At 33.6% G+C, this 118,059-nt stretch overlaps 11 protein-coding genes across 26 annotated transcripts; 5 read left to right on the top strand and 6 right to left on the bottom strand.

Annotated features, from left to right (window-relative positions):
* Window positions 1-321: 321 nt before the first annotated feature.
* Window positions 322-3,129, bottom strand: LOC133789332 (uncharacterized). The gene is made up of 3 exons (XM_062227183.1): window positions 2,983-3,129; window positions 648-813; window positions 322-560 (listed from the first exon to the last, which is right to left on the bottom strand). The coding sequence occupies exons 2-3, from the start codon at window positions 810-812 to the stop codon at window positions 513-515; spliced, it is 213 nt and encodes a 70-aa protein (XP_062083167.1). The 5' UTR covers window position 813; window positions 2,983-3,129; the 3' UTR covers window positions 322-512.
* A 1,263-nt stretch (window positions 3,130-4,392) lies between these two features.
* Window positions 4,393-9,258, top strand: LOC133789330 (histone deacetylase 9). 2 transcript variants are annotated; one of them, XM_062227181.1, is made up of 14 exons: window positions 4,393-4,491; window positions 4,680-4,792; window positions 4,891-5,008; window positions 5,533-5,607; window positions 5,682-5,901; window positions 6,289-6,352; window positions 7,250-7,342; window positions 7,471-7,579; window positions 7,910-7,959; window positions 8,049-8,139; window positions 8,258-8,328; window positions 8,493-8,591; window positions 8,678-8,744; window positions 8,833-9,258. In XM_062227181.1, exons 1-14 carry the CDS (start codon window positions 4,455-4,457, stop codon window positions 8,916-8,918), a joined length of 1,293 nt encoding a protein of 430 aa, XP_062083165.1. In that variant the 5' UTR covers window positions 4,393-4,454; the 3' UTR covers window positions 8,919-9,258. The 2 variants fall into 2 exon arrangements, with proteins under 2 accessions (XP_062083165.1, XP_062083166.1); XM_062227182.1 differs by having other exon boundaries at window positions 4,411-4,491; window positions 4,664-4,792.
* A 7,039-nt stretch (window positions 9,259-16,297) lies between these two features.
* On the top strand, window positions 16,298-21,550 carry LOC133789328 (alkaline/neutral invertase E, chloroplastic-like). 2 transcript variants are annotated; one of them, XM_062227178.1, is made up of 7 exons: window positions 16,298-16,452; window positions 16,728-17,286; window positions 18,511-18,676; window positions 18,759-18,970; window positions 19,553-20,046; window positions 20,138-20,186; window positions 20,878-21,550. In XM_062227178.1, exons 2-7 carry the CDS (start codon window positions 16,762-16,764, stop codon window positions 21,196-21,198), a joined length of 1,767 nt encoding a protein of 588 aa, XP_062083162.1. In that variant the 5' UTR covers window positions 16,298-16,452; window positions 16,728-16,761; the 3' UTR covers window positions 21,199-21,550. The 2 variants fall into 2 exon arrangements, with proteins under 2 accessions (XP_062083162.1, XP_062083163.1); XM_062227179.1 differs by lacking the exon at window positions 16,298-16,452 and adding an exon at window positions 16,494-16,635.
* A 175-nt stretch (window positions 21,551-21,725) lies between these two features.
* LOC133789329 (uncharacterized) lies at window positions 21,726-23,743 on the bottom strand. Its single transcript, XM_062227180.1, has 4 exons — window positions 23,137-23,743; window positions 22,989-23,056; window positions 22,202-22,288; window positions 21,726-21,975 (listed from the first exon to the last, which is right to left on the bottom strand). The coding sequence occupies exons 1-4, from the start codon at window positions 23,663-23,665 to the stop codon at window positions 21,904-21,906; spliced, it is 756 nt and encodes a 251-aa protein (XP_062083164.1). The 5' UTR covers window positions 23,666-23,743; the 3' UTR covers window positions 21,726-21,903.
* A 918-nt stretch (window positions 23,744-24,661) lies between these two features.
* On the bottom strand, window positions 24,662-29,846 carry LOC133789327 (methylenetetrahydrofolate reductase (NADH) 2-like). The gene is made up of 10 exons (XM_062227177.1): window positions 29,656-29,846; window positions 28,697-29,135; window positions 28,301-28,618; window positions 28,036-28,209; window positions 27,835-27,935; window positions 27,637-27,748; window positions 26,523-26,603; window positions 26,241-26,418; window positions 25,641-25,981; window positions 24,662-24,900 (listed from the first exon to the last, which is right to left on the bottom strand). Exons 2-10 carry the CDS (start codon window positions 29,108-29,110, stop codon window positions 24,817-24,819), a joined length of 1,803 nt encoding a protein of 600 aa, XP_062083161.1. The 5' UTR covers window positions 29,111-29,135; window positions 29,656-29,846; the 3' UTR covers window positions 24,662-24,816.
* A 2,796-nt stretch (window positions 29,847-32,642) lies between these two features.
* Window positions 32,643-37,191, bottom strand: LOC133789326 (serine/threonine-protein kinase D6PKL1-like). The gene is made up of 3 exons (XM_062227176.1): window positions 36,860-37,191; window positions 34,224-36,175; window positions 32,643-33,732 (listed from the first exon to the last, which is right to left on the bottom strand). The coding sequence occupies exons 2-3, from the start codon at window positions 35,960-35,962 to the stop codon at window positions 32,850-32,852; spliced, it is 2,622 nt and encodes an 873-aa protein (XP_062083160.1). The 5' UTR covers window positions 35,963-36,175; window positions 36,860-37,191; the 3' UTR covers window positions 32,643-32,849.
* A 12,785-nt stretch (window positions 37,192-49,976) lies between these two features.
* On the top strand, window positions 49,977-56,439 carry LOC133789325 (peptidyl-prolyl cis-trans isomerase CYP71). Of its 3 annotated transcripts, XM_062227172.1 has the most exons (13): window positions 49,977-50,270; window positions 50,431-50,516; window positions 51,343-51,431; window positions 51,993-52,232; window positions 52,342-52,463; window positions 52,698-52,773; window positions 52,987-53,094; window positions 53,226-53,402; window positions 53,562-53,779; window positions 54,022-54,154; window positions 54,830-55,053; window positions 55,347-55,500; window positions 55,953-56,439. In XM_062227172.1, exons 1-13 carry the CDS (start codon window positions 50,107-50,109, stop codon window positions 56,034-56,036), a joined length of 1,875 nt encoding a protein of 624 aa, XP_062083156.1. In that variant the 5' UTR covers window positions 49,977-50,106; the 3' UTR covers window positions 56,037-56,439. The 3 variants fall into 3 exon arrangements, with proteins under 3 accessions (XP_062083156.1, XP_062083158.1, XP_062083159.1); XM_062227174.1 differs by lacking the exon at window positions 49,977-50,270 and having other exon boundaries at window positions 51,962-52,232; XM_062227175.1 differs by lacking the exons at window positions 49,977-50,270; window positions 50,431-50,516 and having other exon boundaries at window positions 51,337-51,431; window positions 51,985-52,232.
* A 2,962-nt stretch (window positions 56,440-59,401) lies between these two features.
* LOC133789319 (DNA polymerase epsilon catalytic subunit A-like) lies at window positions 59,402-81,739 on the top strand. 2 transcript variants are annotated; one of them, XM_062227148.1, is made up of 49 exons: window positions 59,402-59,640; window positions 59,983-60,048; window positions 60,532-60,591; window positions 60,850-60,945; window positions 61,827-61,987; window positions 62,175-62,263; window positions 62,362-62,579; window positions 63,481-63,567; window positions 63,697-63,831; window positions 64,120-64,242; window positions 64,766-64,849; window positions 65,536-65,700; window positions 65,820-65,996; window positions 66,205-66,318; window positions 66,943-67,047; window positions 67,371-67,489; window positions 67,806-67,947; window positions 68,021-68,115; window positions 68,399-68,504; window positions 68,628-68,707; window positions 68,786-68,962; window positions 69,116-69,203; window positions 69,366-69,446; window positions 69,522-69,665; window positions 70,154-70,249; window positions 70,341-70,541; window positions 71,631-71,685; window positions 71,764-71,906; window positions 72,072-72,520; window positions 72,979-73,120; window positions 73,210-73,407; window positions 73,497-73,571; window positions 73,983-74,173; window positions 74,376-74,556; window positions 74,638-74,702; window positions 75,403-75,535; window positions 75,630-75,731; window positions 75,815-75,898; window positions 76,180-76,254; window positions 76,552-76,611; window positions 76,698-76,960; window positions 77,077-77,125; window positions 77,859-78,019; window positions 78,104-78,170; window positions 79,025-79,135; window positions 79,394-79,564; window positions 79,657-79,869; window positions 80,680-80,786; window positions 80,862-81,739. In XM_062227148.1, exons 1-49 carry the CDS (start codon window positions 59,482-59,484, stop codon window positions 81,232-81,234), a joined length of 6,636 nt encoding a protein of 2,211 aa, XP_062083132.1. In that variant the 5' UTR covers window positions 59,402-59,481; the 3' UTR covers window positions 81,235-81,739. The 2 variants fall into 2 exon arrangements, with proteins under 2 accessions (XP_062083132.1, XP_062083133.1); XM_062227149.1 differs by lacking the exons at window positions 66,943-67,047; window positions 67,371-67,489; window positions 67,806-67,947; ... (5 more) ...; window positions 69,366-69,446; window positions 69,522-69,665 and having other exon boundaries at window positions 59,403-59,640.
* Window positions 81,740-81,894: 155 nt separating this feature from the next.
* On the bottom strand, window positions 81,895-87,223 carry LOC133789320 (uncharacterized). 2 transcript variants are annotated; one of them, XM_062227151.1, is made up of 8 exons: window positions 87,057-87,223; window positions 86,789-86,876; window positions 85,971-86,028; window positions 85,449-85,598; window positions 84,992-85,065; window positions 84,261-84,379; window positions 83,704-83,787; window positions 81,895-82,214 (listed from the first exon to the last, which is right to left on the bottom strand). In XM_062227151.1, exons 3-8 carry the CDS (start codon window positions 85,975-85,977, stop codon window positions 82,115-82,117), a joined length of 534 nt encoding a protein of 177 aa, XP_062083135.1. In that variant the 5' UTR covers window positions 85,978-86,028; window positions 86,789-86,876; window positions 87,057-87,223; the 3' UTR covers window positions 81,895-82,114. The 2 variants fall into 2 exon arrangements, with proteins under 2 accessions (XP_062083135.1, XP_062083134.1); XM_062227150.1 differs by lacking the exon at window positions 86,789-86,876 and having other exon boundaries at window positions 87,057-87,222.
* Window positions 87,224-90,284: 3,061 nt separating this feature from the next.
* Window positions 90,285-101,236, bottom strand: LOC133789317 (uncharacterized). Of its 10 annotated transcripts, none has more exons than XM_062227142.1 (8): window positions 101,089-101,236; window positions 99,457-99,557; window positions 99,249-99,357; window positions 98,061-98,144; window positions 95,697-95,756; window positions 95,444-95,541; window positions 91,066-91,973; window positions 90,285-90,972 (listed from the first exon to the last, which is right to left on the bottom strand). In XM_062227142.1, the coding sequence occupies exons 7-8, from the start codon at window positions 91,960-91,962 to the stop codon at window positions 90,511-90,513; spliced, it is 1,359 nt and encodes a 452-aa protein (XP_062083126.1). In that variant the 5' UTR covers window positions 91,963-91,973; window positions 95,444-95,541; window positions 95,697-95,756; window positions 98,061-98,144; window positions 99,249-99,357; window positions 99,457-99,557; window positions 101,089-101,236; the 3' UTR covers window positions 90,285-90,510. The 10 variants fall into 10 exon arrangements, with proteins under 10 accessions (XP_062083126.1, XP_062083122.1, XP_062083127.1 ...); XM_062227138.1 differs by having other exon boundaries at window positions 95,444-95,522; XM_062227143.1 differs by lacking the exons at window positions 98,061-98,144; window positions 99,249-99,357; window positions 99,457-99,557; window positions 101,089-101,236 and adding exons at window positions 96,154-96,240; window positions 96,503-96,640.
* Window positions 101,237-115,673: 14,437 nt separating this feature from the next.
* Window positions 115,674-117,592, top strand: LOC133792689 (uncharacterized). Its single transcript, XM_062230594.1, has 2 exons — window positions 115,674-116,235; window positions 116,832-117,592. Exons 1-2 carry the CDS (start codon window positions 115,674-115,676, stop codon window positions 117,590-117,592), a joined length of 1,323 nt encoding a protein of 440 aa, XP_062086578.1.
* The last annotated feature ends 467 nt before the right edge of the window (window positions 117,593-118,059 follow it).

Genomic DNA, 118,059 nt, shown 5'->3' with positions numbered 1-118,059 from the left:
TTATATACATATAATATTAATTAATAATTTATATTTATGTACATATATTATTAATCTATTAGTTGACTGATGTCTTAGTCGCTGCTGACGCCAAAGTAAATGAAGCCATAGATATCATCCAAATTAATTATATGTTACCTTTATGATTAGAAACATCAAAATCAAATTGATTACTTACTTTTTTTGACCAAATGACTTAAGCTAGCCCAGCCTCAAACTAAAAGAATTCCTCCCTATTATTCTTAATTTCAGAAAGAAGAAAATGTCAAATGATTTGTTTATGTTTAGATGACTAGAATAAGTGTAAGAACAATAATGAGGTAAACACAAACTATCATATCCAGATTCAATTTCCATTGAGACCAAAGGATTCTGCTCTTAAGCAAATTATTAAAAATAAAGCACAGGAAGGAACAAATGACCAAAAAAAAAAACAACTCCAGTCTCACATTCTCAGCAGCTGGATGAACAATGCTTCAAGACCTTATGTAGCTAACCAAATTTTCTCAGTCTCATTCTTTCTTTCCAATCCCATGTGACAAGTTGTAGATACCCCGACCCTGAAACAGACATACATATGTATCCATTCATTCCTTCATGACAATAGTCAACAATTCTAACTCGAAATCGTATATCAGAGAACTTACGATAAGATACAGCGATGTGCCTGCCAAAGCAAGAGGGATTGCAACAGAGGTGATCTTATCCATTGGTCCCTTGAGGTGTGTGTACTTGTGGACGTTTTGAAAGTACTTTTGCTTCTCGATGAGCTTCTCGCGTGGTCTGAAAGGTTGTTCGCTGATTTCTGTCATCCTGTAACACAGTATTGCCATGTAATTCTATCATGAAACAGTAGCTAAAAAAACTACACCATGCTCGTCAAAACTAGGAACATCCCAACCAAGTTCAACTTTGGCACAAAACATTGTTCTAAAGCTACCATTGGATGGTATTTAATAAAAACTATAAGATTGTTTACTGAGCATTCCCTATTTATTGTCAACAATTAAATCACCAAATAGGTAAACACACAACCCTACAATCAAATTTCTCAAGCAACACTCATTTTGGAACAACACACTAATGTATAACAATGTTTAAAATACCGCTTTTACACCTCAAGGCGTTTTGTTTTTGTGAGGCGAGGTGTACGCCTCTAATATTTAATTAAAAATATACTTTTATAACATCTAAAGACATAAAGTAAGATCAATGTGTCTTATAAAACTCAAACATAGAATAAGAAATGTCATAAAATGTACTCAAACATAGAAGCTGGAGTCTACTATGGAAAGAAGCTTCAGCAGCTATGCAGAGAGGAGGGCAGGCTGGTTTCGTTTTTTTTTTCCTTTCTCTGGTTCGGCAGCTCTAGGCAGGTTTCTGGGCTGAGTAGATGAACAAAAGGCAGAGGAGAGGAGATGAACGAGAGGAAGAGGAGAAGCTGAGTGAGTGAGCTGTTAGGGTTTGTAATTTTATTTGTTTTAAGTTTTATTGGGCTTGTTAAAATATAAGTTTTAAGTTTTATTGGGTTTGGGTCTATTTAAGATAAGTTTTAATAAGTTTTTTTTTTTTGGCTTATTTAGACCAGTTTTTTATTTTGGGTCTTTTTGGGCATAAAAAAGCCCATTACGAAATACACCCCTGAGGCGTCCGCCTCAACTCAGCGCCTCACTGTAGTGAGGCGTACGCCTCACCTCTGCTAAGCAAGGCGCATGCCTTGGTGCGTTTTTTTTCCGCCTCAAAACCGCTTTTTTAAACATTGGTCCATATGGGTGGTTTTGTTCATTGACAAAAATCATTGAGTGACTTCCTAAGGAGACAAAACAAAAGGAAACAAACAGAAACGAATCTACTAAGATGTCAGGACTCAGGAATGGGGTGTTAGCTGTGTAATGTTAAGAATGAGTGTTACCTGGCTCTTAAGACATGTATTAGGAGCTTTAGTTAGAGAGGACATGGGGCAAGCTTATATAATAATTTTTTTGTATGAGGAATAGAGACAGTTGGGTGTATAACTAGTGTGTGGGCCGAGTAAAAAGGTGCGGATTGTTTTGTAAACTTCGGGGATTCTCTAGAATTCTTTGGGAGGCTTAAGGGATCCTTGAATTTCCCCTTCTATCCTTCATTTCTTGTATCTATTTGGATTGCATTTCAATGGAGAAGGCTTAATAGCAATTTTCAGATTTCGGTTCATATCATTCAGTAAAGACAAAAAAAAACTTTCTCATCATCAAATCCGTCAAGGCCCAAAGGGGCAGAAAGAATAATACCCCCTCGAATATACTGTTCAAAACAAACTCACAAAGAAATCATGTAGATAGAATTATAAAACTACTATAATAAACCTATATTTTCATTTAAACATTATTACAAACGTATGATGGGCACGTATCAAAACTCATGAAAATACAACAAATATTCCTAAAATCACTACAAATTAAAATCATAACAATGAATAATATTGATTACTCAATATATTTAATACAATGATTATACTACCAGCTATATATATGTATTGGGATACTATTTTTACTGTTGATAAACTTGGTATCAAAAAACTTTTTATAAAGAGAACGAGCAACATGAAAACAAAGAATAAAACATCATCATACATCAAAGAATAAAAAAGTTGAATTTCAGACTGTATGCCAAAAAGGCTCTAATTTTACCAATAAAATTATCAATAAATCTTCTTATTTTGAATTAAAATCAAAAAGTAACGATACGAGACGAACAACAACCGAGTGGGACAAGTTTACCCTAATTTAAATTGGAAACCATAAATTAAATTCAAGAGCATTGGAAGAATAAATTTAAACAATAAGAAGAAGAAGCCATCTTTGTTGTTGAGATGAAAGACGTGAGAGAAAGAGATTGACCTAATATTTTCCCCCAATTCACAGCACAGGAGCACAAATCCATGAATAAGAAACAAAAAAAACATAACCTGAGAAAAGAAAACAAAACAAATCATAAAATTACCTGGACTCGGCGGAAAACGGCGGAAAACGGCGTCGGCGGCGACTTCTTGGCTGAGATCGCAAGAGAGAGAGATCGTGATGGTGGAGCGTAGAGAGAGAAGGAAAAACGAAATATGAAGATGCTTTCAGGTTTAGGATTAGTATTTGGTTGGGTTGGGCTGGGCTGGGCTGACCCAAAACAGAGAGTGTAGAAAAAAGTGGTATATTTGTAAATAAGTTATTTTGGTGTCATTTTCTCAAAACTACTTAAGCAAAAGTCGCTGCTAATTTCGTATTCTTATGTCATATGAGTTATTCTTGTTGTTTTAAGTACTCAAAAAAGTTAGAGATTTTGATAAAATTTAATGGTTTGTGAAATTGGATATCCTCTTTACATACAAATACTAAATAGTGGTAAAAATGTAACTTAGTGCCCCTATTTATCAAGGTTTTATTGAAATCTATATATACAAAAGGTTAAGAATTGTATTGTTCTTGTTTTATTAAAGACAACTTTATATAAATATGGAAGAAGAAAAAAGCACAAAATATAGTAAGTTGACCATAAAAAAATTAAAAAATATGGTGATTAAATAATATATATATATATATATAAAAAAAATTAACATAAATAAAATCACAAAATTGATCCGTTCCTCGAACTTAGGCAACCAAAAAAGCCCTATGTCCCCCATCCCTCTCTCATCTCTTCTCCTCCTCTTCTCTCCCGACAACGAAAAGTAATCGACGTTGAACACCAAATACTGACGTCGTATATATATCCTTAGGTAATATTAGACTGCACTGATAAAAGTATGTCATCTTCCTGTAGTGAGTAGTAGTATTAGATTGCATCAATAACGGTATATCAACTCCTTATGCTGAGTAGTAGTAGCTCCTCACGTGTAGTATTGGATTGCACCAATAACAGTTGGGCATCAGTGTAATGTCACCGGTGGGGTAGTTAGCAATTCTCCATTATAATATGAGAAATTGATGAAAATAACCTCTTTTTTAAGTGGTTTTGTACTCTGGCCTACTTTTGATAATTTTTTGCAAAATGGCATCTGTCTAAAATTCGACCAGTTATTTAAATTTTTCGACCAGCGGTCTAAAATTTTCGACCGGTTGTTTTAATTTTTCGACTACCTATCAAAATTATGAGAGGTTATTTTGCAAAAAATTATTAAAACTATGCTAGAATGCAAAATAACTTTAAAAAATAAATCATTTTGGCAAGACACTTAATTGTATTATTAGAATATTAATTAGAATTATAGGAGAAGGCCTGAGCCCCATACCTCATTAAAAAAACAAAAAACAATAATTAATGTGAATAAATGCATGGGCGAGTCATTCGGGCTCGGATCCACTCTTAAACACATTCGGGTCGGGTTGACCCGACTCAGCTCACATATTAATAATCTTCTTCTTCTTCTTCTTCGTTTCAATTCTCTCTTTCTGTGATTTTTATCAGTGTCTGTAACTGCAAGCATGCGCTCCAAGGACAGAATCTCTTACTTTTATGACGGTTAGCTTTCTCTTCCCTATTTTTTTTCTCTTTGTTTGCCTCATCTCTGTACTAAAGGTTTTATCATTTATGCTTGATTTTCTTGACGGCCAAACAGAAAAGGTTTGAAATTTGTGTTTTTTTTTATGGAGATTGATTGATTGATTGATTGGTGTACTCATTGAAAAAAAAGGGGTTTGTGGTTGCAGGGGATGTGGGAAGCGTTTACTTTGGTCCAAACCATCCCATGAAACCTCATCGTCTTTGTATGACCCACCATCTCGTTCTCTCCTATGATCTCCACAAGAAGATGGAAATTTATGTACTTTTTCTTCTTCTTCTTTGTATAACCCTTCCTTTTTTCTCTTTTTTTATGATTTTGTTGTTTTTATCCAATAATAATAATATTATATGATGCAGCGGCCTCACAAGGCATACCCAGTTGAGCTTGCTCAGTTCCATTCGGCTGATTATGTTGATTTTCTACATCGCATTACGCCCGATTCCCAGCGCTTGTTTTCCAATGAATTAGCAAAATGTACTACACTCTCAACTTATATGCTTAACTTATTTCATTTTTCACAGCTTAACTTACCCATGAATCTTCTCATTACAACTTAAGTTTAGATGGCCAATGGTATGGAAGTGACAATTGTTTCAAGTGCTTGAGATTTCTTGCTTGTTCAGTATGTCTCTCTACATTGGGCATATATGAATTTTTTAAGTATTAATGAACTTATTATCATATTGCAAGTAAAGGTTAGAGCTGACTTTTATGTGTTTAACATCAGGATGCAAATTTTGATTTTTGTGGTTTTCTGATAAATTAGTTGTGAGCATTTATTTTTTTTTCTATATAATTTATTATCTGTCTCTTGGTTGTACACTTTGACCATGATTTTGAGCATGAAATCTGGTCATTTCCTCCTAATCACCCTTTAGGAATTGTGATTCTTCTCTCTGACTATTCTTCTGAAGGTTACAATGTGGCATACACACTTTTCCGATTCTTGGGCCTTATTAAGAACAAGACTTCTAATTAATTTATTTCTCTTTTGTTAGATAATCTTGGAGAAGATTGCCCTGTCTTTGAGAATTTGTTTGAGTTTTGTCAAATTTATGCCGGCGGAACAATAGGTAAATAGATCATACTGGTCTTGTTGTTAGCATTTCAGCTGTTCTCTTTTGAAGTCAATAACATTTGCTAGCAGATGCTGCACGCAGGTTGAACAACCAACTTTGTGACATTGCTATAAATTGGGCCGGTGGTCTACACCATGCCAAGAAGTGCGAAGCATCTGGGTTTTGTTATATAAATGACCTGGTCTTAGGAATCTTGGAGCTTTTAAAACATCATGCTCGTGTTTTGTATATTGATATCGATGTGCATCACGGTGATGGTGTTGAAGAAGCCTTTTACTTCACTGATAGGTAGGTATTCTTTGAATTTTCTCCTCATGTTTAGAAATCGGGTAGTGAGGGCAATAGAAGCAATGGTGTTGATTATAAGGAATAATTATCTATCTGCTCACACTCAGCTGAAGAACCATGTTAGGCTTTTGTATATACAACTTTTTAAAGTGGGATGATAAGCCACTGGAAGGTTCTTAGAATTGTTCGGAATGGGCCAAAATAATTTGATACTCATTTACAGTCCATTATGATGAATCAACATTTGAATGAGCATGAATCTTGGAATTATTTTGTGCTCCCTGCCTGTCAATTACTACCAGTAAAATCATAGGGTATCAAAAAATTTATTGTAGCTGTCACACTGGCTTGGAACTCTAATCGAATCTTCATAGTTTAACATGGCAGGGTGATGACTGTTAGTTTTCACAAGTTTGGAGACAAGTTTTTTCCTGGAACCGGTGATGTCAAGGTGAATTAAAGTTTTTCTTACATTTTTAGTATTGTCCTCATAATTCTCCAAGTAAATAACATTTATAATTTCATTATTCTATTGGGTTAATGTGTCATCTATTTGTATTCCTAAGATAGTTTACAATGAAGTATTTCTACTTTAATCTCAATTGCTTTTCCCTTCGGGATTAGCATGTATATTCTTAAAAAAAAAAAATTGCCCTGTATTTAGTGCCTGCAAACATATTTTCGTACATGCTTCTGCAGTTTTTTCTTCCCATAAAACATGCAGTTATATCTTTCTTGGAAGTCTATGTTGTTACTCATCAATTAAAATATTTTTCTGTAATGACCAATCTTCAAAACTAGCTCTATGTTGGCAACTTTGGCTTGAAAGGAATGTTCAAACTTTTCAGGGTGTCAAAAGAGAATTGATGCACCAAACATTTCAGCAGTTTTTCTTTTTCTGATTGAGTAAGAGACTGGAATCTTTGGATGTAGTCATTGTAGTTTCACTATTATTTCTGTAACCAAAGATGACCTCTTATCATCTATTATAAATATTACATCTTTAGTGAGTGCTTATGTTTCAGCAATTTAGTTCATGAAGACAGTCACAGCCCAGCTTTCCCTTGCCATTTTTTTTCTTTCTCTTTTTGCTATTCTAATTGTCAATTATATTTGTTTCTTCTTTTCTTTGTTGCACATTAAGGTATATGATATTGCGTTTTGAAAACTTGGCACCCCCTTTGTACTGTTGTCATCAGTTTATGTTAGCAGGCTTTGCTCATATTATTTCTGGATACGAAAGACATATTGCTTTGTAATTTCCCTTTCCATTGTTATTGAAATATCTAGGTGATGTTGTGGAAAGTTGAAATTATAATGATGTTCTTTGTTCTTTGCTTCTTAAAAGGAAACAGGAGAGAGGGAAGGCAAGTTTTATGCCATTAATGTTCCACTCAAGGATGGAATAGATGACATTAGCTTCACTCGTCTTTTCAAAACTGTAAGTTTGTTAGAAGCACCTAAGTTGAATATTTTTTGTTGATTTTAATTGTTGTATGTGATGTCAAGTCAACTATATGCCTAATTGTTTACTTTTTATATATATATTGGAAAATTCCAATTTCGTAGATTATTTCCAAGGTTGTTGAAACGTATCAACCAGGGGTCATAGTTCTCCAGTGTGGAGCAGATTCACTAGCTGGAGATCGCTTAGGCTGCTTCAATCTCTCCATTGATGGTGAATATCATTTCTTGACTAAACTTTCTTCTCCAATTTTATTATTTTTAAGTGAGTTATGTCGGCAAGGATAGGAATGTCCTATGGAGGCTTTATGAGTGATCTTTTTCATGCCATATTAAGTGATCTCTTTAAACTGTATATTAGTCAGAAAACTGGGGAAAAAATTTGAGCACTTGAAGTTTCATCTGAAGTTGTTTTGCAGGACCCGAAGTTATTGAATAACTATCATCTTGATAATAATAATAATAATAAATAATGTTTAACCACTTTCTGCTCGGTTAGCTTTTTGGAACGATATTAAATGATCTCTTTTGATGCTTCTTACAGGTCATGCTGAGTGTGTTAAGTTTGTGAAGAAATTCAATTTGCCCTTACTGGTACCTATTCTTTGTTATTGTAGCTTGGGTTGGTCATTAGTTATTATTGCCATCGTCTGGCTCATGAAGAGAATATGGTACCTGTGCAGGTTACTGGTGGCGGTGGATACACAAAAGAGAACGTTGCTCGATGTTGGACTGTTGAAACTGGAGTTCTTCTAGACACAGAGCTTCCAAATGGTATGTCAAGTCTTCTTCACTTCTAACTTTTATTTCTTGGTTGAAAAAAATGTTGGGTTCTGTTCTATTCAAATTCTGTTAGATTTTCTCTATAATATTTTTCTTTTTTTTTTTGCAGAGATCCCAGATAACGATTACATTCTATATTTCGGCCCAGAATATTCATTGAAGATTCCACATGGGCACATAGTAAGTCATTTTATAACTTCTTTGTTATTGAGATTATATATTTCTTCTACACATAGATACTGTCCCTTGCTATACTGCAAACCAGCTAATGTTATATTTTCCATTAAATATATTTGTTTCCTTGTTTTCTCTTAATTTTCTTGTGTGGATTGTCAATTATGCAGGATAATGCGAACACCAAATCGTATCTTAGCACGATCAAAGTGCAGGTCTTGGAGAATCTTCGTCACATTCAACATGCTCCTAGTGTACAAATGCAGGAGGTGAGAAGTCTTTTGCTTGATAACTTCACCTTCTCCGTTGAAGCTTTAGTATCACAGAAGCCGAGTAAATTTTGTATGTTTTGCAGGTTCCTCCAGACTTCTATATCCCCGATTTCGATGAAGATGAGCAGAACCCAGACGAACGAGTAGATCGTAAGTGAAAATTCAATAATTGTTTTCCTGTTTTTGTTTTCCCCACTTCCTAACTTGCTTTTCTCTGGTACAAATGGCTTGTTATCAGAGCAAACCCGAGACAAACAAATCCAGCGGGATGACGAATATTACGATGGAGACAATGACCATGATCAGAACATGGAAGATGTGTAAAGCTTTTTTTAGTTTGTAGTAGTAGTGTAGGGTGGAATTGAAATTGATAGATGTCAAAATTTGAAACTTGTGTGCACAAAATGTTAGTTGTTATTCATATCTTGGCTTCCTTTGTAACTGTGTAACATGAATTTGTAGAGCTGAGAGGATTATGTAATTTTTCTTGAAATGTACAACTAGTTAGTAGTTAGACAGAGAGAGACAAGGCTTATTATCTTTTTCCTTTTGGTCATTTTAATCTTTCCATTAAGTGTGTTTTGTAATGTTCTTAATGTTGTTTCTCTTATACTTCAATGATTTGGATAATTTTTCTAATGATATAAGATGATCACTTGAGATAGATTTTCGAAATTTGAATTACTTTTGTCCAAAAATGAGTAATAATGATAAGTGCACACAAAATATAGCAGGTGTTATTTTGTATGTAATAATTTGATAAATACTTTGTATGTACTTATCTTCACTACAAATATTTATTTATGTATATATATATGAGCCTCTATCAATCTCTCAATCCCACATTTACAACTAAAAAATGTATATTTGTGAAGATTCTTATAAAATAAGAAACTTTGTTAGAAAGAAGATTAATATAAAAGTTTTTTCCTGCGTCTTTTTTCTCTCTCGGTGTATTCATCGACGCCATGGCAAAGGGATCAAAGGTTGGGGGGAAAGGCAAATCGAAGGGCAAGATCAAGAAAACAGGGCCTACTTCAACTGATAGAGTCATCAAAACGCGATCTATGGATGCTATTTTAGGGATTAAAGAACTGGAAGTGTCAGAGGATGAACAAGGTGACGATGTTCTGCGAGCTTGCGGTGGTACTACTCCAGTATCGAACAAAGGAATATATCAGAATGTGGATGACTGGTTCTCGGCATCTAAACAAGTTATGCAAGATGTTGATATGGGTAAGGCTGCTCTGTCTCCGATTTTACAGACTAATCCTATTAATGTTGGTTCTTCAGGGACTAAAGAGGCGAGTGCTGTAAGATCGGGTTTTATAAGTCAGGGTAGGAGCTCAGGAGTTAAAATCAATGATGAGGATATTGCAGACGAGGTAAATTACTGGCAATCCTCCATTGTTTGCTATGTGCTTGGTGCAAATCCACCAATTCGAATTCTGGAAGGCTTTGTGAGGAGACTCTGGAAAGATCAGGTAGACAAGGTTGGGATTCTCTCATCAGGTATTTTCATCATCCGGTTTTTGACTATGGAAATGAGGAACAGAATTTTGGATGGAGGATATTTGTTTTTTGGAAGGAAACCTCTGATAATGAAACCTTGGAACCCAGTCGATGACTTTTCTAAAGAAGATATTGACTCAATTCCGACCTGGGTTCAATTGGGTGGTCTTGATCTTAAGTATTGGGGTGAGAGATCATTGTTTAAGATAGTGGGTCAAATTGGAAAACCAATTCAAGTTGATGCTATTACCAGGAACAGAGATCGGTTAGCCTATCCTAGGATTCTTATTGAAGTGACCATGAAGCAAGAATTTCCAGATAGAATCAGTTTCTGGAATGAATTGGATCAAGAAGTGGATATTTTTGTGGAATATGAATGGAAACCAACTATATGCACGAATTGCTCTGGTTTAGGACATGAAGCTCACAGCTGTAGGAAGACTAAAGCAGTCAGACAGGAGTGGGTTCCAAAACAGAGGGCTTCAGATCCAAAGGAAAATGGAATTGCAGTAGATGAAGATGGCTTTCAGACAGTTACCAAAGGAGTCAAGATACCGGTATCTACAATTAATCAAACGATTGTGAACAATAAATTTGGTCTGTTGGATGGGGATTCTGAGATTGAAGGGTCACCAAGGAGCAACACAAGAAGAGAGGGGGGAGGACCCTCTACACAAAATGGATAGAATACCTACATGGAACATACGGGGGATTAACAGCCACCAAAAGCATAGGGAGATTAGGCAGTTGCTTATTTCAAAGAAGGTTGGCTTGGTTAGTCTGCTCGAAACAAAAGTGAAAAATAAGAATATGGGTTCTTTATATACAAGTCTGTTTTCTGGATGGTGTTTCACGAATAATAATTCTTGGGCTGATAGAGGGAGGATAATAATTGCTTGGAATCCAAGAGTCTTTTCTTTGGATATCAAGTTATGTACTGCACAACTCATTCACTGTGTTGTGCAAATTCCAAATAAGATAGGTAGATTTCTGGTCACCTTTGTATATGGATATAATATTGAGTCTTTCAGGGAGCAATTATGGAAGGATTTGCAAGACTTGGCTGGTTGTATCAATGAACCTTGGATGGTGACAGGTGATTTTAATGAAATTCTTTCATTGCAAGATAGAATTGGCAAAAGGACTACCACTAAGTTGTCAAATAGCTTTCTACAGTGTTTGCAATTCTGCCAATTAGAAGATTTGAAATTCTCAGGGTGCTATTATACTTGGAATAATAAACAAAGAGCTGAGGAGAGAGTGTATTCAAAGATTGATAGAGCTGTAGTGAATTCACAATGGATTGACCTATTTCCTAACTCAGAGGCTGTGTTTTTACCCGAAGGAGTATTTGATCATAGTCCGATTCTGATTCATTTTTCTTCTGAGATTCAAGGGGAGAAGAAGCCTTTTAGGTACTTTCGAATGTGGAAAGAGGCGCCTGGTTTTGAGGAAAAAATAAGCAATAACTGGAGTTCTTCAGTTGTGGGATCACCAATGTTTCAGGTAGTCTCTAAATAAAAAAGATTGAAGCAAGTGCTTATGAGTATCAATAGAGAAGGATTCTCAGACATCCAACAAACAGAGTTGAAGGCAGAGTTAGCTTTGAAGGATGCTCAGGAACAATTGCAGCAGAACCCGTTAATGCTCAATTGATTATTCAAGAACAGCGAGCTAGAGAATATTTTCTATTTTGCCATAAAGCTTATATGAGCTTCTTAGCTCAGAAAGCTAAAGTGGTTTGGATGGCTAATGGGGATGAAAATACACATGTCTTTCATGCTTCTCTCAAGGCTAGGAGAATTCAGAATAGGATCTTGTCTATCAAGACAGAGACAGGGGTTTGGGTAGACTCTCCTATTGATATTAAAAGAGCCTTCTTGGACTTTTACCAAAGTTTGTTGGGGACACAAATGGTACACAGGATACCAGTATCTCGGTCAATTATGAAGCTTGGACCAGTTTTGAATGAAAGTCAGATTCAGGAAGTCACAAGAGGTTACTCAACTCAGGAGGTCAAGAATGTTATGTTTGGCATTCCAGGACTGAAAGCACCAGGACCAGATGGTTTTAGCAGTTACTTTTATCAAGATAATTGGTCCTTGGTGGGTCAGGAGGTTACTACAGCAGTATTGTCCTTCTTGAATTCGGGTAAACTTCTGAAGGAGATTAATAACACAGCTATTACACTCATTCCTAAAAACATATGCCCTGATACAGTGAGTGACTTTAGACCCATCTCTTGTTGCAATGTCCTTTATAAAGTTGCTTCTAAGATGATATGCTCAAGAATTCGGCAAGTGTTACCAGAAATAATTGCAGAGAATCAAGGGGGATTTGTGCATGGAAGATATATAGCTCATAACATCATGATATGTCAAGACTTAGTTCGATTTTATGGGAGGAGAAGTTGTAAGCCAAGTTGCATGATTAAATTGGACTTGAGGAAAGCATATGATACTATAGAATGGGATTTTATTGAAGAAATGCTCACTGAATTTCACTTTCCTCAAAAATTTATACAACTTATCATGGTATGTGTCCGAACTCCCAGGTTTTCACTGATGATTAATGGCTCACTAAATGGTTTTTTTGAGGCCAAAAGAGGGTTAAGGCAAGGTGATCCATTATCTCCCCTATTATTTGTGCTTGGCATGGAGTATCTATCTAGAATTATGCTTAAAGTCAGTTCTTCTCCAGGTTATAAATTCCATGATAGATGTGCAAGTTTGAAACTGAACCACCTTTGCTTTGCTGATGATATTTTATTATTCAGCCATGGAGATTTTGTATCTATATTATGGCTGCTTAGGGGACTTAAACTTTTCTCTAAGACTTCGGGACTCTTTCCAAGTGAAGCTAAATCTGCCATTTATTGCAGTGGTAAGTCTGACTTAGAGATTGATAAAGTGGTGCAGGTTTCGGGTTTCAGTCAAGCTTATTTACCTTTCAAATACCTGGGCATTCCTATCTGCTCTAAGCGCATCACAAATGCTGAATGTGGGATTATACTAGAAAAGATGGTGGCTAGAATTCAACAGTGGAGATCTAGGAACCTATCTTATAGTGCTAGAGCTATTTTGATCAACTCAGTCTTGCTGTCCATACACTCTTATTGGCCTCAAATTATGGTTTTGCCAAAAAAGTTATTGAAGGATGTTGAAGCCATTTGCAGGGCCTTTCTTTGGAAGGGAGTGGTTGATTCTCATACTCCAGGAGCTGTTTCCTGGTCTACTGTATGCACACCAAAATCAGCAGGCGGATTAGGCTTCAGGAGAATATTGGAATGGAATTTTGCTGCCTTGGGAAAGTATGTATGGGCAATAGCAGCTAAGAAGGATAATCTATGGGTACGGTGGATTCATAGTATCTATCTGAAAAATATGGATTGGTGGACTTACCCAGTGCATCAAAATTGCAGCTGGTATTGGAGGAAAATCATAGAAATTAAGGAGTTGTTCAGAGCAAAACTGGACAGGGCATTGTTTGTTGCGCTGAGATATAGCGTTCAAACTGGACACTCAATATTATATGATCAACAAGCAAAGGTTCAATGGAGTAAATATGTCTGGGAGAGGTGCACCATTCCGAAGCATAGATACATACTTTGGCTTGCTATGCAACAGAGATTGAGAACCAGAGTGTATCTTAGTCAATTTTGGCATGAGATGGACAAGTTATGCTTGCTGTGTGGGGATCACAATGAAGACATTTCTCATCTTTTCTTTCAATGTACCTACAGCAATCAATGTCTAAAGAAGATGAAGGATTGGTTAGGCTGTCGAGCACAAACAGAGGACTTTTACAAGTTACTGCAATGGTTCTCCAAGGTGAAATATTTCAGTAAACTCAGGAAGAAGTTCTGCATTGCAGCTGTCACTGCCTTAGTCTACCATTTATGGAGAGTTCGGAATGATGCTTTGTGGTCATGCAAGATTTGGCAGGTTAATCATACTTTAGAGGGTATCAAAACAGAGATGAAAATGAGACTTACTGTTTGACTGTATAAGGGGAAAAAAGATAGAGATAATGATTGGATTCAAAAGTTGTACAGTTAGATTCATGAATATAAGTTAGATATAGGGGTTGGTAGTCATATAGGGGTAAACTCCAACACAGATCCAATAGTGTACATGATTGATTTTGAGCAATATAATGATTCTTATTCACCAAAAAAAAAAAAAGATTAATATATTATAATTATATTAATATAGAAAAAATTAATAAATTATTTGGGGAGAACTACCAGCTATATATTAGAATTATAATTTCTATGCCAGGATACCAGATTATTGCCAAATATTCAGTTTCTGCTTCAATATGCATGACAAGATTATTACCAAGAAAAAGTTATTGTCTTAGAACTTTTTCTATCATCTAAAAAGTTTTTGTGATGCATGTTTGGTAAAATTAGTTGTAGTGCCTATTGGTGTCATAGCACAAATTCCTAAGCATGTTCAGTGAATATTTGGACTGTGAAATGATAATGTCATTTTCCATTTGTTTAATTTGCAAACTTAGAAAATAATTAAGGTCCGATCTCAAATTCATAATGTCATTTTTCTATTTGTTTAATTTGCAAACCTAGAAAATAACTAACATCCCCATCTCAAATTCATATTCTATTAATTTAACAAAATTGTCTATTTCATCAAGACAACATAATGTCATCTACACATATTTGAACAACAAATATATTTGTGGCCAAGTGTTTGATCAGAATTACCCATAATGAATCAATTTAGATTGTGAAATGAAAATGTGATTTTCCATTTGTTTAATTTGCAAATCTAGAAAATAACGAAAGACCCTATCTCAAATTCAGATGTCATTAATTCAACAAAATTATCTATTTCATCAAGACAAGTGGATCCAAAAATAATGTCATCTACATAGATTTGAGCAACAAATATATTTGTCGCCAAGTGTTTGATAAAGAGTATTTGATCAGAATTACCCCTAATAAATCCATGACTGAGCAAAAATGACGTGAGCCTAGATACCAAGCGTAGGGTGCCTGCTTCAATCCATACGAAGCTTTTTTCAGCTTGTAAACATAATCTGGAAAATAAAGATCTTTGAACCCAGTTGGCTGCTCCACAAAATCCTCAACATTACAGTTATCTTTAGTTGTAAAAAGTTATCATATGAACATTATATCCTTTTGTATTATCTTATCTCTCTCGGTCTGGTTCATTGATCATAATTTATCATTGGAGATTTTTAGTGTCAGTTTAGTCTGTTTGAAAGGTTGGTCAAATTATGATGGTTGTTTTGTCTACATGCAATGATTTACGTTATCTTATTTCTATTTTTACTAACATATTTCTATTAAGTTGTTTGTCAAGTCACGTGCACTGCATGAAGTGATTTTCCTTTCTTGACCAATGCTATAAATATAGTATTAAGTTGATGAGGTCAACCAACTTTTTGTTCAGATCTCTTTGGTTTCTTGTTTTTGCAATATTCTTTCAAGATGAGGAAATCGAGAGCTGAAAGAGAAGATCAGAGAGATTGCAAATGGAGTGGATAAGGGGAGCTTGTTCGAGAAGAAACTGAAGGGAGTTCAGTTATAAGCATTTAAAGGAAGTTCAAAGCATTTCGATTGGTGATTTATTCAAGTATTAATTCGATGCTAATTTATGAATTTGCAAAACTACTCTTACTTATTGTTTTGTTTTCAAAAGAAATTTAATACAAGTCTTTACTTTGATTTTTTCAAGTTTAATGGTGTTTCATTAAAGTACCAAAACCACTTTCATACAACTTCATTCACAGTTTTGAGTTTTCTTACAAATTAAGAAAATTTGTTAGAAAGAAAAATAATATTAATAAAGAAAAAATTATTGGATTCTTTGCAGGAAAATTTGATTTACAATTTTTTTTTTTAAATTAATACAATCTTTTATTATAAAATTTATCAAACATAAAAAAAAATTATAATTGTTTACATCACATATTTTAATCATACAAAATATAAAAGAAATCTAATGCAAAGCCTACTTACTATTTATTTATTTATTTATGTGATTATTGTTTATTAATTAATTAATTAATAAAATGTGAAACGACGTCGTTACGGTGTAATGGTTGAGTAGATGGCGCGCGACCAAGTCAACGGCTACAAATAGCAAAGCCGTTTGGAAGGCGAGAAAATAAAAGGAAAAGGTCAGAAACTTCTTTAAAAAAAACATTACAAACAAAATATGAAATCAATCAATCAATCAATAGGATACTGCCATTTAAAATTCTCTTATTGGATTCCGTATACGAATGTGGATATGGATAGGATCATTCTTCACTATCTCCATCTTTATCTTTCCATGGAAAATGAATCTCACCTCAGGTACCACTCACTCCCTCTTTCGCTTTTTCTTTTTCTTTCTTTCAATTTCTCTCTCTCTCTCTCTCTCTCTCTCTCTCTCTCTCTCTCTGCCACTAAATCAACGTATTTGGTGATATTTTACGACAATTTGTGTATGTGTATGTGTATGGGAATTGGAATTGGAATTGAATTGCCAGTGCCAGGGTGAGTGAGTCGAGTTTTTGAACGTGAATTTCCTTTGTTGAAAATGGATCGTGGCAAAATTTTGATGTGTTCTAACTTCTTTTCGTATTTAGGTAACTAATTTGGATAAGGAATTCAATTGATTGAATGTTGACAATGGCTACTTCGGAAACTGTTCTGCAACGTCTATCTGTGGCTTTTCCTGGCTTTAGTGGAGCTTTTTCGGTTGAATCTGCTCTGAAAAAAAGCACAAGATCAAGAGGATTGGTTTCTCATCATCATCATCAAGGGCTCGAGAGTACCAACAGCAATGGTAGGCCAATATCATCAGTTCCTAAAAAGGCCACACACCATTCACCACTTGTTGATGAGTTCAAGGAGAAAAAACCAGAAGCCAAACATGAAAAAAGGGGATCGATTGGTGGAGACAGATTAGAGAATGTTAGGGAAAGTATGATTGAGGATGAAGCTTGGAATTTAATTCGGGATTCCATTGTTTATTATTGTAACAATCCTATTGGGACAATTGCTGCTAATGATCCTAACAGCACTGGTGTTCTTAACTATGATCAGGTCTTTATCCGTGATTTCGTACCTTCTGCAATAGCTTTTCTTTTGAAGGGAGAATATGATATTGTAAAGAACTTCATACTTCACACCCTTCAGTTGCAGGTAACGTTGTTGATCTCTTGCTTATTTTTATCAGTGTTAGTGGTGTTTCTACTGTTCATCATTATTTAGGATTGTATTGTTAGCTGGTTCGTTGGATTTAAGGTTCTTGAGATATATTATTTTGTAACTGGGATTGACCTATATATATCCATAGAGATTTGTTAAGGGGCACCAACACACAGAGATGTGGTATATCGCTATCGTTATTGGTACAATTCAATATCGAACCCCACTTATTAGAGTTTAATAAATATTATGGGGTATCACTAGGCAACCATGGGGTGCTAACTCATGTGGTGTTGGACATCTTAAGGTGCCAAATAACAACACTCCCGTAGAGAATTGCTAAGGGGCACCACTGATGCCCAACACCACAAGAATGTGACATACCGTGTAATTTAATATCGAACCCCACTTATTAGAATTTAATAAATATTATGGGATATCGCTAACCAATCATAAGATGACACCTTGTGGTGTTGGACGAACAATGGACTTCACTTTAAGCTCTACCAGTGGAGCTCTCAGTATTTCTCGACCTGAACAGTTTTCGGAATGATTTTTTTTTATGACCATGTATATTGTAGCTATTTAGAACATCTTGCAAATTTTCAAAAAATTCCGAATAATTTACAGTACCGAAAACTAGGTTCAAATATGTTATTTTCCACGCGCATAAAAAAAATTAGTCACGCATGCAATAACATGTCTGTATTTAGTTTTCGGTACTGTAAACTATTCAGAATTTTTTGAAAATTTGCAGGATGCTCTAAATAGCTACAATATATACCGTCATAAAAAAAATCACGTCAAAAACTGTTCACGGATCGAGAATACTGAGAATCCTACCGGTAGTACAAACACTTGTAAGAGAATTCTCCTCTTTCTCTCTGTGTGTATATATATATATATATATATATATATTGTGTTATTTATTGGCCGAGCAAACTAGTACGACATTATATAAGTTCCATGAACTTGATTTTGTCAGTATAGGATTGTCACTGAGTGAGTGTTGGAGTTAGTATACATGACAGATTATCAAAGCCCAACATTCAGAGATTGGATTTACACACAGTAAGAGACAAATACATTAGAAAGAGAGAGATGAGTGAGACTAAAGAGGCTTTTGTTTCCTTTGATAGAGAAGCATTGTCTGAAAGCTATCTTCCTATTTGCCTTCAACCTTTCTTAATCCATATCCCGCCATTCTGTGCTTCACAGAGCTGGGAGAAAACTATGGATTGCCACAGTCCTGGTCAAGGCCTCATGCCTGCCAGTTTCAAAGTCCGCACTGTTCCTCTGGAAGGTGATGATTATGCAACTGAAGATGTGTTAGATCCTGACTTTGGTGAAGCTGCAATCGGTCGTGTTGCGCCAGTTGATTCTGGTGAGTAATTTCTTTTGATACCTGTGCTATAGACAATGGTCTATCAATAATCATTTTCACTATTTTAATTTATCTTTGTCAGGATTGTGGTGGATTATATTGCTGCGAGCATATGGAAAAAGCTCCGGAGATCTCTCACTGCAAGAGAGAGTTGATGTGCAGACAGGGATAAAAATGATTTTGAAGCTGTGTCTTGCTGATGGTTTCGATATGTTTCCAACTTTGTTGGTCACGGATGGATCTTGCATGATAGACCGTCGTATGGGAATTCACGGCCACCCGTTGGAGATTCAGGTGACTAAACTGTCTTAAAATGCATCTATGCAATTTTGTACTATTAAACAGTGTGAGAATGTGGAAAGTGGTCTAGAAGTAGAATAAAGTACATGGTAAGAAGCACGAGGTTCCATCTCAAAACTAATTAGTGATGAATGGAGTAACCCATACTCTTATAAATTGTTGAATATACTCACACACTTTACATGTGAGATATTTCCTCTAACATCCCTTTCAAAATGGTGGCGATTTTTACTCACCAATCTTAAATGGCTCGATCATAAGTGGCTCATTGGCTCTTTTTGGCTCACTATCTCCAAATCACAAATGACTCTTTTGGCTCTCTTTTTTGGAATATATACTTGTTAGAGTTTTCTTTGGCTCTTGATACCATGAGAATGTGAAAAGTGGTCTAGAAGTATAATAGAGTCCAAAGTAAGAAGCATGGGGTTCCATCTCAAAACCAATTGGTGATGAGTGGAGTAACCCATACTCTTATAAATTGTTGAATATACCCACACACTTTTCATGTGGGATATTTTCTCTATCGAACAAACGGTATCCCTTAATACAGTGAGTGGTATCTGTGCATGTTTGCAGGCACTGTTTTATTCAGCTCTACTTGGTGCTCGTGAGATGCTTACTCCAGAGGATGCATCAGCTGACCTGTTAGAGGCACTCAACAACCGTCTAGTTGCTCTGTCCTTCCATATCAGAGAATACTATTGGATTGATTTGAGCAAACTCAATGAAATTTACCGATACAATACAGAGGAGTACTCATACGAGGCTGTCAATAAGTTCAATATCTATCCTGATCAGATTCCTTCATGGCTGGTGGAGTTTATGCCAAGTAAAGGAGGCTATTTGATTGGAAACCTGCAGCCAGCTCACATGGACTTTCGTTTCTTTTCTCTTGGAAACTTATGGTCCATTGTAAGCAGTATTGCAACACTAGATCAGTCACATGCCATATTGGATCTCATTGAATCGAAATGGTCTGAACTAGTTGCAGAGATGCCTCTCAAAATATGTTATCCTGCTCTTGAAGGACAGGAATGGCGAATCATAACAGGAAGCGATCCGAAGAACACGTACTGTGTCTCTACACCCAACCCTTGTGATGCTTTGATTTCTAGTACCTCCCACCTTTCTTTTTAACTTGGTTTTTTGTTGCATATGCAGTCCTTGGTCTTACCACAATGGAGGCTCTTGGCCTACATTGCTATGGCAGGTAAAAGTCAAACATCTACCACTTTTGATGACTTGAGAGAGATGAGTCATTTAATACAGTTTCTAACTAAGAGAAATATATAAGGGTTTATACCTTTTTGTACCTGTTTTTTTTTTCATTATCTGTTTGGACTTTGTATTTTGACAAATTACTTTTTAGACCATATATTTTGTAAAATGTTTAAAATAGAACCTTAAACCCGATTTTGGTCAATGTTTTCTCAACTAAAATTACAAATAATTTACCAAACTAACAATTCAAAATAAAATAAAATCATTCTGCTTAAAAACTGTGTTGTTATATTCAATTTTTTCTTCATCAAAATTGAGTTTAGGGTTCTATTTTAACCATTTTACAAAATATAGGGTCCAAAAAGTAATTTGTCAAAACACAAGGTCCAAACAGGTAATAGAAAAAAACACAGGGTCCAAAAAAGTATAAACCCAATATATAAAGATTCATGCTTTAACTTTTTTCTAGTTCTTCAAACAAGAAATGTTTGTAATCATATCACCCATATTCCATGGATAACGAATTCATCAGTCATGAATAATGTATCATCCTACTTGTGCTCATCATTACTAAACTAATCATGTGTTGTGAGTTGAACTTAAAACTGACCAAGCTTTCTATTTATTATCTTCTCTTCTTAGTCATCATCAAACTAATGCTACTATTTGAACTGTCTCAGCTTACTGTGGCATGCATAAAGATGAATAGACCTGAAATTGCCATAAAAGCCGTCAAGGTAGCTGAAAAACGCATCGCCGGTGACAAGTGGCCCGAATATTATGACACCAAACAAGCCCGATTTGTTGGAAAGCAGGCGCGTCTATTTCAAACTTGGTCGATTGCTGGATATCTTGTGGCGAAGCTCCTTATAGCCAATCCAACTGCAGCAATGATCCTTGAGAATGAAGAAGATTCAGAGCTCGTGAATGCCTTCTCTTACATGATCAGCACTAATCCGAGGAAGCGACGAGCATTGAAAAAACAAAGCTTTATTGTATGAAACTGCATGTGTTTTGAGATTCAGTGGAGGAGAGATGCCTCAACAATTTTGAAGCCACTACTACTAGAGGGGATAGAGGCATTTGATCTCAACAATTTTGAAGCCACTAAAGTTGCATCCAAACACATTTGGTCACTAAAGTACCGAGTGAAAACCAAGGACGACATGTATTTTATTACTTCGGATTATGATTTCATTGTAAACTTAAGAGCCAATAATTTTCTTTAAAAACTAGTTGGTTAATGAAAAAAAAATGGTCCTGTTGTAGTATAAATATGAAATCCAATTAAGAGAATTGTTTATTGGAATATTGCTCCTCTAACAAAATATATACTTCATTCTTCGATGGCAATTTTTTCTCCTCTTACATAGAAAATGACATGTTTAGTTCTATTCAACAGTCTTCTCATGATTGTTTTTTTCCATTGATATAAAAGATTGTCAATTTGGTTATAACAATAAGTATTACTAACATTAACATTAGCATTTAGTGAAAAAGAATTTATTAGGTCATTTTAATTTTCTACTTGAGAGAAATATAATCCTCTTCACATTGCCTCAGATAGTCAAATATTTTACATCAACATAATAATGCATGTTTATAAATCATTATTAGCAAGAATAGGAACATACAATATGATCACAGTGAAGGAACCAAAGCCAGACTTGGTGACCAATTGCCATTTTACCTCATTTTCTTTCTTCCTAGATGTTTTTGTTCTCTGCCAATATGCTATCAAGCAATGATTCACAAGCATCTTCGAGTAAATCCAAAACCTGCCACAAAAAATTGATAGTAAACACAGAGCAGACCACACTGTAAAAATGAAGAAGAAGAAAAAAGAGAAATTTCCCATGAAAATAAAGTGTCTAATCCCAAAACTTAACTCATCACATGCATACATACATAAACAAACAATAACAACAGTATTGGAATACAATAATCTTGTTTGATTTCAATCATGTCATGATAGTAAGCAAAAACAATGGTGAAGTTAATTACCTTCTCAAAGCCTTGTTGTCCACCATAATAAGGATCTGGCACTTCAGTTTCGTCATGTCGCTTACAATAAGAACACATTAGCTTAACCTGCATCACAAACAAACCAGGAATTTGCTAAACTGACCATATAAAAGTATTAAATTTGCTAAAACACCTCATTTTTACAAATTTTGAGTAATTTTTGCAAATAAATTCTGTGGTATTAATTCTCCAACCTCCCATGTCATCAATTACTTTGATAAGTCTGTTATATAGCTGGATAAGTCATGTTCTTTTTGGCTGGCTATATATACACTTTGAGAGTACATTAGAGAGATTGTACTGAGTGACTCTTGAGAGAGATCTGATCTGAGTGTTGATTCTCAACTGTACAGATACAAGTGTATTACTGCTTTTGATTCATAGTGGAGGAGCTCAAGATAGTGCTCAAACTGGAAGTATAAAGCTGGTGTTCTTCTCTATGTTTAAGTTTTCTTACTGTTTGATTAAAGTTCTCTCTACTTTGCTGTGATAAACTAATGGTATTATACCATATGTTTAAGTGTTCTTATTGTTTGATTAAAGTTCTCTACTTTGCTGTGATAAACTACTGGGATTGTGTTAGTTTTCTTTCTTGACTGGTTTTTCAGGTTGAAAGTGAATCTTGGTGTTGCAAATCACAACAAATTCTTTTGAAAAAAAATGTTAGTTTGCTATTAAACATTTCCATCATTACAACATACAAACAGAACCACATAAGTAATCAAAAAAAAAATTTGAGTTGAGCAAGAGAAGAAGAAGAACTAACCTTCTTATGAGCATCCTCAGGCAAAGTGTCTCTAAATTTCCACCTATTATAAGCTTCAATAATATCATCTACAAATGCAAATCACAAAGTTTTTGTTTTTAGTCAAAACGACAATCAAATCAAAGCTATGATCCATTACTTTTGCTACCTCTATTCTGGTTATCCATGGCGAGAATCAAATCAAAGTCTACAAAATCGGAGGAGCGGATTGGCCTTGACAATGAAGTTATCACAATCCCACGACTTTTAGCGGATGCCCTCATTCTTGGGTCTGCTGGGTTACCCTCGTGATAATTAATGGTTCCGGCTGAGTCAATCTTGAACTTGGAATCCAAACCCCTTTTCTTGACCAAATCGGTGAAGACCCCTTCGGCAGCTGGGCTTCGACAAATGTTGCCCAAACACACAAAGAGAACGGAGAAGGGTTTGGTGTCTGTTTCTGTGGAAGCCGCCATGGAAGCTGCTGCTCTGATTAGAGAACCAGATGAGAATAGGGGAGTGGTGGTGGTGGTGGTGGTGGTGGGTCTCTGGGATTTGGAATGGAGAGATGGGAATTGGGTGTGAGGATGAGGAAGAAGAAGAAGAAATGGAGATGGAGATGGAGAGAGAGAGGGGCAGAATCGTAATTTCAGAGTTTGGGTCACTCCACAACTGTTACCGTATTGAAATGCTCTCATTTCTCTTGACTAGTGAAGAAGATACCAACTTTACCCAAATGGATTATTGGATTAAGAAGAAAATATGTTGAGAAAAATGGGGCACTAACATAATTACTCCTTTTTTGGAGGACAAAATTTCAATTTTCTAATTTTCATCTCATTTTCCCTCCCAAATTATATCCTAAATTCTAATATTTATGTTATTGTATAATATTATATTATGTAAATACGAGTCATTATCTAATATAGTACCGGATAAAAATATGTTACATAATACAATCTAATATAATATTATACAATCCAGAGAGCAATATTACTAGTCGACCACTTAGAAAGAGCGCAAATTGTAAAGATTGGCACGCTCAAATTGTATACATTTTTTACACACAATGATACACATTTTATCAAGAATCTCTATTTTTATTTTAGGCCAATTCGAACTTCACTTTAAGCCCTACCGGTGAGGCGCTCAGTGTTCTCGACCTTTAAACAATTTTCGGTGCGATTTTTTTTATGACTGTGTATATTGTAGTTATTTAGAGTATCGACGCAATTTTCAAAAAAATTCGAATAATATACAGTACCGAAAACTAAGTTCAAACATGTTGCACACGTGACTAATTATTTTTATGCGCGTGGAAAATAACATGTTTGAACCTAATTTTCGGTACTGTAAACTATTCATAATTTTTTGAAAATTTGCAGGATAGTCTAAATAACTACAATATACATGGTCATAAAAAAAAATCGCGCCGAAAACTGTTCACGGATCAAGAATATTAAAAAGTCCCACCAATAAGGCTTGAAGTGAAGCCATCTAAGAGAAATTCTCTTTTATTTTATATGTTGTATATGAATTTTTTATGTAATGATAATTTATGTCACACATAATAAGTCAAAATATGTTTCATAATGAATTATAATGGATAAGATTTATACAAAGAATACTATTCATCATTCTTATTTCTAGCTTCAAAAAAATAAGAAATACAATGAAAATGACTTTGTATGGAATCATATAAATAAAAATTGCATTGACAATAATGAATAAAACTAACCAAAATCCCCCATAGTACAAAACTTATTATTACACATTTCCAAAGGACAATAGAATTTCAAACCAAAATGAAGAACAAAGCATCATTTCCAATAGCTAATAATAGAAGATCTCAGAACTGGTTAAAAACAGCAAAAATATCACCATGGATGTAATCATTATCAACCAAGCTGACCAAGAAATAGCTATTCTCCACCTGCAAAAGAAAAATACACACACACAAGAGTTCATCCTCTTGACCAGATTTCAAATAAAAAGAACAAAACTAAGGTTGATCATTGGGCGGGTTGGTCGGGTTACAAGACATTTTTACCCATCCAATGTCATAATCGGATTAGCAAAAGTGAACCCATAACTTGCCCAATTAAGAAAAAAATAAATTTAACCCGTCTAATAGTTTGGGCAGGGCTGGTCGAATCAACCTGCCCAAACTGAAGTAAGTTTATTTTTTTAAGCTTAAAACAATATTTTAAATTTATAGTAAAAAAATAAAACAAAACTTAATTAATTTATATATTTATTTGAAAATTTTTCTTATATATTAATTGGAAATATATTAATAATTGCAAATATTAAATAGAGTACCAAACATATATTATTAAAATGAAAAAAAGAAAATTAATATAGTCCAAAGTCCAATTATAAACCAAAATCCAATTACAAATATAAATTGAATTAAGTATATATATATATAAATTTAATATATTTATTTAAATGTATTAAAAATAATAAATTAATAATAAGTTCTTAATTGGACGGGTCGGGTTATATTGGCAGGTTGATAATTATTTTCAACATTGGGCGGTTTAAATTTTGGTATGTTTATTTGGGTTGCGTTTTTTGGCGGTTTTTTCGGGTTGGTTTGGGCGGATTATTCGGGTTGTAAAAATTTCTGCACAGCCCTAAACAAAACAGAACAAGGAAGAAAGAACCAACCTCTTCGAGTAGTTTTCTAGAAGGGTCGGCCTCGTCGAGGTACAAGCGAGCCCATCCTCTTGACCAGATTTCAAATGCCTCATCCTTCCATACCGAAAAGCTGGCAGGATCCACAACGGTTGGCTGGATGATTTCCTTTCCTGGGAACACTCCCCATGTCACAGCATTCACAGATGTTTGATCAACATTCGACAACCAGTGCCCTTGTTTGTTCACAGCCATGTAGGTTAGAGATGGGAAACCCGTGCTGCATTTTTCGACAAGGGCGTCCAACAAATCCTTAGTGCAAAAAAACTCTAGATATGCCTTCTGATAAACATATCCTCCTGGCCCTCCCCATCCTACAAACCAACTCATGTTAGCCATGGAAGTAAGTACTACTAGATCACTATATAATACATACATATTATCTAAATTTTTCAACCATCGGTCTAAAATTTTCGACCAGCTGTCTAAATTTTTCGACCACATGTCTAAATTTTCGACTAGTTATCTAAATTATGAGAGGTCATTTTGCAAAGAATTATTAAAACTAGACTATAGTGCAAAATGACTTTAAAAAATAGACAATTTTGCCCAGAAGCCCTATTAATTGCTCACCAACTATTGGAGAATCAGATTTTTCCCCATTTACTGCTGGCTGGCTATTCACAGTCAGGAAACCCTTCCCATTAACTTTCACTAGCTGTTCATTTATGATCTTTGTCTCGGGCTGAAGTCCGTCTAATTCGGACCAAGGACTGCTCTTCACCTTTCCAAGGCATAATTTCTTAAATTGCTGATAAGTAAACAACACACAATATGTTACCATTTATTAAAAATGAACCCGCAACAAAGATAAAAATGGCAGCAATTCATTCCGATAATGAGAAACAAACACACCTCGTGGATATCCTCGACACTCTTCAAAGGGATGCTCCATTCTTCCGCAAGTTTTTTGTCACGTGAACGTGGTCGCATAAACTGTTGGGGAAAAGAATATAAATACCGTGAGTATATATTATAATTAAGAAAGATTCATAATAGAAACTACGATACAAAAAACTAAAGAAACCATCTAGACAAGCAGATAACCACTCTTTATCAGATTTATAATAATATCACATTCACAATAGCCAGATACTTGGTTCATAGGGTGAAGTAAAGCCACCGAATAATATGAATTCTGAAAACAGTCTCATTGCTCAATCTAGATAAAATGCATGATCAGTTGTATACTAGGCCTTGTGTAAAATAACTAATTTTGTAGTAATTGCTGCATATAATTTATATACGAACGAATTCAGGGAAACATACTACTAATTAGGGGTGTTCGTGGTGCGGTTGGTGCGGTTTTTCTCTAATTTTTTAGACCGCACCGCATAGACCTCAAACCGCATAATCCGCACCGCAAAAATGCGGTATGGTGCGGTGCGGTTTATATTATAATTAAGAAAGATTCATAATAAATCTCATAAACAGAGTGTTTAACAAAATAATTAAATATACAACAAGCTAATAAACTTTAAGCAAAACAATAAAAATATAACAAACTAATAAAAAATAAAAAATGTAATATAAAAGTAAATATTATTTTAATTACGGAAGAATATCTTTAGAGTGAAGTAGAATATGTGTAAGCATCCTATGAAACATTATATTTCTTTTTAGATATTGTGTATATTATATTATACTATATAAATATCTATGCATTAACTTTAAATATAGTAAAATTGAAAAAAAATAATATAAAAAAGTTAATATATATAATGACGCGGTGCGGTGTGATTTGAACCGCATTTATAAAATTTAAAACAGCAATGCGCGGTTTGGCAAAAATACAAACCGCAACCGCACCGCGAAGGGTTCTAAACCGCAAATTGCAGTGCGGTGTGGTGCGGGTCGGACGGTTTTATGAACACTACTAACAAATCAAATGACACGACCAAAACCAACAAGCAACACATGCAGCAAGTTTGGACAGTCAACAGGGCTATTAAGAGTTTCAGTGTCATACCTGATAATCAGTTAAGGCCCCATACGAAGGATTGCGAGAATCCCCCCATCGTCCTTGAGGGTACTGGTCCCAGCCAGCAGTCCTTGATATATAGCTCTTCTGGCGGTTCGCCCTAAAATTATTGGAGAGAAAGAGAAAAGTTTCAATATCTGAAAACTGAGCACTAAGCCAAAATGGGAAATTTGATAAACTGCACACCAGAATATGGGGCGGACATCTTCTTTGACTCGGAAAACATTAGCAGGGCGTCTCCAAGGAAGGGGCCTGGATATTTTGAGCTCTTCAATCAAGCCAAGATTCTGCCAGGATATGATACTAGGATATTATTAGTAATCTGAACATAATAATTTCACCATTAGTATGGCCAATGTCCAAAAACCATAAGGACTGAGAAATAACCGTGAGTATGGCCAATGCTGATTTCTCCATGTTAAGAGTGTAAAGGTGCAATGTTTTTATGCCACTGGCTAAAATCTTCTTGCACATTTCGGTTCCAAGGTGAATTCCATAAGCTCTCACAGCTTCATCATTGTCCTTGATAGGCTCGAGGGCAGCAGTGACCTCAGACGGTATCTGTAATGAATGAATACATAAATCCAAAACATCACAGGCATTGGCTTAGTTAGCACTTAAGATTTCAACTCAAATAGCAATAATAGCATACCCTTGTCTTGCAAAACCCAGTCATGCGTATGAAGCCTTTGTAGTTGTTGATGGGCATAATTCCGGGAACAATGGGGCAAGTAATTCCAATTTGGCGACAGTCATTGACGAATTTGAGGAAAATGTCAGTGTCGTAGAATAGTTGAGTGACTATTAAATCAGCTCCGGCATCGATCTTTCTCTTCAGATAAGCAAGATCGTTCTGGTATGCTTCCGGTGAAGCGAGGCCATCAGGGCCAATTACATCCGGATGAGCCTCTGGATAACCAGCAACAGCAACGCCAAAGTAGTCACCATACTTAGCCCGGATATGCTGGACCTGAAGGGATGAGATAATGAATGAATGAGTGAATTACATAGATATCATAGATGACTGAGAAATGGGGACATGACATACGAGATCGAGAGCACAAGCAAAGCCGCCTTGGATTTGGACGAACTTGTCCTGGCCATGAGGAGGGTCGCCGCGGAGAGCGAGAACATTCTGGAGGCCGTTGGACTTGATGGTTTCGAGGGCATGGTCGATCTTGTCGAGGGGCATGTTGGTGCAAGTGAGATGCATCATGCTCTCAACGCAGACGGTGTTCTGCATTCGGTTGGCAATGTCAAGGGTGAGATCGGCGGTGGAGCCTCCAGCGCCCCAGGTAATGTCACAGAAGGAGGGGCTGTGAGCCACCATTCTCTCCATCCTCTCAAAGAGGTTTTCCACTCCTTCCTCCGTCTTGGGTGGGAAGAACTCGAAGGAGAACAACACTTTCTCATTGTTGTGCTCCGCCCCAAGAGCCTCCTGGATCTTGTCTATCACCTTCATCTTCCTCCTCAATTAGACCAAGCAGCTATAACAAGAACAGCCAAATAATACCAAAATAAGTATCAATAAACTCATTTGAAAGCAATGAGGACTCACTGTGTGATACCAGATTGACCGACCAAAAAGGGTAACAAGAAATCAAAAATTAGAAGAAAGATTTTATAGAAGGTTGTGGTTGGCATGTAGTGAGATGGGTTTGTTGATCAAACTAACAACAAAGAAAGCATGGTTAACTTAAGAAGCTCAGTGAGGATTAGTTGTATGTAAAAATCAAATCAATCACATTGAGATTAAACTTGTGTGATTTGGTTCGTCATTGTTTAAATTGAGATGAAATCTATCAATGATAATGTAAATTTAGCACCAAAGGTGATGACTTGACCAGACCAAATGTAAATTTAGCATCAAAAATTTAGTATGGTTCGTCATGTTCAGATCTCAGTTTCTCTCTTTCTGCTTAGCATGGTTCTATATACCAACCAACTTAGAATTCTCTCTCATTATATAAATCTCAAATCGAAATACATGGAAATGAACAGTCAAACCTTTTCTTTTCTCGACTATGAGGCCGGAGAAGAGAACCGTGCCTTGGAGAAGAGCTGCCGACACCGGACACCCGACACCGTGTGTAGAGAGAGAAAGAGAGAGAGAGAGAGAGAGAGAGAGTCTGTGATCTGTATGTGAGTGTGACCCCTCAATATGGAGAAGAAAAGATTACAACTTTATCAAATTTTGGCCAAATTTGGTCATAAATCTAAACACATGATATTATGAACACAAATTTATTGTTCAATTTCTAAATATTTACACATATTTATTATTTTGTGTGCAATTCTAGAAATGAGTGAAAATTGGTTTTTTTTTTTCACTCTTCCTTACTTTTGATATTTTTTTACAAAATAGTATCCGTCTAAAATTCATTCAGCTATCTAAAATTTTTGACCGGCTGTTTAAATTTTTCGACCAGATCTCTAAATTATGAGAGATCATTTTGCAAATAATTATTAAAACTAAGTTAGAGTGCAAAATAATTTTAAAAAATATGTCATTTTGCCTAGAGACTCTTATCTTTATGGAACAATATTTATGAGAAATTAGTAAAAATTAACTTTTTTTTTTGTGATTTTGTACTTTATCCTACTTTTGATAATTTTTTGTAAAATGGCATTTGTCTAAAATTTGACTACTTATCTAAATTTTTTACTAACTGTCTAAATTATGAGATACGATTTTGCAAAAAATTATTAAAATTATGCTATAGTGAAAAATAATTTTAAAATATAAGTCATTTTAACAAAAGATCCAATATTTATCAGATTTCACCATGCAAAAAATTAACATACATAATCATATGATTCCCCACTTGTTGTTGTTGTTGGGAAGACGTTCGATACTTTTTTGTCAAAATTATACTGAAGATATACTATCTTTGGTCAACATTTTTCGGGTTGAGAATCTATATATTGAATTGGAGATTAATCATTATTTAGTTATAACACATATAATTCACCCAGAAAAAAGACAGAAAAAATGGATTTTTTTTTTAAATTATGGAATTTTAAAATTTAATATATAAAAATATAGAATTACCAACTTTAATATATAATATATTTGTGTGTTGTGGTGTACAAACTTTAATTAATCTTTAAGTCTATGTTTTTTCTTTTGAAAAAAATAAAATTGATAGGATATAATTTTATATAGTGGTATATTTGTTTTTTTAAAGAGTGGTATATTTGTTTCATGAGATGTAATATATTAAATTTAACATAAAAATATTGTTTAATATTTTTCGAATTTAGAAAGAAAAAAGAAATCATTTACAATATTAGATATATTTTTAAAAAATTATTATATACATATCATTTATATATCTTAAATAAATTAAATTTGAATAAAATGGTAATTTAATATATGTAAATAACTAGTAACTAATGAGACTTTGGATCATTTTGCTATAATATTAAAAATGAGAACATCTTCTTAGTAGGACATGATTATTGGGTCATTTTGCTCCATAATATTATGCCGCATGTAGTAATAAAACATAATTAAATTGATATGTGTTATCTTTTCACCTTATGAATAATTAAATTCCTTCAATAATTTTTATTTTGGTCATTAATATTTTTCTTTAAATATATAAAATTAAAAAGCATGATGATTACATAAATAATATTTTTATTTTGGTCACTTAGGGTCTATTTGGACACTCACTTTGTATTTGGAATTTGGTGTAATTAAGAGTAATTAATCAATTTTGTGTGTTTGTTTGACTATGTAATTACACAATAACCATGTAACTAGAGGTGATTGATGGGTCTCAATTACACTTTTCAATTCTCATAGCCTCATGAGATTTGAGTGTAATTACATTTATAATTACTAATAACTATTAATTGTAAATAGTATTTATTACTAACTGTTTTGTCGAATATGACAATATGAATTCATAAGTAATTACCACTTGACATCTAAATAATACTTGTATTTTAAAATATAGTGGAATTACTCAAATATATAATTACACGACCTAATAATTACGCAGTTATTTCCAAACACACCTTTAATAAGTGTGCTCCTGAAATGGTACCAATGCGGCAAGCTCAAGGTTGAAGACGGCAGATATTTCATTGAAAACCTCCTCTTAATGTTGGTAAAGATTTTCTGGTAATACCCAAAAAAAAAAAAAAATTTGATATGTACACTCAAAATATACACTCAAACAAACATTAATGTACTTGGGATATAATTATTACTTGGAATTTTGTGGTAACACCCAAAATATAATCTTTTTTTTTTATGCTGAACCTAGTTTTGTAAATTATTCGAATTTTTTTGAAAATTTACAGAATATTTTAAATAATTACGATCATAAAAAAAAATTGCGCCTCCACCCCTTTTGGGAGGTGTATTGGAGAAGCATCCAATAGCTTTCAGGGATTATGCATTTTTAGACCCTGTATTTTGACTCATTACCTGTTTGGACCTTGTATTTTGAAAAATTACTTTTTGGATCTTGTGTTTTCTAAAATAGTTTAAATAAACCACTAAACCCGATTTTGATCAAAGTTTTTTTAACTAAAATCGCAAATAATTCATCAAACTAATGACTCATAACAAAAATACAGTTATTCTACTTAAGAATTGTGTTGTTATATTCAATTTTTTGTTCATCAAAATCAAGTTTAAGAGCCTATTTGAACCATTTTACAAAACACAATATCCAAAAAATAACTTGTCAAAACACAGAGTATAAAAAAGTATAAACCCAAACTTTTATATGCAAAGCCTTCATTCATTCATCTTTTATTAATAGGACAACTAACTCTCTTGCTCACTCTCCAACTAAACTTTCTCTCTATGGAAATTGATAAAGTGTGGAGCCTAATCTATATGTGCTTGGTCATAGAGAGCTTTTACTTTGCTAGGTTGTATTATCTTTGGCTTTAGCCTTTCCTAATATATTTAAAAACAAAAAACAAAAAAATACCATGCATGAGTTTATGAACAATGCAAAGAAAGAAAGAAAGAAAGAAACATGGAATTTCCATACTCAGCTTCTCACTAATCATATATCATCATCATCATCATATATTGATATTTAAGTTACATTTACACTAAATACTATATAAGCTATATTTTTCAGTAAAAAAAAGAAGACAGAAGAAGAAAAAAGAAAAAGAAAGCTTGGAAAAGAGCCTATCTTTTCTGCAGGAGAAGAGGATAGAGGATTTAGCTAAAACACCTCAAACTCAGTATTCTCAGATATACCTTCTTCAAACTCCTTACACTTTGTGCTCTCCTGCTTCTGTGTAGTAGTAATAGTTGTAGCAGCAGTAGTAGTACCACTTCCAACAACAACATCACAAAACTTTGGCAGTTCTGGCGGAATTGCACACCGAATCAACGCCCAATTCAGACCTTCGAAGAATCGGTGCTGCTTGATCTCTGTCGCCCCCTTCACCGATCCTAGACGGTTCTCGGGATCTTTTATCAACAGACATTTAATCAGATCCCTTGCATGAAATGTAACCATTGGGGTACTTGGGAACTTGAGACCCTTTGACACAACATTGGCCAGTGTATCCTCATTTCCTGAACCTTTGAATGGGGTCCTACCGTATAATAGCTCAAACAGAAAGATTCCAAAAGTCCACCAATCAACAGGACTCCCATGACCCTCGCCTTTGATGATCTCCGGAGCCAGGTATTCATGAGTTCCGACAAAGGAATTTGATCGGGCGTTCGTTGGCTCCACAACAAGCTGTGGCAGTGGGCTGACTTGGGCAGCAAGATCTGATTTCATTTTCCGGGATTTGGCTGTAGCTGATAAGACCCTGGGAGTGAAGCAGGAGACCTCCCAGGATGGCTGGAGGCAGAAAGGGTCAATGCAGCTGGAATCCGTGCACGGACTCGACGACTTTTTTGCAGGCTCCGCTGCTGGAGATGTCGATTTGAGGAGCATTGGATTGACAGCGCATCTAAGTGACAAATCAAAGTCTGAAAGCATGATGTGCCCATCTTCTCGGACCAGAATGTTTTCAGGTTTCAAGTCTCGGTAAACAACTCCTAGCATGTGTAAATACTCCAGGGCAAGGAGGACCTCAGCAACATAAAACCTGCAACAAGACACTAAAGTTAAGCTCACAACATGAAGCAAATAGTGTAGCAATACTCATTTTCTCAAACAGCTAACAAATGAGTATCATTCTCATGTATAAAATCAAAGGGACTCGAAATTATTCGTTTTCTTCGCTATTTGTTATACATGCAAATCTGCATCAAGTTTCCACTGCACAGTTTGAGTTTCTACCATTTCTCAAATAGTCTCTGCTAACCTACCTTTCTTGGTTAGTAGTTGGTATTCATTTATACCATTATCTAGAGTCTACACTTTCACTTCTAATACCACCTTTTAGACCCAATGATTTGGCAAGAAGCCTTTATTTTGGTGCACCCATTGTACCAGTGAGAGCATAGCTTCTTGAATTTGCTTAGCTTATCACTTATGTTTCCAACCAGTCAAGATTTAAATTAGATTTTTAATAGAGCAGATACATATATATATATGCACAGAACACAAGAAATTGATCTTAGAAAGAAAAGATACCTAGCAGCTTGTTCAGAGAAGCTCCGGGTGGGTTGCTTTTGCCGCAATACATGCAGATCCCCACCAGGACAATACTCCATAACCAAGCATGAGAGCTTATCTGAAACAAAATGGGCGTACAGCGTCGGGAGAAAAGGATGATCCAGGATCTGTAGTATCTCTCTTTCTGTTTGGGCCCTTAGCATCTTTTTCCTAGTAGCCAAAAACTCATTGTCCATCACTTTCAAAGCAAAAAGGCAATTAGTCCCGGTTAACTCAGCAAGATACACAGTCCCAATGTCCCCACAACCAAGCCTTCTGAGCAGCTTAAAGTGCCTCAAACCCAAGCTCCCATATAGTTTCTGAATTTGGTGGATGGCTTCCCATCTTATATCTTTTGACATGTGAGGTCTCTTGCCACTACGACTTGATCCACTTACACTGCTTTCCTCACTAGTGCTTGTGCAGCTGCTATAGTCACCAATGCTACTCTTTGAGCTTTGGGAGAATTCCCCCTTTTCCCTTGATATCGATCTCTCGTCGCCTGTTCTCACAAGAGCTTTAGTTCTGTTACTTGAACTCATGTCCCCAACACTTGAACTTACTTCAATGCTGCTAGCATTTGCACTGCTGGACAATGGAGAAGCTTTCTCATTTTCTTCCTTTTCATGCTTTGGAGTACAGATCTGTGTCTGGTTCTCCAAATTACTAGCGCTAGAATTTAAATCAGTGTCCGCATTCCTTTCATGTGAACCAGAACTACAACAAGCACTTAAATCCTGCTTTACTTTATTCTTGCCAGCGTTCTTGCTCCTGAAGATAAACCGAGGACTACTCGTAAATGATTTGCTTATTTTACTACAGGTGCTGGGGCTGGGGCTGGGGCTGGGGCTGGGGCTAGACATAGCAGGAACAGAGTGCAACTTATCTTTCGGGCTCTTTTCTGAATTCGAAAAATTATTTGAAACCTCAACTGAGACAGAAGAAACTTCATCCACATGTGCAGATTCTTTAGCAGCATGAATGACTGACAAAGAATCTTCAGATTCCTGTTTCCTAGCCTCTGCATTACTCTCGCTCTTAACTTCAGCTGGCAAAGGAACAATCTCAGTCTGTGGTGGTAATTTGATCATCCCTGCGTCTGGCATCACAGGTACAGCCAAAGAAGTAGAAGCTTCAGCAGCTGGATTTGATAACTCTGGCCCAGGCAATGGCAAGGATTCAGGCATCTTCTCAGAAAAATTGGACGAGTCAGGAACCAAGGATATTTCGACGAAATTCCCTTTACATTCATTTATTGGAACTCCAGAGCCATCAGCTTCAACAACCACTGCCCTGTATAACCTTTTAATGTTTCCAGCTTCCGAGACCCCCGATGAACGAGCTGGCTTCGATAATCGCTTCATGGCAGCCATCTCCGATGCTTGAGAGATACATAATCCTCGCAAAGCTTGCTTCAAACTTACAGGTTCTGAAATTCCAATTCCCGATGCTGGTGACATACCAGCTCTCATTGGTCTTTTCATAGCACTTTTTCGCAAAGGATCTTTACCAAATTCATGTGACAAACCCGAATTTCTAGCTGAACTTCTGATGTCAATGGCCTGAAAGAGACGATTGATATCATCCTCAATGGAATACTTTTTCTCAGTCAACCGGTCTCCAAATTTCTCATCCGTTCTGAATTCATAGTCTACTTCATCAGTTGATTCAACAATTTCACTAGTACTGGGGAACGTACCCATTTCCGCTAGATTCATCAAACTACTTCAAATTTAGACACAACCGAAAACCTTGTCCTAACCCATTTCTAAAGAAATCCTGTGAAGATAGAAGACCACCAAACTAAGAATCCAAACTACATATCCTCTCAGTTTAGCTTCAATCATGCCTACACAAAGATTCAAATGGCCTCTTAAGATCCCTTCACTAATTTCAAAATGAAGCATCCAAATCCTGCTACAATTACAGCCCTGCAATCCAGTTAAAAGACAAGTCAATAAAAACTAAATAGAAATTTTAATGAGGCAAATCATGTATGGTACACCATCCACAATATTACAAATTGCATAAATCCAAAACCACTTGATTTGAAACTGAAAATAGAGGCAGATGTTGAGGAGACAGCTGATATGATCTCATTTAATTATCAACTCAATGCATCATTCAAAACGTACTTTGACAAAAAGAAAAGACCCCAAAAAGTTACCTCAACTGATTGGTAGTTCAATTAGTTTTTTTTTTTCCTTCCAAAGAACTAGGGGAAAAAAGCACTTAAAATCGAATTCATCTACAAAAGGGTTGATCGACCCAATAAACAATCAACACACCCAAGAAGAGCAGAGCTTCGAATACTTGAAAAAACTCTAAAAGAAAGACTCAATAGTTATATGGCTTGAAATGATGAAAAACTCTTTTAAATTTAAATTGTTTTCTTATCAAAGTTTTTTTTTTTTTTTTTTGCAGGAGCAGAGCAGGAACTCTAGCAAGAAAGTTGATCACAAGTGTACATAAGTATCTATCTATATATATATACATATATACAATTTTGCAAAAAGCATGATGAAATGATGAACTGGGCAAACGAAAAGGAACCCAGAAAAGGAAAAATTAAAACATAATAAAATAGAATTGGGGCAAACCAGGCGAAAGCTTACCAGAACCGAAGGTGAAGAGGGACCGTCCAACTCAAACGGATTGAAGCAGGAAAAGAAATCCCCTTTCTCCGAAAGAGAAGGCAAGGGAAGAAGATTTGGATTAGGGTTTTTGAAAAGGGAAACAGGGAGAGAGATAGAGAGAGAGAGAGTTGGATTGTGTATTTAATAAAGACTCAATTTTTTTGTGTGTTGGAGAGAAGAGACCACGAGAAGAGCAGTGGAGAGGAGTTGGGTTTGGGTTTTGGGGAGTGAATGAAGAGAGAGAAAGGTATGAGAGAGAGAGAGTGAGAAATGTATGAGAGAGTGAGAAATGTATGAGAGAGTGAGCTCACGAGAAGTATCAGAGAGAGAGAGAGAGAGAGTAGTGTGGTTTAGAGAGAGAGACACACACAATAACAGAACAGAGCTTCTCTGCTACTGTTTTCTGTTTTTCTCTTTTTTACAAAAATAAAAAATAAAATAAAAAATGGCGCAAAACAAAATTATTATTTATTTATTTATTTTATTTTTGAAAGTACAAAATGAGTGGAAAGTAATAGAATAATCAGTAAATAAACTTCGAAAATTTCATGCTACATATAGTGATATCTTAGTGAAATTTTGGAGGGTTTATTATCTTTTGGACCCTGTGTTTTGTTCTATCATTTGTTTGGATTTTGTGTTTTGATAAATTATTTTTTGGATCCTATATTTTGTAAAATGGTTAAAATAGAACCCTAAACCTGATTTTGGTCAATGTTTTCTCAACTAAAATCACAAATAATTTACCAAACTAACAATTCAGAACAAAAATAAAATTATTCTGCTTAAAAAATATGTTGTTATATTCAATTTTTTCTTCATCAAAATTGAGTTTAGGGTTCTATTTTAACAATTTTACAAAACATAGGGTCTAAAAAATAATTTGTCAAAACACAGGGTCCAAATAGGTAATGAGACAAAACACAAGGTCCAAAAAAGTATAAACCCAATTTTTTATTATGAGTTCAAATTTTTGGATAAAAATACCTCTACTATTTAAATACTTATTTTTTTTCTTAGATCTAAAAAAAAATGTCAAAATTAAAAAAAAAAAACTATCTGAAACGAACATTTAAGTGAAAAATATTAACCTCCAAAGTTTTTATCAAATTTCAGTATATAGCATCGAAATTGCATCGAAAAATTATCGTTTTGGCCAAAAATTAAGTTTTCATGATTGCATCGCAAAAACATCGAAACACCATCAATTCTGCATCGAAAAATCATTGTTTTGGCAAAAAAAAACACAAGTTCCCATGATAGTATCGCAAATGTATCAAAACACCATCGATTTTGCATAAAAAGTTGCATCGAAAAGCATAGTTTTGGCCAAAAATACATTTTCATGATTGTTTCGCAAGAGCATCGAAATTGCATCGATTTTTCATCGTAAAAACATCATTTTGACAAAAAAAAATCAAGTTTTCATGATTGCATCACAAAAGCATCAAATCAAGTTTTCAAGGTATAATTGCATCGCAAAAGCACAAAAGACATTTCTTAGATAGTTCCATAGCATGTTTCTGATCCCTAAGCCCTAATCATTGACTTAAAAATCCATGGTAGCCGAGTTTGGGAACGAGTAAGTTGTCTCTTGAGATGAAGGTGACATAGAGAGTCCTCCGGATGCATAGAGTGCTCACCTCAAGCACAGAGACTTGATCACTTGGAGAGTTGCATATAATGTTAGTCATGAGTTGCACTTCAAGAACTCATGACTAACATTAGAGGCCTAACTATTAGACTTGGAGAATTACCACAACACTAAAGATAAGAAGAAGTCATAATTTTATTACTCTTGCAACATGGTCTATTTGAAAAGTAAACTTATGAAACCAAATGAAAATTTATTACTATAAAATATATTTTAAAGTTGGACACCTCCCAACATATATATCTCAACGCATCTCATTTTTTACAATACTGGTGCTCTTTTTTTTTCTATTTTTGGCACCTGGATAGATATAATCCCAAATTTTTTTATATGACGGTGTACATTGTAGGTATTTAGAATATCCTGCAAATTTTCAAGAAATTCTGAATAGATTACGAAGCCGAAAACAAATTTTAAACTGTCAAATTTTACACGCGTACACAAAAAAACAGACACACATGCAACAGACAGTTTAGAACATGTTTCGGTAACATAATTTATTCATAATTTCTTGAAAATTTTGTAGGATGTTCTAGATAGATATAATGTACACTATCATATAAACAAATTTATGATTATAACTATTCAGATGCCGAAATAGAAAAAGAATGCACCGATATTGTAACGACCCAAATTCGCTATTAAGGCTTAAGGGCCTTGATTAGTGTGCCAGGAGGGCATGTTGGGATTTATGTGTGATTTTATGAATTAAATGCATGATTATGATTTAAAGCATGGTATTTGGCTATTTGTTTAACTGAGATGCATGGCTATGTTTACTAGTATGCATGTAGGCCCGGATCGTGTTAGAAGGGCATAATTGTAATTTTGGCCATGTTGGGCATAACTGTATTGATATGTGATAATTGTATTCTGCGAATTGTACCACGTGGGTGTGGTTATATTATTGTGATGCACGTGCCGAGACGGTCCTTGAGAGCTAGTTAACTTAAGAGTCACAACGGGATTTCTATACCCGGCTCGGGAGGAGCCTAGGGGTACCTCGGGAATTTTATGGTTAAGTTGAGATTTAGCGGGTAATGGTTATTGGAGATTTAGTAACCTGGGTAACCATTAGTTACTGCTGAGAGTAACAAGTTTTGGAAAGAAAATGGTAGAAATGAAATAAAAATGAAAGGACTTAAGTGCCCTTGAGGTTTAAGTATGAAAGGATAGGCAAGGAGGGGCAAATTGGTCATTTGGTTGGGAAATAGATAAATGGCAGCTGGGATTTGGGGGTATACGGTTTGGGGCATTTATGCCACTTGAGGCTTGATAGAAATTGAAGAGAAGAAAGAGAAGGAGAAAGAAGGTTAGGGCAAGAAGAAGAAGAGAAGGAGAAGTGGGAGTCTAGGAGGAGATCGAGGACTTGGTGTGGGTTCTCCATTTGAGGTAAGGTTTTTAGACACATCTAAGTTTTGATTTCTGTTTTGATTGGTAAAATCTAGAGCTTGAGTTGTTTTGTTGAAGTGTTGAGTTAGTTGCTTGAGTCTTGGTTTGGGTGGCTGAAAATAGGAATCAAGGGGTGGATTCTTGGGTGTGTTGATGTTTTGATCTTGTATATAGTGCCTATAGGTTGTTAAGTTGTTCATATGAGGTTTGGAATTGAGTTTTTGGGTTGAGATATGTGTTTGGATTGGTTTGGAGGTATTTTGGATGAAGGAATTGAAGGTGAAAAACCCAGAATTTCTGGGTTCGCGATGGGGCGTCGCGGCCCTGTTCTTGGGCGCCGCGGCGCGAGGCTGTGTCCAGGCGAGGTGGTTCTCTGACTCGCTGGGCGCCGCGGCGCTATAGGGCAGCGCCGCGGCGCTAGGCCATTTTCAGGACACCAAAATTTGCATTTTTCAGCTTTTGCTCCGGGGGTTCGGGGGATGTTTCCGATGAATTGTTTTAGGAATTTGGGAGTCCCGAGAGTGCGGGATTGGTCCCGGGAAGTGGTTTTGGGTTGATTAGTAATGAGGGATGTTTCTTGTGTGTTGTGACTAGGTTGTTGGTGAGGCTCGTGCTTGAGGACCGTGCTCGTGGCTTTAGTGCATCAGGAGGCTCGGAATGCAGGTAAGAAAACTATAACACCCGAGAATAGGGCATGGCCCCACTGTGTGATTTTAGGGCATGGCCCCGGATTGTATTATGTGTAAATGTTTAACCTTAAATGAACCATGATGTGTGTGAATGATTATTTCGAACGTACTATATGTGTGATTATGATGAAATGAACGGCAAGGGCCGAGTACGGCGTAGGCCGGGGCGGCCGTGGGCCGAGTACGGCGTAGGCCGGGGCGGCCGTGGGCCGAAAGTAACACCTAGCACATGGGATGCTATAATCAGGGCGGGGCCCGGTGGATACATGTATTATGCTATATTCAGGGTGGGACCCAAGGGATACATGAGTTATCCTCGCGGTGAGAACCGATACCCCAGGGCTTTGGTAAGGCCTCTGGGGCGGCATGGCCGTGTTTGCTTAGTCTAATGGTTGACTTGTTTATATGTGGATTATCTGTTATGATAAATTGTATAAATGCATATGTTATGTCCTGCATGAGTTTTCTTGCTGGGCTTCGGCTCACGGGTGCTCTGTGTTGCAGGTAAGGGCAATGACTGAGTCAACCAACCATGAGTACGGAGAGCGTGAAGCGACGTGTACATGTTTGGCCTGCCCGACTGCTTTGGTTGGGGGTTTATTCGAAAATGGCTGTAATAATCTATAATTTTATAATTTCTCAACTGTAACCTTATTTCAAGATGTAATTAGTTTTCAAACCTTATTTTGGGATCCCAACTGTTTAATAATAGAAGTTTTGATGAAACGATGCATTTTCAAAGATTACAGCCTTAACTTTTAATTAATCACACTTTTGTTTCAAAAACCTCGGTTAGCGAGTTCATTGCACACTGTTTTGTCTTAAAAACTCACTTAGTAACGGCTCTAAGGAAGTAGGGCGTTACAGATATTGCAAAAAAATGGATGCGTTATAGTTGCTCCCTATATAAATATATCCTAATTTACTTTCTAAAATGAGTATTTAGAATAATGATATGTGCACCCAAAATATGCAATGATACTGCTTTTTAAAATAATAAGTATCAATTTTGATAAATGTAATTGACTAAGCTAAATTACCCTATCATTATTATGTGTAATGTTTATGTACGTATCATTGCTCTTCCAAAATGTCATTTTTTTAATGAATTTTTATTGTTCTATATTGTGTATTATTTTAATTATAAAATCACTAAATAATATTTAAAACCACATTAAATTTTCTTGACAAATTTATAAAGTAAGCTACTAAGGTGTTCACCATTCAAAAACATATCTTAGTTCAAAGATTTTTTTTTTGAAAAAAACTCATAAGTAGTAATGACATTTTTTAATAGAAGGTTTAGTCCCACTATCATACCACATGGCAATGCACCCTATTTTTCATAGTGTAATATGATGCAATTAATTTTTATAAATTAAAATTTGTGTAATATTAACTTCCAAGCTGACACATCATTGAATATGTGTTATTTATAACATAATCATAGATACATATTAGTATTCAAACGTTAATTAGTAATAAAATAATGAAAATTAAACATTAGATTAAAAGTTCCACTAATCTACAATTATCCTTTTGTTTTCCATTGAAACTACTCTTGAACAACGCGGAAAATTTATTTTGATCTTTGAAAATGATTATACAGAAGACTTCCGATTATTACCCGTTCTAGCAATTATAATGATGTGAGAACATAGTGACTTGGTATTTCAAGTCACCAATAGGTAAATATTTTTTTTTTACATTAATTTTGATTTTAGTTTTTTTTTTGCCATAATTAATGTTGTTTCTAACCAATGAGAGACACTACCTATATTTAGAAATTGACATGTATTTGAAAAATGAAAAATTTACAATATTATATTTTCATAATAAATACACGTTTTTTATCAGATAACCATTCCAAAAATTAAAAAAAATCAAATTTTATTTTTAGAAACATTAATTAACAACTATAAATATGGATTATTAATCTTAATCTAATAGTTAATATTAAAGTAACCATTTATGAGTAATAAACATTAAGAGTGTATCCATATATATCTCTTCTATATAATAAGTGTGTAGATAACAAAAATTATTCGTTTTAACGGTTTTTATTTTTTTAATATTAACTTTAACGAAATATTCTTATATTTAACTGAATATTTTTATATTTAGCGGTAGTTTGTGACTTAAATAGAATAATATAAATAATTAAAAAAAATTAAAATATGATATTTTTTAGATATTTTACAATGATAATTAAAATATGATATTTTTAAGATATTTTACAATGATAATTATTTAAAAATAATAAATAATTAAACAAATTAAAATATGATATTTTTCAGATATTTTACAATGATAGTTATTTTTAAAATAATAAATCATTAAACAAATTAAAATATAATATTTTTTAGATAGTTTACAATGATAATTATTTAAAAATAATAAAATCATACTTTTTGTAACTTAAATAAAATTTAATTAAATTTAAACTCACTTATTATAATAATATCATATTAAACATATAATATAATCTACTATGAATTAGCAATAATTTAAGAAAAAAACTAACAAAAAACTTAAATTTAAAATCCACGTATAATATTTAATATTACATTAAATATATAATATATAATATATTGTTGTCACTCCCAAATTTAAAAATTAGAACAAACATAAACTTAAACAAAAATAAATAAATTATTTAATTAAAATATGATATTTATTTGAAATTTATATGGCATTAATTTTAAAAATAATTATTAAATTCTATAAATAAAACTAAATAAAACATGTACATTTCACACGTTGCATGTATCTAGTATAACTATAAATATATTGAATTGAAAGTAAAAAGAAAATATGTTAATTAAACAAGATGAAACCAAAATCAAAGGAAAAAGTTGTTCCAAACAACAACTCAACCGACCAATAGATGACCCTATTTATAATACAACATAGGTCATAGAATTTGTAACATATACACAAAACAAACTCCACTACTTTTAGCTTAGAAAGAATCTCTATACTAATTAATATAGAAATATTTTTTTTCTAAAGTTAAAGGGAAAAAAAAGAAAAAAAAACAAAGCATATGAGTCTATGATACATGTGAATAAAAAGGTTAAAAGGCACACAAGAAAGAAGCATATTGTCTCCCTACTAACCACACTTTGTTACAAAAGAACACCTCACAAAAGGGTCATTGAACTTCAAAAAGAAAAGAGAATAATCTAATCAAATAAATAAATAAATTATCCTTAAGTAATTATGGCAAACAAAGATGCATGTAAACAATATTTGTGAAAGACCCACCTTTTGGGTTTAAAAAATTAAATAAAATGGGTTCAATTCTATTTTTTTGAAAAAAAAAGGTCTTTATTTTTTATTTTTTGAAAAAAAGGTCTTTATATTTTGCTCATTATCATAATGATGATATAACCCCATATTTGATGGTCCATTAGGACAAATTATGGAGTTTGAATGGGAGTGGCTACTTACTAAAAAGAGAATTATAGGAATAGTTGTAACTATCTTTAATGTCTCATCATTATTGGAAGATGGGTAAAACAATAGTGTGAAAAAAAAGAGTGAGGTTGATCTAGTCTTTTCAACTCAAATTAAAATTAAAAGATGTTTTAGGATGAAACTTTTTTTTTTATTGTATTTTATTCTTTATGATAATAATATAGGGAATGACTACAACGCATAATTTTTTTTTGTAATATTGATGCATTATTTTTTTTATTTTCGGCACTTGGATAAATATAATTCTAAATTTTTTTATATGACGGTATATATTGTAGGTATTTAGAATATTCTGCAAATTTTTAAGAATTTATGAATAGTTTACGAAGCTGAAAACAGGGTTCAAACTGTCAAATTTTACACGCATACACAAAAAAACAGGTACGCATGCAACACACAGTTTAGAACATGTTTTGGGTACCATAATTTATTCAAAATTTCTTGAAAATTTGTCAGATATTTTAGATAACTATAATGTACACCGTCATATAAAAAAAATGAGATTATATATATCTGAGTGCCGAAAATAGAAAAATATGCATCAATATTACAAAAACAAAAAGATACATTGTAGTCGCTCTTGTAATTTTGTTACTAAAGAAAAATTAATTGACCCCACTTCAAAGTTTTGGTCAACTTCTTTATGAGGACTATCTAGTCTTTTTTTATTGTTCAAGGTTATTGAAACTACGTAAATAAGATTTGTTTTTTCTTCTTTCACCTTCTTCCTAACAACTTAAAAAATTATTAGACACAAAAGTAGTCAAAATCATTTCTAATATTACATTCTCCAATCAAATGAAATGTATATATATTATATTCACAAAAGTGAATGTGTAGTGGTGTTCTCATTCATTAATGTTGTTGCCTCTATGAATAATGTAATAAAAAAGCTAGAGTTAACTAACTAATAAGATATAAAATATCATATACTAGCTAGGCTTAACTTTATTATTAATTTATTGATTTAATTACATTTCATTTTCAAAGTTATATGGTTTTAAGGTTTGAGTCACTCTCCCACTTTTCTTATATCTTAATTAATTATCAGACAAAGCATTGAATTAAAAGTTCAAAGAGCTTTTAGTGGGTGGTTCTGAAAATCTAAAGCAAGTTTGAAATAATTCACTTCCATTAAAAGCATGATAATATATATTTTATATCTTACCTAATTAACTTTGGTTTGGAGAAAAGTCATTTCATATATGAATATAAATTCATAGTATTCATTGATATTGATGTGTGATAAGTAAGAAAAATTTATGATAAAGCTTTCTAGTTACATTAATTTTTTCATGAATGCAACGATCTTTTAAGTTTTTTTTGTTATTTGGCAATTCAAGTTTGACATTCAAAGTATTGAATTTCAAAATGAGTAACAATTAAGTCTTTTTGGTTAATTTTATGAGATTATATTTTTTTGGACTCTGTATTTTATCACATTACCTGTTTGGATTCTGTATTTTGATAAATTACTTTTTTGACCATATGTTTTGTAAAATAGTTAAAATAGAACCCTAAACCCGATTTTGGTCAATATTTTCTCAACTAAAATCACAAATAATTTACCAAAATTAATAATTCAGAACAAAAATAAAATCATTCTGCTTGAAAACTGTGTTGTTATATTCAATTTTTTATTCATCAAAATTGAGTTTAGGGTTCTATTTTAACCATTTTACAAAATATAGGGTCCAAAAATATATAAACCTTCATTTTTTTTTTAAAAGATAAAATTCTAAGTTTTTTCATAAATAAATTTGGTAGTTTTTTCATTTTAATTTTGTGAAAAAATAGGCAATAAGCACTTAATTACTATGGTGTATAGAACTCAAGAACTTGATTACTAAAAAAATAAAAAACAAAGACTGAATTGTCATATAAAATCAATCTCATTAGGTATTTATGCTAAAATTTTGAAAAATGCATATATATATAATATTTATATATATACATATAGGGTGTATGTGATACACCACCCCCAAATGTTGTATCGTATAGCACACCCCAAAAATACTATTGGGAGTATTTTAATTCTAATTTTTTTTATGGCGGTGTTTATTATAGTTATAGTGACCCTCTTACAAATTTTGTAATAATTTACAGTGCTGAAAACAGAGTTCAAAACAATTAATTTTACACTCGTATAAAAATACAAACGCGCATGAAACAAGCTATTTGAACTTTATTTTCAACATTATAAACTATTATAAATTTATTAAAAATCTACAGAATGATCACCATAACTACAATAAATACCGTCATATAAAAATGTGATAAAAATACCCCCAAGTAGTATTTTTGGGGGCGTGCTATACCGATACAGCATAAGCATTGGTTAGATAAGAAGAATAGGGCAATGGATGTTAGGTAGGTGGGGTGTCCTCTAATGAAGATCTTGGTGATTTGATTAGATGTTGATCTTTGTTTATGGATGAATCTTTTCTTTTCTTTTCTTTAGCTCTTTTTGTGTGTGTTTCCCTATTATTAGCCAAAACAAGTAAAAGTTTAGTGATATGTTCCTCAAAGATGAATCAAATTAATTGAAATGTAGAGTATAAGTGATTCAATTGATTTGATGTGGTAGCTAGAGTTATGTTTTTGTCAAATTATGGTTGTAATTAACTAGTGTTGATGTGATCAACATTTAAAAACCTCAACAACACACAAATTTAGGCCTACCAAATAAGTAAGTAACATGATCATGTTTTTGACAATTTTGTTAATAATTGTTCAAATATTTACATACTATAATAAAAAAATGTTGTCATTGTTGCATACCACAAAACTTGGAAACAATTTTATGGTAAAATTAAATAAAAAAACTAAGAGGGAAATTAACTTTGTTGTGAGAATTAGGTGAAACAAAATAAACCATAAATTAATAAATCAAAAGGTTGTGAAGAAAAATGAAACAATCAAAGTTTAAAAGTTGGTGAATTAAATATGAGGAAATTTATACAATAAAAATCATTAAAAAAATGAAAATCCTATATAAATAAAAATTAAAAATGGTATAAAGATAATTCAATACAAGTTTGGCATTTTTATAATAAAAGTGTGTAAATCATTGGAAAGAATAAATTTATTTTTAAACATAGTCCATAATTTTTAGCCCTTTGCAAATATATTTAAATTTGGATCTATGTTGGTTTTCTTTTACATTGAGGGAGATGATTCGAACTTTAGACTTTCTCTTTGTGAGAAAAAATGTAATACCACTAAGTTATGGCTATGACCACATCTATATTGTTATATTTCAAAATATCCATATTTTCAAAATCCACACTTATTTAACAACATCCCAAAATTGAACCACTTTTTCTTATTTATCTTGTTCTTGAAAGTGAACCACTTATATTTCAATTTATGATTTTTAATGTCACTATTTCTTGGTGTCCTTTTGGTAACCTTTTTAAGAATTATGGGAAATGTCTTGTTTGCTTTCTTACATACTTGCAATGTTGTGCTTAATCAATCTATTCTTTTTTCTTACCTTTTTTTGGCATTAAAGTTATTATTTTATGTCTTTTTCTTTTTTCATAAATATACATGGCATCATACTTTCATGATTTCTTTAGTGTTTCTTATGCTTTTTTTTTGTTTTTGTTTTTTTTTAAAGTGTGAATTACTTTATAATGGATTGTGTCCATTGTTTTTAGGAACCGTTTGGTATGCATGAATCTGAATATTAGAATGAGAATCTGAATACTTTCTCGTGTTTGGTACTGTGTTTTAATTTTTTTAACTTGAGAAACTGTACTCCATGGGTTTTAACTTTTTCTCATTTTGTGTTCAAGCGAAACTCATCTGATAAGTGGTTTTCAGATACCCAAGAATGTGAAACACTTCAAAAGTATTATTATTTAAACAAAAAAAATCTTAAACCAATATTTTTTTAGTTAATGACTTATTTTATTTTTGAAGTTTATAATATAAAAATAAATAGACATATATCAAACTATAAAATGATAAATAATGTTTGTTTATTTAAAGAAATTGATATGTAAATTATTTATATTATTACTTTAGTTTAAAATAATAAATGAAATATTATTAAAAAATAAAAAAGGGTATTTTTAAAATATATACTTGATTCTAGTATTTAATAATAATATTTTTTAATTATGTTAAAAATATATTTCATGAGTAATTTTTTTTATAAATTATAATATAAGGAAAAATTTGGTAATTTTTTAAAATGTCATTTGCTATTTATAATTATATTATTTATTATTTTGATGAAATATATTATTATATTAATTTTATGAAAATATGAAAATTTGATAGATTCCTATGCACAACCAAACATAGAAAGTGATATTTTCAAGAATCATAGATAAGATTCTAGTGCACAACCAAACACAGTGATGTAAGTTTCTAGACTATCAGATTACCCTCTTAAACTTTTCCAGTAATATAAAAATTGTGGTTTTATTTCATTTTTCTATGTAAGTCATCTATTTGTTACTAGGTTTACTCAATTGCAACTATTGATAAACCTCCTCTACATGGTTGTTTTTGGTAACTATGAACTCATGGGTGAATTAGTGAAAAGACAAAATATCATGTATATCTTTTATAGTCTTATCTAATTGTTTTCAATATGACTATTTTTTAAAGTATGTGAAAAGTATTTCTCTCAACTATAAGTACGAGAAATTCAATTTCTAAATGTTTTACGAGAAGAAGAAAAAATCGAAACTTATAAAAAAAAAAAAAGAGAATTTGAAGAGAATAGATACGGAATTTGAATACATTACCAATTACTAGCTAAGTTTTTTCAAAACTAGTTACCAGATTTATGAGGACTTGTTACCAATTACAAAAAAATAGTTGTCGTGTTTTTACGAAATCATTTATTAAATTGGTTGCTAGGATTTTGAAAACCAATTACTACATTATTAAGGATTTTACAAAATTAGTTACTAAGTTTATAAATGGCCAATTTGGCTTTATTTGTAATTTGTTTATCTTCTTTATCAAAATCTCATACTATGCAACACTTTGATTCCTTAACAATCTTTACCCTCAATCTCATGTACCTCGCCAAAATCTTTGTTATGCATAGGTAGGATTATTTTCGATTGGATTAAAAAACACAAGAGAAAACACACATAGAAGAATGAATGAGTCGATCAGTTGACAACAATAAATTAGAAGATAGAGATTTGATCTGATAAAATCATCTCAAAGTTTTAAAAGAATTCGTTACCCCAAACTATGGGGACTATTTCGATTCTTGGATTAATTTTTTCGATATCCTCTCTAACTTGATAACAAAATTACAATGTAAAACTATCCAATCCCACTATTCAAACGCGATCCTCAATAGTACCATAATCTAGATGAAGACGACTTAGTTGAAAAAATAGTAATTGTAACATATTTTTTCTTTAAAATACCACATTTAGAAGAACCATTTTCAAATTTATCATCTGTGAGTGACCACCATTGCATAAAGTTTGTGATTGGTTCAAAAGTGAGGTATTTTTCATGGGATTACTTGATAAGTACCCAATTTTAGAATTAGTTAATTAAAATTAGCCATTAAATAAATTCAGTTAAATTTTACCCATTATTATAATGACATTTTCCATAGTATCCTTGCTTATACACATATAACTTAGGTATGATAGAATGATATAATTGGTAGATTGAAATAAATATTAGGTATAAAATTAATTTTTTAAAAAATAAAAAAAAATTAAATGACATCTCTAACTGAACACTTCGTGTAATTTGTACTATTTTTCATTAAACTTCTAAAATATTTTCATTATAACTAAAATGGGCCTAATAGGTTGGCCCAACATGGGCCCATATAAATGGGCCCAATGCGTTTTCTCTTGTCTTGTACGGTCAAACAAAACGAAGAGAAGAGCGAGTGAGTTGAGCTCCATAGAATCAGACTCTGAATTCCACCATTGTTGTGCTTCTGTTCTAGAAGAGGAGAGAAGAGAAGAGTTGAGTAGAGTAGAGTTCCTCCATTGTTTTTGTTGCCTCTTCCAATGGAGGATCCTCAGAACAGTAACGGAAGCTCTTTGGCCGAGGTGACGGAGACCGAGGAAGTCGTCACGGTCGTTCCAGGCCCCGGTGCACCGCCGAGAGCTCGCCCCAAGCGTCCTCTCCAGTTCGAGCATGCCTACCTCGACGCCCTTCCCTCCGCCAACATGTATGTCTCCTACTTTGCTCCTTTATTTATTTTTTTTTTCAGGATTTTTAGGGTTTAGGGTTTTTGTTGATGTTATTGTGTTCGCCTTAAATGTTACTTCTTGTTTTGGTTGTTGTTTGAGCTCTGATTTGATTTCTTTGTTTTTTGGGGACGAAAATAGGTATGAGAAAAGTTATATGCACCGTGATGTGGTTACGCATGTTGATGTGTCCTCTGCTGAATTTATCATAACTGGAAGTGCTGATGGTATGTTAATTCTTAGCTTTGTTCTAAGAGCCCAGTAACTCTAAAAACTTTAATAGCCGGGCATTGAGTCTTTGGTAGCTTTAGTTGCAGAGTTAGTCAAAGTTATAATTTTTTGGGCTATTTTCCATGCTCACAATGCTGAGTTGGTCGTGAGTTTAGTATAGTGTCATTTTAAAAAAAAAAAAAAGAGTTTTCATTTTATTTTATGGTAGTGGCAATGATAGTGAAAGTTTTGATATACAATGACACAGTCAAGTGGGATGAAGTGCATAATGTGTCATAGAGTTCATGAACAATATTTTCCGGCCAAGAGATTTTAACAAAACTGCTTTTGTTACGCATGTAGTGATGCTGCTAGGTGGGTGAGTTTAACTAATTTTTACTTTTAGTTGTGAGTTTTGTTAAGCCAGACAAAAAAATTATACTGTAACATTTAGCAGTCGATAACTTTATATCTTAGAAAGATGTGATATAAAAGTGTGTATACCAAATGTGATGTGAGAATGACAATATGGATGCCACAAACTAGATTGGTCTTTGTTAAGTCATTTCTATGCCTCAATGGTGTTGCAATAGTTTGAGGTAAGATGACATGTTTGACTTGTGTGAACAATATGAGATGTGTGGGCCTTACATTTTTGCTGAAGAGCAACTGCAATGCTACTTTTTCCTTCCACTTTTTCTTTTTCTGTCGAGAATTGGGATACTGTCTTTATTACATGGTCTTAATTTATTATGAAAACTCAGATATCTTGACGTTTTGAGCTGAAAACTTATTGTAATAATTGCTCTCTCTCTCTCTCTCTTTTGTCATTTGCTTCACCAGGACATTTAAAGTTTTGGAAGAAAAAGTCTGTTGGTGTTGAATTTGCGAAGCATTTCCGATCCCACCTTGGTCCGATTGAAGGCTTATCTGTGAGTTCTTCATCCTTTAAAGACTGAATTTTTCACTTACTCCCTCCCCTTGATAGTCTTTCTGCAATATTTTTCTGATGTGGAGTCGGACCTAAACATTTTTTGTCAATTTGGGTCCTGAGTACCTAATTGCAAATTTGCAAGCTAGGAAATAAATATGTATTTTCACCATTTGGTTTGCATCATACTCCATCATTGGCCTACTGTGTTATGTTACACATCGAGTGGCTGCAACTTACATTCCAGATTAAAATGCAAGTACCATTGTCCGTCGATGGGCGGACAGCACTAAGCATCTCATTCTGTTTAGTACTTTTGAAACATATTAACATGACTCACATGTTTGGGGCTTTTATGTGAAAGGGGTAGCTGAAATTCTTGATAGTTTGACATCTGCATACCATTTGGTTTGCGGGGTTTTATTATATAACATTATCAATGTTGTTATTGAGGAGCAAATAGATTAGTTGTATTTGTTATCTGAGTTTTTGATCTGTTCTAGTAATAGGCAAATATTGTTATTGGTGCAGTCCTCAACCATGACTTGGTTCAGCCATGCAGGTCAGTTCCGATGGTTTGCTTTGCTGTACAATTTCAAACGATCATGCTGTCAAGATATACGATGTAGTAAACTACGATATGATGGTGATGATTCGCCTGTCCTTTGTTCCTGGTGCTGTTGAGTGGGTCTACAAACAAGGAGATGCAAAAGCAAGGGTTGCTGTTAGTGACCGAAACTCAAGATATGTACACATATTTGATGCACGAGCTGGTTCAAATGAAGCTATCATTTCCAAAGAGGTGCAATAGTGACTTAGAGATGAGCATAACTTTTTAAACCTTCATAGCATTTCAATTATCTTTTATATAATATTTTACACGGCTGCTGTTTCTTTACATCTTTTCTCAGGTACACTTGGAACCGGTGAAAGTTATGAAGTACAATCACTCATTTGATACTGTAATTTCAGCTGACACTAAAGGAATGATTGAGTATTGGAGTCCTGTCACATTGCAGTTCCCTGAGGATAAGTAAGTACACTATGTCCCAACTTAAGTTTTTATAACTATTTTCTAGAGAAAAATCAAAGTCTTTTTGTAGCTTATGATTTATGAATACTATTTATATTTTTGGTCTGTAAATTTGTGCATGAGATACGAATTTTGGTTTTTATTTTAATAGAAAACTCTGGGATGTTGCTCTTGGCTTCCTAATTACTAAATTGCCGCTGATATATAACTGTAATGTTCTTTGTATGCTTGCAGGGTCAAGTTTAGATTGAAAAGTGACACTAATCTCTTCGAAATTGTAAAGTGCAAAACTACTGTCTCTTCACTTGAGGTAATTTGACGGTTTATCTTCTTAGAATTTTTGCCTGCAGATGGATATTTGGTCATTTTAATGCTTTTGTTCATAAAGAATATGATAATTATTTATTTATTGAATCTTGAGAATTTCTCTTGCTTTTTTTTTTTGGTTATGTTGTTTGTCCTTCATATTCATTATGTATGACAGAAAAATTTACAGTATTACAATAAATTTGATGTTCTTTAGGTGAGCCCCGATGGTAAGCAATTTTCAATTACATCGCCTGATCGACGGATACGCGTGTTTTGGTTTGAAACGGGTAAACTAAGACGTGTATATGATGAGTCTCTTGAGGTAAAATTAATTCTTTGTAAAACCAATACTTTAACAACTCCAAGAACAAGAGTGGAGCAAGAATGCAGTTTAATTATTTTGTACAGAAATTTCTAAACACTTCTATTTGTCAATTTTCTTGTGTTGATTAGGTGGCCCAAGATGTTCAGAGAAGTGATGTGCCTTTATACCGATTAGAAGCTATTGATTTTGGACGAAGAATGGCTGTTGAGAGGGAGATTGAGAAAACAGAAAGTGCACCGCCGCTGAATGCAATTTTTGACGAAAGCTCCAATTTTCTTATATATGCAACCCTACTGGGGATAAAAGTAAGATTATTGTTCTGAAATTTGACTGTACTATCAGCTATGCAATCCCCTGCTTCCCATCTAGAGGGAGACTTTTTTTACCATATATTTTTTGCTCATTGAAGCTTGATACCTTAGGGGGATCGAACATTGACTTTTTTTTTGTGTGTGTGCTTGCAGGTGGTAAATCTACACACCAATAAAGTGGCTCGAATACTTGGAAAGGTGGAGAACAATGATAGGTTTTTGAGAATTGCCTTGTATCAAGGTGATCGAAGCAGTAAAAAAGTTCGAAAAATTCCCGCAGCTGCAGCAAATGCCAATGAAAGCAAAGATCCTTTGACAGATCCTACTCTTGTATGTTGTGCTTTCAAGAAGCACAGAATCTATCTATTCAGGTACTAGAGTACTTCTGAATCATTTTTCAAACACTTCAACTTTGTGCTTTCTAAAGGCATGCACTATAGTATAGGTTCACTTAGTTGGATAGTTGTGGTGTTCTTGTATCCCATATGACAATGTGAAATGAAGCATTTTCACCTCAGATCATCAATGGTGCTTCTTACCTCTAGTTTTAGTTATAATGAAGATTGGATGTATTACATATATGTCAGTTGATGTAATCTTTAAACCTTTTTAGTCGGAGAGAACCTGAGGAACCAGAAGATGCAACTAAGGGAAGAGACGTGTTCAATGAAAAGCCACCCGCCGATGAACTCTTGGCTGTATCAGATATTGGCAAGTCTGTTACAACATCTCTTCCTGAAAATGTGGTGGGTATTTTTTTAAAAATAATTAATTGCAATTTTTAAACGCATGAAATTGAAGAGATTTTGTACTGTGAAATTTTTTGGCTGGACTTGAGTTGATGCAAAATTTTATTTTTATTCAAGAATGGAGGTAAAAGAATATAAGAAAGGATAGGTAAGGAGAGACAATGTAGGGTAGTTGTTTTTTTGCTTTCTATTCATTTGTCAAAGAGAATGGATACAAAAATTTATACAGAAAATGTGGTTATTATTCGTTTCTTGCAAAAAGCATTGGTACTCGAGGATTTCTTTTGTTATTTCCTGGAAATTTGAATTGGTAAAAGTTATATTTCCACTGCAATTCTTGCCACTTTTAATGATATATTTTGTGAGTTATTGGTGTAGGACTTTCTAACTTGCACTGAATTTTGTTTTAGTGCTGCTTTCAATAAATGATATCGACTGATAGAGGCCGTTGAATGATGACCTTTATGATTTAAAAACACCATCTTTTCCAGTTTTTATTTATGTTTGTACACTATACATGCATGTGCCTGCACACGCATACACCCCAAAATCCATGCCGATTATTTTTAGACGAAAAAGAAGTAAAAAAGAGAAGCTTGTATGTAGAGTAATTGAATCAATGTCTTGGTTTTCTCTCTTTATCTTTTCTAATTACATGTCCTATTCCTCCAGATTTTGCATACCACAATGGGTGATGTTCATATGAAATTATATCCTGAGGAATGTCCAAAAACTGTGGAGAACTTCACTACTCACTGTCGGAATGGCTATTACGATAATCTTATTTTTCATCGGGTCATTAAAGGCTTCATGATCCAAACTGGAGATCCTTTAGGAGATGGCACTGGTGGTCAATCTATTTGGGGTAGGGAGTTTGAAGATGAATTTCATAAGAGGTAATGCTTTTTTTTTTTTTTTTTTTATAACTGGAAAAGACATTATAGTTTTTGCCTTTTGCTTTTATTTTGGATAAACGTATTACTTTACTTTCAAGTTAAATGTTTCTTCGAAACTTTTGGAGAAGCCTCCGGTCAGATTTTGTTATGTTTCTGAAATTTTCTAATCCTTTCCTCCATTTAACCTCGGCCACTGTTTGATTTGTTCAAATTTGAGGTTGTGGCATGTGGGTTGTGGGTTGTTTATCTATATATTCCATCACTCATTTAGATGCATCGTTTTGTCTCGGCAGTTTGCGACACGACCGACCGTTCACTGTTTCCATGGCTAATGCGGGGCCAAATTCAAATGGATCTCAGTTCTTTATCACTACAGTGGCTACTCCTTGGCTGGATAACAAGCATACCGTTTTTGGCAGAGTTATAAAGGGAATGGATGTTATACAGGTATAGTAGATGTTGCACCTTCCTCTTGGAAATGAACTTTGAAAAATGAGAAATTGGTGAAAATGACCTATTTTTTTTTAGTAATTTTGCATTTTGCTTCGTTTTGATAATTTTTTGCAAAATAGCTTTTGTCTAAAATTCAACTAGTTGTCTAAATTTTTCGATTATCAGTCTAAAATTTTCGACCAGTTTGTTTTAATTTTTTCGACTAGCTATCTAAATTATGAGAGTTCATTTTGTAAAGAATTATTAAAATTAGACTAAAATGCAAAATGACTTTAAAAAATAGGCTATTTTGTTAAGGGACCCTTGAAAAATTACAGAAATATTTGTACGAACTTACAAATTCTAAGCAAGCACAACATCACCTTCAACTTCAACTTACAAATTCTATTCTATAGTTTGAATAACAATACGCCATCTTAGAAGAAATTCCTTTGTTGACTTGACAGGGTATTGAGAAAGTGAAGACAGACAAATCAGACAAACCCTACCAAGATGTCAAAATCCTAAATGTGACTGTTCCCAAGTCTTAGGTTTTCTCCCTCGTATAGTTTGTCTGGCATCCGATCCCCGACAAAGAGCGGGTTCAGGTAAATTTCCATGTTTTCATATTGTTGTCACTCTTCATCATAAGGAGATGGATCTTCTGTAATATTTGAGAAACAGTGTGTAACGGTTGGAGAAAAGCGTAGACGAGGAAAAATCCGAGGCATGATTGGCCCTTGAAGCGGAACATAGTTTTTTTGTTTCTTAGGATGTGAAGTTGATTGCTATAAAGGATGTGAAGTAACATGTTTTTATTTAGTAATTACATTTTTAGTTAACTTTCTTGTTTTCTTTCTAAACATAAGCCGATTAATGCTCGAGTTATCGGTACTGCTTCTGTGATTCCCATAATTTTGCTTTTGCTGGTTCTATAGATCATGCTTATGATTAGTAAGGTTGTTTAGAGCATTTTTAAAGTAGAGGAGTTTCCCAATGCTTTGGCACATGTAGCAGTTGAGGAGTTAAGAGAGCTTGTGAAATGATGATTTTGATTAGATACAAATATTTGTTATTTTGTCAAGAAGATATGACTGGTAATCAGCTTATCAATTTTTTAAACCCTATCTTTTAAGATTCTTAACATAAGAAGGATGTGAGACCAACTAGTTTGGACTATTATGGTCAATTTAATTTGGTGCCCATTTGTTGAATCTTGTGGAATTTTGCAAATTTTTTGTGAGGATATTTGCACTCTTATGGAAATTTTTACGACGGCAACATAACATCGAGTTATGCAACATAACTCGATGTATTGTTGCCGTTGTAAATATTAAAAAAAAAAAAGGATGTTAAGTGATGATTTGGTGAATATGTTCTTTTATATTGTAAATACTAAATATTTTGGATGTGTTAATGATTTATAAACAATCTTGCCACAATATTATTTGGGGTGTTTGGTACGGGGTAAAGTAAATGTGTTTTAAGGGAGTAAAATTAATAATTTGTGTGAGCTCTATATGTATTTTAAAGGTAAAGTGAAGTTTTTTATACACAAAGGTTTAATATTAATTCTATCTTAAGTTTCTCCTACACTTTTTTTTTTAAGGTAACTTAACTACTCAAAATAAACACTCCATTTTCAAGTGTATAATTCAGTCACTACTTATTTTGACTGTTCCGTTAAGTTTTAATAAAGATGCCACGTGTTGATTCCTCATTCGTCTAGTTTATAATTTTTTTTTAAAAAAAAAAGTTTTCAAATTGATTTTAAATTAAAAAATTACATAAATTTGTATTTTAATACCTAAGAGAACAATTATAGCAGAGATGGTTTGTTATTATTTTATAATTGTATAAAATAGATAAGTAGGTAAATTAAAGATGATTTCGAAAATTGAAAAATAAGTTTGAATAAAATAAAGTTGTTGCTAAAGCAAACAAAATGGATGGTAGTAAACAAACTAATATAGGATGTGTTTGGTAAAATTTATGTTTTTGAATTTTTTAAACACAAAAATTAAAATATTATTTTTATTTTTGTTTTTGTTTAAAAAAAAAACAAAAATAATAAATGTATTTGATAAGTTTTATTTTTATTTTTTGTTTAACTATAAAAAGAGGTGTTGATTTGAAGAATAGAAGAAAAAAAAACGAAAAGTTTAAATAGTTTAAAAAAATTAAAAATGAAAAAAATTTTATTTTCAAAATTTAATGAATTTTTATTAAATTTTTTTAAAATAATAAATAAAAATAGAATTACCAAATATTATGTTTAATTGTAAATTTTTTAATTAATTAAATAAAAAATTATGTTTTTAGTGTTACCAAACAGCATCATAATCTCTTAAAGAATGGCAACTAAATTGCCTCATATACCAACATATATGTTGTATTGTTTATGTAGAATATTTTGGCAAACAAATTATATATTTAATTAGTAACAAAATAGTTAAACTTAAATTTAAGTGCTCATACAATATAATAAGTTAATAACTCACCTCATCATCTACACTTACTAGAACATCAAGCTCAAAATATTAATTTGTAACCAAACAATTTCCAAATATTAATTGGTTACTAAATAGTTCACAATAGTGTTTTTCTATGATTTTCACATGTTGAATTTGAATTTCAAAATTTATTACACTCCATAATAATTTTGTTATTTTTAATTTAAGAACCAAATTGATTAGTTTGATCATGGATATTTATGGAATAATTTTTGTTTTCAAGCATCTAATTACTTAATTTTGAGAGTTAATTATTAGTGGATTGACTATACATATTTATGATATGATATTGCTTTCCTTATTTGATTTGTAATATGTCATTAATCATTACTTACTTGAGGTGATTAGATGATATATTTTTATTTTTTTTTGTTGTCGTAAATTGCGGTAAATTTGTTATATTATAATAATTTTTTTTGTCAGGAATAGACTTTATTACTATTCAGATTGAAAAAGAGTATGTGATTATAATTTAACATTATTATTTAGCCAAATAGCATGAAAAAACGTATAAGAATTTTAGACAACAAAAAATTGAAAAATAAAACACTAAAACCTGCAAATTTAGTCACAATTGAAACTCTATGAAAAACGATATTTCAACCTGAAAATCAAATAATATTTATAAGTTACTATGATATATTTTATATAAATATATATATATTGAGCCAGTTACTCACTGTTCAATGTTCAATGTTAAAAACATTGATTAAAAAAAATTATCTCTCATTGAAATATCAATCATATACTTGTACCATTAATCCAACAAGAATAGCTCATGTAAAAAATTATCTTAATAAGAGCACTCCCATCCGGTGTTCTACTTCAACCTTTAAAATACCTCCCAAAAACACACATTTTTCTATTTTACCTCTAAGTTTTACATTTTACCATACATCAGATTCTCTATTTTTTTCTCTATATCATTTAAATATTATAGTTTCAAACATTTTTTATTCATTTCAAATATTTTTTATAACTATCAATAATATCCTAATATATTTTAATATTATAATATTGGGTTAAAGGATGAATAGTATACATTAAATATAGCTTGGTACTGTAGCTTTATGTAAAAATATTTGTAAAATACATCATCCAATGTATACCCATTTTTGTTAGTTTTAGCTATTTTTTACATATTTTGGTAATATAACTCACCCAATGTGAGTGCTCTAATCTTGTTCAATATACATGTAATATTTATTTATAAATATAAATATAAAAAATCATAATTTATATAATGATTTTTTTTTTTATCCAATCTAGTCAAGCCAACAATAGGGGTATTTTGGTAATTGAACGATGAAGTGAAATAGGTATAGCATTAGCAGGAGAAAAAGCGCGGGAAAATCCTCATAGCCAGTAAGTCCCCCGCGGCACCACCACACCGTTCCCTTTCTCATATTTTTTTCAGATCACAGAAAAGCTTTTCAATCTCTCTCTCTCTCTTCAGAATCTTCGGTCTCTGATCGGAGAAGCCATGAATGGCGATGCTCGAAAATGGGACCGCAGAGACTTTCGCAACTCCAAGAAGCAGAAGTTCATTCGTTCCGCCGAGGAAGAGCTCGAGGCTAAATTAGGGTTTGATATCTTCTCCGAAGGCGACAAGAGGCTTGGATGGTTGCTCACCTTTGCCTCCGTAAGCTCATTTCCCCAAATCACAAAGTCTTGATTTTTTTTATATTTTATATTTATTTTGGAAATGAGACGAGAACCTTGTATTAAATTGTGAATTATGTGATGAACTGAATTGTGAATGATTTCGTGAACTGAATTAAATTATTTTGTCATTTTTCGGTTGGGTTTGGATAATTGATTCTGTGTTTTCTCTGTAACCATTTCTATGTTTACTGCACTAGTGAAGCTACCTTTTTTTTGTACCCTTTTACTAAATTTTTGTGTTTTCAAAAGTTTGAGTTTTTAAATTAGGCACTAAATGCTGACAAGTGGAGTGATCGTTTCGAATTTGAAATTTTTGCAGTCATCTTCGGAAGATCAAGATACCCGCAAAGTCTATAGTTGTGTTGATTTGTATTTTGTATCACAGGTAAACTGTTCTATTCAAGAAAACCTTTTTTTTTTCTTTTGCAATTATTAACTATTTGAATGTCTTTCTGTTGATTAAATTTCTTTTTTTTTTTTCCGATAAGAAATGATAATGGTGTATTATAATGATTTAGAAATAAGATCACAACAAGCTTCACCAAAACAAGTTCAAACAAAATAAGCCTTTTGATGCTGAAATTCCAAAACAGAATTACTCTACAACAAAACTTCCCACTCTCTCAAATCTGAAAAAAGAGAAAGGCTTAAATTCTATAATACTTTTGAGTCAGAATGCAACCCAAAATTTAATCCTTTCCCATATATAATCAAAAAAATTCTCCCTATCTTGAAACATCCTGTCATTTCTTTCCAACCATACGGCCCACACAACTGCCAACAACACCACAGTTCCAGAGCAACTTCTGTCTTTCTGTTGATTAATTTTGTTAGCTTTATGTTTAAATGTTCTCTGCTTTTGCTGCAGGATGGTTCTACTTTCAAAACTAAATACAAGTTCCGTCCTTATTTCTATGCAGGCACAAAGGTATATATCTATCCATTTGTTCTGCATTTTATTTTGTTTGCAGTGTTGGCATTAACTGTTGTTGCCATGGCATTGGTGTTAAGTGTTAGCATTTTATCCGCAATGGTGCATTTCACTTGACTGAATAAAATTATGGATGTTAAGACATTTCTAGCCGTCCATTAATTTCTCCATTTTGTATTTCACGAGGATGATGATATTAAGCTCTATCATCGACCATGGTGATTGTGTTAAGTTCTATACGTGTTATTTATGTAGGACCAAATGGAAATGGACGTTGAAGCATATTTGAGACGACGCTATGAAAGTCAAATTGCTGATATTGAAATTGTGGAGAAAGAAGATCTTGATCTTGTAAGCAACTTTTGCATCAGTGGCTTTAACATTTTTTTTATGAGAGACATATTAGATATTATTGAAAATTGGTAGATTCATTACAGCAGATGATAGGAAATCATCTTTGGTTTTATAAAGAACTAGTAAACTAGGATTACATCCAACAATTTCAGCTACAGAGTAATCAGTGGTTTAACATTTGAACTAGTCCTTTCATCCATTTTGTCAATGATTGCTATAATCTGTTCTCTGCTCAGTAAATGAATTTGTATGAAGAAATTAGAAGGTCCAAATTGCTTTGTCAGATATCCTTTGTGTACTTGCCCTGAAATAGATTTTAAACTAATCTAGAATCGTGAATGGAATTCACATTGCAAAACAAGCTCAATTTTCTGCAAAGTTGTCATTCAATGTAAAATAGAAATTAATCTCCAGATGGCTTATGAGATCTTGAGAGAACATTTCCTTTCTCACGGTCTCGCCTAAGTCACCTTCGGCTTTTCAGTGTCCCATGAGGTCTAGTGTGAGATTTCCCTGAACCTTACTTATTTATATCATTAGCATTTTCCATTGAATAAGCCACATCTTTTTTTTTGGGTCTTAAATGGTTATTTTTTAAATAGTTTTGTGGGTGATTTGTTGTCGTAGTGGATTTCCATTTATTAGTTAATATATGTAATTAGAGTCTGAATTGTTAGTGAGTTAACAAAATTGCGTTATTGATGGTCTTGTCTTTCTAATTAATTCTATAAGATCCAAAAAAAAGTTAATTGTATAGTAAATTCTTCCAGTTTTATTATTTTTGAACTAATTTAACTTTCTTCCTGAACTAATCTAAAGTTTCTTTTATCCACTTATACTAGTTGATGTACTCTAATATGTGTGTTCATTCATGGCAGAAAAATCATTTGTCTGGTTTATGCAAGTCTTATCTAAAACTATCATTCGACACTGTTCAGCAACTAATGAGTGTCAAGAGAGATCTATTGCACGTTGTTGAAAGAAACCAGGCAAAATCTGATGCCACCGAAGCTTATGAGTTAATATTAACAGGGAAAAGGTGAGTTTTTGGTTTTGGTTTTATTATGATTGCAATTGAAGGGTACGATTTCCATCCTTGGCCTTAAAATCTTGTATGACGGTTTTTAGGTTAAAAGTTAGCATGTTGTGTCTCCTTTGTGCAAGGGTGTTTACTTATTTATTATTTTGTCACTGCTGTGGGTAATATTATTGTGCCTGTTTTGTAGAGAAAAAAGGTCTCAAGATTTTTTAGATTACATTGTTGATCTCCGAGAGTACGATGTTCCTTACCATGTTCGTTTTGCCATTGACAACGGTAAGTTCATTTTGATGCTTGGGGAGTTGGTTTTTTAAGCAAAGGTTCCGACTTTAAAATAAACTTGTTTTTCTCCCGTGACATGCTATGCTTCCTAGATATACGCTGTGGGCAGTGGTACGATGTTAGCATATCTAGTAACGATGTTATGCTGGAGAGAAGAACAGATCTTCTACAGCGTGCTGAAGTTCGTGTTTGTGCATTCGATATTGAAACCACCAAGCTTCCCCTGAAATTTCCAGATGCTGAATATGATTTAGTAATGATGATTTCATACATGGTTGATGGACAAGGGTATCTGATAATTAACAGAGAGGTATTTGTGACTGAGTCAACACTAGTGATTTCTTTCCTTCTTTAAGGTTACTTATTTAAAATTCCATCATATACTCAACCTTTTTAATGTGCTAATAATTAGATACATTCTGGTTGTTCACATGTTATTAATTTATGCTGATTCTGGGTACTTATATTCGTTTTTTATTTCTTTTCTTTTCTACCCGCAAAACGTATCAAAGTATTGTCTTTGAGAAGATGCTAGCGAGAGAAGTCCTATTCTTGCAATCAGTAGAAATGATTTGATTGTTTGCCTGTCAAAAAGAAAAAAAAAAGAATATTTACCTAGTAATTGGTTCTCATGGTCTTCTAAGAGTATTGTATTTGTGAAAAGTCCCTGGAGGCTTTGATGGTTTTTGATTTAGTAGAGCAAGTCAAGTGGGTTCCTTTTTTTTTTGGGCATGTGCTGAAACAACGATTGTCATTGAGAGCTCTGTTTGCAGACTTCAGAGTCTACAGGAATTATAGAAAGAATGTAGCTTGTAAACCATTGTTTGGAAGGTATATGTTGTTTAATGTCATTGCTGCAGCAGATACACTATGTTGTATGTAATAGGTTCACACTTTCATTCATGTGGTTGTTGTAATGAATCCTCAGCAGTAGGCAATCATCTGATATTTTAGATTATTCTATGATAGAGTGGGCAATCAATCCACCTGATATTTTACATTGTTTCATGATACATTCCTTATTGGCAAGATTTATTAATAGTCATTTGGTTCTTGTGTAAACTTCATTATTGCACTTGCCATCTAGATACTTGTTTCTTGTTATTCCTATTGGCATCAATTACATGTACCTGAGTATATGATATGGAGCTAGACATGTGTTGTTTTCTTATGCCTTACTTTAATATGTCTAATTGTTTTTTTGTTTGCAGTGTGTTGGTGATGATATAGAGGATTTGGAATACACTCCGAAACCAGAATTCGAAGGGCATTTCAAGGTTACAAATGTAAAAAATGAGGTAATGAATTCTTGTAGAAATAATATTCCGATTCCCATGTGGTTTCATTTCTTAGTTAGATTACTGTGTGTGTGTTTTTTAAATATATTCTGCCACTACTAATTTTGCAAAGGATATTTCATCTTGCAGCTAGAGCTTCTTAAATTGTGGTTCTCCCATATGCGGGAGGTGAAGCCTGGTATATATGTTACGTATAATGGTGATTTTTTTGACTGGCCTTTCCTGGAAAAAAGAGCAGCCCATCATGGATTCAAACTTAGTGATGTATGTAACTTCTGAGCTTTTACTTAAAAACCACATCTTGAGTTTGGAGTTTTAAATTGTTCTATATTTAGTCAATTCGAGTTATAATGTTATTTATCCTTTTGGTGTGGACAGTTAATATTCTACATATTCATCTTACTTTATGAAATCCTGCTCATATTTATTAACACAAAAATACTCCGGATGGTACTAGAGTTAGCAGCTGCTTTATATTTGCTTATGGATTGGTTTCTAGTTTCCAGCATATCTATGTTTAAATATTTTTGTTTTGTTTGGTATTTTTATCAGGAGGTTGGATTTCAATGTGACTATAATCAAGGAGAATGTCGTGCTAAATTTGCTTGCCATCTTGATTGCTTTGCTTGGGTCAAGCGTGATAGTTATCTCCCTCAGGGAAGCCAGGGCCTTAAGGTTTAAGATTTAATCAAACTTGCTTATTTGCTTATCATTCTACTATTTCTGTTTTATAGGACATTAAACAGTATCTTCCATATGGTTATGTGTTTTATGTTTTGTTCTCTTGTGGTTGCGTCTGCATCTTTTGGTTTTCAGTTGTGCTTGTTTGGTGTGGAATGTGTTTCATATAATCACCCCTTTTGGGTGTAGTTTTATTTTCTATGATATACTAGCCTTTTTTATCAATGAAAAAGAAAAAGAACAGAAAATTAACGTATTCTTTGATATTATCTTGGCAAGGAAACTACTGCGTGTAAACATGTATGAGAGTTTCTTTAAGCTTATTCTTTAATCTAGTATAGATCCAGATGGTAGTCATATAATTACTTTGAGTAATTAATATTAATAGTACTGACTTGGTTTTGTTTGTTATCCACAAATATGGATAGTTTGCCAATGCTTGTTTTTTTTTTTTAAAATTCAGCTACTTTTAATGTTCTCACTACTAGAAAGTTTATAGTTGTTGGTATTGTTTCAGGCTGTAACAAAGGCAAAGTTGGGATATGATCCCCTGGAAGTGAATCCTGAGGATATGGTTCGTTACGCAATGGAAAAGCCACAGGTAAGAGTTTAGTTTTTTTTTTTTTAGTTCCATTACACAATCTTTAGTGATTGTTGGTTTTTTTTTATCATTATCATTTGCTTTTAATCCATGTGTCTTGAATAGGAGATTTTAGTCTGGATTCTTTTAGTGCCTTTTCTTACAAATATTCTCTCATTCAATAAGTGATGAATTTGCTTACCTAGATTTTGAGCCTTTGGTATTTATTTTGGAAAGAAATCTCTCCACATCCCATTAAAGTGCAAGTTTCTGCGAGATTAGTTGCTGAAGAAAAGGTTTTTAACACTAAGTGGTGTGTTGCAAAGGATGGGGCCTAGTTTTTTAACCTTCTTGGTTTATGAAAGCTGGAAGTGGAGAAGAAAAGAGATCAAAGCACTTCTGTTTTTGTTTTCATTCAAACTTTTTAAACAAAATAAAACTAGGGCCAAATATAGATAGTCTCAGCAGAAAATACATCAGTCTTACAAACTAGGAACAAATTTAGAGAAAAAATTTGAATTTAAAAAACTAAGTCTGAGATATACTATCTAAACCTACAGATAAATTTGACAGCCTTAGAATCCTAAGGCTGCTCTCTGGAATCTCTCAGGTGATATCATATTATTTGTGTTTCCTTTAGTTAGAATTCAATTTGTTTTTGTACATTATATGAGAAACATTTCTAATGTCTATGAAACTTGTTACAGATGATGGCCTCATATTCTGTTTCTGATGCTGTTTCAACTTATTACTTGTATATGACCTATGTTCATCCGTTCATTTTCTCTCTTGCGACTATTATCCCGATGTCACCAGATGAGGTCCTGCGCAAGGGTAGTGGGACCCTCTGTGAAATGCTTCTAATGGTCCAGGTGTGTTTTTCCACTCATGCTCAACACTAGGTCTTTGTGCTTCCTTGCGTGGTGCATTCTTTCATATGTTTTTACTTCAAAGCATGTACTCAATCAAGGCAACTTTGCTTTTATTCCAGGCATACAAGGCAAATGTTATTTGCCCTAATAAACACCAATCTGAATCAGAGAAGTTTCATAATAACCGTCTTCTTGAAAGCGAGACATATATAGGTGGTCATGTGGAATGCCTTGAGAGTGGAGTTTTTAGATCTGATCTTTTAACTAGTTTTAAGCTTGATCCATCTGGATATCAGGTATGTCATCTTGCTCACAATTAATTGTTCTGTTGTAGTAATTGGTCATTATTATTTCTAAAATTTTGAATATCATGGTTTGACATGAATTGACTAGGAGATAGTGAATGCTACCTTGGTCCAGTTTGTTTTTAATTGAGTGTTTCATTATCTATTTTTAATAGTATATGTAATTTGACACAAAAACATTGCAAACTTTGATTTCCAGCAACTGATTGACAACCTTGATCGTGATCTGCAATATGCTATAAGAGTTGAGGGTAAGATGGACTTGGATTCCGTATCTAATTATGATGAAGTGAGGAGTTCTATCTTTGAAAAGGTATTGCCTCTTTCATTTGCCTTGGATAATGTTCTGATTTGGTCCTGAGATCCTTAATTTTTTTGTTGGTAAGAGACAAATTCTTTATTCATTGGAAACAGGTAATACAGAAAGAGTTTAAAGTTTTCTTATAAAGTAGACATGGATAAAACATTAGAAAACTCCTTTAATTCTTTAAATTCTTTGCCGCAGACCCAATGTGATAGGTATTTATCTTTCTGGTTATGGGCCTTGTTTTATTAGGCATTGTCTTGTGTGATTCCAATTGACCTTGGGTAAACTTGCCATGAATGTAGTAAGAATTTTATGAATTAAATAGTTTGTTTCTTGTAATTTATTTTACACAGACTAGCTACCAAACTAATGGGTCTAAAATCATTCGCTTTCCTGGAATCTAACAATTGCCTTTGAATTTCCAATGTTCATTATGTTCAAAAGTCACTTGCCTCTAGTGATTGATACATTCATCCCCTTAAAGGGAGTGCTAGCGTGCTTAATTTCATACTATAACAATTGTTTTAAGGTTCACATTGTTTGAGGCAGCAACTTAGAATTATATATATTTTTTTCCATTTCTTCCGTACAATTTGCTCTCTTTTATTATCTTCCTTCCTCGCTTTGCAGCTTGTAAGATTACGAGATGACCCCATACGAGATGAATGCCCCCTCATTTATCATTTAGATGTAGCTGCAATGTACCCAAACATTATTTTAACAAACAGGCTTCAGGTAAGCTGGTTAATTGATTTCTTTTATGTAATGTGCTTGACAAGTTCAAGCTTCTATTCATTTCATATCATCTTTGTGGTCTACAATTGAAATTTGCAATACAGATTGCTATTACACAACAAAACTTGGTGTTTAACATGTTTTTCACCTCTGATTTGCCTATTAATTTATCCTTATTTGCATCTTCTGATCTTTGCTATTGTTGCCTTTAATCCTTTTTATGAACAAAACTTGTTCTTCACTGATCAACAGAATAGAGAGAGAGAGAGAGAGAGAGAGAGAGATTGTTGATTCTTTAATATATTTATTTGTGTCTATTTCAGCCGTCATCAATAGTTACAGACGAGATTTGCACTGCTTGTGATTTCAATCGCCCAGGAAAGACTTGTCTTCGGAAGCTTGAATGGGTTTGGCGTGGAGAAGTCTTCATGGCAAAGAAAAGGTCTCTTTTTTGGGGACTCATTATATGCCTTTTTCTACATGCATCTTTAATTATTTATGTCTTAATTTTAAAAAAGAAACAATAATATTATAAAAATTACAAAAGCAAAGGGAAAAATATTTCCTACTAGAAAGAAAAACCTACCGAAAATCAAGCCATCAATACAAAGTAAAGCAAAGCCTGACTAGTCTAATAATTCTTAAATCCTCAACAAATCACAAAAACTAAAGCTCTTGAACTCCTCATACTTTAGTTTAAGTCTGTCAGCAATAAAGTAATTCATGATTGTTGTTTTTTATTTCATTTTGAATGACAGTGACTATTACCATATGAAGAAGCAAATTGAGTCAGAGTTTGTTGATGGCACTGATAGCCAGTTAGCAAAATCTTTTCTTGACCTACCTAAGGCAGAACAACAATTGAGACTGAAAGATCGTTTAAAGAAATATTGTCAGAAGGTATATTTTCCCTTTTATTTTTAATTTTTCTCTTAAATGATGCCTAAAACGAATTTTGGATACTTCTTGGTAGGCATATAAACGAGTATTGGATAAGACAGTTACTGAAGTTCGGGAAGCAGGAATATGCATGAGGGAGAATGCATTCTATGTTGACACTGTTCGCAGGTGAGCATGGATTTTCTTGCATAGAAGTTTTCTTTTCTTTCGGACTGCAATTGCAAAAATCACTTAGATATCAATTAAAATTATTTATTATTACTTTTTAAAAACTGTCATTAAGAAATGCATACAAATTGAGTGAATTTGATTTGAGGTTGCCTGGTATCTGGTGGGGTAATTTTTTTTTCCGTCTTTCTCTCTCTGCAGTTTGCATATTTTTTTATTTTATATACATTATACAAATCATTGTCTTCTTGCTAATTCATATGTTCTTTGATATTATTTCAAGCTTTCGAGATAGAAGATATGAGTACAAAGGACTTAATAAGGTTTGGAAAGGAAAATTGTTTGAAGCCAAAGCTACTGGAAATTCTATTAAAATCCAGGAGGCACAGGTATGGAAAATTCATATGCTTGTTGAACATTTGTATACAATAAGCGTCACCATGATCAGGATGATCATTAATACTGACTTTGAATCTTGAAACTTGCATTGTTGTTTGCTTACTGCTTTGCAGGATATGGTAGTTCTTTTTGATTCGTTACAACTTGCTCATAAGTGCATTCTTAATTCCTTTTATGGATATGTCATGCGCAAGTGAGTTTTAGTGATTTTCTTTGTTTCCCAACTACATAATCTATACACTTTTTACTAATGCTTTTCTTGGTCATACAGAGGTGCAAGATGGTACTCTATGGAAATGGCTGGAGTGGTTACATATACTGGGGCTAAAATTATTCAGAATGCTCGCATACTGGTTGAAAAGATTGGAAAGCCACTTGAGTTAGATACAGATGGTATATGGTGTGCACTTCCTGGATCTTTTCCAGAGAACTTTACTTTCAAAACAAAGTATGTATAACTCTTAGTATCATCTTAGTAGTACAAAGGCCATGAGTTTGAGCACTTTTTTGGGTGCTTTACCTACATTGCCTTCAAGTTGACGATATACTGGTCTTGTTTATCTAAAGATGCTGACTACTCTATGGGAAACAAATGTTTCAGAGATTTGAAGAAGAAGCTGACTATCTCATATCCATGTGTTATGTTGAATGTTGATGTAGCAGAAAACAATACAAATGATCAGTACCAGGTCATCTTTTAACTTTTTTTTGGTAGTATTGTGACTAGTACTGTTTTTTTAAATCTTAATTAATTTATTTATCTAGAAAAAAGAAATAAAAAACGAATTTGCAAAGGTGTTATCTAAGTTTGATTGTATGACAGAAACCTTCTAACACTTCTCTATTAACAGACCCTGACAGATCCTTTGACCAAATCTTATACAACTCATAGTGAATGCTCAATTGAATTTGAAGTGGATGGACCATACAAGGTGACATGGAGTACGATATCAATTATACCTTAATGTTTTTATTTAGTTTATTACTAATATTTTGGTTTTGTGTAGGCAATGATTATTCCAGCTTCAAAAGAAGAGGGAATTTTGATTAAGAAGCGATATGCAGTTTTCAATGATGATGGGACCCTTGCTGAACTTAAAGGTTTTGAAATTAAGCGTAGAGGTGAGCTGAAGCTCATCAAAGTTTTCCAGGTATCCCTATCTTGTCCTATATTGTGTGTTTGTACCTAGTATTAAATGAGATTTATCTTCTTAGCTCTGTATTAGTGCTTCTTTTCAAGGGCTTGCTAAGTTAAATAGTATTATTTTCCTGTACTGAAAACCTCACATTTTCTGTATTTTCTTTTGTTGTGGAGTCTAATGGTTTGATAACTTCTTTTATTGCTTATTACTGTCATCTTTGCAAAGACAATCTATATTTATGGTTATTAGCAGTTGGGATAGTATAGTCCTCCTTCTATCACTAAATTCTGGACATTTTTTCCAATAGAGTTATCTATTTTATAGACATACCATGTGCTATAGAATCGTCATGGGCAAGCTGCTTTAGGTTCTGTTGTGTAATGAATCTTTAGATGGAATAATATCACTGTGTACTTCATGTTTGCTTACTTATATATATAAAAAATGATTTTTTGCTTTAATTTTAAATGTATGTTTTATACTTTTTCTATTTTCAGGCTGAGCTTTTCGACAAGTTTCTCAATGGCTCAACCTTAGTGGAATGCTATTCAGCTGTTGCTTCTGTTGCCAACCGCTGGCTTGATCTTCTTGATGTATGTCTTCCAATAGACTTTGCTTCTTATGCTATTCTGCTGTCTTCTGTGATCTTTGCAGATAATTTTTTCTTTATTCCTTTCCCCATAGAATCAAGGAAAGGATATTGCGGACAGTGAGTTGCTCGATTATATATCTGAATCAAGTACCATGAGCAAGTCTCTAGCAGACTACGGTGGGCAGAAGTCATGTGCAGTGACCACTGCAAAACGTCTTGCTGATTTTCTTGGTGATGCAATGGTCAAAGATAAAGGGCTTCGTTGTCAATATATTGTTGCATGTGAACCTAAGGTGAATTCTTCTGTTCGGCCACAATACTTGCTTTATCAATCTTTCAATTGTTACTGGCTGCCAATTTTTTTGTGTTGAGATTGGTGGTCTAATTTGTGTTTCTGAGTGTTATGGTGGATATGTCATTGAAGCTTTCACATCAACAATTAGGTGCATATTATCATTTTTCTGCTCTTCCACATGATTTCAGAGGAAGCTGCAAGTGTGTTTGTTGCAGAGAATCATATATTTTATCTCAAATTTTGTTTCAATGCGTTAGTAGTCCTATCAAGTATACCTTTTTGTCATAATCTATGTTTAGAGCAAGTGGTTCTGCTCTGGCTAATAGCAACTATGGGCAATTTTAATGTTCATCATGCTAAAATTGGGCCTTCTTTCAACTTTTTGTGGTTGTTTATTTCTTGATAATTTTTTGCTAGATGATATGGGCCTTATGTTTTATTCCTAAATTTTTGTGGGTCTTTTTTTCACTATAGAGATGGAATGTGCTACCTGGACAATAATAGTAGTATCTTGGTTTTGATTGAAAAAAAAAAGTTCTATTGGGTAGTAGTACCACAAATTCTATCGGCTGATTGTTTTCATTTGCATTTTTTATCCTCTCTCACCCATGCCTTTCAAGTCAAAATGATCTTGATTCTTGAGGTTTCTGCTTGTTTAGTTGATCCGTTCCCATTTGACATGTATTTCCTAGTAGTATAACTAGTATATATTCTAAAATTGTCAACTTAAAAGTTCACTTATTGGTCATTACAGTTCTATCTTTCTTAACTTTTCATGGATGTTGTAGAGAGCAGCTGCTGAATCCATTGCATTTATTTTATTTTCCTGCCGTCCTTTTGTTTCTTTGTGCTGGAACCTTTGTGAAGTTTATTTATGCACACACCCTTGGGCTTTATTTTGTAGTTAACATGTTCTGAAGTTTTAGATTTGTTTTCTACAATAGAAACTTAAGATTCTCTTTCTAATTTTGATACATTTTATTTTATCTTTTCTGCTTTACACGCTACAGATTGTTACAAGCCTCACCTCTTATTATTGCGTGATTGCTAAACTAAAATTTTTGTGTGATGTTTTTAATTTGAGTAGGGAACACCTGTGAGCGAGCGTGCTGTTCCTGTTGCAATATTTGAAACAGATGCTGGTAAAGTTTCTGGTATCCTTCTGATTTATCCTTTTGTGCTTCTATCTCCACTAAATTAAGCATGTTTGAAATTTTCAGAAATAATGAAATTTTATGTGCGGAAGTGGTGCAAGATATCATCGGATGTTGGAATTCGATCCATCATTGACTGGTCATATTACAAGCAGCGGCTTAGCTCGTCAATTCAGAAAATTGTCACTATTCCAGCTGCAATGCAAAAGGTTTCATTGCTTGTAGATGTCTATTTGCTGGAAGAAATCAATATTTTCTTTGCTTTTATCTCTATCCTTTTTTTTTATCCCAGTTTTTATGAATGTATCTTATCTGTACTTGCCCAATTATCCTTGTATTATATTTAATATGCTGAGGAACAATTACTTCTTTAGGTTGCAAATCCTGTCCCTAGAGTGGTTCATCCTGATTGGCTGCATAAGAAGGTTCGTGAGAAGGATGATAAATTTCGACAGCAAAAGCTAGCTGATGTCTTCAGTTCATTTAAGAAGGATGAATTGTTAAAAAGGAAGGATGAAACTGTAGGAATTAGTAATGTGATTGAGGAAGAGGTTGTTGGAGATCTTGAAGACTTCCAAAAAAATAAGAGTTCCGTAAAGGGACCTAGACCAGTAGTTCGATGTTATGAAGTTAATAACAAGAATAATTCAGTTGAGAATGTAGCACAAGAATGTCCACATCAAGCTGATAATAATGAAAAGGAGCAGCAAGTACAAGATTCCTCCATTTCTGAGATTATTGACAGAACTGTGGACTACCAAGGATGGCTTGAAATAAAGAAGAGAAAATGGAAAGATAGTCTGAACAAGAGGAAGAGGCAAAAGTACATTTTCGAAACCTTTAAATAAAATTCAAAATTTTTACGCTGGCTAAATGTTACTCCCAATAGAAATATCAATTTACAGGTATTTAATCTAGATAGGGTTCAAGGTATTGCTGGTGCAAAGCAAATGGGTAGGTAGTAAAAATTAACAACTATTTGTGCATTGATTGATGTAGAACAATAGAAACAAGAATATAGAGTAGAAGAATAGGTAGAAAAGAGCAATAAAAGATGAAGGATTGCAGAGAGAGAGAACTTAGAGAAGAAATCTCAAAGATTTTATAACTTAATAAACTGAAAATAGCTAAGCTTATTAGGCAAATAATAAATTCTAGGAACTTAAAATATAATAAAATTCTATTGTCTCAAAATAGGATAAAACCTAATAATAATTCTTGAACAGTAGTTAGGTTCCCAGGGATGATTTAACAATGTGAAGTGAAATATTACTTTAACAGACTAGGCAATGCAACACGGCACAATGCTAGTGGTCTTCCTCAGCTGCCCAGTCAAGCATCAAATAAAGAAGCTCAGGGGGGAACAGGTGTTAGTTCATACTTTAAGAGACACGAAGTAGCCATAACACGATGCCACTGGCAGGTAAGATAGTCTTCATTTACCCCAAACAGTTGGATGGAGTTATTATAGTTTAATGGCTTAACCACTTTTATTTTGCTCTTGTGATTCAGATAGTACAACTAGTTCCAGATTCTCAGCTTGGCCAATTTTTTGCTTGGATTGTAGTGGAAGGAGTGATGCTTAAGATTCCTGTAACTGTTCCGAGAGTGTTTTACATAAATTCTAAGGCCCCTTTAGAAGACAAATTTCCAGGAAGGCGTTCCAACAAAATTCTTCCCCATGGAAAGCATAATTATAATCTATATGAGGTACTTTTAGTGCTAATGCTATTTGTTTTATAGCTATACTTGATATATAGGATTTCAAGATTTTTTTTTCTTGGCTTGAGTTTTTGCAGGTTGTTATTGATGAAGGTCAGTTCAAAGCAGAAAGCAAAAACCTTACTGCACTTCTTGCAGATCCAGAAGTTGAGGTCAGCATAATACAGCTAATAAAAGAATTAGATGATTAATTAATGAATCTTATTGACAGAGATTGCACAGAAGTGTTGCTTTTTTTGCTCAAATTATAAAGATTATTACTCTAATTATGCATGTACATATTTGCAAGGACATGTCTTATTTATTTATCTCGAGTCAGAACTGTTCAGTTATCTTTGTTTTCTTGTGAGGACTTGGTTTGCTGTTAGTTGGTTTTTAGTTTTGCTAATAAAACTCTAATACCCTATTAAAGGAAGTGGAAAGTAAATAACATTGTTCTTTATTACAATGTAAATTTATATGTTCTCTCTTCTGGCATAAAGTTCTATCTTTTGGTATAATTTCATACTGTATTAGCAACAAAAGTCTGATTGTTATTTATTTATCATTTTTCTTTTTGTCAGGGAATTTATGAAACAAAGGTACCATTGGACTTAAATGCAATTGTTCAGATTGGATGTGTCTGTAAGGTGGATAAAGCTGCTAAGAAGCGAAATATCCAAGATTCTTGGAGTCTTAGCGAACTACATACTAAGACTACAACGGAGTGTTCTTATTTGGAGCAATCTATATCTTTCTTCTACCTGTATCACAGGTAACTATTTTGGTATTACAAATTAGATCATTTCATTTTTTGTTATGATTTCTACCAACACTGAAATATGCATTCCATCATGAACCAACCAATTCATCAATGATCTTTAGTTTGCTTTTTTAAGAGTGCTAATTATCCATTTTCTAATCTGTACGTGATCTTTTGTCTGAAATACTGATACTGTTTATCTGGTTAATTTCAGTATTTCTGAAGGGCGTGCTATATTTGTTGTTTATTTTCCTTCAAGAACAATGTCTGTCGTTGTTGTGAATCCTTATCAAAACAAGGATCTGTCACCATCTTTTCTTGAGAAGCAATTCCGTGATGCTTGCCAGGCATTATCTGTTCAACCGCCTCCTCCTAGTAATGAATTCATGTTCAAGGTTAGCTTATAGATTAGTGAAGACACATACTTTCCTATTGACTTGTTTTTTTTCCCTTTGAATAACATGTATTTATTGCAGGTGGAGTATGTTGGATCTGTAAAGGATGCCGAGAAGATTCTGCAAAGAACATTAAATCAGCAAAGGTCTAATTTTGTTGTAATATTATTTTTGTTTATCCTGCTTTTTGTGGAATTTTGTTTTTCTATATAATTTCTTAATTACTCATGTTGAATCTACTACTCAGAGAAATGTTTCTTTAATCATATATATTGTCTTATGCAATTGGATGAGCCCAAAGTAACTGTTATTGTCTTTAAGAGAGTGAATGGTTGTTGTACTGTAGTAGAATTTTTTATTTTCTTATTTCTAGACACCATGATTTAGTTGCAGAAGTATCTAATTGCTGATTTACTTTAGTGTACATACACACTAGTGTTTTATTGAATAACGTTGTGTTTACAATGCACAAACTGTTTGCGGGGATTGGGGTAACTTATGGCTCTAGTGTTTGCGGGGTTTGGGGTTTTTGTGGTTGTTTTGGTGTCTTGGTTGGTTGTGTTTTTCCTTGCTTTTGTTGGCATGTGTTACCACGGTTTTCCTCCGCCATATGTGAGGGCTCTCAATATATTTGAGAGGACAAAGGCCTTTGTCTCTTTTTCAAAAAAAAAAAAAAACAATGCACGAACTCTGTGGAAAAAAATAGAAAATAAAACTACAGGCTAGCTGATTTTGAGGCTTCCCAATTAGAACCTTTTTGGAATTTTATTGGTGCAAACAGAAGTTTTCCTATTATTTTCTTTCCCACTATGGTAATAACATACATTTTCTGTGGTTGGTTGACAGACGTGAACATCATGGACCTACAATTGCTGTTATTGAATGCCCAAATGCTCAATCAATGAAGTCAGGTATACGAGCTCTAGATGATTTCCCATGTGTGAGCATTCCCTCCAATGCCCGTGATAGTCACTATCAGGTAATAAATTATGAATTTATAGCTGATTTGCATCCATTTGTCATGTCACGTGCACATTGTCAAATGCATTACTTTTAAACCATGCTTTATGCAGGTTCTTGGGTGGCAACAAGTTGCTGCAAAAATTGGAATGCAACGATGTGCTGCGTCATCTCAATGGTTGAATGAAAGAATTTCTCTCTCTAGATATGCCCATGTAATGTCTTTATCTCTACAAATGAGAATTTTGTTATGTTTGCTTGATATTATAAACATTAATTTTTCAAATATTTGGGACAGGTGCCACTAGGGAATTTTGAACTTGATTGGCTTATACATACAGCAGATGTCATCTTTTCAAGAGCACTCCGTGATCAGCAACAGGTTTTTTTTTTTTTTTTTAAATTTTTAATATTTTCATCAGCTGATATCTTGTCATGTTGTTTATAAAGATTTTAGGCATTTGGATCACATTCTTACAACGTTTGATATACTAGAGGGATGTGGAGGGTACTGAGAATGTGTATACATGAAAGAGCACAACTATTTTTGAGAAAATTTTATGTTTTCTGCAGAGAATAAAAGAGGGAAAATAAATGTTTGGTTGCTGGAATTTAGTGTTTGTGAATTTTTTGAACATATTTTCATTTCTTTATTTGTCACAGGTGCTTTGGATATCTGATGATGGGATTCCAGATCTAGGAGGCATTAATGAAGAAGATACTTGTTTTGTTGATGAGGTTATTTCCCAACTTAATTAGAAATTTTCAAGGAAGGCCATTGCCATTTCAAAGTGCTTTGTGGTCATTAGCTGAAAAAGAATTACTTTCTGGTTATCGAATTTGATACTATTATTAAGACGTCTACGGTTCAAACTCCTTCCTTTCTGACACCTAATGACATAGATCCATCTTTATATTGGATTTTTATATTCATGTGTGTGTGTGTGTGTTTCCTTTCACTAGGTGCAATTGATCTTTTGTTGAACTTCACATTGTATGTGCTAAATTACACGTTCCTTCTGTAAACCTAACCAGGTCCATCAACCTGTTCTTACATACCCTGGAGCATATAGAAAAGTCACTGTGGAGTTAAAGGTGAAAATACATCACCCCTTTCTTTCCCATTTTTTGGTTATTTCTTGGATGATTGTGCTGATTATTATGTCAATGTCCTTGTGAAGATTCATCATCTGGCTGTAGATGCTCTTCTCAAAAGTAACCAAATAAATGAAATGGAAGGAGGTGCTTTATTGGGATTCGAAGCAGATGTGAATTCTGGAGCACATAATTCAAATGAACAGAGTGGCTTTGATGAGGGTACCTCATGTGCTTCTGCATTTCGTGTTTTAAAACAGCTAATTCAGAGATGCCTTACAGATGCAGTAACATCTGGAAATGTGTTTGCGGATGCAATACTACAGCATCTGTATCGATGGCTTTGCAGGTAGCTATGTCTGTCTTGTAAATAGTTTTGTTGACGTTACAATAATTAGTTTTCATTTTGCCTCCTATGGCTACTACTTACGTTTTTGGATTCTTATTCTTCCTTTCATATTGCAGTCCCCATTCCAAACTTCATGACCCTGCTCTTCACCGTCTACTTCACAAGGTAAGTGATTGTTGTTTTTGTCTCTTCATATAGGTCTGTCCATAAGTATCTGTTTGACACTGAATAAGATCCAGTATGTAAGGAAATAGAATGAGTTTAAGCTTGCCGAGTCTTTTTGAATACAGGTTTTAGGATAAAAATGCAGGTCCAACACTGCTTTGTTGATTAAGAATGTGAAAGATATACTGTAGAATAATCCAGCAATTTTTTGCATAGATACATCCCTAGAACAAAATCCCTATAAAGTAGGACCTGATAAACTTGAGAATTAAAATTATACACTAGGAAGATAATATACTATCAGAACTAATCTCTACTAAGCCTAATTTTTAGGGATAAATAAAAAATGTCTAATGTTTTGGATGATACAAATCTAATCCAAGATATTATACACTTCTATCAACAAAATTTGTCTTTTGTTATTTTTCCAAGATGGTATAGAAAGGCATGTCTACTAGATGATTATGATGTGTTGAGAAGGTTTTGTAATGCCCACTCACATTATCATTGTTTTATGCTGCCATACTTCTGTCTCTTTTGTGATATATTTGGCTAAGCAACATATCTTTTTTTTTCCTTCCTTCTTTATACTTATGGTTTTGTGTTTATTAATAGTTAGTACTCTTGTGATGGTTGCATTCTTTATTAGGCATGGACTTACATCATGTTTGATTTATGATAGGATTGGACTAATAAATTTGGTTTATTTTTCTTTCAATTATTTAATTTATAGGTCATGAAAAAGGTATTTGCTCTATTATTGGCTGAGTTTCGCAAATTGGGTGCCAGTATTGTATTCGCAAATTTTACCAAGATTATCATAGACACCGGAAAATCAGATCTCTCTGCTGCCAAAGCTTACTGTGATAGCTTACTTAAGACCCTGCAAACTAGGTTTGTCTTACTCATAAATTAGTAATGAAATGTAGATTTTTAGTTTCCGTCATCCGTGGTTGTAATTTTTCTTCTTCTTCACAGAGACCTATTTGAGTGGATTGAACTTGAACAATTACAGTTCTGGCATTCCTTGCTTTTTATGGATCAGGTTTGGTCACTGTTCTTCTCCTTGTCAACAACTATTAGGGTGTGTTTGATGCGTCGTATTGTATTGTATAGTATTACATTGAGTTGTGTTGTATAACATATTTTTATATAGTACTATATTTAGTATTAACTTAAAACATAGTATTATATAAAAATATGCTATACAATACAATCCAATCTAATACTATACGGTATAATATGGGTACCAAATGGACCCTTAATGTTCTAGTGTAACCATTCGATTTTTGGTTTGTTTTGATGCTGTCTTCATACTATAATTCTTAGGTTCTCTTCCTTTTTGATTAATGCCTAGGGTATGCCAGAATTTCCCAAGTTCTATCTGCGGGTTTTCTTTCTGGTTTCTTTAAGATTATATTATACTCCTTAAATAATTAATAAATACTACCTAGACCGGTGAGTGAATACAATAAATGGATAACTTGAATCTATTGACAAGAAAAGTTGAATTAAGACTTTTCTATGAATTTTGTTTGTTTTATTTCTGGGAGAAAAAAAGAAAAATACATTATACTATGATCTGCCATTAACTGTGTTAGGACGTGTCGTTCAAACTTTATTATTCTCACACAAAAACATAATTGATAATCTTGGATTATTTTTATGTTAAATTTCTGTTGCGTGTATATATTATATGCTTAAAGCAGCATTCTTTTGGTTCCAATTTTCTTGCACAACCAAATGAAATAATAACTTCATTGACTCACTTTTCATATTGGGAGGAGGGGGGTTGGTTTTGGAACACATCTATGAAAAATAGTCTCACTAATTTTCCTATTGAACCTACTCCGTTCTTCTAGTAAAATTAACAATTTTGTTTGCTGTTTTCTGTGATAGTATAATTATGGTGGAATCCCTGCCAGAGCTGATGAAAGCGTGCATGAAGAATCTGAAGTTGATATCGTATCAAGCTGGAATATTGCTGAAGATTTACCAAAGAAAATTCAGGTACTTTTTCAAATTTTTATATAAATTTGCAAGTGTTGTGATTGAGTGACATTTTTATCACACAAAATACCATTTGAGGCTAGCTCAGTGGTTGGGTGAGTGTGCTAGTAAGGGGTTTTGTATTCAAACCCCAGCTTGGACTAATGGCTAAAAAAGAAAAGAATATATAATAGCACAGTGGCACAGGTAATTTGTTAAGATATCAATTTCTTATGGGGCGGTTATTCTCTAAATTCTGACAAGATTAATCTTGTGCAGGATAATTTCATTTTCATTGTCTCTCAATTTCTTTATATCCCTTGGAATTATGCAAAAAAACAAGCTGCAATTAGAGCTTCTTTGCAAGATGGAAGCTCAAGCACACCGTCGATTACTATTTCAGCAGCTGAGAATTTTGAGTCTCATCTAACAGAACATCTTAAAGGGCAGGTACAATGATAACAGTTCTTGTAGCCTCTCGTTCTTGGTGTGCGTTTCATTTAGTTCATGATTGGATTTTCTAAATTTTGTTTGTGTTACAGATCAGCACTTACTTCACCGAGAAACTTTTGGGAATCGTGCGAGATATCATTCTTCATATGAAAGAACTAAGTAAATCAGAGAAAGAAGCGTCTGCATCTGCGGGGATGCCACAACTCTCTACTAATGCCAACAGAGGGGATGCAGCACTGGAATTTATTAAGCATGTTTGTGCTGTTCTGGCTCTTGATCAGAGTGTTCAGCACAATGTTCTGGTATTTCTTTCTACTCTAAGTAACTTAGAGAGTGTTTGTCTCCGTAACTAGAAAATTGTTTTTTGTTTTTAAAAGCTAAAAGTGTTTTTTGAAAACAAATTAGGGTGTTTGGCTTTGTTTTCATAAAACAATTTTTAAAAACAATTTACAAAAAACAGAAAATTTTGAAAACAAAATGTTGTTTTCTGTTGATCTCGATTTTTTTTTTTTGCTTATTTTTTCTTTCTCACATCATTTTTTTAATTATTATTATCTAACATCATTTATTGTCACCTTATTTTCTATCTCATTAGTTTCTATCTCTTCACTTTCTCACACATCACTTTCTATCTCCTTAGAAAACATTAAACAAACATCTATTGTTTATTGAAAACTACAAAAACTATTTTGTTATCATTTCTGAGAACACAACTTTGAAAACAAAAAACAATGCCAAACATGTCCTTATTATCTGTTGCTACTTCTGTGTGGTATGCTTTATAAAGTCTCAATGTTGTAATGTAGTTTCTAGATAAGCATGGCTTCTTTTGGCATTTTAATGTCATACATTATTTATTTCCTTGCTCCTTACTTTTGAATTATGTTACGAATAAACTTGTATGAAATGCTCCCCAGTTTCCCTTATCACCCCTTCTATAGGCTCGTTAAATCTCGTGATGGAAATTTTGAAGTGTTTACTATTTAACTAATGTTGCTATGCTGTTTTTGTATAGCAATTCATATTTTTGACAAAATTGGTTCTGTATAGTACTGTTTATATCTTGTGATTTATCTTGAGCTGACTGCTACTTATTCTCCCCAATTTTACAGGTAATGAGAAAGAATCTGCTAAAGTATGTGCGAGTTAGGGAGTTTGCTCCCGAAGCTCAATTTTGCGATCCTTTTTCATCCTTCATCTTGCCAAATGTCATTTGCAGGTACAAACATAAACAATCATTGTCTTCTAATGGCTTTTGCTGTTTTTGCTTTCTTACTATTTCATTCTTCGGCAGCTACTGCAATGACTGTAGAGACCTAGATTTGTGTCGTGACTCGGCCCTACTGGCCCAGGAGTGGCGCTGTGCTGTGCCACAATGCGGGCAGCCCTACAACCGTGAGGTAATGGAGAATTCCCTGATTCAGATCGTACGGCAGAGGGAACGCCTTTACCACGTGCAGGATCTGGTGTGCCAAAGGTGTAGGCAGGTGAAGGCGGCGCATCTGGCAGAGCAATGTGGATGTGCCGGGTCATACAGATGCAAGGAAGATGTAAGCGAGTTCAACAGAAAAATGCAAATATTCTTAAACATTGCCATTCGCCAGAAATTTCAACTTCTCGAAGAGTTCACATCATGGATATTGGGAATCCACAGTGTTCAAGATTAGTCATTTCATTGAGCTCTGCTGGACTAGTCATTGCAAGAGGTAGCTGCCTTTGCCGCCGCCGGCCTTACCCGACTCGACTCGATTCGACTCAAGAAATTGCGATACACAGGAGTTGTTGGCTTGGTTGGTTGGGTGGTCCACCACCTAATGAAGAAGACCAACTTCATAACCATATATATAAATATATATAATATATATGTATATATATGTGGTCATGTCATGTCGTTCATACCAACCACCAAGAAGAGAAGAATGAATGAAACTTGTTCTCATCATTCTTGTTGATATTCTTGTTCTCTTTCGTCTGTATATATAGCTTGTAGTGTTGTATTATATGCCAAAGCTGTACAAGTTCAACATTAGCCTCTCAAATCAAATTTATATACATAGATATACCCATTTTTATTATTATTATTTTTTTTATCTATGAAAAGTATCCAATTTTTCAACACATTGCATTTTTACTCAATTTTTTTATGGGGAAATTCGACCAATATTGTTCTAGCAGCCTGATAATTATAATGTTTAGCAAAAAATATGATAATTATAATAATTACTTGGTTGGACTCATTTGTGTACCAATGCATATAAAATCTTAAGAGTTGAAAAGATAATATAAAAATAGCAAATAAAAAGCATTAAATAAATGTTACTCACAACTTGTAGACCAAAAATATGGCTATGAAGAAAAGCTCCCAATCAACTAATCATTTGTTTATAGTTAAAAGAAAAAAGGGTTTTTACTATATAATGTTAAGAATACACACATTAAAAATAGAAAAAAAAAATATATATTGTTCGATCGAGTATATATCCTAATGAATTAAGCCCACCATATTCATATCCATATCCATAGTTATATAGTAATTTGCATCAATCATCACCAAAAGAACCATCTTCGTTTGGTGCTCGAATTCACAGTAATTGGCTTCTCTTCTTTCCTACTCTCCATTCCATTCCTTAAACATTCCAATCTCTTCCTGCAAATTAAGGATTTACTCATCAGTCTTAACCTTTTGGTTATTTTGACCCAATTTTAAAATGAATTGCCTGCTGATGATTCTGTTTATCACCATTGTTTTTTTTTAATATGCATGCATGCATGGCTTTACGTCAGTAAGTGTCAGGGCCGGCCCGCGCATTGGGGGGGCACAAGGAAAATTTTGATATTTTTAGAATATTTATATATAAAATGGTATTTTTGTAAAATTATGGGATCTTTATGTATAGAAAAAATAACATTTTTAAAAAGAGTAATGATATGTGCACCCAAAATATACACCCAAACATTACACACAGTGATCTGACAGTTTAGCATAACCAATCATATTTATTAAAACTGGGTTCTACTGTTTTAAAAAGCAATGACACCTCACTGTGTGTAATGTTTGGGTGCATATTTTGAGTGCACATATCATTACTCTTTTAAAAATTGAGGCATTGTTATTTGGGGCCTAGGCACAGGCCTAGCCCGCCTAAGAGTCATATTCTTTGGAATTCAATCTGTTTATTTACCATTATAAAAAATATAATTTATTTTCTTGTTTAATAAAGAGCCATATCAACATATCGTAGCATAATTAAATTAGTAGTAAGCTTTTATTTTGTGTGATTTGGTGTTTTAATCAGTACAAAGATGTAAATATTTTCTCTCTCTAGTATAGGAATTAGGAGATTAGAGTTTTATAATATGAATTAAGATGATTTGATTTCTCATTATCTCTTTCTTTTTTAAAAATATATTTGCATTTTTCTCATTACCTTGAATCCACCTGTGAAACTTTTTTATTGAAACAAAGAGAAAAATGTCTGAGGGTTTTAGTTTGAGTAGTGATGTCAACTTTGCAAATCATTCCAGAGCCACTGAATGAAGAAAATTTCATTCAGTGGTCTCAATATGCAAAGTTGTTTCTTCATAGCAGAGGAAAAATGGGATATGAACTTGGCACTATTGACAAACCAAAACCCTACACATCCCGGTTTCGATTATTGGGATGCCGAGAACACTCGATTCTATGGAGCCTGACATTGCCCACACTTGCTTATTTCTCTCCACAGCAAAGGAGATTTGGGATACTTTAGTTAAGAAGACTTATATCATATCTACCAAGTAAGAATGCAAGAATGCAGATTCGTGATTTGAAGCGGGGGAGGTCTTCTGTGGCGGTTTACTTCCATAAACTACAAACATTGTGGGAAGATCTTGATTATAACTACTATCAGCACATTGAAATGAAATCAGAAGTGAAGTTCAGAAAGTCCATTGAGCGAGAATGGATATTCGAGTTTTTGGTTGGTTTGCAAACAAACCGTTTTCCATCCATTTGGGAAATCTATCATCAAGTTCTAAGTGAGGAAAGGAGACATGTAAGGTGAAAAGGCTGATTTCACTGTCACCCTATCACCTATGTAAGAATATGATGCTCTGTGCATTATTAAAAAAAAAAAAGAAGAAGAAGAAAAACATACTTGGTATCCATAAGACGGCCGTGCAAACTCCATCTCTGGCGAAAACCTTCCATGCCTTCAGCTCCACTTGCAAGAATCATGTGCCTGAATTTGAAGTAATGACAAGTGAAAATAATTCTCAAAGATGGCTAAATGATTCCAAATAATTAGTAACTGCAAGTAAGAATGTTCCCAAACGATTGTGATGAGATCGACATGTCGTTGCTCGGTACCAGAGTATAGAGCATGCGACCCCTAAACAAAGGAGATGCTAAAATCCCATTTAGGCATGCTCAAACACCATGTTTGGATCTTTTCTCATTTGAAGTCATAATTTACTTGTTAGAAGCAAATGATTGGAAATGATTTATGTGCTTTAATTTTGGCAGACATGAAAAGTTCCAAACTTCCGCAAATTTATATTTATTGCATTATTAATACTTCATTAAAATAAATTTAAACATGAAATGAAGAAAATACTGGCATTAATGAGAACATAATACAAGAAAAGTGTGAATGAATACCACACCCGAAACAACAATAACAACACAAATACAATTAGGCTCATCAGAATATACCTCTCTAATGATGTGATCTCTGATTCAAGCTGAGCACTCCTTTCATTTGCTCGATCCAAAGGCATTGATGAACCCAACTTGTGCTCACTTTCCCCAAGTCGTTTCCTCAATTCTTTATCCTGCATTTTAAAAAGCAAATACATATATATAACTCAAGTAGAGGAAGAAAAAAGAGTGGAAAAAAAAGAGCACAAATCACTCTTCCATCTCAAAAATAACTCCAAAGAAAGGAACAACTTTAAAATCCTTTGGGCAGAAACTGAAGCCACAATTCCATCCTATCTAAAGAGTCTGTCTTTAAAAGCCCCAGTAATCAGCCAAATAATCCAAAACAAACTCAACACACCTCATTTTTATGAAAACTGAGACGAGTGCCCCCAACATGAATTTGAAAACACAACCTTTTAGGGCTTGTTTGGACCTTAGATTTTATCAAGGAAAAATTTGGTAAGGGAAAAAATGAAGGAAAGTGTTTTCTACAAATTTGATAAGAGATTTTTTTTTAATATTTTCTTTTTTTGTATATATTTATAATTGTTGTAAATTTTAAAAAATTATACTACATTTAAGTTTCAATTTTTCTAGAAAAAAATTCGAAATTTATCGATTCAATCCAAACATGAGAAAATAGAATCATTTGGATTTCATTTTTTCCCCTCTTAAAATCCAAGGTCCAAACAAGGCCTTAAATGCATGTCAGAGAGAAATTGAATTCATGAAAAACACCTCACCCTATTTTCAGCACACTCTCGATACAATGCAATCTCGTCCTGACAAAATGGCTCAATGTCGTTGATTTGCAGACCTACAAATATACATTGTAATGAATTACTCGCACATATTATTTAGAAACTTGAAAGTAACAATTAAGTTTCAATTAAATCAAAAAAGTATTTTAGAAGTTCAAATGAGCTATTAGCGCGTATAAATTATCCAATCCACCCTCGCATTTCAAATAGATGGTCTTTCATTATGCATTTTAGCCTATTTACAAGTAAAAAAAAAAAATTCCAGTGTTTATATATGCAGAGAAAGTTCTGATGTCAAAATATATAGTGACAGTTTGAAATAATCATTTAATCCTGTCAAATATTCTTTACCAATATAGAGTCACAGCAAAGGATTGTAAAACTACAATTTGCAATAGGATGTAACTTTCACCAATGAATAAAAAAGCACAAAACTTACACAAGAATAGATTTCTCAATAACCCGTCACACAATTCAACACCTTCAAGGACATGAGAAGCAATCTCCGGTGGAATGACAGGTGAGGGTGGGCCCGACATCAGATCATCACCAACCAAGATAGTCTCCTCCATAGTTTGCTGTGAATCAACTGAAGTAAAAAAAAAAAGGTAGCAACTTGTAATATAATGTAGATTGATTTAAAGAACATAGAGATTAAAAAAATAGCTGAGTTGTTACCATAATAAACTTAGAACAATGGCTCAAAATTTAAAACTAAGTAAGGCTTTTTACGTATTGTAATTTACAAACATTTGAAAAGACCAAAAACAATAAGAAACTATAGTTGTATACACAACTTTGAAAATTGCATTTAACTATTTGGAGAAGTAGCTAGAACAGGAGAACTAAAACAATATGTCTTCCTAATAAAAGAAACATTTTGATTGCTTACATACACAACCATTGATTGTTTTGACAAACATAAATATCGAAAGAAGAATAAGTCGTGTTATTAACATACCATCCATGATTGCTTTTCAGGTAAACTTCACGATTACGTATGGTGTGTAAATTGCAACCTGAAAATCATTACAGGAGAAACAAAAAAAATGAAGATATACATACATATACAGAAATATATATTTATCATTTTTCAGTAAGCATGTATTTTTTGTTTTGTCTTTTCCACACCAAATTTAGTGGCACTACAACATTTTGCTGGTTTATATTAGGAAAACAGAGATCGAATGGGAAAATCAGTGGTCTTAATATCTCACGATAGACCATACAAGAGGAGGCCTTATATAGGAAAAGAAGAGAGTAAAGTTTACATAACAGAAAGACTAACAGAACTGTACAACCTAACAACAGACTAACTGAAAACTTAACAGACTTATTAATTCTAATAGTTTACATACAGTTCAAAGAGGCATTTCATCAAACAAATTGGGGACAATGTAAAAAGCCGCTTAAAAAGGAATTTCGGCAGCTCCTATTTTGGTGAGGCCTAACGTCGAGCATGTCATTAACATGGCTAATAAAACATGTCAAGTTAAGCTCATGATTCTGCAACTTCACATAAATGTATCATTGAGGCATTTCATCAAACATATTAGGACACTGTCTAAACCAACTTAATTTTGCATTTCCATGTTCACTAACATTTCATTGAGGCAATTCATACATACATATACATTTACATTTATATATATACTAGATTAGATTGGAGGAGATTGAAAATTGAATTAAAAAGAATACCTAAAATTAAACAAGGGAAAGGTGAGTAATAATAATAGATATTTGAAAAAATCACATAAGAGAAAAAGTGAGCTTCCCTGCCTGAATGGAGGAGGGAGCTTCAAGTCTTTGACAGTTTTTTGGTAAGAGAAGGTTGTAACACGATGTTTGGTAACCAATGCTATGGGAACTGAAAGTAAACAGATTATAAACTTTTTTCAATAAATTCAGCAACAATGGAATCAAAGACCAGAATTCACAACAGTAGTCCATTGAGGCATTTTCACAAACACATGGTACCCAATAAATACATTAGGATACACCCAATAAAGATACAAACTTGAAAGTCAAAGCTTAGTGTTAGTGATACCTTGGGTGATGGCAACGAACACAAGAGGAGAGGGAGATCCAGAGTTAAGTGGACTGGTGCCGGCGCCGTCGAGGTTGGAGTAGTCACGCCACTGGGGAGACGAAGATGGTCTTGTCTTGTGAGGTCAGAACTGTCTTTCCATTCGGTTTATTCATATTTTAAAAAAATAAAAATAAAAATCTCTTTTATTTTAAATTTTATAAATAAAATTATGTATTCATGTTTTTGTTGTTGTTTATATATTTTTGGTGTCTTCTCTTTAATCGACATTATAGTTTAAACCTTATATTTGGAAGAAAATAATATATCTCAAGTGTTTTTATGGTAGGGGTTACAAAATGAGGTAGGAATAGTTTTCGGCGTAATTTTTTTTATAATCGTATATATTGTATTTATTTAGAGCATTCTGCAAATTTTCAATATATTTTAAATAATTTACAATACCGAAAACAAGGTTCAAACATACTATATTCCACGCCTATAAAAAAATTAGTCACGCGTACAATAACCTGTTTGAACCTAAAAGGCAACTCACGTAACACATGGCCAAATGAGTAATGGGTCATTAATGCCAATGGAAAATGCACATCTATACGATAAGTGAATTGCTAGAAGGTACCACTAATGCCCAATAACACAAAGATGTGACATACTGTTATCGGTGCAATCTAATATTGAGTCTTACATATTTGAAATTAATAAATATTATAAAGTATCGCTAACCAACTATAAGGTGCCATCTCATGTGGTATTAGACACCTTAAAATGCCAAATAGCAACACTCATACAATAAAGTTAATATTAAGGGTCACTAGTGGTGTCTCATACTCCGTTAGTAGCATACTGTTATTCATATAATTTATCCAATCTTAAATGTTTTAATTTAAAATAAAATATATAGGATTATACTAATCAAGATGGTGTTGGACAATACGAGTATTCTATAGCAATATCAATGCTCATGCAATAATACCAAATGGGAATCTAATTATTATTTTTTATTTTATTAGATCAATACAAATTACAATCATACAAATAATACTAACAAACATATCATGATTAGTCACTTTTCAAGGTTGGATTTACAATGTGCTCTTCATAGTTCATATTAATGCAACATTAATTTAAGGAAGTGCACTTAAGTCATTAAATTATAAAAATGAGGCACTATAAAAAACAATCAAGAAAATAATGACTTTGACATATTTTTTACTTTTACTTTCACTTTTAAACTTAAAAGAAGAGAAATAAAAATTTAAACTTTCTAATTAGTGTCTGAATTTGTATGTTAAAGAGCCTACTTTTCACTGAAGAGTTTTGTCTTTTTATTTTTTATTTTGAAGTTATAACAAATTAGTTTTACTCTGGCCAATAGTAGTAAGAACAATCACCATTTCACTATAGTCAATTAGTATTCTATGGCACTAGGAAAAAACAATATCAACAATAATAGTAGATATATAAATATAATAAGTATAATTGCATAGTAGTATGAGTGTAATTAAATAATGAGTTTCTTATTATTTTGTATATTAATAGATTATGATAAGTATTGATTTTTTTTTTCGTCACTTAATATTATATAAATAAAATAAGCTTTTATTTTCATTTATTAGATGTATGAATATAATATGTATAATTACATAATAATAAGAGAAATGAGTGTAATTAATTAATGAATTTCTTATTATTTTATATGTTATTGGATTATAATTATTTTGATAATGTAAACATATGTATAAAAATATCTATAGAATTGGCTTTTGAAATCCCAAGTTAAATGTTAGATTAGAAAAAAAATAAGAAACTAGAATACAGTATGAAACTATATACATAATTATATATTCAAAGAAATCTATTTATGAAGGGTTATACATCAACTTCTTCTAGTTGTGTTTGTGTACTGGTACACTCCAAACTCGTATTAAAATAAGAAAACAAAGAAAAAAAATTACCAAACTAAAAATTGTAACTAGTGTGACATGTTAATTTGTAACCAGTTTTTACCTTATAAAATTGTTACCAATTAGTGTCATATTTGTAACCGGCTGCCGCTTTAAAGATTGTAAAATATTAATCAAGTTAGATAAAACTACTTATGTAAAATCCTATCTTTGTAACCAGTTACTACTTCCTTAGTATCACATTTGGAACCAGTTACAATATTTCTCAATTTGAGAATGGTAACTGGTTACAAGTCTAGAATCAAATTAAAAAAAAAAAAAAATCAGACATAGAACCAGTTACAACTCTCAAACAGGGAATAGTTATAACTAGTTAAAAACATGACACAATCACTTATTACAACTTTCAGGGTGGTTATGTTATTGATTGTAATTTTCAGAGTTGTAACCAGTTACAAACATGACATAATAACTAGTTACAATTTTTAGAGTGTCTTTGTAATTGATTGCAACTTTTAGAGTTGTACCAAGTTACAAACATGGCATATATGGTTATTTATGGGTGTATGCATAAAGAAAAAGTTCCACAAAAAAATATAGGACAATTCTCATATAGGGGCTTCACTTTAAGCCCTACCAGTGAGGCTCTTCAGTGTTCTCGACCCGTGAACACAAACAACATGTTTGAACTTAGTTTTCAGTACTGTAAACAATTCGAAATTTTCTGAAAATATACAGGATGCTCTAAATAGCTACAATATGCAGTCATAAAAAAAATCGTGCCAAAAACTGTTCACAGATTGAGAACACTGAGAGCTCCACCGGTAGAGCTTAAAGTAAAACCCCTATAGAAGAATTGTCTAAAAAAATATATACTGTAAAGTCTACTTATATATATTTAAGTGAATAATATCATTTTTTAACTATTCAAAAAGATCCTTTTTTATCACCATTATAATTTATCATTGAAAAATTAAAATATCATTGACAATCTTAATTAAAAATTAATAACTTACTTAAGAATAAAAAATTATCAAAAATTATAATTTCTTTATTTTATACTCAAAATATAAACATTAATAATTAAAAATTATTAAAATACCATTAGAATTAAAATCATTAATATAATTGAAATATTTAATTTTTATTTAACTTTCATGCTTCTTAAAAGTAAAATTTGTGAAGTATATTTGATGTATTAAAAATATGTTTAAGAATTAAAATATTTAATCAATTTGATTGTCTTTTTATTCATGGTTTATTTTGTGGTAATTCGCACCATCAAAGGTAACATATTTTGTATAATGGTGTTCGAGAACAAAAATGAGAGAAATGGAATTATAATACATGTAGCAAGTTAGGTTTGTTACACTAAGTTATTGGCCAAGTTGTCTACAAAGCTAAGCCTAGATAAGTCATTGTTTGACTTAAAATTGGAAGTCCCATTTACATGCATTGATTTTTACTTGGATCACATTGAAATCACAAATGATGAAGGAATGCATGCTCTTATTTTAGACAATTCCAAGTCCATAAAACATCGTGTTCCTTTATACTGGAGGCTCATAACACGTGGGGACGATGTCATACTCCACTACTTTTGAATCAGTAGGTATGTGACTAAGTGCATTAAGCTTATCCATGATAAATTGTTGATTCTGAAGCACAGTCTCTTGCGTGGCCTTAATTTCGTTCATTGCAACTTTGATTGTGACCATCTCAGCTACCACAGCCTCAAAAGAGACTCTAGCAAAGGCTGCATCAGGTTGTGCAGTAGTATTAGGTGCACCCTCCGTCTCCTCTGCCTCTACAAATATGCCAGCTTGTTTAGCAATTTCAGCCACTGCAGCCGCCTCTGCAGCAGCATCGAAAGCTCTTCCTTCCTCAGGCGCAGGCTGGATCATATCCTTCAACATCGCATACCTGGGAGCGTCCATTTCTGTCCTCACGTATATCGTTTCAAAGAATTGTCGCTCATCTGGTCGAGGCCTGAGAAAGGGAATGCATGCCACCTACATTGGAAAGAAACAACAAAGTAAAAAATTCTTGAATCGATTGATATATACAAATAAGTTTTTGGGGATTTTCAATTTAAAATAACATACACGCTTCTTCCCAAGTATATCCTTCACATCAAGGTGCTTCGGCTGACCTATACTCTCCCATTGGAGCATCCTAGGGAACTTCACTCCGCACGGCTTAGCGTATGTATTTGCTAAATCAACAATAGCCTCGTAAGCCCAGTACTGTAGGGATGGTGGATATCCCCTGCATGTGTACTTCGACTCAACCTGCACACGTTTCACAGATTCTCCCTCTCTAGTCTTCTTAACCTTCTTAACAGGTATACTAGCACCAGTAGCTTTCATATCTCTGCCCAACTGTTTCATAGTTTGATCGAAAGAGAGGGATCCCCATGGATATTTGTAAAAGTAATCTAATTCCTCTACCATCAACAGTGAATCTCGCCAAATAAACCCCTCATTCTCGGTGGCCATGAGTACTCCCTCCACAAAATAAACCAACCCAAGCTTCCACAAATCCTCAACTTGATCGCACATGGTAAATGCTCGTTCTAACATTAAAAATTTAATGTATTTATTGGATTGCACATTGAAATATGTCTCAATGATACGGGAGGATGTCAAATGGGGTTGTAACTCAATAGCAAGTGGTGGACAACTGCAATTAAGGCCGGTAACAAGGGCAAACTCGTGCACCCCAAACTTACAAGGTGTGCTGCCAATCAAGAAGTGCAGCTCATCCTCTTGCAGAGACTTGATCCTTCGTAGAAGTATGGTGTGCACCATTGCCCCAGAGAATGTAAATTCGGGGGCATTGAAAAATTGTCCAAAAATAGACTCTTTGGCCCTATCCAACAATCCATACTCCTCAAACTTCTTCTTCAATTTAGTTAGCCTCCCTGAACCCCTATAGGAGAGACGACCCACGTAATGATCCTCTAGGGGGATGTCAAGCTTCGGAAGACGTTTAGGTGGCATCTGCAAAATATCTAAAACACAAACAATTAATTTAAATTACAAAGAAAAAGGCAAACAATCACAAATGCATCGCATGACCATCATTATCTTAGTCTCACACTCGTTTATAAAGCATAAACCCTGAAATTTCCCATATATAAACTAATTTTTCAATTTACAATGATCTCAGCCCTATAAATTAACTCCCTCTCAATCACTATCTTAGTCTTTCACACTACACCACAACCACCACCTCTCTCTTTCTCTCTAGACTCCCTCTTCACGTTCACCTTCAAGCCTGCAACTTAGCAGCCACCTCCCACCTCACCTTGCTCCTTCACATCTTCATTAACACAACACGGAAGAGCAACAAGCAAACAAAAAACAACAGTCTAGATATCAAAGTTAAATCAAGTGTGAGTTCTTTCTTACATTGATTCTTGATTATATGCATACTGTAACTGCACATTTATTATTATGTATTTGATTTACATATTATTTATTTCATTGCATTTATTATATATATATTCAGTTTATGATGATTGTGTTTTTTTTTCCGCAAAGTTGATGAATATTCCACCTGAAGGAGAGTTTTGTTTGGAATATATATTTCATTGCATTTGATTCAAGTATTTAGTTTATGAAATTATGATAATCATATATATATATATATATAGATTTACAATTTAGAATATATTTGATATTAAATGGTATATCTAACATATGTGTTTTATATTGTGAAATTAGAAACTCCTTTGTCTAGTTTGAATGTGTTGTTGATTATTGTTTTAATATGCTTGTTGTTATTTATTAGAATGAGTTTTATTTAGTTGTGTATATTATATGCTGAGTTGATTTTTTATTTATGAAAATGAGTTTTTATTTATCATATGCTGCGTGGTATATTTTGGTTGATAATTGCTTATTTTGTTTTTTCTTATTTGCATAAGAGTGATGGAGAAGTACCCTACTCTTTTTTCCATCTATTCAGGTGAAGTTCACGATTGTATGACTACCCCATAGAACTCAAGTCACCTAGAAAACAATGTAGCGATGAATCAACCAATGCCAAGAGAAAACCAACTACTTGGAATTATGTTACAAAGTGACGAAGGACGAGAATCCAAAAGACCCTAGAAATTGTTGTGAGAAGGATTATGCTTGCGATAGCAGAAATTGCTTAACTTTCATTGCCATAATGATTGCAAAGAAAATTTGTTAGCAGTGGCTTCAAAAGATGAATGTAGAAAAGTATTAGCTACGTTTGTGGTAAACAATGAGCAATGTTTTGGTGTTGCAAAGGATGAAAGCTATAGGGAACTCCTAAAACGATTACATACCAATTGTTTTTAGATAAGAGAGTAAAATTGAAGGAGATAACTAAGGGAGGGAAAAGAGTGTGCTTAACAACTGATTCGATCTTTGATGTTCTTAAGAAAAATGTGTTGAGTTTGTTATTTTTCATTCAACAAATTTTCACTGGTTGAAACAAATATTGTGATTTTCAACATTTCTACAAGTTTTTTTTTCTTCCAATTCGAAAAACCCTGACTAATAAATGTCTGAACACCTGATTGTTATCCAAATTTTAGTTTACAAAGACAGCAACATCAACCATACACAAAATTTTGATTGATCCTATACTAGGACAAAGTAGAAAATTGATCATATTATGCATAGTCCAAGCGCCCCATTTAGGGAGAGGATTGAAAAATTGGTTTATTTTCATAATTTTTTTTATTATTGTGTATATTTTATTTGTTAAGTACTGATTGAAATTCATTGATAATCTACATTCCCAACAAATTGTCTCAATTTTTTTAATTATATTTTTAGCATATTGTACCTGTTTTTGTAAAATAAATCGCCCCCCCCTCTTAATCAAATCTAGGGTCTGCCACTAAGTTCCAGCATGCATCAAACGACTATTCCTATGATACAATCTCCTCGTGTGATGTATAAAGATTGGAATAAAAATTCAACTACTTTATCAATACTTGAACACACTAAAATATCAAACAACCTATTCCAACAATGAGTAGTAATAAGGAATATTGACTTGAAAATAATAATTAATTGAGAATTGAGATAACTTATTGGATTGTGTAATGTTATTGAAAGGAAAAAAATATATAATTATGAAGAAAAAAAGTAAAATATATAATTATTGGAGTTCCACCTAATATGCACATCTAAAACCAACAAATCATTCAATTATTTCAACCCCTCACTAATAATAAGGTTTATAATATGGACATAACACTTCATATGCATAAAATATCATCCTCGAGAATAGCCCTTTTTCACCCATTAACCATTCATTTACCAACATTCACAGCATCATCATTTGCTGAAACATGATTGTGAAAACATTTTCAATTCTCCAACCATGCAAACAAGTCTCAATAATCTTACCTATTGTTTCTCCCTTATGGTTTGCAATTTGACAAATTCAAATTTCTCTTTTGCACATACCAATCAGAGACAATATAATGTGTTGTGTGACACATAATTGATTTGTTGCAAAGAAGTACAACAATCAGTGGTTGGTAAGACATCCCTTTGACCACCATCCACAACTCATTTTTCAATTGGTAAATGTCTCTTGCAATGGTTATTCTAGAAGGAGAGCAAATCTAAGCTGCAAGGTTTGAACCAATTGTTTAAAGCCTTCACCCTCCACAAATCTAAAGGAAAATTCATCAAACACCACCATTTTTGTTAAGACTTTACTCTGTTCTAGTTTGGAACCTAAACAACTTTTACTTTTTATCTAAACTCCTAAAAGGATATTTCTGACATTGATTGTTCAAATGCACCCACATACATACTAGTACCAACTCTTTTAGTATCACAGGTATAATCTTTTTCACTATAATTACAGGTACACTTAGGATCCTTTGGGTTCCCCCTTAACTTTTGTGAAGTGATACCTTATGGTAGAATTCCAACTCAACTTTTTCTTAATGGCTAATGGGTTATCAACAATTTCTTCTTTCGGTGATTTAAGAGATGTCACTGGGGTGGTTTCAGTAGTACTAAGAGGTAATGGTAGTGGAGTAATGTGTGCTTTAATGGAGGGATGATCATTCACTTCTCCTACTTGGGTAGAAGTAGAAAAATAAACCTATCAATTGTACCTAAACAACTCCAAAAAAACAAAAAAAATTAACATAATCAGTCAAGATTTGTTTTTTTTACAAATTTAACAGAAAATAATTTTTAAATATTTCAAAGTCATGCTCAAATCAACCAATAATCTTATTCACACTTATTCTATCTAAATCAGAAAACCAGTCTGCACAAAAATAAAATAATGTTCTAAAAATAAGATTCACATCTACCATCAAAAATCAAAATCATTCTTAAAAAACATAATATAAACAACATTGCATAGGCATGTTTGAAACATAATTTAAACAGATTAAACTTTCCAAATAGATTTCATCCCTAAGCATAATATTTACATATTCATGCAGTCAATAAAAGTTTCCGAAAATACCTTCTCTTAAGCTTCTGGAAATTCCTTAGTCACGTAAGTGTCGAGTGAAAATTCCAAATTCAAATATTTCCTTGAGCCACTGATAATGATAAAAGAGACTAATAAAAAATAAAGTCAATCGATACACTACAATGGCAATGGCAAACATTTAGTAAGAGTATGTTATTGTAAGGGTAAGGGTAAAACCAATTATAAAAAATAAATAATAATAATAAAAATAAACCTTGCACTGAGTAACAATAAGAAATATTACCTTGGAAATAATAGCTAATTATTTAAGATTTGAGATGATTTATTAAACTGCACAATGTCCCTGAAAAGAATAATAAATATAATTGTGAAAAAGAAAAGAAAAAGAAAATTAAGCTAAGGAGCACTGAAATTATACACAAAAATAAAAACAATGTCATATAAAAAAACTTTGTATTGTTCTTAACTTATAATGCAAACCCAATTCACTTTCTTCCAAAAGTGCAAATCTTGAGCATGAATCACATGCTTAACTCACAATAGTATAAATAAAATTACAATACAAAGTTTCATCCTCTAAACCAAGCTCTGCCAAACGATTATAAGTATCATGATCTGGAATAATCAATATATGACCAAGGCAAGTAATTAAACTGGGTTCTGGCTGGTTAAATTAAGTCCCAAGAGAGATTAAATATAATACGAAAAACAGAGGAAAAACACAAGACAGAATAAATTACTTGGGTGGGTCGAATCAAAGGTGAGGTGATTCTGCATCCAAGCCAAGGTTTTGATACCCTGTACTCTAACCTACCCCATAGCATAATCTATACATAAATGTTTCAAACAGTCTTTCAGATTGTACAATATCTGCTTCAGGAGAGACAAGTTTCAATAAAAAGAGAATATATATATATATTTATATGTATAACTTTCATTATTTCCTCTAAACAGGAAAACCCTTATGGGAATTTGTTTTTTTGGCGAAGCAATATGAGTTTGTAAAGCCAACCTGTAGATCATTAGACAACTTAGCCCAAAATCCAACTCGGGAACAGGCAGAAGCAATGTATGTTTTGTAAAGCTAACCTGTTGAGAGAGAGATGCAAGTGTGGAGCAGCTGGTCAAGCGGAGAAGATGGAGAAAGGCTGTGGCCGTCGGCTTGGGGGGTTTACGAGTAAGAGACAGAGTGAGACTAAAACTAGGTTTTTTTTTTGGATAAAGGGCATGGTTAGATTTTGAATTTTTTTTTAACAATACTTATATAATATTATATTATTATTTTATATAAAGTAACTTCTTTCTTGAGGTGATTTTGGCATTTGGTTTGATAATTTTTTGCAAAAGGATCATAATACAAAATGACTTCAAAAAGTAAGTCATTTCACCAAAAAAAAAATAAAAATAAAAAAACCCTTTGATATATAAAATATATTCTTTATTATTTTTTAATTTATATATAATATTTTTAACAAATAATTTTCAAAAACTAATCTCATTAGTTTACAAAATTAAATAAAATTTTATCTTAAAAATATTATTTTAAAATATCAATATCAATTTAATAATTCAAAATTTTATTTAGGAGAAATTGGTGAAAATATCATCTTTTTTTAAGTGATTATGCACTCTAACCTACTTTTGATAATCTTTTGCAAAATTGTCTCTGCCTGAAATTCAACCAGTTGTCTAAATTTTTCGACCGGCTGTACGAATTTTTCGACCATCTGTCTAAATTTTCGACCATGTGTCTAAATTTTCGACCATCTGTATAAATTGTGAGAGACCATTTTGCAAAGAATTATTGAAACTAGGCTAGAATGCAAAATAACTTTAAAAAATAGATCATTTTGCAAGGGACCCTAAAAAAAATAATGTCCAAATAACTAAAGAAAAATTGGTTAAGTAAATGATTTTTGTTCTACTTTAGGTCTCATTATTCATATATGAAGCTTCACACTTACCAATCATACTATTTACCTTCTTTAATTTAGACTACTATTTTTGTATAGTTTTTTTTTTTTTCTTTCTATTATGGGATTCCAGTGGTTTGTTACTTTTATTAAGCAAAAACAAAAGCAAAAACAAAACACCAAAACCCCACAACAAGCACCCACCCCCAAAAGTTAAATCCAAAAATTACCCCAATCTCTAATAAGATCGAAAAAGACAATCCCGCAAAACACTTGGTTCTATACACTCAAGTAGCAACCCAAAATGTTATCTTATCCCAAATAGTCTCAACTGGGTTAAAGACATCTTCGAAAATTCTACTATTTCTTTCAAGCCACAATGCCCAATAAGTGGCTAACAAGGTAGTCTGCCACAAATAAGTGACCAGAAAACTATAGCAATTGCTATGTTGGTACCCAGTAGGGACTTGAACAAGCTATAACAATTGTGTCTATGTATTATTCTGGAGAATGAATAGATGAGCTATTCTATAAACAATTTCACTGTTTCTCATAATGTTTTAACATATTGCAACAGAAAAAGGCAGCGATATACTTCTTATCTAACAAATCAATGCAGTCAAAAGTTGCAAAGTTGCAACCATGGCAACTAACAAGTTACTTCTAGATATCAGAAAAAAAACATGCAAGGATATGCTCTGCGCATTATTAAAAAAGAGAGAAAAAAAACATACTTGGTATCTGCAAGACGGCCATGCAAACTCCATCTCTGGCAAAAACCTTCCACACCTTCAGTTCCACTTGCAAGAATCAAGTGCCTGAATTTGAAGTAATGACAAGTTAAAATAATTCTCAAAGATGGCTAAATGAATCCACATAATTAGTAACAACAACTACGAATGTTCCCAAAAGAATGTGATGAGATCAACATGCTGTTGCTTGGTACCAGAATATAGGGCATGTGACAGGCTATAATTCTATAACGTTTTCAAGTCAAGACCCCTAAACAAAGGAGATGCTAAAATCCCATTTAGACATGCTTGTACAACATGTTTGGATCTTTTCTCATTTGAAGTCATAATTTACTTGTTAGAAGCAAATGATTGGAAATGATTTATGCGCTTTAATTTTGGTAGACATGAAAAGTTCCAAACTTATGCAGTAAAATAAGATTTCCAAGAAAAAGAACTGCAGTCCAAACAGACCCTTATGTTTTGTTAAATGAAAATTTAAACTTCGTGTTTAGCAAAATGGATAAAATAGTATCTTGAAACCGATTTTGGTCAAATTATTTTTCAATATGACCATAATACCTTCAGGTATTTGAATTAATGATTTCACTACTAAAAATGAGGGTTTCAGCATCGGTGCAGAACAGACGCTTGCGTCAGTTTTAAAATTGACACTGTTGAAGGCGACGCAATTGAGAATATCAGAAGCGTCGGTTACATTTGTAACCGACGCTGTTGGGCAGAAGCTTCTGATGTGCAAAAGCGTTAGTTAAAGACCAATGTTTCTCATAGCCAAATGCGTTGGTTACAGACTGACGACAACAGTGGCGTCGTTGCAGAACCGACGCGGAAGAGTGTAAAAATTGTGTTATGCAACTATGTAGAAACAACTGCAAATACACGTATATATATATATATCAAAAGTATATATTTATATGAAATTGTATACAATGGTCAAGATATATGATTCAAAAAATAATATTTATATACTCGAGCAAAAACAATGACCAAGTTTTTAATCAAAATCTACTAACTTAATCATTGTTTTGAGACAAAAAATAAGTTAGTAACTAATCTAAGTTCGTTGTTTAAAAGACAAATAAATAAGTTAGCTAGTAACTAACTGGTTCAAGATCGACATATGATTCAAAAAATTATATGCATACTCGATTGATATATGGAGGTACATACTAGCTAGCACGAGCTCTCATCAAACACTGGGATAAGGTAGACTTGACTCCACCCATTCATCTCGTACGATATTGATTTCTTCAAGCGGATACACCATTGTGCTTTTAAACTACAAATGAATTCAAAAAATTAGTTAGAATAAAATTATATATGATTTTACAATAAAACTTTAAACTATATAATAACTAATAAATTAAACAATACTTACGTGACGATTCAAGTGGTTCTTTGGGGTGACTCTAAAACAAAGTCCCTTGCGAACTTCATTATGTTATTTGCACACTTGATGTCATCATCCTGCTCTCGATACTATTAAACATAACAAAATACAATTCAATTATATATATATATGTTTAGATAATATGAAGACTTCTAAGTTGTGATTAAAAATTTATTATCATAGGGTGACAGAGTTTCGCTCTTCTTGCAGGTTGTCCTCTTTGTAGCTCATACAAATCTAGAACACTATACACTACTACAAAAAAGATCTTTTAGGGCGCTCATTGCGCGCCCTCTATGGAAACGCCATAAAAAATGCAAGCTTTTAGGACACACATTGCATACCCTAAAATAATTTTTTAGGACACTCAACGCACACCCTAAAACCCTAGACTTTTTAGAACATGCAATGCGCGTACTTAAAGAGCTTGTTGAGTGCCCTTGAATATTATTAACATGCAGGTGTTCAATGATATTAGGACAAACGACGAGCGCCCTAATAGTATATTTTTAGGACATGCAACGAGTGTCCTTAAAAGTTATATTTAAAAAAAAAAAAGTTAATTATATTTATATTTAATTGTAATTTATATGACATAGAATAGATTTCTCAAATTTAAATTTCAAAACAGATTAACATACATCAAAATTCCTTATAAAAAATTACATTAAAAAATTATATAATTTACACCAACAATATTAACATTAGCATAAAAATCAGATAGAGAATAAGGAATATACTAAATACATATACATACATAAATATAATATCAACACTGCATAAAAATCAGAGAATAAATTAACAAGAAAATAAAATTAGGGTACTAAAACTAATATGATTAAAATTAGGGTAATGTCGTCGCTCATTCTTCAGTGATCACTTCATCAATATCTTGGACAGGTTAACAAATCTTTATTGGCTAGATGAGCACTTGACTCTATAAACAAATCCACCAAATCTGTACACAAACAATGTTATCATTGCAGAAAAATCCACCAAAATCTGTAAACCTGAAGAAATATAACTTAGATGCTAAGCTAAAACATCCAACATATCATTAAATGAGTTCAAGCTCAACCCAAAAAGATTAAAATGCAGTGACAAAAATATGAATTACTTGAAATCGACTCAAGAAAACATATACAAAGCATTTTGAGAATTCTAAATCAAATACACACTTTATATGAAACACAGATATATACCTCAATTACAAAGGTTTTCCCTTACTTTCATGCCAAGATCAAACATTGTCTAATTGTTTGAGGCATTTTCTCAAACATCTAATGTGCACTAGATCTGAGAAACAAAGAAAGATAAGAAAGAGAGGAAATCCAACAAGTCAACCTAAAATACTTATCTAATAATTCTAGAAGATGTTAATATGCTCTAAACTCCAACAAGTCTGTGAAATTACTAACATTTCAAATGAATATTGATATTCGCATATGTATATATATATTTGAATAATATACATGAAAAAAAACTGGAGCATAACATTTACAAGTTGAACCCCAACCTCACGACTCATAGCCCCAACCCCAAACACAAACCCCCTTGGAACACACAACCACAATCACGACCTTAAACAAGTGAGACAGAGAAAGAGAGAGAGAAACCTACTGTTAGCCATGAAACCCACGATTCGCGTCGTTCACCCAAGACCGCAGGACCGCCATTCACCTGGTTTCCAAGACCCCTGCCGTGCGTGATGGAGAAATGGTGGGAGTGAGTGAAGAGAAGAGAGGTCGTCACGAGAGAGCGGCTGATTAAGGTATTAGGAATAGGGAAATTAGGCTAAAAATAGGCCTTAGTCTATAAATTTATTTTTGTTAAATATACATTTGTTGTGTAACTAGAAAAGTGACACAAATGAAAATTGAGCTCATTTGCGTCATTGGAGAACTGACACAACTCGTCGTCAGTTTTGTATCTACACACTTCCGTGATAAATAACGTCAATTTTATTTGTGATGCTATTTATTTATTTTTTGTGTTAGTTATCAATTGACGCAAATACTTAGATATGATCAACAGTCAATTAACTCCACCGACTCGAAATGACATTTTTTTTAATAATGTGTATCAATTAATGTTGGTGGCTACCACCAGCCACATGTGCCAGCACAAACTATCTTTCATCTACACCATGGCTTTCCATCCACAAGTAAGTTTATATAAAAATTTCTCAATTTTATAATATATTTATAGTTTATTTGATAGATTAAGCGTAAAATATAATATGTGTAGTACATAAAAAGTATTAGAAATAAATGTGGCTTGTTTCTGTTATTTTTGCGAAGAAAGTTTTGGTCTTAGTAATTTTTTGACAACTTTATCTGAAAATTCTAGCAATTTATCGAGTCTAACATCCTTGTGAATTTCCAAACAAGGTTGTCAAGCAGATTTTCATATTAGTAGTTGAAAGTTCTATTCTTATTGTATTACAAAGTAATTATGAGGTTAGGTTTTTCATTAGAGAAGCAACAAAAAAAGTTGATCATGATTGATCAAAACCACAATTTGATATATTAATTTTCTCTTGCGAGCAACCAAGCTAGTAAATTGTTATATCAAATTGTTACAAAGAACTAAATACTGAAAATTTAAGTGACGCAATATGTTTTAAATATGGTTCGAAAAATCTAGTTCATGAAGTCATGCCCAGAAATGCAACTTATCAATAAGAGACCCACAATACAAAATATAATTGACTTGTGCTGCAAGCTTTAGTACATATCTTCCTAATCAAGCTTCTTCACCTTCATGCTTGAATTCCCTTCAAAATAAGCCAATTTGTCTAAACAACTTAAATGGTTGTAAGATAAATTGCAGATTAACCTAGCCTAAAAACTCGTCCATGTTCAATATCATAACAACTCACAATCATGCCCGTGATTATGAGCAATAGCTAGCACAAATAGTCAACACAATTAACAAGACAATTATTCTTTTGATCTTAAGAATTTAAACAATTAATAAAAGGATAATTTATATAATAAGGAACAAACTCCATTATTATAAAAACGATATTTTATAAAAAATAATCCTGTAAAAAAGATTAGAATAAAATCAAATATATAGGGCAAACACCAGTTTTTGGCTTTTGTATTTTTGTGCAATCGACCCCTATGTTATATCATGGATATTCCAAACACGTTGTCAAGATAATTCAATAGGATTCTCTGCATTGTTGATAAAATTTAACAAGACTATTCAGATACCTGACAACCATGTTGATCGTGAATGATTCTAGAAGCTATTGGATATTCTCAATAATAATAATAATAATTGTGGTGTAATTTCCTACACCAATTCAAGAACAAAATCCAATATATGCAACAAGACAATGAGAATAAAAAATATTAAACAGTAAACAAAATGAACAAAAATGAAAGGATGAGGACTAATCTAATGGAGAAAATAGCCAGAGACAATGGCTAATGATTTCTTTATTGAATCTCCAAATAATGATACAAATTGAGTTACAAGAGCCTAGCTTTACACAATTACAAATCAGCTCACTCTGAGAGGCATTGATCAAACACACAATGCTCTCTTTAACATCCCTCCAAAACTCTCTCTATAAATGTCTTAAGAAAAATTCAGTACACAAACAATGAAGCTAGGACTCTTATATATAGACTCGGACAAAGAAATAGAAATCTAACTACTTACATTTTAGGTATTAGCTAACTAACTAATGACATGTCATGATGCCATGTAAACTGAGCTGGACAAGTGGTTGAATCATCACCACAAATCCACCTTGATTCGACTACTTGGACAGTAGCTGTTGAAATAGAGAATTGAGCTTCAAAAGTCTTGAAGATCAGCAACAATTATCAATGTTTAGGAGTTTTAGACAGTGTTTAAACTTCTGGAAGGCCTTTAGTGTTGACCTAGGTCACACTCTTGGTCAGCATATCAGTAGCATTATCTTCAGTGTTGACTTTCTTAGCTTGAACCTCCCCTTTGGAAACAATGTATCTTATAAAATGGTACTTGATATCTATATGTTTTGATCTTTCATGCAACATTGGATTTTTGATTAAGTGCAAGGCACTTTGATTGTCACAATATATAGATATCTTACTTGAGTCAAAACCAAGTTCATGAGTTATACCTTTGAGCCAAAGTGCTTCTTTAAAGGCTTCTGCTGCAGCTATGTATTCAGCTTCTGTAGTTGAGAGAGCAACTACCTTTTGCAAATTAGATTTCCAGCTGATAACACCTCCACACACACAGAACACTAAACCAGAAAGTGACTTCCTAGTATCAAGATTTACAGCATAATCACTATCTACAAATCCAATAACATCTCCCTCTTGTTTTGTTTTCTTTCCAAAAATTAATCCAAGTTGAGTTGTTCCTTGAACATACTGTGACGCCCCACGTCACTATGGCTGCTTTCTGGAATGACGACTGGCCCTACAAACCAAGACAAGTCTTTCCAGCGTGCTTTGTCCTCACTTGCACACTTCTTGGGAAAACTTCCCAGGAGGTCACCCATCCCTAGATTACTCCAGGCCAAGCACGCTTAACCATGGAGTTCTCAAGTGATGGGCTACCGAAAAGAAGATGCACCTTCTTGATATAGGTAGTACCCATCAATCCATTTAAGCCCTCTTCAACTGTGTAGTCCCATACCTACACAGTCTTAGAATCATTACACTTGACCTTCCCCAGGCGGTGTGGGATTGCACAACTTACTCGGTCTTTCCCCTTACGGATCACGGGATTTTGACTATCACACATACCTTAGGATCCATCTAAAAGCCTTCCAGTGCTCTTTCCAAAAAGGCAGTTTTTACATCCATTTGTTCCACCTCAAGCTTATCTCTAGCCGCTTTTGTCTATTTCCTCCTTTTGTGTAAATCCCTTAGCCACAAGTCTGGCTTTAAACCTTTCTTTCTCTACTCCAAGAATTCCCTCTTTCAGATTGTATATCCACTTGCATCCAACCAGCTTTTTCTTTTCTGGTTTTTCAACTAATACCCAAGTGTTGTTTTTTCTGTAGGGAAGACATTTCTTCCTGCATTGCTTTCTTCCACTGTTTGCATTTGCTACTGCTCATAGCTTCTTCATATGTCAAGGGATCTGTGTCAATTTCTTCTTCTGCAACAGACAAGGCATATGCTATGAAATCAGCATATCCAAGTCTTTCTGCCACCTTAATGTCTCTCCTTTCTTTGTCTCTAGCCAGTTGGTAACTATCAAGATTGCTGGTCTCATCTATGGCTTCTGCAGATTCAATTGCATCTTTTTGAGAACTATCCTCAGGTATTGCACCAGTTTGACCCCTTTGCTCACTATTGGCATCTTCCACCTTGTTATACCCAAAAATTGGAGAATGCATCCTAGGAGGCTAAGGAGAATGCATTCTAGGAGAGCTAAGGGGAGTGGTCTTAGGAGACCCCAAGGAGAAAGTGGTCTTAGGAGACCCCAAGGAGGATGTGGTCCTAAGAGACCCCAAGGGTGTGTAGGAGGCAAGCCTCCCAAGGTTTCCTAAGTGTTGGCTCGAACGTGTCCAAGGTAAGTAGCTAAGGAGGAGGAGTCTCATGCAAGAGGAAGGAGACTTAGATTTTGATAAGGAGAGCCTATACAATGTTCGATCGGACATGTTTGGGAGATGCTAAAGGAGAATGCCTTGATCTTGTCCAAGGTGAGATGTTATGGAGGAGGTTGCCTCAATGTTGTCCAAGGTGAGGTGCTAAGGAGGTTGCCTCAATGTTGTCCAAGGTGAGGTGCCAAGGAGGTTGCCTCGGACCACCTTGGTCCGAGGAGAAGCCAAGGAGATTGGTTCAAACGGGAACATGGCATGCTAGAGGAGAGTGCCATGTTAGAGGAGAGAAGCGCATGTCCTACCACCATGCACGTTCAACCCACGAAAACATGTCCTACCACCATGTTAGAGGAGAGAAGTGCATGTCCTACCACCATGCACGTCCGACCAACACTTGCATGAGTGGTCAGTAGGAGGTGGATCAACTAGCTAGAGGAGACTAAGTCAAGATTCCCAGAGACAGCTTCAACAACATACGCGGGAATCTCTCATTCTTCCCACAAATGGGGGGTTTGTTACATTTCGAATTTTGAATGTTTAAATGTAATAAATATAATAAAATATCCCTATCATAAAGGGGATATCAGTTGAGGATCCCAGGCCTATAAATAGAGAGCTGATGGGATGAGAGAAAGGGCTTCTTCTGCTTCTTCTTTCTAGAGAGAGAAAATTGGGTCTGTCTATTCTAGAGAGAGAAAGTGTTGAAATTAGAGAGAATTCTTGTATTTTCACAATCTGTACTGAAGAAACTCAGTTGGCTCAGTCCATCTGATCTTGAGTATAGGTTTATAAATCACAACTCTAAGTGGATTAGGCTATTACCGATAATCGGGGCTGAACCACTATAAAAATCTCTTGTGTGTTCTTTATTTTCTTTATTGTACCGTTTGTGTCGTTTTTATTTCTCTTGAAGGCTTGTCGTAATTGACGTTCTCACGTCGTTGGCTAAAAATACAGTCAACACACCTGAATTCGAGCAATCTGGTTTGTATTGACAAGTTGAGCTATAATAGGTGTCTTAATTGACATTTCTTCTTCTCTGAAAACAACATCTCTGCTCACTATGCATCTTTTAAAACCAGGTTCTAGGCACCATAGCTTGTAGCCTTTAACACCAGTAGGGTACCCGATGAACATGCATTTGATTGCTCTTGGCTCTAACGTATCTTGTCTAATATGAGCATAAGCTGTACATCCAAACACTTTCAAGTGTTCATAGGACTGCTTTCTTCTTGTCCAAATTTCTTGAGGAGTTTTAAAATCTAAGGCTACTGAGGGACATCTATTAATTAGATAGGCTGCTATAGTAACAACTTCTCCCCAAAATTTCTTATCAAGACCAGCTCCTTTAAGCATGCATCTCACTATTTCAATGAGTGTCCTGTTCATTCTCTTAGCTAATCCATTTTGCTGAGGTATTTTCCTTATTGTCTTGTGCCTAGAAATGCCCTCTTGTTGACAGTACTTGGTGAATTCATTGGAGCAATACTCTAGGCCATTGTCTGTCTTGAGCTTTTTCACCTTTTTGCCAATTTGGTTTTCTGTCAACTTCTTCCAATTAATGAAAGTTTTCAGTGCTTGATCCTTTGATTTCAATAGTAGTACCCACACTTTTCTTGAGTAATCATCTACAATACTTAGGAAGTAGTTGGCTCCACCTGGAGAGGATACTTTTGCAGGCCCCCATAGGTCTGAATGTAAGTAGGCTAGAGGTTCTGTTGTAATATGTATTCCTTTGCCAAATTTCACCCTGCAACTCTTTCCAAGAACACATTCCTCACAGAAGTCTAGTTTCCCACTTAATTTTCCACTGAGCAGACCTTGTTTTGTCACTTCTGTTATTTCTCTCTCACTTACATGCCCAAGCCTTTTGTGCCAAAGTTGAGTCATGTCACACTATTTTGAGCGACTAAAGCAATACCTGTTACTGATTTCCCAGCTAGAAAGTAGAGTCCACCTTTAAATTCTCCTTTCATAACCAGTAATGAACCCTTCATAACCTTCATTGTGTTACTTTCAATCTTTATTACACATCCATTCTGAGCTAAAGTCCCAACAGACAACAAGTTCCTTCACAGATTAGGAACATATCTAACATTTTGTATTGTTCTGATCACACCATCATGCATCTTTATTGTGACAGAACCAATTCCTCTCACTTGACATGCCTTGTTGTTTCCAAGTAACACAGAACCACCTGAAAACTCTTTGAAGTCTTGAAACAACAGTTTGTTAGGACACATATGGAAAGAGCAACCAGAGTCAAGAATCCATTCATTACCTCGGTCTTGTAACACCCTTCTCTCTTACAGTAATTGCAAAACTTTCTTGATTTGAATTTTAACTTTGGTTTATGGCTGTTGTGCCTCATATAGTCATTGTTACCTTTTCCATACTTTTGATCTCTGTGATCAGTTCTGCCTCGAACAATTAGAAGCCCTTCACCTCCTGCATCAGATCTTTCTTCTGATCTTTTCTGAATTTCTTTTGAGTTTAAGGCAGCTTTCACTTCTGCCATTGTGAGAGTATCCTTTCCATACAATTTGTATCAACAAAATGTTCATAAGATTTAGGCAATGAACTGAGTAAGATTATACCTTGATCTTCTTCCTCAAGCTTGAGACCAATGTTGTTCAATTCCAAGATGATTTTGTTGAAATCATCAAGGTGCTTCCTGAGTTCTTTAGCATCATCCATCCGAAGTGTACACAACTTTTTCTTCAAATACAATTTATTTGCCAAAGATTTCTTCAAATAAATTGCAGCCAACTTTTCCCATAGACCACTGGCTGTATCTTCATTTGACACTTCTCTAAGAACCTCATCTCCAAGGCTAAGCAAGATTGCACTATGAGCCTTCACTTCAATCTCACTAAATTTCTATCTATCATCCTCAGCTTTCATTTCATTTTTTTTTTTTTGGTGAATAAGAATCATTGAATTACTTCCAAAACACAACTACAACAGTCCAAGAAAAACCAAAACCCCTAAACCCCAAAGCTAATTTCTCCCCTGTATAGAACTACATATATGCTCAAACCAATCTCTATCTACAATCTTGGCCTTCTTAGGCATTACATGATATATTCGAAATTTAACATCACTTTGAATTCTCTGTACAGTATGGTTAATTTGCCAAACTTTGTGAGTCCAAAGAGCATCATTCCGGACTAACCAGATGTGGTACACCAGAGCTGCCAGGACCACAGTATATATTTGCTTCCTCACCTTGCTAATTTTCTTTGCTTTGCTTTGCTTTGTCAATCCAATGCAGTAAACAACCTAGATTCTCAGCCCGAGAGCTCCATCTCAACCAAGCTTTCAATCTAGTAAGGCAACTCCAGCTGTAAGAACACTCAAAGAATAAGTGTTTCTCATCCTCATCGTGATCACCGCACAAAAGATAAGTACGATCAATAGCGGGGTTATATTTACTAATCTAAACCCGGATACGAAGTTTCTCCTTCATTGCAAGCCAGAAAATGAATCTATGCTTAGGAATATTGAGTCTTCCCCAAACATTTTTGTTCCATTGAACGCGCTCAGTAAAAGGATATATAGAATCATACCGATATTGAATACTATAACCTTTAATGATAAAAGTATTCAAGTCCATCTTAGCTTTACTGACATCCTTTACAGCAACAATCTTCCTCCAATACCAACTAAAATTTGGGGGGGCTGTGTAGTTCCACCAATGCCTAATCCCAGCAGACAAGTAAACACTGTGAATCCACCTAACCCAAAGAGTGTCCTTTTTAGCAGCAATCTCCCAAACGTATTTCCCCATAGCTGTTGTATTCCAGTTAATAACATTACGAAATCCTAAGCCTCCAGCCGTTTTCGGCAAACAGATACTCTCCCAAGCTACTTGACCCGAACCTGAACCATCAGCTATCCCTTTCCAAAGAAAGGATCTACAAATAGCTTCCACTTTCCTTAACAACAGCTTAGGCAAAATCATAATTTGAGCCCAATAGGAATGAATTGACATCAAAACATAATTTATAAGAGTTACTCTGCCCATATAAGAGAGATTCCGCGAGCTCCACAGGAAAATCCGCTGAACCATGTTATCAATGATGATCCCACATTCAGCAGAACTGATTCGTTTGGAGCAAATCGGGATGCCTAGATATCTGAAAGGAAGGCGACTTCTCGTGAAACCCGACACCTCCAGCACTCTTCTCACTTCTGCATCTGCCATACCACTACAAAAAATATCTGATTTTGTAACATTAGGAAAAAGACCAGAGGTTTTAGAAAACAAAGTGAGCCCCCTCAGCAGCAATAATATAGACACATAATCACCATGACAGAATAAAAGGAGATCATCTGCAAAACACAAGTGATTCAATCTCAAAGGCGCACACCTATCATGGAACTTAAAATCTACCATCTTTCCAACCTTAGCCAGAATCCTAGAAAGATATTCCATTCCAAGAACAAACAATAACAGCGACATCGGGTCTCCTTGACGCAAACCCCTCTTGGAAGCAAAAAAACCATGCATTGTTCCATTGATCATCAAAGAAAACTTCGGCGTTTGAATACACGTCATGATGAGATCAATAAAAATCTGGGGGAACTTAAAGGCAGTTAGCATTTCTTCTATAAAATCCCATTTCACCGTGTCATACGCTTTCCTCAAATCAATCTTTATCATACAGCTTGGTTTACTATTTTTCCTACCATAATGGCGCACCAAATCTTGACAAACCATAATATTGTAGGCAATATATCTTCCATGCACAAAACCCCCTTCATTTTCAGCAACTAAATCAGGCAAAATCTTCCTCAATCTTGAACAAATTAACTTAGTGGCTGCCTTATAAATCACATTGCAGCAAGCTATAGGTCTAAAATCACCCACATTATCTGGGCACTTAGATTTTGGAATAAGAGTGATCGTTGTGGTATTTACCTCTTTAAAGAGTTTCCCAGATTTTAAGAAAGAGAGCACCGCATCACTAACTTCCGAGCCGACAAGATCCCAATTATCCTGATAAAAGAAACTGCCATAACCATCAGGCCCTGGCGCCTTCATTCCAGAAATAGCAAAGAAAGACTCTTTAACCTCTTGTTGAGTGAATTCGGTTTAAAGAATGCCAATATGTTGAGAGGAAAGCAACGGTCCCATGTGCACTATAGCTTTAATAACAGTCATCCGATTAGTCATAGTAGAACCCAAAAGCTCTTGATAATAATCCAAGAAAGCTGCCTTGATATCTTCAGACTTATCTACCCAAAGCCCTCGCCCATTCTTAATAGAATTAATTCTGTTCTTAGCCCTTCTAATTTTTAAAGAAGCATGAAAAAAGGTAGTGTTTTCATCTCCAAATTTAACCCAATTCGTCTTAGCTTTTTGAGCTAAAAACAAACAATATGCTTTGTTTAATTGAATACAATTCCCACGGGCCTCCTTCTCTTTAACAATAAGCATACCATTCATAGGATCCTGTTGCAAAGCCGCCTGGCACTCAAGCATACTCTGCTTAGCTTGTAACTCAGCTACATGAATATCATTAAATCCTCTCTTGTTAATATCCAGAAGAACTCTCTTTAATCTCTTCAGCTTCTTGACCACTTTAAACATGGCAGTACCTGAAATAGCTTCATCCCAACTAGTTTTAACAAGCATAGCAAAATTTTTAGCATCCCTCCACATTCTGTAGTACCGAAAAGGTTTGTGCCCATTGCAACTTTCCTGGTAAAACGAGACAAGAATCGGGCAGTGATCAAAGGAACCTTCCGGAAGGAAGACAACCTCAGAATTAGGGAAAGCATCTGACCAACTCGGATTCACTATAGCTCAATCAAGTTTAGAACAAATTCTATCTTCTTCCTGATGCTTATTATTCCAAGTATAAAAACATCCTGAATACTTGAGATCTTCCATCTGGCAGTGCCTCAAACAATCTCTAAAACTGTCAGAAGGTTTCTGATTAATCTTCCTTCCTATCCTTTCCTCATGGTAAAGAATCTCATTAAAATCCCCCAAAATCATCCAAGCCTCATCAATATTATCAGCCAATCCCATAATCTCTTTCCATAAGAGCCCTCAACCTATTTCATCATTGAAGCCATAGACAAAAGTAATTTGAAACCTCATATTCATATGAGGAGACTGAACCACACAATGAATTAATTGACTTGAGCAATCTCTAATATCTAAAGTATACAAGCTAGGATTCCAAGCCACTATTATTCTGCCTTTATCAACCCAAGAGTTATTATTCACAAAACACCAACCAGAAAATAAGCTATTGTAAATGACTCCCATATTTTTATTCTTCACCTTTGTTTCTAAGAGACTAACTAAACCAATCTTCTTCGAATTGATCAATTGCTTGATGTCATGATGCTTTTGATGATTGTTAATCCCTCTAACATTCCAACAAAGAATTCTATCCATTAGAGGTAGAGGGAACTCCCCCCTCATCAATATTCAACCTCTGTACTTGTTCCAAATCAGACCTTGAATCCAACAGATCAAAAGAATTATTCACTTTTGTAACAGATCCCACGACTACTGGCAGTTTTTTTCCTTTAGCAACTTTTTGAAAACCATCAGCATCCACCTCTCGCTTCTTCCCCTCCGTTTGCACAGTGTGAACTGGGTTCTTTGGAACCCAAGCCTGCTGTGTTATACCAGCTTTGAGCCCTTTCTTCTTGCAATTAGAAGTTGTATGACCCATACCTTTACAATGCTCACAAAGAATAGGCAACCATTCATAATTCACAGTAAGCACAACATCTTGATCCAATTCATTAGTAAATGAAATTATATGTGGAAAAGCTTGTGTAATCGATACCTCAACCATAATCCTTGGAAAATGAAGTCTCTCCCTTCTTTTGGTAATATTATCCACCTGAATTAGTTTACCCAGCTGTCCTACAATCTTGAATAATGCCTTCTCTCCCCAGTATTTGATATCTAGACCCCCAAGTTGAATCCAGATAGGGACTGATTTAACATCCTCCTTAGTGAAATCATCATTAGGATTCCACCTTTTCATGATAAGAGGTTTCTTATAAAAAAAAATGTAACCATCATTCATGACCTTATCCCTATCTTCCGTATTCTGAAACCGAATAATAAAAACACCATGAGATAGAGTACCCACTTTGTCAACTCCATACTGCTTCCAAATTCTTCTCACAAAACCCTCAAGCACATGCAACGGAGGATTGGCTCCTAAAACATAACAGACAATGGCCGAGTGCCAGTAATTTATCTCCTCTTCAATGTCTTCCATCTCCATTTTAACTCCTACTGGCTTCACCTTTTGATCTTTATCCTTCATAAGCTCCCCTGTTTTCAAACTCACAAAGCTCCTATCCAGATTTTTAACTAAATTCCCAGAATGAAGAAAGGGAGGAGAAATCGACTTACCCATAGCAACGTCCTGCGTAGTGCGATTCGATGCCACCAACCAGTTCGAGAAATCCTTTCTTATCTCACTCTGGCGCTTCAGATACGCCTCTGTCGATCTAGGCGATAGAACGACTCCCAATTGCTGAGAAACCTCATCTTCCTCATCCGCAACTTCCAGCTCCTTAACTCCCAAAATCTCATCCATCGATCTCATTTTAACAGCCCGATCTGAAGAAGTCGGGCCTCGTTTCGTCTTCTTGTCTGAACCCCTAGCTTTCCCTTGCAGCTTTGCCCCCTTTGCCATGGCACCGAAGAGAATCCCCGAGAGAGAAAAGAAGAGAAAGAAAACTACTTTCATTTCATTATTGGGATCAATGGCTTTCGCAAGTCCTTGATGTACCAAGAGTGCTTTCATTTTGATTCGCCAAAGACCAAAGTCATTATGCCCTGTGAGTTTGTCAACTTCGAATTTCACACCAGCCATTCTTGAAGCTTTCTTTAATTCTTGAAACAGGTTCTTGATTTCTTGGATCTTCAACCTGGGCCTCTGATACCACTTGTGGTGTAATTTCCTACACCAATTCAAGAACAAAATCCAATATATGCAACAAGACAATGAGAATAAAAAATATTGAACAGTTACAAAATGAACAAAAATGAAAGGATGAGGACTAATCTGATGGAGAAAATAGCCAGAGACAATGGCTAATGATTTCTTTATTGAATCTCTAAAGAATGATACAAACCGAGTTACAAGAGCCTAGCTTTACACAATTACAAATTAGCTCACTCTGAGAGGCATTGAGCAAACACACAATGCTCTCTTTAACATCCATCCAAAACTCTCTCTGTAAAAGAAAAATTCAGTACACAAACAATGAAGCTAGGATTCTTATATATAGTCTCGGACAAAGAAATAGAAATCTAACTACTTACATTTTAGGCAATTAGCTAACTAACTAATGATATGTAAACTGAGCTGGACAAGTGGTTGAATCATCATCACCACAATAATAATAATAATAATAATAATAATAATAATAATAATAATATATGGAACTTTTATGGGTGATGCATTATTTTTGCCCCAACCAGTAGGGGTGTTCTTATTTTCGGTACCTGGAGAAGTATAACTCTGTTTTTAAAATATGACAGTATACATGATAGTTATAGCAAGCATCCCACCAATTTTTGAATTTTTTTGAATAATTTAGGGTTCCGAAATTAGAGTTCAAATAGTCTATTTTACACACGTTAAAAAATCAGGCACACATGCAATTGACTGTTTGAAACCTTAATTTCTGCACTATAAATTATTCTAAATTTCTTGAAAACCAATGGTGGGATGCCTAAAAAATTTGGGTTACAATTTCTCCACGTATCAAAAAAAAAAAAAAAAAACCCTACTAATAGAGACAAAAATAATGCCCCTATCATACCAAATTTTTTTTCATATTATTATATTACTTTCATTAATATATTAGCAGATTATTAATTGAAGTTTTGGATTGTGTATTCTTTTTTTCCAACCCAACCCAATTCAAGCCTAGCTAGTAGTTGAAGAAACGTTTTACTTTGCTAGAAGAATACACGACACAATTAATCTTTTTGGTGACAGGCTTTACCTGGCCAATAATTTACTTCCTTTTGGTGAATATATTATTCTTCATGAGACTTAATAATAATTATTAGATGTGCAATTTCCTTTTGTATTCAGAAGCAAAGTACTTTGTTATTTTTTATTTATTTTTATTATTAAAAATATATTTACTACAAGGAGAAGCAAAGGAAGTCCTTTACTTTTGTTGAAGTAATTAGTAATTTAAGGTAAACTAATAGTAATATGAGGTTGTGTATACGTGTTCATAAAGCAATATTACGTACAAATTAAGCTATCAAACCCATAATGTCAACATTGTTTGTCTTATTGTAATTAGGGAAGAATAAATACACGTGCATTATTTATTTAAAAAAAATTATGAATATATATTGATGTCTCTCTTTAATTATATTACATAAATATAAAAAAAAAAGTATAGTACAAATGTGTTCCATGTATATGTTTTTATGATCATATATTTCACAAAATAGTGGCCAACACCAATTTACATGATATACTTGTCCTGATAGTGTAAAACTTTTCAATAGTAATAATGTTTGGAGTAATATATTTGTTTTGAGTTTATACTTTTTCGTATTCTGTGTTTTATCTCATTATTTGTTTGGACTTTATATTTTGACAAATTTCTTTTTAGACCCTGTGTTTTATAAAATGGTTCAAATAGACTTCTAAACCCAATTTTGATGAAGGATAAATTGAATATAACTACACAGTTGTTAGGCAAAATAATTTTATTTTTGTTTAAATTGTTATTTTGGTGAATTATTTGTAATTTTAGCTCAGAAAAATTTGACTAAAATCGAGTTTAGGGATTCTATTTGAACTATTTTACAAAATACATGGTCCAAAAAATCATTTGTTAAAACACAAGATCCAAACAAGTAATTGGACAAGACACATAGTCTAAAAAGATATAAACCCTATTTTATTAATATAAAGAAGTTATATCTTAATAGAATTATGTCTACCAAATGTTTTAAATAAAGGTATAACTACAATGTATATATCTATGTAATGTTGAAAATATACAAAATTGTTTTAGAAAGCTAAATTGATAATTAATTTTATTATGAATTTGTAGTATATATAAGATATAATATTTATAAATATATTAAGTATTAAGACAATTATTACTATATATATTGAAACATATTTTCTAGGAGGCGGGATCAAAAATTATTATAATTTATTACAATGTGAAATTTATTCCTATTTATAACTGGTCTCAAATTAGCTAATTTTTTTTTAATTATGACTACATAAGAGGAGTTATTCCCATACAGATTAATACTTTATGGAGAGTTTACTGTACAATGTAGTCCATATAATTTAATTTAAAATATAATATATATAATAAAGATAAATATAATTAAGACACATATAATATATATAATGGAGAGTTGACTTGTGAATTTTAGTCGGCTCCTTGCATGTGAGGAGGAGAAACATTTGTACGTACTCAATCAAAGTATAAAGCACTCTTCCCCCTCCTACACGTACAAACTAAGCCCAACATATATATTATATATATATATATGTATATATATAGTTTTATATATATTATTATCTGGAGAGCTATATAAACACCCTTATGCCTATGATATTTTTCAAACTTATTACTTGTATCAACATAGCTAATTATAATGTCTAAGGTTAGCTCAACCTTGCTTTTGCTTCTTATGAGTCTCTCCATCTTGGTGGCCACAACCGAAGCAGCTCCAAAACCAAAAAAGCCTAAGAAAGTGAAGTGCAAAGACAAATGGTATCCAGATTGTTTCAACAAGCACCTCTATTGCCCTGAAGCTTGTCCAACCACCTGCTTTGTTGACTGCCGCACCTGCCAACCCCTTTGTACTCAGCCTCCACCCTCCCCGCCACCGCCCCCAACACGTCGTCCGCGCTCTCCTCCTCCTCCGGCCACCACTTCCTATCCTCCACCACCACAACCATTATCTCCTCCTCCACCACCACAACCATCATTGCCTCTTCCTTCTCCTCCACCACCACCGAACCCCACTCCTCAGTCGCCTCTACCCCCTGCTCCTTTGCTGCCACCGCCACCTCCGTCGTCAGAGGCTGCCGGAGGAAAAAGAGTGAGATGTAGGAACAAGAACTACCCTAGTTGCTATGGCTTGGAACATACTTGTCCTAGCGCTTGCCCTGATCAATGTGAGGTCGACTGTGTTACCTGTAGTCCTGTTTGTAGTAAGTTTTCATAAACCAAATTCATCCTAATCATGCTATATATAGGGAGCTTGGGGCATTATTTTTTGTCTATTGGGTGTTTCAGGAAATTATATCTCAATTTTTTTATATAACAATGTATATAATAGTTATAGCAGATATTTTATTAATTTTTATAATATTTTGAAATTTAAGAACTTGGGATATTATTTTTGTAATTAGGCTATTTATATCTCAATTTTCTTTTATTTTATATTATAGTGTGCATGGTAATTATATTAGGGTATTGAAATCAAGGTTGAAATGAATATTATAAATTTTAAATTATTATGAATTTTTTGAAATCTAGCGAGAAACTACTATAATTACAATGTCTGGTAGGAAGAAATTAATGCCCAATATAATTTTTTTTCCCTATATGTGCAAAATAATTTTCAGAGATATTAATTTTATTACTTGTAAAAAATTCTTCACATATTATCACGAGGCCAATTTATAAAAAAAATGAAAAGAATATATAAATAATAAAAAGTCTATTTTTCACATATTACTCATTTATATAAATATTGTATGATGATTATTATATACTAACCATATAATCTTTCAAAAAACTATAGATTGCAATAGGCCAGGTGCTGTGTGCCAAGATCCACGCTTCATCGGCGGCGACGGACTCACCTTTTACTTTCACGGCAAGAAAGACCAGGACTTTTGCTTAGTCTCCGACTCCAACCTCCACATCAACGCCCACTTCATCGGAAAACGAAACCCTAACATGACCAGAGACTTCACCTGGGTCCAATCCCTCGGAATCCTCTACGACAACCACAAGATCTTCATTGGCGCCAAGAAGACCTCTGCATGGAGCGACGCCGTGGATCGTCTCTCCCTCGCCTTCGATGGAGAGCCCCTCCTTCTCCCTACCGGTGCAGGAGCCACGTGGCAATCTCGTGAGCCTTCGGTGGCTGTGTCAAGAATCGAGGATTCGAATTCAGTTCAGATTGAAGTGGAAGGGAACTTCAAGATCAAAGCCACGGTGGTGCCGATCACCGAGAAGGAGTCGCAGATTCACCGGTATGGGATCACTGAGGAGGACTGCTTTGCCCATCTTGACGTGAGCTTCAAATTCTATGCGTTGAGTGGGGAAGTGAATGGAGTTCTGGGTCAGACTTATGGGAAGAACTACGTGAGCCGAGTGAAGATGGGAGTGGCCATGCCGGTGCTCGGCGGCGAGAGAGAGTTCACCGCTTCAAGCTTGTTTGCAGTGGATTGTGCGGCGGCGAGATTTGATGGGAAAGCAAAGAGTGGTTTTGAGGAGTTTGTGGGTATGGAGTGTGGTAGTGGAATGGGTGGTCGCGGTGTTGTGTGCAAAAAGTGATTATTTGAAGAATTGATGAACTAATAATTTCTTGGTTTTAACGAGAAATAATAAAAAAAAAGTAATAAACTAATGTTTGTTGTTTTTGTAAAATCTAAAATTGGTAAATTTTATAAAAATATTTTTTTATTTAAAAAATAATTTTAAATTTCTATTATTGTGATTTTCAAAATTAATGTCTTGAATATTAATTTGTAAGCTTTTCGTATAATTCCTTATTATTTAGCATGATTTTATCACAATATGTTTATAAATGAAATTTATATATTGGTTATATAAAGAAAAATATTTTGTGTTTACTCAAAATCATTTATGGAATATTTGTCTTTTATTTTTAATAAACTTCAAGAAAATACATCTTTGAAGTAATTAATTGTTATTTTTATCCTAAGAAATTTAATCTGACACACATATTAGCTATCCCTACCAAATCCTTATCTGTCGGATCAGAATCACTTAAAAATGAC

This window comes from Humulus lupulus, chromosome 7 (genome assembly GCF_963169125.1).
Source record: "Humulus lupulus chromosome 7, drHumLupu1.1, whole genome shotgun sequence".
Classification (NCBI taxonomy): Eukaryota; Viridiplantae; Streptophyta; class Magnoliopsida; order Rosales; family Cannabaceae; genus Humulus; species Humulus lupulus.
The sequence above is the reverse complement of the archived record's forward strand: the minus strand, read 5'-3'. Positions and strand labels throughout refer to the sequence as shown.

What these genes read in the sequence shown, in the direction of transcription:
- LOC133789332 (XM_062227183.1), bottom strand. Translation starts at nt 812, where the DNA reads ATGACAGAAATCAGCGAACAACCTTTCAGACCACGCGAGAAGCTCATC. An exon ending in GCACATCGCTGTATCTTATC is followed by an intron (nt 561 to 647) that starts GTAAGTTCTCTG and finishes TGTCTGTTTCAG; the next exon opens with GGTCGGGGTATCTACAACTT.
- LOC133789330 (XM_062227181.1), top strand. Translation starts at nt 4,455, where the DNA reads ATGCGCTCCAAGGACAGAATCTCTTACTTTTATGACG. An exon ending in AATCTCTTACTTTTATGACG is followed by an intron (nt 4,492 to 4,679) that starts GTTAGCTTTCTC and finishes TTGTGGTTGCAG; the next exon opens with GGGATGTGGGAAGCGTTTAC. An exon ending in AGATTCCACATGGGCACATA is followed by an intron (nt 8,329 to 8,492) that starts GTAAGTCATTTT and finishes TCAATTATGCAG; the next exon opens with GATAATGCGAACACCAAATC.
- LOC133789328 (XM_062227178.1), top strand. Translation starts at nt 16,762, where the DNA reads ATGTTGACAATGGCTACTTCGGAAACTGTTCTGCAACGTCTATCTGTG. An exon ending in TGTTGCGCCAGTTGATTCTG is followed by an intron (nt 18,677 to 18,758) that starts GTGAGTAATTTC and finishes TATCTTTGTCAG; the next exon opens with GATTGTGGTGGATTATATTG. An exon ending in GCCACCCGTTGGAGATTCAG is followed by an intron (nt 18,971 to 19,552) that starts GTGACTAAACTG and finishes GCATGTTTGCAG; the next exon opens with GCACTGTTTTATTCAGCTCT.
- LOC133789329 (XM_062227180.1), bottom strand. Translation starts at nt 23,665, where the DNA reads ATGAGAGCATTTCAATACGGTAACAGTTGTGGAGTGACCCAAACTCTG. An exon ending in CTGAGGATGCTCATAAGAAG is followed by an intron (nt 22,289 to 22,988) that starts GTTAGTTCTTCT and finishes TTTGTGATGCAG; the next exon opens with GTTAAGCTAATGTGTTCTTA. An exon ending in GACAACAAGGCTTTGAGAAG is followed by an intron (nt 21,976 to 22,201) that starts GTAATTAACTTC and finishes TTTTTGTGGCAG; the next exon opens with GTTTTGGATTTACTCGAAGA.
- LOC133789327 (XM_062227177.1), bottom strand. Translation starts at nt 29,110, where the DNA reads ATGAAGGTGATAGACAAGATCCAGGAGGCTCTTGGGGCGGAGCACAAC. An exon ending in TTGCTTGTGCTCTCGATCTC is followed by an intron (nt 28,619 to 28,696) that starts GTATGTCATGTC and finishes TCATCCCTTCAG; the next exon opens with GTCCAGCATATCCGGGCTAA. An exon ending in GATGTCCGCCCCATATTCTG is followed by an intron (nt 27,749 to 27,834) that starts GTGTGCAGTTTA and finishes CAATAATTTTAG; the next exon opens with GGCGAACCGCCAGAAGAGCT.
- LOC133789326 (XM_062227176.1), bottom strand. Translation starts at nt 35,962, where the DNA reads ATGAATCTAGCGGAAATGGGTACGTTCCCCAGTACTAGTGAAATTGTT. An exon ending in TTCTCTGAACAAGCTGCTAG is followed by an intron (nt 33,733 to 34,223) that starts GTATCTTTTCTT and finishes GTCTTGTTGCAG; the next exon opens with GTTTTATGTTGCTGAGGTCC.
- LOC133789325 (XM_062227172.1), top strand. Translation starts at nt 50,107, where the DNA reads ATGGAGGATCCTCAGAACAGTAACGGAAGCTCTTTGGCCGAGGTGACG. An exon ending in GTCCGATTGAAGGCTTATCT is followed by an intron (nt 51,432 to 51,992) that starts GTGAGTTCTTCA and finishes TCAGCCATGCAG; the next exon opens with GTCAGTTCCGATGGTTTGCT. An exon ending in CAACCCTACTGGGGATAAAA is followed by an intron (nt 53,403 to 53,561) that starts GTAAGATTATTG and finishes GTGTGCTTGCAG; the next exon opens with GTGGTAAATCTACACACCAA.
- LOC133789319 (XM_062227148.1), top strand. Translation starts at nt 59,482, where the DNA reads ATGAATGGCGATGCTCGAAAATGGGACCGCAGAGACTTTCGCAACTCC. An exon ending in ACGCAATGGAAAAGCCACAG is followed by an intron (nt 64,850 to 65,535) that starts GTAAGAGTTTAG and finishes AACTTGTTACAG; the next exon opens with ATGATGGCCTCATATTCTGT. An exon ending in CCTTGCTTTTTATGGATCAG is followed by an intron (nt 78,171 to 79,024) that starts GTTTGGTCACTG and finishes TTTCTGTGATAG; the next exon opens with TATAATTATGGTGGAATCCC.
- LOC133789320 (XM_062227151.1), bottom strand. An exon ending in ATTGAGAAATCTATTCTTGT is followed by an intron (nt 85,066 to 85,448) that starts GTAAGTTTTGTG and finishes GTATATTTGTAG; the next exon opens with GTCTGCAAATCAACGACATT. An exon ending in GAGAGTGTGCTGAAAATAGG is followed by an intron (nt 84,380 to 84,991) that starts GTGAGGTGTTTT and finishes TTTAAAATGCAG; the next exon opens with GATAAAGAATTGAGGAAACG.
- LOC133789317 (XM_062227142.1), bottom strand. Translation starts at nt 91,962, where the DNA reads ATGCCACCTAAACGTCTTCCGAAGCTTGACATCCCCCTAGAGGATCAT. An exon ending in ATATACTTGGGAAGAAGCGT is followed by an intron (nt 90,973 to 91,065) that starts GTATGTTATTTT and finishes TTTCCAATGTAG; the next exon opens with GTGGCATGCATTCCCTTTCT.
- LOC133792689 (XM_062230594.1), top strand. Translation starts at nt 115,674, where the DNA reads ATGTCTAAGGTTAGCTCAACCTTGCTTTTGCTTCTTATGAGTCTCTCC. An exon ending in TACCTGTAGTCCTGTTTGTA is followed by an intron (nt 116,236 to 116,831) that starts GTAAGTTTTCAT and finishes AAAAAACTATAG; the next exon opens with ATTGCAATAGGCCAGGTGCT.